The sequence below is a fragment of the Electrona antarctica genome (genome assembly GCF_951216825.1).
Source record: "Electrona antarctica genome assembly, chromosome: 12".
Lineage (NCBI taxonomy): Eukaryota > Metazoa > Chordata > Actinopteri > Myctophiformes > Myctophidae > Electrona > Electrona antarctica.
In genome coordinates this window covers 19,925,938-20,042,912 of record NC_136793.1, presented here as the reverse complement: position 1 = coordinate 20,042,912, position 116,975 = coordinate 19,925,938, and the positions used below count along the sequence as shown (strand labels likewise).

The 116,975-nt window shown below is 41.2% G+C and overlaps 5 protein-coding genes across 9 annotated transcripts; 3 read left to right on the top strand and 2 right to left on the bottom strand.

Annotated features, from left to right (window-relative positions):
* Positions 1 to 17,331: 17,331 nt before the first annotated feature.
* On the bottom strand, positions 17,332 to 18,195 carry LOC306934328 (ubiquitin recognition factor in ER-associated degradation protein 1-like; the record flags this gene model as incomplete). Its single annotated transcript, XM_079516899.1, has 1 exon — positions 17,332 to 18,195. One exon carries the CDS (start codon positions 18,193 to 18,195, stop codon positions 17,332 to 17,334), a length of 864 nt encoding a protein of 287 aa, XP_079373025.1.
* A 2,393-nt stretch (positions 18,196 to 20,588) lies between these two features.
* rufy3 (RUN and FYVE domain containing 3) lies at positions 20,589 to 44,358 on the top strand. Of its 4 annotated transcripts, none has more exons than XR_013791306.1 (18): positions 20,589 to 21,056; positions 25,080 to 25,253; positions 25,703 to 25,820; positions 26,814 to 26,915; positions 28,539 to 28,662; positions 29,237 to 29,301; positions 30,106 to 30,171; positions 30,276 to 30,345; positions 30,546 to 30,638; positions 30,933 to 31,019; positions 31,667 to 31,834; positions 34,826 to 34,923; positions 36,378 to 36,514; positions 37,014 to 37,140; positions 40,502 to 40,548; positions 40,676 to 40,697; positions 41,852 to 41,935; positions 42,197 to 42,231. XR_013791306.1 is itself a non-coding variant. In XM_079516818.1 (18 exons), the coding sequence occupies exons 1-18, from the start codon at positions 20,789 to 20,791 to the stop codon at positions 42,338 to 42,340; spliced, it is 1,977 nt and encodes a 658-aa protein (XP_079372944.1). In that variant the 5' UTR covers positions 20,589 to 20,788; the 3' UTR covers positions 42,341 to 44,358. The 4 variants fall into 4 exon arrangements, 3 of the variants coding, with proteins under 3 accessions (XP_079372944.1, XP_079372946.1, XP_079372945.1); XM_079516818.1 differs by having other exon boundaries at positions 36,395 to 36,514; positions 42,197 to 44,358; XM_079516820.1 differs by lacking the exons at positions 36,378 to 36,514; positions 37,014 to 37,140; positions 40,502 to 40,548; ... (1 more) ...; positions 41,852 to 41,935; positions 42,197 to 42,231 and adding an exon at positions 35,451 to 36,215.
* A 2,281-nt stretch (positions 44,359 to 46,639) lies between these two features.
* On the bottom strand, positions 46,640 to 54,961 carry LOC306933905 (G-rich sequence factor 1-like). 2 transcript variants are annotated; one of them, XM_079516274.1, is made up of 13 exons: positions 54,517 to 54,961; positions 53,908 to 54,106; positions 53,383 to 53,538; positions 52,442 to 52,563; positions 51,833 to 52,031; positions 51,298 to 51,456; positions 50,344 to 50,478; positions 50,094 to 50,232; positions 48,980 to 49,323; positions 48,625 to 48,710; positions 47,862 to 47,997; positions 46,990 to 47,041; positions 46,640 to 46,870 (listed from the first exon to the last, which is right to left on the bottom strand). In XM_079516274.1, the coding sequence occupies exons 1-13, from the start codon at positions 54,721 to 54,723 to the stop codon at positions 46,867 to 46,869; spliced, it is 1,938 nt and encodes a 645-aa protein (XP_079372400.1). In that variant the 5' UTR covers positions 54,724 to 54,961; the 3' UTR covers positions 46,640 to 46,866. The 2 variants fall into 2 exon arrangements, with proteins under 2 accessions (XP_079372400.1, XP_079372401.1); XM_079516275.1 differs by having other exon boundaries at positions 53,908 to 54,074; positions 54,518 to 54,961.
* Positions 54,962 to 66,246: 11,285 nt separating this feature from the next.
* mapk1 (mitogen-activated protein kinase 1) lies at positions 66,247 to 91,708 on the top strand. Its single transcript, XM_079516230.1, has 9 exons — positions 66,247 to 66,608; positions 76,796 to 76,978; positions 78,232 to 78,421; positions 78,583 to 78,699; positions 82,516 to 82,630; positions 83,136 to 83,267; positions 83,723 to 83,832; positions 84,052 to 84,187; positions 87,485 to 91,708. The coding sequence occupies exons 1-8, from the start codon at positions 66,463 to 66,465 to the stop codon at positions 84,166 to 84,168; spliced, it is 1,110 nt and encodes a 369-aa protein (XP_079372356.1). The 5' UTR covers positions 66,247 to 66,462; the 3' UTR covers positions 84,169 to 84,187; positions 87,485 to 91,708.
* Positions 91,709 to 93,170: 1,462 nt separating this feature from the next.
* On the top strand, positions 93,171 to 116,492 carry ypel1 (yippee-like 1). The gene is made up of 7 exons (XM_079515370.1): positions 93,171 to 93,859; positions 98,619 to 98,903; positions 109,599 to 109,642; positions 110,309 to 110,417; positions 111,570 to 114,028; positions 114,311 to 114,353; positions 114,619 to 116,492. The coding sequence occupies exons 2-5, from the start codon at positions 98,787 to 98,789 to the stop codon at positions 111,657 to 111,659; spliced, it is 360 nt and encodes a 119-aa protein (XP_079371496.1). The 5' UTR covers positions 93,171 to 93,859; positions 98,619 to 98,786; the 3' UTR covers positions 111,660 to 114,028; positions 114,311 to 114,353; positions 114,619 to 116,492.
* Positions 116,493 to 116,975: the final 483 nt, after the last annotated feature.

The window sequence follows — 116,975 nt, the reverse complement described above, 5'->3', positions numbered from 1 at the left end:
TGGTCCCGCAGTGGGTCAATGTGGCGTAGCCTGTAGGTATGCTGTGACGTAGGTAATCCGGTGCTGGGGCAGTGAGGGGTGAGGCAGGAGTGGGCGGCCTCCGTATTTCCTCTAATTGATTGTGATGGGCGGGAGTGACAGGCAGCCGGTTGTGTACAAATCATCCAACTGACAGGCAGCGTGCAAGTCTGCTTGCAGCTAATGTGAAACAAAATTAGCTTTATTCATAATAGAAAACACCACCTAAACGTAAAGTTGGTCGGTCAGTTATTGTTTTGTTCATTTGAAAGGAACCCCGTATATACTATACACACCATGTGTGTGTGTACACACACACACACACACACACACACACACACACACACACACACACACACACACACACACACACACACACACACACACACACACACACACACACACACACACACACACACACACACACACACACACACATCAAGCTACTCCATCTGGTCAGTAATTCACCTAAGATACAAGTGGGGCATCACATGTCTGTCTGTCTACTCATCCGCCCTTACAGGATTACACCAGCTTTGTGACAACATGCCAGCACAACCGGCCTGTGTGCACATGTCTTCAATCTCCTTCAGCATAAAGCCATCATGTTGCATCACGTTCTTAGCAGTAATGACATTTTCAAATTGAGATGTAGTTACGCTGGCTTATACCGCGTGTGTATTTTCCTGAAATACAGTATCAAGGCAGTATGTTCAGCTGTTTAGGGTTTGTTTTCATTCAACTTTGGACCAGATTTAGCACATTTGTCCTTCAAACACAGGAATGTAAAACAGTGATAAAACTGCTATCCGTACTGAATAGGTTCCATAAAGTTATTACTCGGTTTAGGCAGATTATTTCTGCAGATTACAACAGATATTTCTCTAGACTAAGCTTCCCTTCCTTTTGGAATTCTCATTCAATCAACCAGACAGACTACGTATTTGAAAATGTTAAAGTGTGTATGAATAAATATGGCAAAAAATTCAACTACATGGCAACAGGCCAGCTGCAGGGTTTGTAAAGTACATTTGTAATGGGGCTTCATTACATTACCGTCCGATTACTATTGCTATTATTGTTGCTAGAAATGTTGACAGTGAAGCTGATAAATCATTAATTATTCTTTTAAATCTAATCTCCTTGTTCGTTGGTCAATTTTCAATGACTGAAGCTCATTCAGGAGTTATACCAGTTATTAATTAGCATAACAAGACAAGACAAATCAAGGTCCGCTATTACTACTAATGTTATTAACTAGTTCCAATAGCTCTTCATTACCTCTAGGATCAGATTAGGATGAAGAGAAATCATATTAACCTCATAGAGTATAATCCCACAGTACACCCACACAGGCCAATTGACCATATGCAGACCGCGTCCAATGCCGTCCATCTTGGTAGGTGCAACTTCCATTGACAGCCCATTCATCCAAACAGAAAAGTCCTATCTAATTGTATTAAACAACGTCAAACTCACCAACATTGCACATGTACGAAAAGCTTGAATTACGGTATCCTTTTTCTATCTGCAAAGTGTTTGTTTCATAAAAATCCACTGTATGAGCTACTTCCAGTCAAGAAATTTGCACATAATGCAGGAGGCATCAGGAGGTTGCTTTACTGATAACGAGCACTTCCAAACTCTGATACTTAGAAAAACATTATCTGCAAGGAATTTCTTGACAGGAAGTAGCTCATAACATGTCTGCGGTGGATTTTTATTAAACAAACACTTTGCAGATAGAAAGAGGATAATTCAAGCTTTTCGTACAGGTGCAATGTTGGTGAGTTTGACATTGGTTAATATAATTTGATAGAACTTTTCTGTTTGGATGAATGGGCTGTCAATGGGAAGTTGCACCTAGTTAGCACCTTGCTGGCAAGTGGCAAGATGGATGCGGTCTGCATATGGTCAATTGCATTGTGAGCAGGTACTGTGTAAACAACAGTGTTTGCTTAACTGGTTTCAAACAATTAAAAGCTGCAGTCCTGCAGTCCATAACTTATTTGCATGAATATGTATGGTAGAGAATGTCATAACTAGCCTTATTCATACTGTATTTGTAATAGTGTCGGTCATATAAGACTAAAAAGTTAACCTCATGGCTTAAATCAACATGTTCCTCTTAAAACAAAACAAAAATACTCCAGCTGAGTTAACTGATTACCTAACCATTTGATAAAGTCATCATATCAAGCTATGGTCTGGAGAAATTGACTTGATTACCACTACATATTGTGGCAACAGCCAGAGGCTGGGGTGTTCCTAGAACTCTCCTCACTTCCTCTGTTGCCACCTACTGCATGAAACCACCATGGACATAACAGGACAAATTCCACTAAGCCTTTAGTTAGACAACCATGCACACACACGGCCTGGCACATATTCATACACCACACTTAGACTGGCATGCAGTTTGTCGCATGATTCTCAGATGTACACACAGTAAAAAACTACATATAATTGTATTTTTTAAGTGTATAACTATAAATATAACATTTTTTACACTCTCTGATTTACAAATGGATAAATGAACGCTGAATATTTTACTGTGTACAGAGTTTAATACATTAGATTACAGTGAACTAATTCAACATTTGTTATTTTAAGTTTATGTACATGCTGGTGCAAACAGAAGACTTTTACGATATTAAAACAGTAGGCTATTACTGTACACTGCACATACAAAAGAAAAACGTTCACGTGCATTGCCTACTACTATCTGTCACTTTATAGATAGCTTATCTATGACTCAGTACTAGTGCTCTATGCTGTGATCTCCATACACACTATCAGTGAGGAGAAGAGTTTGTTGTATGTAATCACGTGGATACAGCCATGAAAAACTGCAACATGAAAACATCAAACAGCCAAGTGTAGACCCTATACTGACATGACGTGATGTAGTGATATTATGAGTCTACGGGTACTACAGGCTGCAAATCCTGCCTATAACCTCCAACATACCAATATTGTTCAAAGATTACCGTAATCCATTTATGGACTATACTACAATGACACTTGATATCAAATGTATTTGTACTTCGGAGGATTGACCGCATTATGGGGTAATTCCCATCTATTTAGCCACCTGACTAGTTTCACCTCGGCTAAAGTTATCAGCCTTTATCCCAGGTGAAATTTAAAAAAGCAATGCTGAGTTTTGGTGATTATCAACCATACAGCCTCTAAATGTAACCAACCACTACTTCTGCTCGATGAATGGAAGTCACAGGGATATTGTATATGTAACATGATGACTTCCCACTTAACATCAGAAGGGGAAGGTTTTTTCGGAGAGTTTTATGATGATTAAAGAGGTATTATCCTAGCAACACAATTAGTATATAGAACAGCTTTATTGTTAGACTAAAAGTCGTTCTATATGCTGTATGTACTACAACTTTGACCTCCTTTAATTGACTTATTTTTCTCTGTTCTCCATGCACCTTGAAAGTAAGTAGCCATAGGTGAAGTTGTGCCAAAAAAAAAAACCCTACTCTGGTTTCACCAAAGAAATATCAAATGAGGTTCTGATGACCCCCAGGTTAAAGAACGGTCTATCAAATACAAAATAAATGTTATTAAATGTAGGCAAATATTGAGAGATGACTGTGTTGTTGTTTGTACAACGTTCAAAAAGAGAACACATTGTGGCTAAGAAGCTGACAACTCCCTAGAGTTGTCATTGAAACTAGATAACATTTATCTGAAGGCATGACACTGTACAAGCTTCCAGTCTGCAGTCTTGGCTCAAACTACAGTTGTTGATGTCTTGTTAAAAAGTAATTTTTACAGCTTGTTTCAACCATCATATCATGATTTTTGTACATTTTGAGCCAATGTAGACACATTTTACCACCCATGAATGAACCAATACCTCCTACAGTACCACCACCACCACCACACCCACCTTCGTTAACATTACAGTATACAGTATGAAACTTAAACTTGCCTTTCTGGACATTCTTGTGGTCAGACGGTCAGTGTTAATGTTGTGATACTTGTTCTACTTGTTAATGGCCCTTTCCCCCTGCAATGCATGTTGTCTGTTGTCTCCAAACAAATCAGAATAATCCGTTTCGACATTTGTGCTCTTCTACACCACAATACTAATAATTCTAATCTATTAAAAACAACAATAGTGTTGTCTAATTCCGAATTCGTGCCACTTACTTCTTGGCGGCGCTCATGTCTTCAGGTTGCTGGTTTGATCAATCTCCTTACAGAATGTGAATAGAGCGGATCAGCGCAGAGGAGCGTGCTGATGTTTGACCTGCGGAGTGGAATATGTCACATCAGTTTTGCTCTTATCGTACTCATAGACAGTCAGGGGGAGATCCATCATCCCCCGTTAATTATCAATTTAGAGTCCACTTTGGTCGCATTTGTTTACTATTAAATTAGCAATGACGAATTTAGTCATAGAGAAGTTAAACCGAAATAACAGTTAAGGGGAAAGAATAATGTTGTAAAGCAGCTGTCAAAAACTAAATTATATTGCCCACTGCATGCATATACCGGTAGCACAGTAGCTTACTTAAAAGAGTTAACCTGTCGGCTGCTGCCAGGTGGAATTATAAAACTGTAGCCTATGACTTACCACTAATTCTTTGGCTGTTGTCTCCGTCGTGTCGGTCTCATGTAGGTAGGCTGGGTAGTAAGTTTGTGTCGCTCCTGCAGGGTTCAGCATGCTTTTCCCCTATCTGACTGGAAGACCGTCCTTTTGTTAACGTCACACATCCTCGAGTGGGAGGTCAAAGTATTGAAGGATCACCATCAGACCCGATAGATCGAGAGCCTTCACTCTCTTGCGCAATTCCCCCTAGCTACTTTTTATGTCTACTAGCTGGCTGTTTGAATAGACTTAGACTTATACGTCATTATTTATGATACCTGGGGCCGGGTTCTACTTTACTAAAGCTGGCAGGTGTGGAATCAAGAGATCCCATCGCGTTCTTTTTTCTTTATAGAAATGTTATGGATGTTCGCTTTATGTCCGCTTTATTTACTTCTTTAAAGCCTACCATTGAGATGGGTAATTTGATTCTACAGCGACATCTTATGGATGTTACAGCTAATGTGTGTTCTTTATCAATAGCCTATCTCTGGAATCAGCTCGAGGAAAGTAGGCTAAAAATGAAATCAGTTTCTGGGTAGGCTGTCCTAGTCCTACCCAGAAACTGGGTAGGACTATTAGCCTAGTTTTACATATGGGGGTCCCAGATGTACCCCAGATGTAAAACTATATGCTATAGCCTAGTTTTGGGGTCCAATGTCCTATAGAGACCGGACAACTGAGTTGTGAGGAAGATTAGCCATAATCTTATAATAATAAGACCCGTATAGTCTATTATTATTATTATTATTATTATTATTATTATTATTATTATTATTATTATTATAATAGTCAGAGCCAATAAGGCTCTGGCCATATACCTGTTTGTGATGTTGGTCAGAAATTATTCATGGCAAAAAAACTATATTAAAGGCATAATTCACTTAAAAAGAAAAACAAACTTTCTGGTTATTTCATCCATTTCAGCCATGCAAGGTACCAACCAGTGTCAGTGTCTTGCCCAAGGACACTTCGACATGTAGACAGGAGGAGCAGGGAGTCGAACCGCCGACCCATGGATCATTGGACTACCTGCTCTACCTCTTGAGCCACAGTCGCCCTGATAGATAGATAGGTAGGTCGAAAACACTGGTGACTGATATCATCCTTCTAATGTGGAACCTGGGGTTTCTTTTTCAATTAGGCCTACTTTGTTTAATTTATTTTTAATATTATTTTAGTATATTTTTCTGGATCCTTATTCTTCTCCCCCTGGCTGTGTGTCAAAGTGTTCTTGAGCCAGACAACTACTCCCAATGTGCTGCCTTGCATAGTTTGTTGGGTGAATGTGTATATTGTAAAGCGCTTTGGAGAAAGACGATAGGCTATACCTGTACATGCAGTCCATTTACCATATTCAAGAATGATTGTGTGGTATGCCTATAATATTTCAGTCAGGATTCTGTGTAGGTTATGAAAAAAAGAAGATTCCTGTTGTCCCCTTTAGATGTTGTTGGGTGTTGGCCAAGTACATACATTGACTCTTCAGTCCAGGGATGAACTGCGAATCAAATGTGTTCCACAATACTATATGTTATTACAGTCATTGTACTCTGACGGTAAAGAAGTGGCAGAGTGCAATCTTGAGACTGTGACTGTCCTGTCGAGGTATATCACCATTATGGTTTATGGTAATCTTTTGCTCAACCCTAATTTTGACCAGTCACTGCTAGTCTGTCATTCGGTAGGTGACTCACTATTGGTTATTAAGGCAGGAGATCATGTGGTAAGTGAAGGTCAATCTCTGGCCCTGCCGTTCTCAGGGAAATTGACCATATTGCTTGTGTTTGGGAGATCAACTGAGAAAGTGTTTCTGCCTCTCTGGTGATCAGAGGAGAAACACGTTTGCTTCTGAATTACAATACACAAATTGAAGCCAAAATAAAATATGTATTTATTTTGTGTTTGTTCTAGTTATTTTTCTTATATTATTCCACTCACTGATGTATAGCATGAATGATAACATTCAGTACAATATAACGTGTACATAAACTTGTACAAATTGAACAAGCATAAGTCAGTTTATGCTGATTGTTGGCAATGAAGACTTGCATGACACAAGATTACATTCATGATGGAACATGCTGGGAACATGATGAGAAAATGACACGATGGGAACTATGCACAAAAATGAATTTCACCCATTTTTATTTTTATATTATTTATATTTATACAACCTATTTCTTCACCCAGTGTCAATTCTAATGTAATCCTGGGCGCTACACTTCCTCTGCGAACCTGGGGGGCAGCAGACTGACCTCATGCTTCCTTCTATGCATGAGGAGTCCAAGCTGCTTCTTTTCACCTGACAGGGGAGAGTTTCCCTGTCCGGACGTAGCGTGTGGAAGGAACACGTTATTCCGACCAGTTCCTTTCCCCTCCATCAGGCGCCCCGGCTGGCCAGGGAGAGGTAGTTTAGAGACCAGGATTACGGCATGTTTTTTGTGTGACCCTATAGGGGACACGGGGAGAACATGCAAACTCTACACAGAAAGGCCCTTTCGCCAACCCCCGCCTCGGGTTGGGCACTGATGACACGGAGGAGAGAACACACCCCCATCGCCCACAGCGTCCCCAGCAGGAATCGAGTGAGGGCCGTCGGGAGTTGAGCCCGCGGCACACTGCCAGACTGGATTACCAGCCACGGTGCCTGGACCGCTGAGCCACGGCCCAGGCCTGGTGGAGAGTTGTTAATGCTCATAAAGTTTCTGATCTACTTTTGGATGCCCCCACGCAATATAACTAACATTTTAAACTACATTGCTTGATGTGCTCCCTGATGCGGTGTTGTGTTAAACTCAGCATAACCTCTATCTACTTCACACTATTTTACATGGGATTTAACTTTGGTGTTTGGTTATGTAACAGTAGGCTGACACCTCTAGACACCCAGTGGAATCCAGACCATAAGAGTCACTTTGTAAACTGACATTGGGCCGAACTGCAGAGACGGTGCATAATATTTAACTTTGATAAAAATCTGGCTTTAACATTGCTTGTTTTGACGTCATCCAAGAGATTCACTAACACATGTCGGCCCTTGGCAGGTTAAACTGTCACAAAAAGGAACCTGGAGAATGATGTCCAGTGAACTGCTACTTGTAAAGCAACAAAGTTACTTCAGAAGACGTCATATGCTATTCACTGTACAGCAAATGACGTCTTTTGAGGTAACTTTGTAGGCATATACAATACTATCCAAGAGTAGTAAGTAAGTAAGTAAGTAAGTAAGTAAGTAAGTAAGTAAGTAGTAAGTAAGTAAGAAAGTAAGTAAGAAATGGAACTACAACCATCCATTTCAGTGGCAATTGTTAGACGACCTTGGTCTCCAGCAAGCATGAATTAACCATTAATAACTTTATAATGCAGGTTATTAGAATGAAACAAGCTATTAACATTTGTTTTTTCAGGTTACAATATACATGGAAAGCATTGTTGGCTCAACCAGTTAATCTGCTGACCATATCACCACAACATCCTATTTTGTGTTCCATTCCGAGATCGGCACCTTCAATACAGGTCATCTGCCCTCACGTTATGCCTGATTTACACAACTCCACACACAAGTGTAAAACAGGCGTTACTGTCTCTCCTTTACTTTACTGTCAGTAAAGCAGAACAATGTGGATTTGCTCTTTAAACATCCATTCTTCTTTTACTCAGACTTTTTTATTTATTTATTTTTTATCTCAGCTGAAACTTCCCAGTGAAGTCTTATGAGGTGAATCACTAAATAATTAATTATAATTTAGAGTTGTATTGTTTCATGGTAAACGTTTTGTGAGCTCCAATGCAGAGCAATATTCTCTCTTTCTCTCTCTCTTAGAGTACTATTACAATTTAGGCATTTAGCAGACGCTCTTAATCCAGAGTGATTTACATTAAGCAATAACAAAAAAGCATGGCATACATCACATATATAAAAAGTAGTTATCATGAAACATGCGTAAGCTAAGAACGTAACAGTGGAGTATCTATGTAAACTATACATACTATACTATATTATATATTATACATGTGTACTATAAAGTGGTATGACTACATAAAATGCAATTCTAGTGCTGTCTACGTAACATGCTATAAGTCTGTTTAAAATACTATCTAAGTCGACATAAAGTGCTATCTAAGGGGCTATACATACATACTATATCAAGAGAGTGTTTTTAATTGTATTGCATAGCATTTGTATGGTTTCGTAGTACGGATTCAAATCCAGTGTACAAATGTAACCAAATGGACCCGTTCATTAATACAGTGCACTCTCAGATTTAGGCTACACTGAGGATTAACACTGAGGTCTTGACTGTGTGTGTCAAAAGTTTGAATTTAATTATTTTCCATTATCATTAAACAATAAAACACAAAATGTAAAACATGCGGCTTAAAATAATTCTCAATGTGCATCTGATGTCATACACTTTACATTGTGTTTATATATAGGATTACATTCTTTCTGAGCAATCTTTGTGTATTATTGAGCAAAACTGCTTTACAGATTGTTCCTCTTCCCTCGTGGCCACTAGATAATTAAAATGTACTAATTAGACAGTTTTAATTAAACATATTCTTTGTCATCCCACTTCATCACCATGGGTGGAGGGAAAGGGGTGAGTCATTCTGTAATGGTTGCTCTTACATTGTACATTGTATTTTCCATAACTTCAAATTTGTTCTCAAAACAAAGTTTTATGTTTTTATTCACAACACAAAATATTGTTAGGCTAACACAAGGACCGCGTACATATCTGAGAGAAGTTAGTTTTAAAAAGGATTGTCCCACATACATTCATGTATAATGCAAAACATCTGCTGACAGATTTACCCCCCTAAGCATGTCAGCAATTCAATTCAATTTTCCATCGTATAGCAGAGGGCAACATTCTTACTCAATATTGCTGTGTCTCTTCGCTATTACTGTATACACAGTCTACTGGATGGACGCATGAATGACTGAACATTCCACATAGTTAACTTGTCATCACGCCAGTATCAATCAAGCAGGAACATTTGTGCTGACCATATCCTTTCACCTGTTCAGCTAGTTACCACTGTCTTTCCAGAACATATAGTACTGTATATGATAGATCCTATGTTCTTCTGTGTCCTTATGTATTGTGCTGCTGATCCATGTGAACCTGCCCATTCCAATTTCCAATAATCAGGATCAGATTCAACTTTATTGTCACATCACAGGTTTAGAGGTGAACTGGGTGAAATTTGTTTTTGTGCAAGCTCCATCGTTTTTGTTGTTTTCAAAAAGAGAACACAAAAGGTGTGTGTGTGTGTGTGTGTGTGTGTGTGTGTGTGTGTGTGTGTGTGTGTGTGTGTGTGTGTGTGTGTGTGTGTGTGTGTGGTTGTGTGTGATGGGGGGAGGGGGCAGAGAGAGCAAGGAGAAAAATTAAACAGTAGGCCTAAAGAAAAACATGTCAAGAACAATCAAAACTCTAATATATCCACAAACCAGCGGATATACTAAAGTATAATAAAGTGCTTTAAAGTTAAATTTAAGTTAAAGTTAAGTAAAGTGCTTCAGCTACAGAAACTCTCCCCCATGTCCATGCCATTTGTTCACTGACTAAAATCTTGGGATCTAAAGGTCATTAAAATTGGACAATACAACATAGTCTACACATTTTCTTAACTTTGTAGAACTTTTCTAGAACTTGTAGTTCGTTAATTTGAAAATGGCCAAAGTATAAAATACTGTTAATGGGTAAAGTGATTTTGAACTATTGACTGATTTTGCTCGGGACCCCCTGGAACTCCATCAAGGACGCCTAGGCTGTCCCCGGACCCCACTTTGAGAACCATTGCTGTGGGCAACAGAGCCACTGGAATGCTTCAGCTTTTATTTAGTGGCAGTGAAATTCAATTTTGAAATGCAAAGCCTAGAATGTGACTTGATTTTTTTCCTTTAGAGAGGGCTTTGAATGGCATCTTTTATGGCATGTTGTCTAACAACTTAAGTGATAAGATCAATCAATTGGATTCTGTCCATTGGATTCTGTCCTTGTGCAGGACGGTATATGGCCCTGTTGAAATCATTTGATTTACCGCCCTACATGCTATAAGCCTGCCCTCTTTCCTCAGGCAAGTGGGTGAGTAATGCAAATGCATTGTTGCCATCATTCCTGTGTCAAGTTCTCAAAAGGGAAATTGAAAAATACTTCATGTCCCAATAAGGCATATACTTCTAACATCCTCATCCCGTCATAGGCCTAGCTAGCTTTCAACTTTGCTCATCTTCTTTGTGCCTTTGGGGAGCAAAAAGAATGCATGCCATGTGTGGAGTAGATTTTACCTTTATATTCTTATTCCACAATCAACTGATTGTTTACTTGTCCCTTTTAGCCTACAAGGCAAGCAAAAAAAGAGTGCAAGATGAAGCAAAGCAAAACTTTTTTTAAACAGTTTTGGCAATTGGACTCCATATTAACACATACAGTAGCAATGATGAGCCAATGATGATAGGAGAGAAAAGCGCTCCACAATACTCACTATGCTCTTCCCTTTAGACACTTTGAGAAGTTCTCCATAGACACATAATAGTTGTAAAGTAAGCAAAGTTCTTTGTTTTACCCAGGGTGAATGGACTAGGCTCGAGATGCTTGTTTACAGCCAGACCCTGCTCATAGAACATTTCATGGTAGGGGTTCAATGCCTTGCTCAAGGGCACTTCAGCGGTGGTGATTTTAATGTGCCGGTCCGGGGATTCGAACTGGCAACCTTCCGATAACAAGACCGCTCCGCAAACCGTTCGGCCACCGCTGCTGCACGACTGTGGAGTGGGAAAACATAATGTCACTCATCATTCATTATCATTATTATTAGAAAATTGGTAGATCAAAAGGCTAATTTATAGATAGATCGTTGCAGCAGGTTGCAGATCCGGTCTGTGTGCATAATGTGTGCAAATTACCGAACCAGTAGGCGGGCTCTAGACCTCTGAGCACTGAGCAGCAAATCACGCCCTGACAACCAGCCAACCCATGACTCACAGTCCTGACTATATGCAACCCAGCCTGGCAGAGATATGTGCTCAGACAGAGGAGCACACTTTTCTAGTCTATACTTTCAACTTTGTTGTACCCTAGCATCACCATTTTCACAAATATGTTTGGACATTTTTTTGCCAATAATGCTAACATAATGTGTTACTTGTGTTGTGACTGGAAGTGAACCTATATTTATAGTTTTCACATATATATGTAAAAGTGGCGTGTTGTTGGCACAGTATTTTGACGGTATAGCAGTGAGAAAAGCCCTTGAGGCTTGTAGGCCAGATTGACTCATAGAGCAGTGAGATTTCTGTGTAATCGATCTCACATAACTGTGAGCTAAACAGACAGGCCCCCTCTGGGCCTCAGCTGTGTCTCGAGTGTGTTGCACATGTGCTCACCTTTAAAGGAAGGGTAAGTGCTATTTTTTGGTTAAAACAAAAAGTTTTTTGTTAAAATGTTAAAGCACTATACTACTAGGCTATATTCAGAATATAGCCTAGTGCTTTAACATTTTAACAAAAAACGTTTTGAGCTAACCCCGTGGCACGCGGTCCCGTACCGAGACGCCACAGCAGTGGCATGCACAGACATTTAGAGGGGCAGGTGCTCAAGTGAAAAAAGGGCACCTTGTGCAGCGCGTGGAACCAGCCTTAATAGTGTGAGATTTATAGATTTTGGAGGCCCAATGTCTTAATTACGTCACCATCAACAGCCAATTAAACATACGCGTACCATGCAAACCACTTTCGGTCCAGTCGACCACAATACTTGCACGCTCTGCTTGCGCAAGTAATAATAATAATAATAATCTAACACTGAGAGGGACGATACTAATATCCACACAGTGATATTAGTATCGCTATACGCAAGGCTATAGTTATATGGAGTGTTTGTTCAGTCACAGAGGTCTCCCCGTCTTTCCAGATCTTTAATAAACAGAAAATGCATTTTCAGGTGGGTTGCAAAATGTCTGCCAATCAGGGGAGAGCACCCATTTATCAGCTTCATTGTCTCCACCAGGCCGAAGGCATGGGGAGAGAGTATGTTTTGCACTCCGTCCGTGTGTGTGTCCGTGTGTCTGTGTGTGAGTGTGTGTGTGTGTGTGTGTGTGTGTGTGTGTGTGTGTGTGTGTGTGTGTGTGTGTGTGTGTGTGTGTGTGTGTGTGTGTGTGTGTGTGTGTGTGTTGTGTGTGTCCGTCTGTTTACAGCTAATCTCCGGCACCGTTAACCTGGTCACCGGGAGGCCGACTTTTGAAAAACAATTTACTCCTTACTCCTCCAGATTCTGTCCGAAAATCCTGCGAATCGTTACATAGTATGTCTATAGTCATGTGTTCAAGACGAATCTGTCCGATATTTCATATTCCATCCTAATTGGCTAACATTGGCTTTGAAGGTTTGCAGGATTTGCCCATTTTGAAGCGTGTAATTTACGTGAAATCTTTCTCAGACTTTCCTACTAGGCTGCAGAATATATCCCACCCTTTTCACATTGGCCTGTTATAGCGCAACCAACAGTTGGAGTTTTGCAAAACACATAATGCCTCAAATCATCCAATTGCCATCCAAGGCGTAAGAAGAAATGGCACCCTTTTCACATTGGCCTATTATAGCGTCACCGGGAGGCCACAACCTGACCTGCCCTGTGCCCTGAGGGGCACCTTTTCTAGTTTGTTTGTGTTTCGACCCCAATTTCACTTATTTCATATCTCTATCCTGATTGGATAAGATTGGTATTACCAACCTGAAAATGCTTTTTCTGTTTAATAAAGAGCTGGAGAGACAGGGAGACCCCTATTAGAAGTAATATAATGTTGATGTAATAACTTAAGACATTAGTATTTTCTTCATTTTCCAATCTGTACAAAAATGGGTTGTATGCTCTGTATCCTCAGTTCTTTGTCTCCCCCTACTGTCCATTGTAAACACAACAGAAGTCTCACCAAAAAAGGGGCAGGGCAATTTATAATGACCCTTCAATGTAATTGTTCTGTACCATTGGAATGTGTTGGTCAGATCATTTATGGGTTGTGTTGTTTTATGTTAGCATTGATGTTATGTGTATATGTTTTGGGCTAAACACCACAACTGTGAGTGACAGGGAGCACAACCCAAAATAGGGACCAAATGTTGAAAAGTGGTTAATATAATAGTTTACAAAGGAGGACCTTCTCACGCAAATCTAAAGAGAAAGTAAAATGGTGTAGAGGTTACTGCACAGATTCTTTATCATCTCTTAGTTTTTTGAGCGGTGCTATCCGATCCAACGCTTGAGTATGTGTGTAGCAGCACGAGTCTGCATGTATTCATTAGTCTATTAGCAGCACGAGTGTCCATATATGTACAACACCTGGGAAGGCACCGCTCACTTCACACCGGGTATCATTTTTGAGCTTACTTAATTTTTGAATTTACTGGATACTTTAGTTTTAAGTGTATATGCCTACAGTGTGACAAACTTGAACCGTGTGGATATTAGTCTCGTCTATAGCGATGAGACATTTTGGCCGATATCGATATCCGATATAATTAATTGCCGTTTTGGCCGATAACCGTTATTACCGATGTCGATATATCATATCATTCTGTATTGAAAAATTATAATAATTTTGTCCATTCTGAAAAATACATTTTTCATACAGATTTAACTTAAATACCTTTATATTTAATATTGTGAGCTTGTAGATCTGTTCAAGCTGTTACTTTGGGCTTCTTTGTCTGTAAGACCAATTAATCGGACCGATTAATTAATCAGGCTGATTGATTACCAATGTGATTAATCTAAAAACAACTAAAATCGGCCGATACCGATGTGTTTGCCGATTAATCTCCCATCACTAGTCTCGTCCCTATCAGTGCACAGCCTAGATCACATATACCGCAGGCATCTCAGGAAGATTTTACTATGAGGTTCAGGTTAACGGGATGAGTGACAGGAAAGAGGAAAGGGAAAGGGAAAAGCCCTGAAAGTGGCTATTGATTTGGCTCTTGTTGCTGCTGCGGATGATGATGTTGTCCTCCAAATTTAATGCTAGTACTTCTAATAGCAGCTTCCCCACTCAAGAGTAAGAGTTTAGGAGCTGTTGCGTACTTGGGCTCAAGTAATTGGGCTCATGGGTCAACTCAACAGAGCAAGATCTAAAAGTGAGGAAGGCACTTGCATGGAGGGCCCTGAATGGCATGGCCAGTGTATGGAACTCCAACCTCCCCCGACAAATCAAACTCAGCTTCTTCTACGCGGCGGTAGAATCTGTTCTTATTTGGCAGTGAATGCTGGACCCTGAAGCTAACTCTGCAGAAGGCCCTAGACGGGTGCTACACCGGAATGTTACGTGTAGTGCTCAACATCAGCAAGAGTACACATGTTACCAACGAGAATCTGTATGCCGGAATATTCAGGGTGAGCAACAAAATAGCAGCCAGGAGAATGAGACTCGCAGGACACTGCCAAAGACAGCAAGAGCTCCCAGACAGCAAACTGGTGCTGTGGGAACCAATAACACATGGGCACCGCCGGTCACAAGGACGTCCCATACTAACATATGTGGATGTACTCAAGAAAGATGCAGGAGCGCAAAGCACCAACGAGCTGGCCGGATGTATGGAGAACCGGGATGACTGGAGGCGACGATGGAAGGCTCGTCTGAGGACGACCTAGAGAGAGAGTGCTGAAAAAACGTTCTATATTCCCATAGCAATCATTGCTAGTGTCTCTGCAGCTCTTTAAACAGGAAATATAATTAGTGTGCATGGTTGCAGACTATCGTAATTGCCCAGCTTTATTTATAGCAACCCCAAAATGTATTTGTTTTATCATTCCGCTTGTGACATCATGTGGGTCAAAACATCATCATCATACAGTACATCATTATACTGTACTTAGAACAACCACACTTGCAATATCCCAGAATTGCTAATTTTCTGGGGTAGCAATTTCTGGGGTAGCAATTTCATCCAATCATGATCGAGAACTCATACACAGGATAAATAAGGGACATTAGAAGTGATGGAGGAAAACAAATCACACTCATGTGAAGTGAGGGACGCCTTTGAGGGGAACACAGTATGTCATAGTAAAAAGTCCATAGACTTGGCTGCCATGTGACGTCACAGGGAGTCAAGCCATTTGTTGGAGGGCCTAGCGCCGCTCAAAAACACAGCAGACAAAATAAGAACTGGAACGCCATAAAACTAAAGCTGCTAAATTATGGGATTCTCTCTCCTGATTGGATGAACTTGGTATGTGTCTTCTGTGCTGGCGAGCAGCAGTTAAGGTGCCAGCTGGTCTCAAAGAGCAACTTGCCTTACTTCCGGACCAAATAAATCACTGGTTCTCACTGGGTCTTTAAGGGGGTTCCAGGGGTCCCCAGCTAAATGATTGATTCGAACCAACAGGTCTTTAACTCAGAGAGTTATATGGGGATCCGTGGGCATACCACACTGGGGGTCATTCAAATTAAAAAGTTAAAGAATCACTTTCATATCTTAGTCTAGTTGCCAGCCCATATAGAACCCCATTGTGAACCCATGTTGAGTACATTTAGAAACTGCCAGATGCTAACTTGCATATGTTGAGCAATTTTCATAATTGGCATAATATGTGACCATACCATTAACAACCTATAGAAGGCAAAAAAATAATCTAAATTTCATCATGCTTTAATTATGTAGCATGTGACATGTCAAACTAGGGGGTTTTCATGATGCTGAATCCATTCCAAGCAATTCGTTTTGCAAAAAAAAACACTCCTTGGGCTATAAACGGCTATAGCTACCAAATGTGCTGACATCAACACATCTGTGATTACGGCTATGGCCGTTTTAGCCTAAGGAGTGTTTTTTGTGCAAAACTAATGCTTGGAATGGATTCAGCATCATGAAAACCCCCTAGTTTGACATGTCATGCTACATAAAGCATGATGAAATTTTGTTTTTTTTCCTCTAGGTTGTTATAGATATTATGCCAATTATGACAATTGCTCAACATATGCAAGTTAGCATCCGGCAGTTTCTACAATCTACATGCTGGGGACCCATGCTCAACATTTCTAACATAAAACTTTGGTGTACTCAACATGCCTGGGTTCACATTCTGGCAAGTGGACTATGCTTGCTTTTGCCTCAAACATAAGAGCAGTGTAGATAGAAGGGTTAGGGGTCTTCACAAGCATCTCTTTCCTGAAGTCCTCTTCTACAGCACAGCTTTTCAATGTCGGGGCGGGCACCACCAGGGGGTCCATTTAAATTAACACTGAGGATTTTAGTGTGGATAGGGGTCCCAGAATAAAAAAAATAAAAAAATAAATATGGCGTGGTCTAATGCATATCAAACTGGGGTCGGGTGCGTAATTTAAAAAGGTTGATAATCACTGTTCAACAGAACAACAACCATCTGGAAAAGCCCCCAAAACTATCTTTAACAAGAATTGATCAATTAACTACCAGCTGCTGCCTTATATCCCATGGTTGAGAGGTCGGCTAGAGGCAAAAGGTGTGTGGTTGCCTAGAGACGAGGCAGAATCAGGATAGGTTGTCAGTACAGCCAATGAGAAACATATGTAGGTCTCAACTACTGCAAGTGGGCGTGAAAGCACCACAGAGAGAACAATGACATTGTTACAGTGAATGTGGGACAGATAGCCTATAGTCACTAGTGTACAAGTTTGCATAAGCAAGTCTCTTCTACTAAGATTCAAAGCTTTCTACCCTTTCTGCGTAGTGTCTGGCCTTCACCGGAGAAGGCAGTGAATTTGCTGTCATCTTCGTCTATCATATTCTTAGGCTTAGAGTTTCTGATGAAGGTGATCTTGCCGACTTTATATTCATAGTTGGGAATTCCTCTTTTAATATCACCTGTGTGGATAGGTGCAGGGCTGGGATCAACGTTCTTATTTTTGCCGTTCAACCGATTGCCAGAGCCAGTGAATGCTCTGAATCCAACATTCATGTCTGCATACCTGCTGTCATCTCCTTGCTCTGTGCGCTCCGTTACATGGTCAGGTTCTATGTAACCCAAAGGAGCATCAAAATCCACATTGATGTCGCACTCTATGATGGATACTGCCTTTTCCGGCTTGGTCTCCATTACCCGCAGTTCATAGACACTTTCATTGTAGTTTATTGCGATGATATCACCTGTTGTCAGGCAGGCAAAGCTTCTCAAGGCGTTTTCCAAGACTGCTTTGGGGTTTGTAATGTCCTGGAAGCTTAGGCTCTGTGGCTGGAATTTGGAGTAAGTGGCCACCCTGAGTTTAACACTTTCTACCTGGACCAGGCCACCTTCGTCCAGCAGAAGGTTCTGCATCATCCAGTACGGTAGGTAGCAGTTGCCCTCATCTGCAACAAACTCCAGAACACCAGAATGTGTCACTCTGTCCTCGTCCTCATTGGTTAATTTGAAAAACATTGGATAGGTGATGTTAAGCTGGCTGAGATTCTCAAGCGCAGAGGAAGGCATTATGATTTTTCCTCCTTTATCCACTTCAGAGCGGTCGTATGGGGTTGCCAGCATGGAGATAGAGTAGCAGCGGTACTGGGCAGAGAAACGGTCAACCATGTTGAAAGATGACCCGAAGAATAGAGTATTTGAACGAGCAGTGGTGTATTCGGCTTCGTCTAGAACAGTGTTAGGGGTCAACGTTCTGATTTGGTTAGTACGGGCTCACACTTAAGTTTTTGAACAATTTGCTTTATTTAAAGGAGGAAAGTAGATGACAACGTTGTGATGGCATTGCGTGATGACAGTCTGATCGGGCTGAAACCTTGCCCAAAAGGAGTCATACGTCATAGACTTGACCAAATATGGTCAAGTCTGCGGAGATATGCGTTCCACTGAGTGTAACTTTATAACATTCGTTTTATTTCATGGCACCGAAGGGGTCAGCCGTCTAGAACAGCATTTGTTTGTCTTGTACCGTATGCATGTGATACTTAGCCTGGATCCAGCCCAAAGACCCCGCCCACTCTCTGAGTGGACTCAAGAAAGCTACAGTCTGATAATCAGGCTATGTGATACTTGAATTCCACAGATCTCAGTTCAGTTTGTGTTTTTGAGCTAACAACAAATTGCTGGACCTGCTGCTACTGCTTAATGTGCCTTCTGTCACATACTGCTGAAGTCACTCAGAATGCACTTTTACAGCCTGGCTGGCAGCTCACGTGTTGTGACTACCTCTATCCCTAACCTAACCATAACTGCAAGCACGGGAGCAGCGCATGTTCGAGCGCTAGTCCGACCATTGTTCCCGCATGTCGGACTAATGTCCTAATGTCGGAATTGCGTCCGGATCCCGTTGTGACTGATAGTGATAATAATTCACAGTTGATGTTGGGCTGATGTTGGGCTTTGGACACCGGCCTTCACAAGAGTTTCTTACTAGGCCAACGCCATGAAGATAAGAATAGTAGGCCACTTGAAGGTCACATTTTACAATATGTTTATGAAAGTATTTTTTAGTATAGTTTCTTTCCACAAATAAATGCTATTGAACACCCTTTACGTCTGTGTGTTGGTTATACAAATTTGGAACCAATGAAAAGTATTAAAAAGTGCTTCGGACAAAACCACCTAACTCCATTGTACCCTCAAACTGTCTGAAGCAGAACTCCACAACCTCTCCCCCTCTCATGCAAGTAATTATTAACAATATAGGCTACAGTATAAAGTCACAATACCAACTTTGATGAGGCAGTTTGTTTTAAAAGATAATATAAGGTTTCTCTTCATTCCACCTGGAGTTAGGTGGTTTCTCCCCGACAGCAGAGATATATTACATCATTGCAAATGTGTTTATCTTGCCTGTGTGTTTACCTACCTGTTGTGGAGGTCCAGTATTTGTTGCAGGTCGAAGCCCATCCGCCCCCAGAGGCCCAGACACATGCCAGTCCAAACTAGCCTGTATTTGTCCTTAAACCGTCACCAGGGGGCGTAGACACACTGCGGCTTGCACGCATAGCTAGCACGCCACATACACACAGTAAGAAAGTTTCAAGAAACCATGTGCCTGTCGGCCACCACTCCCAGCCTACTTGGGATTGGGGAACGATGCAAGTTGGGAACCTAGTATGTATGCAATACCCGTTGTAGCAGATCAGTAGCACCCGTTTTAACCGTCTATCGGTGTCCCTTTTGTGCCCATACTGTGGAGATCTGTGTATCTGTCTGCCTGATAGCCACTTGCCCAGCATGTGCTGACCTGACCTCATCAAATTTGTGCTGACGTGACCTCATCACATTTGGCATGATGTCTATGGCCGTTTTTAGCCCAAGGAGTGTTTTTTGTGCAAAACTAATACTTGGAATGGATTCAGAATCATGAAAAACCCCTAGTTTGACATGTCACATGCTACTTAGCACAATTTTGCCTGCCATAGAAAGCCCAATACTATCAGCCGGTCAGCAAGTGGATTCATGAATGTATGTGTATATATGGCTACTACTACTTGCACTGCAATCTTGTTAGTCAAGTATATATTTCACCAATCAATCAATGAATCAATGAATCAATGAATCAATCAATCAATCAATCAATCAATCAATCAATCAATCAATGAGTTGAGTTTAGTCAGTCAAGTGGTAGTCAAATTTCATAATACATGATAATGTAATAATAATACTATATCCATAATAGAGTTGCTTAATGTTTTATAAGTGTTTCCCCAGACTTCAATGCAGTATGTAATATGTGGTATTACTAAATATTTGCTACAAATAGGCTATATGGTGAATTTGTGGAGATAATGTATTTTGTTTTATGCGATATTGCGATTTGCCCTTGATTGTTTCAATCAATCAACCGAGGACCAAATGGTGTCACCATTCCAATACATAAATGTACGATTATTGTGAAAAATATAGCAGTGAAAGAAAGAAAGAAAGAAAGAAAGAAAGAAAGAAAGAAAGAAAGAAAGAAACGTTTTATTTTGAAGTCTGCAACCGGAAGTGGTGTATCAGCTTGGCGGAAACAGGAAAGAAGGCGAGAGAAGGAGTGATATTTTGGACTAGTGTTTTGGGCCGTACTGGTGCGGCTCGGTGGTGTACAAACAAACCACAGCTTTCTGCGGTCAAAACGGGTTCAGCAGTATCATAACATGCGGTCACTCGGCTCGCTGCTTGTTGTCACGTGAAGTAAAGTGAAGTGAGAGAGAGAATGGCGGAGGGGGAGACAACAGCAACAACAGACCTGCAGCAGTCCCCAAAGGTTTCGCAAAGTTTGTCAGCGTCGTTACAGGATGAGAACGGACACGTTGACAGTCCGGAGGACACTCTGTCTCCCACCTCGGTGATATTCTTCAAAGAGGCGCTCAACTCCGCGTCCAATGTCAGGTTTGGGAAGTCGGGGACGTCGCTGTCCCCAACGCCACCGGCTCCACGGCAGTTCCAATTCCACATTGAAAGAACCAACTCGAAATTTAAAAGTAAGTGGCCTTTTAGCTAATAATAATGCTGTCATTTTACACGTCTGGTTCAGTATTCATTTATTCGGAAACGTTTATTATCTTTCTTTCTTTTTTAAAGTATTTTATTCTCTTTTGTATTGTATTTGCTTAAATTCATAATGAACTTGAAACCGCCAACGTTGCATAATAATTAACACTGGCTAACGTTAGCTGGCTAGTAAACAATACAGTACAGTAACCTCGGGGAACTGGTTAAAAAAAATCGAGACTCGTTTTTGTTTCTTAGTCTCAAATTCAGCTATGAAATTGTTGAAATGACAATCATTTTTATGAACAAAATCAGCTGGCATTTTGGTCACAATGTTGGCGTTTCATATGACTCACTTTAGTTAGTACTTAGTAGTTAATAGCTGAGCTCCGGTCCATAGCGTTAGGAGTTCTCTGGATCAGTCCAGACCAGACCGAGCTATGACTCACTGACACTCACTCACATGGCCCTGTGGAGTTGGTCATGATTGTTGTTTTAACCAGCTGCATTCTCAAGACTCGCCGGGCCCTGTCAGTTAGCAGGCCGGCATACACAGTCAAATTCCGGGTGTTAGTTTAACCCTGTGTGTGTGTGTGTGTGTGTGTGTGTGTGTGTGTATAAATTGAACAAAAGGGGCCCACCTCAGTCTCAGGGTTACAAATGGTTAGATTGACACTGAGGATTTCACTGTGTGTTGAACAGTTTCAGAGTCAGGGTCCTTTTACTGTCAACTGATAAATCCTATACTGTTTACCGGTAGTAAGTGTAAAGGCCACTGCATGTCTGACTGTCTAGTACTACTTTATGTTTTATATTTATGTCTGGACTCAGTCCATAGACAGGAATATAGGGTTTTCATCACATGTCTATATATTATTGACTAAGATTTATTTTTATCCCCCCCTCCCAATTTGACATCTGTTATATTCTCATTTGCTAACTTCAGAGAATGTCATATTTTTCACCCAAGTGTGCTTCAAAAACCCCTGATTTATGACATTTATACAGTTTCTCACCACTCACTATGTGGTTTGTTATGCAGAATGAATAAATCACTGTTGCAGTAAAATAACCTAACTGGATTGTTGAATAGTAGCTTCCCTATTCACAGAGGAGTCATCTGCTGCATCATTAGCATTAGATGAGTATCATGAGACCCCCTCCCCCCCTTCCCCCCACCCCCCCTTTTACGCATGCACCATCTGCTCACGTGACGTTTGTTCCACTATCCAGCATATATTTGTCAGCCATCTTGGTCAACACCCACCCAGGCCAGTGCATTCACTGCGGTGCCCAGGCAGTCCAATCAGAGTGAATCAGGGCTAAGCTGACCACAGGGAGGTTGTGATTTTTCAACACAGTGCTCTCGCATTTTAAATCCCCAAGCTCCACAAAAGGGACTACGGGGAGATTGGCGGGGAGGAGTGAAGTGCAGGGAACAGCAGCATTTACTCATTTTTGTCAAGGGATGAGAAGAGGATGCAGGCATAAAGGAGAGGAGAAGCGGCATCCTTTATAGACACCTGCTTGAAAGCCCCATCCCCATCGTATTGGTCCTGATCAAAGACAGGGTTCTTTTCCTCTCCAAGCTTGTTATTTTGGCATTTTCTTGCGATCTGTTTTTGGAACACGCTGCGTGTTCTTCCCCTCGGTGGTTCTAGTTTTGCTTCGCATCAGCTGAGTCATCATGTCTGATCTGACGCCTCAGACCGATGCCCCGACCCCCACCACCGACAAGATCACCCAGGCAGCCCGGGAGACCATTTACCTCTGCAACTTTCGTGTGTCTGTTGACGGCGAATGGCTCTGCCTGCGCGAGCTCAATGATATTTCCCTTACCCCAGACCCAGAGCCAGCTCATGAAGGTAATGTGTCAGGCTAGGCTAGTGTACCAGGGGATTTGTGGCTGTGTTATTTCTAAATGGGGTGTGGTGGTGGTAGCAGGTCCCCAGGAAGCACACAGTTTGTGCTGGTGAATTCTAGTAATGTAGCTTATCTAGGCTATGTCATGTTTGATTTAACAGGGATAATATCCATGAAGCTGCACACACAAGGCCAGAGCTGTTCTAGTGGGAGCATGACTCTGCTTGTAAATAAGGTGTGGCATGGACAGGAAGTACTAGGTGACAAGACGACCTTTTCCCAGACAAAGCTGATTAATTTGTTTATATATATATATATATCTCTTTTTTTTCTGCAAGTCAGTTTTCCTCAGCCTAGGAGGAGATGCAACGCAAGTCGGCTAATCACACACAGTTGAAATAGCCATGAATGTTGGCGCATGCGTACTGCACTACAGTAACCATCGAACCAAAACAGGATATAGCTACATTCAAACACATCATTTGCTACTTTGCATAGGTTAATGCATTGAACATTTTATTCTATCCTACTGTATGTTACTTTAAAATATGCAGTTGTAGTACAGTTAGATTTATTTAAATTGTGTTTTATTCATCATTGTCCTCTCCTTAACTCTCCCAACTTCTGGATAACATAAATTAAGTCCACAGTTTGACAGACAAAGAATGACTACACTACAGCAACAATTTAGCCTGTAGTTTGTAAAATAATATGTTAGCGGGTTGCTAATGCATTTATATAGATGGCAACAAACAGAAACAGAAACATTAGGTTGTGTAAAAATGCAGTACAAACTCATTGTGCATTTATTGTTTCTAATCCATGCTTCTCATCACAGAAGTCAGCTGTGGTATTATGAATCCAATAATTAATATTGATTACATGATCTCACATTTATTATTCTGGTTTCTTTATGTAAATTTGAATAAATGAATACAGAAAAGGGCAAATTATATGCAATTTCATCCTGTTAGAATAATTGACAGAATAATAATGGCAATGTCCATCCATTACAAATGTCCAATTTAGGGGTCACAGTGACGCAGTCGGTCGCCTCACAGATAGAAGGTCCTGGGTTTGATTCCCGCCGGGGACGATGTGGGCACTGGGGAATGTTCTCTCCTCAGCGCCTATACACTGAGTGGGGTTAGCGAAAGGGCCTTTCTGTGTGGATTTTGCATGTTCTCCCTGTGTCCCCTATGGCAGATACTGGGGGGGGGGTACTGGTTGGAATAGCATGTTCCTTCCACATGCTACGTCCTACAGGTGGCAACTCCCCCCTGTCATGTGATAAGAAGTGGTCTGCTCAGTGCTCACTCCTCATGTATTGAAGGAAGCACTTCTCAGTTTGGGGTTTCCCCAGGTTGGCAGAGGGAGAGTAGCTCCCGATTACAGCTTAGACAATTGGCACTGGGTGAAAAATGTGTTACAAAAACACCACCTAACTCCAAAATTTTCATTTTTCAGAAAATGAAAAAACATCCAACTCAACTGGAGTTAAGAGTTTTTTGTCGAAGCCCTTTTTAATTAATACTTTTCATTGGTTCTAAAATCTCTTGATTTGTTACTTTGTGGAAGACGGAACATCCTTCTCAACCTGCGGTGATGAACACCAAACAATCACTACTTTTGTCCTTGTCCTTTTGCTTTTGAGCATCTTGCAAGTGAATGCTCCCTGCAGCAATACAAGTTACCACAGAAGATACCAAGAAGAACAGTTGGACTGAGATTAAATAACACAGAAGTAATTTATCCTGCTGAAATGATGGTATTGACCTGAATGTAGCTTCAAATGATTAGAAGCAGTGAATCACAGCACAGCTCACACTGCCACATGCATACAGCCCCAATCCCACAGCACAGCTCACACGAACCATACAGTTCAGCTGAGGCTTAGCACATAAACCTCACACTAGTACATTAGAACATCATTGGTGATGTTGTTCAAGATGTTGGCCATGAATGAATGGAAGCAAAGTAGTTGTCTCACTATAGTGTGTTTTTAAATTGGCATTTTAAGATAAGTTGTTGGCTTACTAGGCTAGTATACATTATGTACTGCCTGAAAGAAAGCCTTTTCAGTTGCACAGGGAAGCCACACTGTTATTAAACTGTCTTTTTAAAAAAAATGTTTTCCCTCTCCCTCCTAGATCCCAAGGATCCTATTGCCATCGAAAGGCTTAACCTGATGAACATGGCCAAATTGAGCATCAAGGGACTGATTGAGTCAGCACTTAACCTTGGTCGCACGCTTGACTCAGACTATGCACCTCTCCAGCAGTTCTTTGTTGTCATGGAACATTGCCTGAAGCATGGATTGAAAAGTAAGTGTATTGCATTTTGGTCCATCAGTGTACTGTATGTAGTAGATATAGATTGTCAGTGTTGTTGTTCATTGTTGCCTGAGGTTATCCAAATAAGGTTTGTTACTACCAAAGCATATAATTATTGAATGCATGGTCAATAATTAGTTTCACATAACTTCACAAAAATAATATAATTAACGAGAAAACATATATTGACAATTCTGCATGTGCTGGAACTTCAGGCTAATAGCAGTTATCACCCTCTGTTTTATATGAGTCCCTAGTCTCCCTCACATAGGGCAAAAAGGTGTGAACATTGCATCTGTGAAAAGCTGCTGCCTTTGTAGCCTCAGTTGCCGAGTCATGATAATTATATCGAATATAATGATTCCATATCTCAAATTCCTGAAGATGGATTGAAAAAAATAACACATTCTTATAACAAACAATATGCTTATAATCATCAGCCAAGAAAACATTCCTTGGGCAGAACAAGTCATTTTGGGGAGCATTGGAGCTGGTGGAAAAGCTAACTCCTGAGGCAGGGGAAATCACTGCAAGTGTGAAAGACTTACCAGGCCTCAAGTAAGTTACTGTGTTATTCCTATAAGGTCTTTTTTGCATTCAGCGACAGATGGATGTTGTAACAGCATGATTGTATTGATACATAAAATAAAAACATTGGGTTTATTTAATTGACAAAGGCACCTTTCATGTCTCTATCTCTGCTGTCTGGAAGAAACCACCTAACTCCAAAATGTGCATTTTTCAGAAAATGAAAAAAACAACAACATCCAACTCAAGTGGAGTTGGGAGGTTTTTGTCGAAGCACTTTAATAGTTTTCATTGGTTTAATATTTTTTTAACACGTTGACTGCGGATAATTGAAATCGAGAAATAAGCTTCACTGCTGAGTATTTCACTAACCTTTGAATGAATCAGCCGGGCGCTAATGTAGGTCCGTTTCATGAAAATCCGCCTTAAAATGTTGTGATCGTTTTTCGTCGAGCTGAAAAATAATCCAAACTGCCGATCAACAACAAAGAGCGTAGGACAGAGCCACCCGTAGCGAACCGCCATTGCTATTGGAATGCATTGGGACTCAATTTCCCAGAAGCTTTAGCAAGCCAGTGCGACTGATCGTTTTCCGGTGAGGTCATCACTCTGTCCGATGGAAACCCCTCAAGTCTTAAAACGTATTAAAAACGGCGAACAGATGTAAAGGGTGTTCAATAGCATTGATTTATAGAAAAAAGATGACTAAACAGGTGGCGTTAGCTGGTTTGGCAGATAGTTTGAGGATCCAATGGAGTTAGGAGGTTTTCGCCGAAGCACCTTTTAATACTTTCCATTGGTTCAATATTTTTTTAACCAACACATAGATGCTAGGGTGTTCAGAAGCATTGATTTATGGTGAAAAACAAACTACTCAAAAATGGAGTTAGGTGGTTTCTACCGCATGTAGGAAAGTTCTAGGGTGGCTGTAAAAACGTTTGTTTAGATACGAGTAGGCCATCAAGTATTAATGTGCTTAATTTGTCATGATTCGTAAGTGACAAAAATACCTTGTTTTTACAGAACCCCTCTAGGAAGAGGACGTGCCTGGCTACGACTGGCCTTAATGCAAAAGAAACTTTCTGATTACATGAAGACCATTATAAACAGAAAGGACCTGCTCAGGTGTGGTTACAATCTCTTACCATCTAAGGGCAGATTCACACTGAGTCTGTTTGATTCAAACTGTTCCCAAATACAATTACCTGGTCCCCGCTGGCCAAGATTCACATTGGCCTCGATTCTTCAATCAGTTAAGTCTCGGATACGGATCGCTGCAATGTGAAAGACATCCGTACTAAAGGAGGAAGTGAACTATAATCATAATTCTTTTATAATGACACATTATATGACCTGGGTTGTACTTCTGGTAGTTCTACTTGAATGTTGACAAAGAATGAGTGATAATCCGCTAGTGTTTGAGTAGCACAGCACGAGCCGTGGGAAAAAACATAAACAAACTAGAACTGCACTCTGTCGAGTGCCTACTTTCTTGTTGCACACAAGTAGGCCATAAATGGCCTACTAGTGCGCAAGTACTGTCGACCGCTACAAACTGTAAAATCTCAGCTTCTCTGTGAAAGAACGTTTGAAATATTGAATTATTAGTTTTAGCTATTTGCTACGTACCTAGTTTTTAGAGGTAAAAAAGTAGTATTGTTAAGTATGGTAAGAGACTGCTTTCGATGGTGACGTATATGTCAATCAGTGTCTGGTGGATTAAAGGAAATGCCTCTATGTATATGTAATTTGTAAGTTGATTAGCGGTATACTGTGGTTACTTTGCGTATGCCCCGTTTGATGCAAATCTATCGTAGCAGTATATGACGTCAGGGTATAACTGGTATAACTAGCTCTCAATGATGACGTAATAAAGATGTGGATTAAAGGACCCAATGCCAGGGTGTAATTGGTTTTCGATGGTGACGTAATGACTGTTTTAGTGTCGGGAGGATTAAAGGTAATGCCCCTACATACATGTATGTATACATGTATGTAATCTGACACCACTGCCATATCAAGCACAAGTAGTCATTACGTCATACGCTGGCATGACGCATACGCATCAAACGGCGACATGGACAAAAACTATTACTTGTGCGCTCTGCTTGCGCAAGTAATAAAACACATGCCATGCAGCTAGGACAAACATACCAAGGGTTAGTCAGTGACGTCATTGTTAACATACCAAGGATATGTACGTGATGTCACCGTCATACAGACGAGAGACAACGTTGCATTGCGCTGTTTAAGACCCTCAGCGCACACCGCTTTAGTTGTGTATTGTTGTTAGGTTATTATTATAACTCAAGACAACGTCAGGAACACAGCCAAACTTTATTATTTGCTCTAAACTCTGAAAGTTACTCTTCTTCTGTGACATGACATTTTCTGTCTCCCGAAGCCCCATAGTCCATAGCGCCCCTCTGAGGCACATAAGTTGAATGAAGTGTACCCGGGTGCGCTGTTGAATCTCGGCCAATGTGAATCATGGCCAGTGGCGACCAGGCAACCGTATTCGGGAACGGTTCGAAAACAAACGGACTCAGTCCGTCTCAGTGTGAATCCCCTAAGGAATCTGCTCTAAAACTTCAACTGTCTCATGGATGAGTCTTTCATTCTCAAGAAAAGTGTCCATCTTTATCTGGAACCCTGAGGATCCCTGGACCACACTTTGAATACCACTGCAATAAAAGAAACGAGACAGAGTTTGTGTGTTGTAACTCCTTTCTTGTCATTCTTCTGTAGTGAATTCTATGAACCAAATGCCTTGATGATGGAGGAGGAAGGAGCTGTGATTGCTGGGTTGCTGGTTGGACTAAATGTCATTGATGCCAACCTCTGTATGAAGGGAGAAGACTTGGATTCCCAGGTCACTCATTTTCATGTCATATTAGGGCAGCAACTATGGATCATTTTCTTAGTGGTTATTCTGTCAAACACGTTTTCAATTAATATATTAATTGAGATACCCTTTTCATATATTTATATATGATTTTCTTTATAATTGACTTAATCGATTAAGCAATTAAGCCCTATTTACACCCTATTTACACAGCTCATTGAAAATCTATAATTGTATTAATACGTTATTTTTATAATTATTACATCGTTTAGTTCAAATTACTGTTGCGCACCCCTTGTGCACATTTCCTCTGGACGTTATGCAGGGCAACCTTTTTATTAAAACTTCAACCTTATTTGTGTTTTTGTGATTACTGTTTCTATAGTCTTTCACCTGGATATGCTTAATTGCATCAGTCATCATTCTTTATTTCTTTCATAGTTATCCTTACACGGCAAGCTATGTACAGTTCATGTAACTATTAAATCAACTGGGATTTTACTGTTTAGTAATCTTAATTGCCATTCCCAAACTAAAGAAAACGTGCTACTTTATATTGTTAGAAAATTGACCCTTCTTTTTCTCTTTCAATTGCACACAGGTTGGAGTTATAGATTTTTCAATGTACCTCAAAGATGGTGGACAAAGCAGCAAATGTACAGAGGGGTTAGTAAGACCTATTTAATATCACAGAATGATGAATTTGTTCCATTAAGACCAGAATGTTTATTTGCTCCAGTAATGCATAACACTTGGCACTTATTTGTAGCGGGCTATTATTAATGAATGCAGATTTTAACTTTGTAATTCAGCAGACTTGGATTCTGTACCAAATATCAACAGTATGTGTAGCATGCAGCATGTTGAGTTGCATATGAATGTTATTATTATGTTTTCCTGAGGTCATGCTGCTAATGTTTGTTATGGCTATACATTAACAATCGTGGGACAGCAAAGCCAGTCTTAATTGTTTTTAGTTACATTGTATTACAGACTTGTTCAAATAATATTTTATTAATTTAAAATAAGACCTGGATTGCAGCTTTAAGAGAAACGATCCAATAATGTAAATAATGTAAGTCAAGAGATTAACAAAGGAAACTAAACAAAGACTCCTTACACCCTCAATCGGGCAATGAAAAGAAAGGAAGCTTGGGAAGGTTCACAAAAGAGGGAACCCCGTTCCAGGTCAGGCAGGTGTGTGTTTTCTGAGAAGGCAATACTGAAATACAAAACAAACAAAGAACAAAACTGTTAAGTGTCCACACAATGAGAGCATCAGTACATTTATAAAAAATAAGTATCATAGGTTTTAGTTAAAAGCCTAGAAGCTTTCAGTAGTCATAATTGTTGACATTTCTTCAAGTACGGCACCCTGTAGTTAAAATGTAAATCAGACAAATTGTTTTCTTTGTGAATCGTGGTGATAATCTCCAGTTTCATATGCCTGTTCTGTTTCTCTTATGTCAGTGATGGCCAGATCACAGCAATTCTTGATCAGAAGAATTATGTTGAGGAACTGAATAGACATTTAAGGTATGTGGAAGCAGGGCTTCAAATGACTGTACTCACTCTGTTTAGTTGCCTTGTTTGGTCTGGCCAATGCAATTTTACATCATCTTCTTCAACCAACCCCACAGTGCATCAGTTAATAACCTGCAGGCCAAGGTGGATGCTCTTGAAAAGTCCAACACAAAGCTAACCGAGGAGGTGAGAATTGCTGTATTTAATTTCCCCCTGGGGATAATAAATAAATAAATACACACACACACACACGCATGCACGTTTACAAAATTAACTAAACTAAAATGTATCTGCGTGTCTGTGTCCGCAACTCCTCATGCAATTTTTATAATTATAACTAAATCCAGTTGTTTGTTAAAATGACTTGTTGAATATTGTGTTGAAAGCTTGCAGTGGCAAACAACAGGATCATCACTTTGCAAGAGGATGTAGAACGGGTGAAGGAGGAGAGCTCTTACCAGCTGGAGTCCAATAGGAAGGTTAACTCATTAACTACTTAAAGCATATTATACACATTTAGTTGTCCCACCATCTAATCTGTGACGCTATAAGATGTTTATTTTAATAAATTATGGAAACAAAGGTATTTTAGATGTAAAGGTTCAGGAAAACATTTTACAATTGTCCTTTTCTTTATTTTATTAACATGAATTTTCTATAATGCTGTGATTGCACATCATCAGGAGATGAACTGTTAATGCATATATATTTTTAAAACGCACGCACCAAAAATATTGAATAGGTTTGAATAATGGTGTTTCTGCTTTTTTCAGGCATTAAGAAGCGATTCAACCTCAGATGGTGGACAAGCATTGGGTGAAACACGCAAGCAGCTTAAAGAAGAAACTCTTCTTAGATTGGTCAGTTTGTGCCTTTCATGAGTTGTATACCTTTTTATATCGTGTAAGATTTGGGTCGATAATTATAGAGGCCTTCCAATTTTATTGCTCGATCTTATTAATGCTCGATCCTTAACAAAATGAACTGCTCGTGACGTTCCGCCAGTTAGAATACAACTGGCAACCGCTATTGGCGGAACGTTACGTCAGATAAGCTTTATTATTGATAACAAACCGGATCGCTGATTCTTTTTTGGCTTGGCCTTTCCTTCTTCAGTGATCCTAGGCCGGTTTTGCGCATTAGCAGTGCCGTTCACTTCTTGTATACAGCCGGACTAAAAAGCTGAATAACTCAAAATCTACGGAGCTCTCCATGGTTTTGATAAAACGCACGTTGTTCGGAGGTCTTTGCTGATTATCCGGTGATCCCGATTGGAACATTTGTGTGTATCCAGCGTGCAACACACTAAAACAAAGTACATCCGGGTCGGCAGTCTAGCGTTGGCTCTTGCGTCCACCAGGTGGCAGTCAACTTGTTAAGCCTCTGACTTTTAAAAACTTAATTTGCATGCATTGTGTGCACAACATAACCCTGCATATCTGGTCAGATTGGTGTCTGTTGACATGAAATAATTTTGATGTAATTTGGAAATTCTATCTGTCTCCAGGATGTGGAAAAGGAGCTGGAGGTGCAGATAGGTATGAAGCAGGAGATGGAGCTGTCCATGAAAATGCTGGAGAAGGACATTTGTGAGAAGCAGGATGCCTTGGTGGAACTTCGGCAGCAGCTGGACGATCTTCGTGCCATCAATCAACAACTTACCCATAAGTCACAGGTAACGCTCCAAGTGAAGACAATGTATTGTAGTATCACTTGACAATGGAGATCATCCGGCTTCATTATGCTACTGATTTACTCGTACTGCCCCACATTGAAAAGTGATTGTCAGGGTCATCTTTACAATTAGACTTAAAAATGTCAGATAGAAATAACGGTGATGGGTCGCACACACCAAGAACTGCTTTAGTTTTTATTCTAGCATGGTGAATAATAGACAAACGTTTCAGCTACCCAGCCTTCATCAGTGTGAAGGCTGGATAGCCGAAACGTTTGTCTATTATTCACTATGCAAGAATAAAAACTAAAGCAGTTCTTGGTGTGTGCGACCCATCACCGTTATTTCTATTGCATGATTTGAACGGGTAACGCACCATGTGTCAGAGCGCAGTAGTCACAAAGCCCCAACCCACACTAGTAGTGCATAGACTGTTCTTAACAGAATCCATCCCAGCCCTCTAGGGGAAATCATGGATATAGATGGAAATTCCAACTCCAGAGGATTGAGCTTTTGCATTTTTTTAATTACATTAATCAAAGACGAGTTTCCTCGTTCTGGCAAAGGCGGGTTGTGGAGAGAAAAACGAGGTCCTGTGTTCTTGGCAAAGATTGTATTAAAATAATGTATAGTCACAAAATAATGTATAGTCACCTACAATTACATCATAGCTCCCAGATCCAATGAACACGAGCTGTTTCTACACTAAGGAAGTATAACTTGTATCGTCTCTTGTTGACAAAGAACCGTTCAACCTACAGTACAACTGTTGTGCTGTAGGTTTGCTGATAGCATGTCTGTTATCTTCATAATCATAATGCCATCTCTCTTGAACGGAGTCTGGCATAGATGTCAACATCATCATAATTGTCCAGTGGGTGTAATCTCTCGCTAAATGTGTTGGCGAGGATGGGGTCGTTTGTTAACTTTGTTATATTGAATTTATTTGTCTATTAAATCAATGCCATCTGCCATGTTAATAGTTAGTTAGGCTACTCCTACAACAGCTTACATTTTAGTAATGCATAATTCTTAACTTAAAAGCCATTTAACTAGGCTCAGTTTGAACTTAGTGTGAGGTGGTGCAACTGGCCCCGGGACACTTGTAAACGTTAATGTTTACTGGCAGTGGAATTTATGCGGAACCCAACTGTTCCACAGGTGTACTTAAAAGGTGGGGCTAAGGAAAAAAGGACAACCCACCACAAGAACAGTATACTTACTTACTTGGTCCTCTTGCACTTCAGGTCGTGTAGAGCCAACCATAGCCACCAGGTGTCTCCATCTGGGTCTGTTGTGGGCAAGGCTTGTGCCAAAGTCATGTTACATGCTTTAAGGGATATTACATCCAACCAGGACCAGTGGGTGCAGGGGGGGTGCCTCTAGGTCGTCTCCAGTCGGCTTGCTGGGGATTAAAGGCCAGGATGGTGCGTGTTGGATGTTCCTCTGGCAGGCGGATGATGTGGCCATAACAACGCACTCGCCGCATTAAGAGTCTGGTTAGTGACATGCTGGCTCCACGAGATGCCTTCGATCCTCCTGAGGGCTCTGGAATCAAAGCCATCAAAGCCTGGCATTGTAGACTCAGAGGCAGTGTCGCCACAACGGCTTCCACAAAGACTGCATCACAGGCTGCTAGGGCGTGACGTCGGCGTGACCTCTGTTTTGAGGTCACCGGTGTTGGACACTGTCGAGCCAAGATATTTAAAGGTGGGGACAAAGTGGACAGGGGTGCCATCAAACAGGAAGGGTGGTGGGTCTGGTCCATAGCCTACATGCATAAGCTCTGTCTTGGACCAGCTTATCTTCAGGCCAAGCTTTTTGGTCTCCTCGTCGAACATGCAGAGGGCTTCACTGAGCTGATCGGCAGTCTCGCTGAATAGGGTGGTGTCGTATTCGAGGTCCTTTAGGATGTAGCAGTGACAAGAACAGTATACTTTCTTTTATTACATACCGTATTTGTCATATCCATTATCCACTATCCAGTCTTCGTGCTTCTCCAAATAAAGGGGACAGGAACATGCTATTTGTTTGCAGGTTAGATATGGTTGTCATTAGTCAGACTTGCACATTTTCAGCTGAATAATGATGACTCACCCACATCAGGAACGCTACATATACAGCGGTGGTTTAGGCTCTCAATACTTGGGAATCTCAGTGCTGACTGGATTTCATTCATGCCTGTGTGGGACTCAGAGAAAACACTGTGCTGGGTTGTTATCAATTTCCTGCCCTACAACTAGAGGACTTTGACTTCATTGTCCAAACCAGAGCATGGTCATAATCGGATTATACTGATTAGCATTTTGATATTGATCAGCTTTTCAATTTCAGTGATTATTTTATTTTCTTTGTTTCTCTTTCACAAAGGAAGCTGACATGGTGTTGATAGGATTGTTTACACAAACTAACATGACAGATGAGATGATAGTGGTGAAAGCCAACTCTGCTATGCCTCTTTAACAAAGAAAACCTTGTCTAAAAACGCACAACCAACCACCCACCTGAAAATGAAACTTGCTGAACTGTAACTATATGTAACTATACATGTTAGCTTAGTCACTCACTATACCAACTACATTAAATGTATTATCTATGTCTGCTGGCATACAAACAAATCCCATTCCCCCAATGACTTTGCAGGAGGTCTGAGGTTTATACACCCGACCCGGTCATCTTTAAAGTTTAAAGTTGACCAATAGACCAGATCCATAACAATATCCCCCTGCTGTAATAGACCTTTTGCTAAGCTCTAGCCCGGCCCCCCAATAGCGATTGTCCAACGTTGCCATTAGCCATAGACTCGGACAACAGAGAGGTTGGAAGGAGCATTTTTCATTACTTCCCCCTCAAAACTGCACTGACAATATCATGCAGGCTGTGTTGTCACGCGTACACACACACACACAGACACAGGTTAATGGTATTGGTGAGGGACGGAGCTTACCGAAAGGTCTATTACCAGTAACTAACAACCTATCTCTCCTGCAGAGCACAGATTCCAGCTCTAAACAGAAGAGTGAAGCCATTGTTCACTTGGAGGAGAAGATCAATCAGATGGCAGGGACTATAAAACAGTTGGAGAACAGGTGAGGAGGAGCACCAACATCTATCACCATTGGCTACTGTTGTTTCTCAAACTCACCCACAAGTCACATTTTATGAGTCATTCACTGAGTAAAACATAAATCGGCTTATCTGGTTTTGTCAAATTAGTTAGTTTGTAGTGTGATAAATGAAACTTGAGATCAGTGACAGATTCAAAGTAGGTATGAAAAATTACTTGCTTGAGCACACAATTTCCTTTCTTTTTTCCACCATGCCATCTAAACTACAATGATTTGTCTTTTTGTCCTGTTTCCATCTGTTCTCCCACCATTTTCATTATTCCCTTCCCTTCATTGGCTATTTTATTTTTTATTTAAATAGTGAGAAACATATGGCGAAGCAGGCCAGAGACCTGAATTCAGCTGCAGGGAAGCTGCTTGAGACGCAGCCATAGGGGACACACCTGCTCCCTACGTTATAGTTTCATAAGTCAAATTCTGAATAAACCCATAAACCTGCCTAATCTAGAAATAACCAAACTAGGACGTTTTCTTTTTTGGTATGATAGTTCTTTGTTGCTGAAAACCAACCACCTTCCCACAACCCCCTGCAGTGTCTCTCCAACATCAGCTTTTGAGTAGTGTGGACTGAATCGACCCCTTTAGCAGCCCTTATCCTTCGTTCTTCAATTCTACGTTTAATTTTGCCAGGATTTCTTAAAAGTAATTAATTATAAGCATTTAACAATGGTTAAAAATAAGTAGATGGAATAAGTATGTGGAATAATGTCATTCCGCCCCTAGCGGACAATGCTTATGGATGACTTGATTGATGGATCGATTAATGTGCACATATTTACCTCTGCAGAGAAAAAGCATTTTGGATATTTGTTAAACAACTCTTCACTTCAGAATATACTGTTAATGTACAATAAGGGTTCATTTAACAACCGTTTGGCAGCTGGCCATGGCCAGAGTTAGCTGTAATTTATTTTTCCGTCAAACAAAAATTGACCAAATGAGTGATATGTTTCAAGTAATTTGAGAGCATATATCGAAGGTACTTCAAACTGTAATGCTTAATTTATGCTCTGTCGTACAATGCTGTCAATGCCGAAAATAGCAGATCTACAAGCTCACAATGCGTTGCGCATGTGATGCTGTGCAAGCTTGTAGATCATGCTGTTTTCTGCAATAACAATGGCGTACGGAGAAGCAGAGATGGTTAAATGGCTGGGTAAGGGACTTTATTCTAAGACCAAATGGGGCAAAATCATTTTAATAATTTGAATTGTATGTGAACATAACATTGGTGTAAAATGTAGTAATCTAATAAAAATAAGTGAATAAAAACGACATGCTTCATCATTGATTAAATAAGATTTAATCCTCTTAGATTTATTTGCCATTTTGATTTTCTTCCATTTGTTTTTTCCACATGAGCCCTCTTTCCAACCATGTTTCTTTTCCTTTAAGTTTTTATTTTTTACCATAAGCGTTATGTGCAACCCAGATGTAAACAGGCCGAGAGAGAGAGAGACCTGGCTGAAGAGGCTAACCGACTGTTCAAACAAGAGTTTGGTGACAAGATTGAGAGTCTCCAGGAGGAGGTGGAGTGGCTCAGAAAACAGAGGTAAATATCAAGGGAGATTTTCATTTAACCCATTTAGACCTGAGGTCAATTCTACAAATGCCTTCCTGACAGTTTTCTGAAAAAGCTATGTTTCTATGTCGGTGGTGCTCAACCTTTTTCATGTCCAGGACCCCCAGAATGATCTCTATTTGGCCACGGACCCCCATCTGAAAATATGTAATTCCAGCCTTCCAGGGACTCTGGAATATATATTCAAGGATTTCACAGTTTCACAACTTTTCTAAAATAGCAGATCTATCGCGGCACTTGGTGCCGCGCTATGAGCTTGTAAATCTGCTATTTGCCAATAGCTAAAGTATAACATAATGCTAAGAAACACCAAAAGGGGTTCCCGTCCTGAATGGGTTAAGATTTTTTATATAAAATTATAGCATATATTGTGTTCCCTCTTGCAAACGTGGACAATTGCTTCTTTACAACTACCAAGGCGTCAATAAGAAATTAAGCTTCTTAACACTTCGACTTCTGGTGTTGTCAGGTCTATTTTGGAACTGGAGCTTAGGAAGGAGAAAGAGCGAAGGAGTGAACAGCAGCCCGACTGTGTGTCCAGAGAGGAGCGCAGTACTCCCCAGAGAGAGGGCAAACACAAGGGGGACATACACAAGGTAGGAAACTGTCATTGTCATAAATGGGTTAGTAAGGGCTCGTACACACTGCACGATATTTACTCCGATTATGCTGTCAGGAAGATTCCTAGCCTTGTATGACATCATACAGTATGAACTGGGTTGCGACCGCGTCCCGAGAAGGCCTGTATTACAGCCAATGAGAGCACAGGCTCACAGAAAGTCTGTATGTCTGTCTGTTTGTATCGATAGATGATAATATATAACCTTTATTCCGTAGGTAAATCCATAGACATATAAAGGTAGACGCCCCTTTCGGCTCTGGAACGTATATGCTCAAGGGAGGGCAAAATATTCTTGAGATTCCTTGCGAAGCCCCGCGGAAGCATGAGTGCGTCACAGAGCGCATTTTCGGGTCTGATAAGTCCTGGAAAAGATGCGCTGTGATTGGCCAGTAGTCACTTGAGTAGCAGCGTGACGAGGTGTGCCGTCCACTTTTCCGGCGCCAGTGTAAATTCTTCCGCCCTCCCGTCAACACACATGGCTCCAACGAACTGCAGCAGCCAATGAGGCATCTATTATTTTAATATCTATGGGTAAATCCAGCTGTCATAGGTAGCTATATTAGCCTAATGTTGCTGTTAAATAGTCTATTGAATAAAGTTGATGGGAGGGCAAACGTGTGTGTGTGTGTGTGTGTGTGTGTGTGTGTGTGTGTGTGTGTGTGTGTGTGTGTGTGTGTGTGTGTGTGTGTGTGTGTGTGTGTGTGTGTGTGTGTGTGTGTGTGTGTGTGTGTGTGTGTGTGTGTGTGTGTGTGTGTGTGTGTGTGTGTGTGTGTGTGTGTGTGTGTGTGTGTGTGTGTGTCAGTGTCAAGATTTTAGCGTCCTGTCTCGCTCTATTTCGCCCTGTATGTTCCTGTGCGGAGAAAGAGACGCAGGCTATGTCCTGTGCATGTATCACAGGATCCTGCACCCATACGTGAGACGTCAAAATTAATTTAAATAAAAAACAAATGTAGCCGATATGTATCGGGTCTGTATCACATCGTCTTGCAGTGTGTGATCCCTAGTCGATGTGAAAACCACAAAGATATAATGACAGCCGATTTTAAAAAAAAAGCCGATTTGTAGTGTGAAATAAATAGCGATCTGATGACTTGCCGACAACTTTAACTTTAAATAAGTGAAGTTTAACCTGATTGATATTTGATACTTTACGTGTTGTGATCTCCACCATATAACATTAGTATAAACTAACCACTTTCAACCTGCCGTCCCTACTTTGGCCATGTCATTATAGCCTGGCTAATAAGCCAGACTCAAATCACACTTTCATGTGGTATTTGAGTCTGGAGATGCTGTGTATGGATCTTGTTTCCCGGGGGGTGGGTTCAAACATTTTCTCTTTGACGCAATTGGTTAGAGGTACTGTCAGTCAAAGGTCTCAAGCATTGAATGTCACTGTACCAAAGCCCGCCCATATTGCATACCGTGTCCCGATTGGCCACACCAGTTCTCTGGTGTAGGAAATGGGCGTACAATTGAGCCTCTCCAGACCGTAATCCGCCGGCAGGCAATTCTTTTTTGCCAACGGCTGATTCGGTCTGGCTTATTAGCCAGGCTAATGTCATTATACAGTACGTGGAAATTCTCAAAAGGCCTAGGCGCTTAACGGGATAGTTCACGTTTTCATGCGCCCAGTCGATTTATAAACACGGACGCCTTTTCCGGACGGACCGGCCGGAAGTCCATGATGTTGTGTAGCAGCTAACAATAGCCACAGCACTTTAGAATCGATCAACAACAACGGGAGACAAGAATAAATCTATCGAGACTAGCGACTGGACCGCGGAGCGCCGTCTAACACAGGATCTTTTTTCAGAAAAAGACGGGATGATTTAGATCGCGATTTATGAACGTTTTAAGATTTTCGTTTTCATCAGCTAAACAGAGGAGGGAGTTTTTTGATGACGTCTCAGTCTTGCGCGTCACAGAGGAGAGCCCAGCAGGCGCGCCTGGGCTATACAGCCAGGCGATCTGTTCTCGTATCAATAAACTTCGTCTTTAGGACAATACTTCGTCCTGAGCGTCGGGCGTTACTAATAGAAAGGACAAAGAACTTCGTCCTGGGCGATTAATCTGTTAACAAAGAATATGGCTAACTTGGGGCGCAGATGGCCGAGTGCTTAAGGCGCATACCACATATAACGTAGGTAGGCTCTAAAGCAGCCTGACGGCAAGTCCTGGGTTCGATTCCCGAGCCCGACCTTTGCTGCGTGTCACTGCCCGACTCTCATTTCCCTGTCAATCTACACTTTTATCGACATAAAGGCAGAATAACCACGAGAATATTGTAAATAATAATCTTAATATGGCCAACTTGGTCTGGACAGAATTGTTGGGCCTTTGTACAATAGAGTATGGTTTTGACCTGCTCTACATGTAAAGTGTCATGACATAACTAAATGAGAAAAAGAGGTTGCGCATCAGCAATGGTTTTCAGTGGAGTGCCAGACCCAAATCCAGTATACATCAAAAAACAGGAATTAAAAAAAATCCAAAAAAGTAGCACATCCAAAAATTAAACAAGCGGTGGACAAAGTACTCACATTTCCATTTCTTTATTGGCACACACCAAAAAGGAACGCTTACGCGTTTCGGCTATGCAGCCTTCATCAGAGCATTCACATCAAGTGAATTCAAGTCAATTTATACAAAAGGGTCAGAGTTCACCTACAGGTGAAATCTCAAGTCAATCAACAGGGTCCAATCACAAACTGAACAAGCATTTTGAGGCATAGTATATATCTCAGTTACACATCCAGGCATTAAAGCCAATCTTAACCCAGAAAGCATTTTAAGCTATAGTCATCATTCAGTCCATTGGGTGTCATAGTATTGAGTGTGTATATCCACTGCATTTCTCTTTGGGCTAGTCTCTTTAGAATATCACCCCCTCTGCTGGGCATCTCGATTCTCTCAATCCCACAGAATTTGAATGAAGAAGGTGAACCATGGTTTGCTTCAGCATAATGTTTTGCAATGGCATAATCCGTAACTGAGATATATACTATGCCTCAAAATGCTTGTTCAGTTTGTGATTGGACCCTGTTGATTGACTTGAGATTTCAGCTGTAGGTGAACTCTTGACCCTTTTGTATAAATTGACTTGAATTCACTTGATGTGAATGCTCTGATGAAGGCTGCATAGCCGAAACGCGTAAGCGTTCCTTTTTGGTGTGTGCCAATAAAGAAATGGAAATGTGAGTACTTTGTCCACCGCTTGTTTAATTTTTGGATGTGCTACCTTTTTGGAATTTTTTAAATTCCTGTCATGACATAACCTTTGCTGTGATTTGTTATTAATAAAAACTCGACTAACATAGCACCTTTGTCCTTAGAACTCGGTTAAAAAGGAGACTGATGAATTAAGTGTTGGATCCAGCATGTAAGTAGATTAATCATTAAACTCTTAACAAATGATGTCAATTGGTACACTGGAAATGTTTTACGGACATGTTGAACGTGTTTTTTTTTGTTTTTATAACTTTTGCCTTCTGCTCATTTTTTTTAAGGTCTCAACATGAGGACGAACAGGTGAGATCTAGGTTATTAATAGGCAAATGTACATTTTCTTTTAACCATTTGCATGTGCTGTATAGGTGTGCAACCGTTAATCCAAGCAATCTATGTAATCAGTTATAGGAAAGATAATTAATTTAAATAAAACTATCAATAACATTGTGGTTGTACAAGCTCACCGCATCTGCTGACGCTGAGCTTGTAGATCAGACATTTTCGCTAAACTTGTGACACTGTTGTACGACAAAGTATAATCAAACTAATGGATTTAGTCAATCTATTTTTTTGCATAGAATAGATTATTGAGATAAAAAGAACATGCTTCTCCATTATCTATCTAATAATTTAGCAATCGCTCGCTGTCTATTTTGCTCGGTCGCTGTCTGTCAGTCAGACAGTCAGTCCGACTACTTCCGGGTCACCAGTGAAATGCAATTGGGATGGACACAGATTAATACTGGGACACACTTTTCCGCGTAACTTGAGTTGTTTCGCCCGCTGTCTATTTTGCTCGCAATAGACTGGGCGAGCGATCGCTAAATTATTAGATAGATTACCCACACTGAACATCATTTGCTGTTATTATATTAATATTCGTGTCACCATAATGAAACTGAATTTAATTAATAAAACAAGCTTTTCTCCAGGTACAATGTTCTGCAAGACTTTTCAAATCAGTCCACACTGACGTAACGTAACTTTGACAAAAATATAGGCGACAGCAAGTTTGCTATGTTGGTTGTATTACCTATCGCAAGCATGTTTCAAGTCTACAAATTGATTTGCAAGTTGGGAGATATTATCCTCCTGGATCTTTTTCAAATGGCAATTTACTTTAACCTGCTCTGTGTAATATCCTTTACCCCCACATTGTGTGCTTTGGTTTCTTAAACTTCATGTAATAAACTTTATTTATGTATAGTATTTAATCATGCAAATGAGAGTCCTAGTCCCAAATTATGTTTGCTACCATACCATTGCAGTGAATGTTTTCATTATAATCCGTCTATTTTTTGATCAGCGCTATCAACCATCTGTACATAAATGTAATGTAATTTACCACAATTTTCATTGACACCAACCTATATTATACATACAGCATATGAAGAACCAAACATTAAATGATGAAAGTTTCTGGATACAATATAGTTCTTTTTTATCTTGTTCAGGATGAGTGTGAATCATTCCTTGAAATCAGCCTGCCTTCCCTCTGTGCAATGTGTGAACAAGATGACTCCATTGACAAGATCAAGGTACAACAATAGAACATAGTTAAAGACTGTCCTAACAGAATACAAAAGATGACATGCTTAACATGCACTTCCTTAAATTAATTTGGCATTTATTAATCTAATAATAAATGTAGTCTAGTGTAAAACATTGCATGAATTACATAAGGGTAAGAAAATAAGGGTTCAGATGTAACTTGGGTGTGCTATTTAACCGTGGAGCTCTGCTGTTAGTTTCAACATAACAATATTACTTTTTTCGTTTTATTTTTTTCCTTTTTACAGAAACAATGCAAGAACTGCGATGGGGTTTTCTGTGAAAGCTGTATGGCCAATGAGCTGCCCCTGCCATCCTCTATAAACCCTGAGCATGTGTGTGACACCTGCTACTCTCTGTTACTGCAACAATACGCCTCAAGCCCAACCTGAAACATCATCCCTTCATGTTCATGAAGAGAATGAAGACAAAATAGTCTTAAGAATGACACCAAAGGCGTTGATTTCTGAGTTACTGGACATGCTCGCACTCCAAGAATGCACTTTTTGATTCACTAGTGACTAGTTCAAAACCATTTTGATTTAATAGAGCCCTTGTAGTCATGGACTTGAAGGAAATGTTTTTCTTCATACTTCATTAAGCTTTCACTACTGTGGGATGCATTTAAAGCTCATCAGAATGTGTACTCTTTTTACAATGTCCACTAAGTGGATTTATTAAATGACTGATAGCATTTTAATCTGTTTTAACATGTGGAGGAAAGGACGAATTGGATGTTTCCAAGACTTAGTGTAAGTGATACTTTTTGGTTAAAACAACGTTTTTTGTTAAAAGGTTAAATCACTATATTCTGATAGTAATCATTTGTTATAGTGTTTGTTCTGTAACAGAGGTCTCTCTGTCTCAAACAGAAAAAACATTTTCATGTAGGTGACAAAATTTTAGCCAATCAGGAGAGCTATTTATGAGCTTAATTTTTAGTGTTCTAGTCCCAATTTTGTCTGCCGATTTCTTTGTATCATCACTTACAATTCCACTTGTTTAATATGTATCGTGACTGCGTTCTCTATCCTGATTGGATAAAATTGGTATCCCAGTTTCAGTTTCTGAAAATGCATTTTCTGTTTAATAAAAAGCTGGAGAGACATGGAGACTCCTGTTACTGCAACAAACACTACCGGTATATAGCAATGAGTACTATCACAATATAGAGATTTTTAACACTTATTTTAACCAAAGAAAATCACTTACACTACCTTTAAATGTGCTGTAAGTGATATTATATTATTAACATAAGTTGAATAACTCTATTCCCATAGTAGTAATCGCTATAGACTGTTTGTTCAGGGGTTTCCCAGTTTCTCCAGCTCTTTAATAAATGGAAAACAGGCATAACATCAGGAGAGAAAATGTATACAGGTACACGATAAGCAAGTGAAATTTTAAGTGATGAAACAAAAGAGAGCAGGAAAACTGGAACTCTATACATTGAAGCTGGTAAATGGGTTCTCTTGGTTTAAATTAAATTGGTTTCCGTCACCTGAACATTTATTTTCTGTTTATTAAAGAGCTGGAGAGAGAGGAAGAGGATGAATATAGAGCTTTACATTTTTAACAAACTTATTTTAACCAAATAATACCACAGCATCTTTAATATTTCAAGTCACAATCGTACCGTAACACAAATACATATTCTATGAGGATACCATTCATTCACTGAAACTTCTCATTGTTTCATTGAACTTTAAATCACAAATGTTGAGGCTCATTGACTTGATGCATAATGATATTGGTCTATGTCAGTACATGTATTACTTTATATTTGCATTGCTGAGAAGTTGGTCTAATCATGACCAAACTCTGAAAAGTGATCGCTGTTGTGCTCTGTATTGAATACAACTGCCATTAGTAATGACAAAATCATCTCCAAGTGTTTAAACTGTGATGAACAAGCTAGTGTGATTTGCTGCAACTGAATAATATGGCAAAGATAATACAATTTGCATTAGCTCTTAAAATAGTTATTCAGCGTTAAACAATCTTTTGAATTTGGGCTAAACAGCAATTTGCACTACTGTTTTAAAATCTATGTTTTAGAGGTTATAAATGGGCATAACTAATGGGACAAAACCATTGTCTTCCTGCTTTAATGTTTTTAACGGTCGGCTTTAGCCAGGAAATGAAAAAGCTAACCTATACTTTTGATCTTTTGATTCTGGAAGAGTAAAGTACAATATGTCAAGTCTTATTTGATGAATAAATTTTACTGAGTTTTACTGGGGAAAATGGTAACATATCTTTGGTGATCTCATGTCTCTATGAACCAGGTGAATACATCTTAGCTCATTATAAAAATTGTTGTATTATGAAGTTATCCCATACATTTATTTGGCCAACACTTGCATTCTAATACTGTAGATTGTCTTTTAAAGCAAACATTTCTTCAAGAGTAGGCTCAGAGTTATTTCTTGAATACTGTACATGTACACACCATCACCAATCAAAATGTAGCCTGATCATTGAATCGGGAAGTGATTCAAATGCTCACTTCCAGGTGTCAGTTGTATTATAGCAGTGGTAGAGTTCTCATCGGGCCCGAAATTTGAAGCCCGGCCCTAACTGGTTCAGCCCGAAGCTCGGCCCGACCCTAAAGATTTCCATAATGTTAGGCCCGAAGCCCGAGATGAAGCCCGGAAAAAAAAAGAACGCCACTTTAATGCATGGCCAGCGCAGCGGCGTGCGCCGTCAGTGGTTCAGTGTGTGTCTGTGTGAGAGTGAGAAAGGAGTTCAATGGACTTATCGCCGAAATAAAGGATTTATGTAGCTCACGTTAGACTGTTAATGTACCATTTCCATATCATTCTAATGGATTCCATTTCCAGTGGTGGTGAGTAGCTCCCCTTAGTTTCCTCTGAAGTGAAGCAGCTATGTCCAAGACCCCAAGTATCGTCCCCGTTGCGTTCGGTGTCCAAAAGAACAAACATAGCCTACAAAGTTTACAAACCATCCACGCACCCGCTCATGGCGTGTCTCGACAGCTTAGAGATCTGTTATTTTAAATCGGGCACATATAACGAGGAGCGCCGCCGCACTGAGGGACGGCGGTTATAATACTAATCATTTTGTAAATCAAATAGCCTGTAGCCTGCAGTGGACTGTAACATTGCGTGGTCATCATACACTACAGAATTATATGGAACGGTTGGTGACTATATGACGTTGATTAGCTGGCCTAATGATTAGGTTATTCATTTCATCGCAGCCAGCTGGGTTTAACGAGATGGCTCAGTGCAACTGTGCAACTGTTTTCGTCATGTTGCAGTCACACGATAGCTGAATCAGATATCGTGTGATAATCCGATTGATTTATAAAACATTTAGCATATGAACTGAAGCTCATTTGGTGCGCCGCAAACCAGAGGCCAGCCAGCGGTATAAACAACCACCCCACCGTTCACTTCTCTCTGCTCATGCCTGCGCACTGTGCGCAGTCAGTAATCCAAGCCCCCTGCCTCCACTCCTCCGTCTTCCTCCTGTCACAATTAAGTGAAGCCCTCTTTATAATAAATACATACTTGTAGGCAGTATAGCCTACACATTACACAAATAACAGAATTGCTATTTTTATTATAATAACATTCTTGAAAAAAGGAGAAAGAGAAAGAAAAAAGAAAAAATCACGGAAAATCACAGAGCCCGAGGCTCGGCCCGGCCCGACTAATTAGCATAATGTTTTGGGCATCCCTTGTGGTGCGTGACATGAAAAGGCTAATGGTGGTGCTATGTTATTTTAAATATATGCCAATATATTTATCAATATATTTAATATATATCAGGTTCATACTGTATATGTGGATAAATAGGAAATATATGTCTCTATATAGCGTATGCAATTTATATTTCCATGTGGGGGGGGGTGCATCAGCTAGGTCGGGAAGTAACGGGGTGTATGGCCAAAAAGGTTTGGGAACCGCTGTATTATAGGATGAAAGTGATATCAAAGCTATTGGGTATCTTTTCCTGAGAAGATCCACTATTTGCCCAGTGACATACTATATCATTTATCATTAACCATTTAATATACTGTAGCCTACTTGGCTCATAGGGGTCCCTAGGACTCTATACCAACTACTAGGCCCTCTACACACCACAATGCATTGAGCTGGTATAGTTCTGCTATTTGACAGTTTGCTCAAGAATGGGGACATACAATGGCTCTATATTCTGGTAGAACTGATGGCACTAAGAAATGAGCAGACAGAACTGGTCTGGAATACTATAAAATTGAAGCTGATATAGGTACTTTGTTCGCGATTGGCTGGGGAGGCATCCGTTACGGAAACAATGACTATCAGAATATAGTGCTTTAAGTTTAACCTTTTAACAAAAGGTTTCAAATATATTTAAAATGTCTTATTTAAACGTAATCTCCTTTGTCACTTATCAGTCTACACTCTATTACTCATGTAATTAACTTAAAGCTGCACTATGCAATGTTCCTTTTCTACCCTGGATTTTAACCCATTTTCCTGTGCTGACAATTTTACCATTGAGCTAATAGCGTGCTGGCTCAGGGGATACATTGAATTTGTGTCAGATCCTGTCTAGGTGAGACAGACCTTTAATTAACATGATCTAAATGTCTCAATAGAAGAGCAGAGACCAAATACAACCACCCCAATTATAGAAGTTATATATTGTATTAACAAACATACTCTGTCATACAGATATTTTGGACAAAATTACATTTTATTTTCATACAAAAGTTACATAGTAATGCTTTATACTGCTGGACTGCAAATTAACCACACCTGCATTGTTTTCTAATCTGAGAGATATTTATATATACACATTTATATCCGTACATTAAACATTTCCCATTTGTTTTGACACAGGAATGTTTGTTAATATCCACTTGTCAGGCAATAGGAATTGTTCTCGTCGTGCAGTTTCATATTCACCTGCCAAGGACAATAAAACAATGATCAAACTCCCCCTGAGAACATATACTGTATGTTTAGTGTACATACTGTATGGATACATGAACACAAAGTATGTTACTGTATAGGCCGTTTCTCACCCTTCATGAGTCGTCTGACCGGAGTTCAGAAACAACTCAATGTATCGCTCTCCTAAGGAGGGGAAAGGAGGGAAAGTTTTATGTGACACCAGCACAGAAAAAAGATACATATGGGTTGCTCACATACAAATGTATTTATTTTTACCATATGAACACTAGCCTTCCTATTTGGGCATGTCATAATAGGCAAATATTTTGTGGAAATGGGCAATCTACAAGCTCACAGTGATTTTGTAGATCGGCTATTTGACGTACAGCGAATTAGGGTTAAAGGACAACTTTTGTTTTCTTCAACCAAGGTTCATGTTTTAGGTTGTTATTAGAGAAAGTAAAAGATGAGTGTTCATTTTTTTTCATTTGCTGCTTTCTTCCGTTTTAGCTTAGGTGCCATACTGGGTGTATAGGCTCAATATGTCAGTTTGTCACCTCCCCCTTGACATTAAATAGATCCCGTGATATTTTGTGGCCAGATGTAATTTTATGGGGTCTAGTAGTAGGACTATAGTAAATTAAAAATAAATAAAATAAATCACTATAAAATGTTGTAAAAAAACAAAATCGCTAAAACGAAAGAAAGCAGCAAATGAAACAAAATTTACGCTCATCTTTTACTTTCTCCAATAACAACCTAAAACATGAACCTTGGTTGAAAAAAAACTAAAGTTGTCCTTTCAATGGTTAAGTAACTTATTGCATAACAGTGCACTTTGAATTATATTAAGTACAATAATAAATGAGAAGCATTTTTAAAATCATAACACCAAAGCTGCGTTGTGAAAACCAGATATCACTACAGGCTGTAATCCAACAACAGTAGTTCCTTATGATCACCTAAATTGATATATAAATGATATATAAATTGATATACGTACCCATATGCGCCTTGTCCCTGGACATGGCTGAGACTGCATCCTCGTGGCATAAAAAGTACACATCAGCTTCCCCACTTTGTCTTCCATCTGGACCATGTTCAATAAGGATCTTGCTTAGAGCTACTGGATAGAAGAACTGAAAGGCAAAAAGACAAGTCTAGATGTCTTACTTTTCAACAACAGAATCTGAACATCGCGTTTTTTTTTTATGCCGATACTGCATTTGAAGATCTTTTTTTTTTTTTCCTTTTTCAGCTTTTCGATTTTGTTTTAAATGGTACTCCTTTTTCTCCCAATTTAGTCCCACTTCCCCTTGACTGGTCAGTCCAGTAGGGATGTTTTCATGTCCAAGAAAAGACCCTCTAATTAATCATATATTTGGCCAAAGACTCCCCACTCCCTATCTGACAATATAATCATTGATCATGCCTGCCAGCTTCCCTCCATCAGACACAGCCAATTGTGTTTGTTCAAATGTCCATGTGCCACCGGAGCGCACCTCATGATGTTAAATGGTGCATTTATATAGCCTTTATCCAAGGCGCTTTACATAGATTGTGCATTACATTCACCCATTCACACACATACACCGATGGCGGGGGCAAACCATGCAAGGCACCAACCAGCACATCAGGAGCAATTAAGGGTTCAGTGTTTTGCTCAGGGACACTCTGGGGGAGCCCGGGTTCAAACTGGCAACCTTGCGGTTACTATCCAGCCACTCTACCCCTGAGCTACCGCCGCCCCATGTTGCTTTCTTTACCTGAACAATGTTGGATGCCGTAGCTCTGAAGGGGAGGCCTCTCATATGTACATAATGGGTCGTCATTGGAGAGCTATAATTGGATCCTTATGGAAGAAACACCATGAATTTAGATCTATTTATGATTTTCACATGTGTTCAATTCATTACGAATGTGTAAACCTTCCCTTAAATACACAAGAAAAAAAGTGTGACATGAACCAAGGCTATGAATTTTAAGATCAAACTCCATTTACATTCTGCAAAATATAAATAAGACCATTTCTATTTGATCTTCTTTGCGTAGTGCCTTGACTTAAAAGCTCTAGTATGTTAACACCACGCAATGATTATTAAACAACTGACCACTACTCACCGGTCTTGGGTTGTGGCTGCCTATCCAGGTTAATCTTAACTGGGAATGGGTGAGAGCTCTCTTGATAGAGTTGCCTATCAGGCTCACTCTTTCCTGGGAATGGGTGAGAGCTCTCTTGATAGAGTTGCCTATCAGGCTCACTCTTTCCTGGGGATGAGCGAGAGCTGGCTTGATAGAGTTGCCTATCAGGCTCACTCTTTCCTGGGAATGGGTGAGAGCTCTCTTGATAGAGTTGCCTATCAGGCTCACTCTTTCCTGGGGATGAGCGAGAGCTGGCTTGATAGGACAGGGCTGTCAAAGATAAAGTAATCTGCTTCTCACTGCTTGGGAACACCTCAATGTATCTGAAAATATTGATAACAGGTTACATGCAACAACAACAAAAATCATTAGGATAACAATCCTTATTTCAAATGGAAATAACAAAGTTGTTATTCTCGTACATCAAGTCAAGAAAGCCGTTTTGGAACATTCACCACTATTCCTCAGTAAATTAGTAAACGTCTAATTTATACTCCGTAGTAGTGACTAGTAAGTGATAATAAGCCAAACATGTACAGTAGGCGGAGATCTCCGATGAGTCTGGCTCAGTGGTGCCGTCAGTCACTCAAAAGTGCAGGAACATTCTATTTGGGGGGGGGGGGGGGGAGTAAGCACTACGCGCTTACTCAAAGCGCTTACAATGGTCCAAAGCAAGTTGAGAGAACAACTGCAGAATTACATTGCACTGATTGTAGCAAGAGCAGCCAATAAAAACGAAGTTTGCGCAACAACATGGGAACGGCGCCTGTGGGGAGAAATAAATAAATAAATAACTAGACCAGTCATCCCCCAATAGTGCGGGGACATTCAGACCCTTCTGATCCCCCCCCTCCGGCACCCCTGGTCTGGCTATATGCCAGACTACTGAGCAAGCGACATTGGAGCAAAAAGTACATTTAAAGTCCTCACCAGGTAAGAAAGGGACTTTTGTTCTGGGGATAATTATGCTACATGCAGTAGTTATCAGCGTAAGTCTGAAGATATAATGTATATTTCATGATCACATTCTTGGGTTAAATAGCAGATATGTCAGCATATTTGTAGTATAATGTAATGTACTGGGTTGACTTACCTGGTACCTATGAGATCCCTGTTCTTATGGAGGGCATCGTTCGCATGGTCCTGAGAGACAAACTTCACATATGCCTCCCCTGTGCTTCTCCCTCTCCGATCTAGGATCAATGTGATCCCGCCATTCACTATATCCAGTCCTGGGAAACATAGCCAGATCTCTTACGGGCCCATTTGGTTACGCTCTTAGAGTTAAAAACAGTGAGTATTTGAGTGTGCACTGTGTAGTGATGGGAGCAGTGATAACCTACCTGCAAAGAACATCATGATATCTTGCTCTGTGGATTGGAAAGGAAGCCCTCGGAGTCGTACCACCCCATCACTGGCTGGCAAATGGACTTGTTCCTTCAGAATAGCCTCTGCTTGGATGTTTGTAACCTCAAAAACTGAAGAACAAGGCAGGCTAAGGATGCTTCATTTAAAACAATTTCTCATCCAAAATGCCACAGTTAATAGACTGGATAATGAACTTTAAAATGGCTAGTTTCAGTAGATTGGACATAGTGTCAAATAAAATAAATATATTATTAATTTAATATGGGAAAACTATCAAATCTAATCTAGGTTTTTGAGCGGCGCTAGCCCCTCCTATATTCAGCTAAATACTATATTCAGCTAAATAGTGTAGATTTTCGTCTTACACAAACATTAAATTCCCATTGACAATGCATGGAGAATTTACGTCATATGTCTGAGCAAATAATTTTTTTTGAGTGGTGCAAACCACTCCAACAACTGGCTTTGTACCCGTGTTTGTTCATACCAAAAAAATGAGCATGGTTGCTATGGTTAGTATGTGACGTCAGTTGCACCACTCAGTTCACACGGGTGTGATTTTTATAATCCAAGTAGTTACAAGCCAGCGTTTCCCATATAATTCTTTTCAGGCCATGTTTTTCCTGAAATGGGAATCAACCTGAAATGATGCTGAGCCTCTGATTTGCCATCAAGAAGTCATTGAAGCCAGAATCATGATTCAGCTTTTGGTTTAGGCAACAGATTAATCTAATAACCATTTGGTTATGCGAGCAATGCCGTGCACGGTTTAAAAGTCAGAACAACACGTTTTTTTTGTTTTCTTTTTACAAAAAGTGAGCAAATTTTGTAAAAGAAAATATATATTAATCTACGATTGAACTAGAATGAAATGCCTAAAATCGGGACACCAGGGTTGTTAATGTGGTTCAAAGTTCTGAATGACAAACCTTCAACATAACGTGGACCAAGATACTTTCTGTGTTTCTCCAAGGCTTTCCTCATATCCTCCTCAGTCTCCATCTCAAGGAAGGCCTGACCGTTTGGCTTCCCATCATGGCTGTTCACAGTTAGATGGACCCCCTTTGCCCCATCACGAATTGTACATTCTGAAATGAGTAGCAGATCACACAATGTGCTGTTACAGGTACAACTCACTCACTCACTCACTGCCTAGGCCCTACTAGGGGGCCAAAGGAGTGTCATGATGAATGCTTGGGCAGTCAGGGAACTCAGAACACAGGGCTTTAAATTAGCTGCAGTTTGCAACACTAGATTTTTTTTTATAATGGGATGAATCTGGAATTGCAATACCCTCCATGGACAGCCCATTGATCAAATTGAAATTTCCGATCTACTTGTATTAAACGACATTAAACTCACCAACATTGCAGCTGTAGGGAAAGGATGAATTATCCTCTTTCAATCTGCAAAGCTTTTGTTTCATAAAAGGCTAGGCTTTAAATATGAGCTATAAATGCTTACCTGAGAAAAACTGCATGAGATCTTCAGCTGTGCAGGTCCATGGGAGCCCTTTGGCCTGAACAATGAACACATCCGTTTTCTCTGGTTCTGGATGAGGGGTGTAGGCTGGCAATGGTGGGTAGTCATTTTCAATGGGTGTCCCGTCATCTTCAATGGGTGTCCCAGCCGGTGGGTAGTCATCTTTAAAGGGTGTCCCAGCCTGTAAAGTAGAATATGTTACATATTCATATTATATGTACACAGTAAATAATTGTCCATGTGTCAATGTATCTATTTGAAACTGTGATTTGTGATTACATTTACACTCAAGAGTGAAATTACTGTACAGCTGAGCTGCAATTGAAAATGTAGACGCCTGTCTGGTAGGCTAGGTAGGACACCTACTGGTAGACAAGTAGTACTGCCTTAAGTTCATAAGTGCTACAAAGCGGGCATGGCCTTGTATGAACCGTAGAAATGTAGTCTCATCCGGGAGAACCACAAGTTCGAATCCCCGGCATATGGCATTATACAGTAGTACAGGTTGCGGGTTGCAGTTGTAATCGCGTTTATAGAGTTCACTGTGCATAGGATTAGGTTTTTGGCTGTTGGTTTTACGGAACTACAAACCTTGGTACAAAGCTCTGTGGATTGGAAAGGAAGCCCTCGGAGTCGTACCACCCCATCACTGGCTGGCAAATGGACTTGTTCCTTCAGAATAGCCTCTGCTTGGATGTTTGTAACCTCAAAAACTGAAGAACAAGGCAGGCTAAGGATGCTTCGTTTAAAACAATTTCTCATCCAAAATGCCACAGTTAATAGACTGGATAATGAACTTTAAAATGGCTAGTTTCAGTAGATTGGACATAGTGTCAAATAAAATAAATATATTATTAATTTAATATGGGAAAACTATCAAATCTAATCTAGGTTTTTGAGCGGCACTAGCCCCTCCTATATTCAGCTAAATACTATATTCAGCTAAATAGTGTAGATTTTCGTCTTACACAAACATTAAATTCCCATTGACAATGCATGGAGAATTTACGTCATATGTCTGAGCAAATAATTTTTTTTGAGTGGTGCAAACCACTCCAACAACTGGCTTTGTACCCGTGTTTGTTCATACCAAAAAAATGAGCATGGTTGCTATGGTTAGTATGTGACGTCAGTTGCACCACTCAGTTCACACAGGTGTGATTTTTATAATCCAAGTAGTTACAAGCCAGCGTTTCCCATATAATTCTTTTCAGGCCATGTTTTTCCTGAAATGGGAATCAACCTGAAATGATGCTGAGCCTCTGATTTGCCATCAAGAAGTCATTGAAGCCAGAATCATGATTCAGCTTTTGGTTTAGGCAACAGATTAATCTAATAACCATTTGGTTATGCGAGCAATGCCGTGCAAGGTTTAAAAGTCAGAACACCACGTTTTTTTTGTTTTCTTTTTACAAAAAGTGAGCAAATTTTGTAAAAGAAAATATATATTAATCTACGATTGAACTAGAATGAAATGCCTAAAATCGGGACACCAGGGTTGTTAATGTGGTTCAAAGTTCTGAATGACAAACCTTCAACATAACGTCGACCAAGATACTCTCTGTGTTTCTCCAAGGCTTTCCTCATATCCTCCTCAGTCTCCATCTCAAGGAAGGCCTGACCGTTTGGCTTCCCATGGCTGTTCACAGTTAGATGGACCCCCTTTGCCCCATCACGAATTGTACATTCTGAAATGAGTAGCAGATCACACAATGTGCTGTTACAGGTACAACTCACTCACTGCCTAGGCCCTACTAGGGGGCCAAAGGAGTGTCATAATGAATGCTTGGGCAGTCAGGGAACTCAGAACACAGGGCTTTAAATTAGCTGCAATTTGCAACACTAGATTTTTTTTTAATAATGGGATGAATCTGGAATTGCAATACCCTCCATGGACAGCCCATTGATCAAATTGAAATTTCCGATCTACTTGTATTAAACGACATTAAACTCACCAACATTGCAGCTGTAGGGCAAGGATGAATTATCCTCTTTCAATCTGCAAAGCTTTTGTTTCATAAAAGGCTAGGCTTTAAATATGAGCTATAAATGCTTACCTGAGAAAAACTGCATGAGATCTTCAGCTGTGCAGGTCCATGGGAGCCCTTTGGCCTGAACAATGAACACATCCGTTTTCTCTGGTTCTGGATGAGGGGTGTAGGCTGGCAATGGTGGGTAGTCATCTTCAATGGGTGTCCCGTCATCTTCAATGGGTGTCCCAGCCGGTGGGTAGTCATCTTCAAAGGGTGTCCCAGCCTGTAAAGTAGAATATGTTACATATTCATATTATATGTACACAGTAAATAATTGTCCATGTGTCAATGTATCTATTTGAAACTGTGATTTGTGATTACATTTACACTCAAGAGTGAAATTACTGTACAGCTGAGCTGCAATTGAAAATGTAGACGCCTGTCTGGTAGGCTAGGTAGGACACCTACTGGTAGACAAGTAGTACTGCCTTAAGTTCATAAGTGCTACAAAGCGGGCATGGCCTTGTATGAACCGTAGAAATGTAGTCTCATCCGGGAGAACCACAAGTTCGAATCCCCGGCATATGGCATTATACAGTAGTACAGGTTGCGGGTTGCAGTTGTAATCGCGTTTATCGAGTTCACTGTGCATACGATTAGGTTTTTGGCTGTTGGTTTTACGGAACTACAAACCTTGGTACAAAGGCTGCGTTGAGTTATTCTCAATGAAGACAGTGCAGAGAGGCTCTGCATTGATGGAGTCAGTTTGGAGATGATCCATTTACGGTGTTGATGCTGGTGACACGATCGGGCCAACACACTTGCCTTCCACTGCAGCGTCATGGGCCTGGCTGCGACACACCGACTCAATAAAAACAAAGCTTTACCGTTACCAGACATGTTAGCGTAAGAAGGTGATAATTAACGTCTGGCTGAAAGCGATAGACACGTTTTACATACACATAGAAGCTGGCTATTAAACTAAACTTGTAAGCTAACAGAAACAGACTTTTAGTTTTTAGTCCTTCAAGGGCAGTGACAGCATGTGTGCTGCCTAGTATCAGAGCAGTGTTCTTCTTCTTCTTCTTCTTCTTCTTCTTGTGATTTCCGGCAGACTGGATGCCTTCCGGCACATTGCTGCCCTTGGTGTTCTCCTCAGTATCAGAGCAGTGTTCCGTCAGCAGATATAAGATGTAAGACTTCCGGTGGACGACCTCTCCAAAATAAGAGTATTCAACACTACTCAAATGGGGACTGGTGTCCGAGTCTAGAACCCGCCGCAGTGGTCAGACCCCTGACACGACGATATCAGTGGGTTGTAAGGCCAATATGCAGAGATATCTGGGACTGGGTTCTAAGGCCAAATATCCTCCTGACTCATTCATACAGAAGGCGATGGAGTCTCTCACGACAAGGGCGGGCGTAGTAGCTGCTTGCATCTGATCTGAACTCAAGGGCAATATAAACCACTCTATATAGGGCTTCTGGCTGGATGCTTGTCACGATGACGACGCCAGTCGTCTACTCTATATCCATATATGGAGTTCTAATTAGCATGATGTCAGCACTAAATGGATACAAAGTATAAATATTAGTATTTTATATTTGTACTAGAGCGGTGCCAGTTTGGCACTGGCCAACTGGGAACGATGCAAGTTGGAAATACATGCCCCACCCAGTTATTACTTGCGCAAGCAGAGCGCGCAAGTAGGCTACTAGTTTCGTCCAGGGCGATGTTCGATGCGTATGCGCCGTCCCAGCATATGACATAATGACTACTTGTGCCTGATACGGCAGTGGTGCCAGATTACATATACATAGGGGCATTACCTTTAATCCTCCAGACACTAAAACATATCGTCATTACGTCACCATCGAAAACCAATTACACTCTGGCATTGGGTCCTTTAATCCACATCTTTATTATGTCATCATTAAGAGCTAGTTATACCAGTTATACCCTGACGTCATATGCTGGGACGATACATACGCATCAAACGGGGCGCAAAGTAACCACAGTATACCGCTAATCAATTTACAAATTACATATACATATACTGTACATAGAGGCATTTCCTTTAATCCACCCGACACTGATCGACATATACGTCACCATCGAAAGCCGTCACTCATGCGTATGAGTAATGACTACTTGTGCTTGATATGGCAGTGGTGTCATATTACATACATGTATACATGGGGGCATTACCTTTAATCCTCCCGACACTAAAACATATCGTCCTTACGTCACCATCGAAAACCAATTACACCCTGGCATTGGGTCCTTTAATCCACATCTTTATTACGTCATCATTGAGAGCTAATTATACCAGTTATACCCTGACGTCATATGCTGGGACGATACATACGCATCAAAAGGGGCGCAAAGTAACCACAGTATACCGCTAATCAACTTACAAATTACATATACGGTACATATACATAGAGGCATTTCCTTTAATCCACCCGACACTGATCGACATATACGTTTACCATACTTCACAATACTACTTTTTACCTCCAAAAACTAGGTACGTAGCAAATAGCTAAGCCTAATAATTCAATATTTCAAACGTTCTTTCAGAGAGAAGCTGAGATTTGACAGTTTGTAGCGGTCAACAGTACTTGCGCGCTCTGCTTGCGCACTAGTAGGCCATTTATGGCCTACTTGTGTGCAACAAGCAAGTAGGCACTCGACAGAGTGCAGTTCTAGTTATGTCTGTGTCCCTGTAACGGCGGACGCCGTTACTATACCTAATGCATATGCTAACCCAATTCTACATGTATGGTATAATGTAAATAAGGACACAAATTGTAACAAATGCATTTATTGAAGCTAAGGGGGGGTGTGGGCAGCTCAGGGTTATGCAGGGGGGACACTGAGTTGTCTGTGATTCTTGAAGGGGCGGACGTGCCGATCTCATCATACACCTACAAATGAACAGATAGAGGCACATTAGTTTAGGAATAAATAAGACAGCATACTTTCTAATTGACCAGTATAATGAGAAGACTAGTGAAGAAGGAATGTAAATCTCTGATGTCTAAACTTACCTCTGTTTATTCTCATCCTCCTTTCAGGGTGGTGTTCGGGCAAATGGGTTCCCTCTGGGTACAGGCACCCCTTTTATAGTTCCGGGAGGGTGACACCAAGTGGGAGATGGATAGAAGGGGAGACTGGGAAGGACTATAATGAATGTAATCATGTATGGGTTGTGTATATATTTCTATGCTAAATGCTAACTGTGAATAGGTATTGAGGGTGCATATATATGTAGTAGGTTTATGTAAAATGGCATTGTGTGATTCTAGAGTGGGGAATATTGTTATTGTTACCTGGGGAATGGTATGGACCAACCAGGTAATGGGTCCCCACCCTATAAAAGGGAGTCAGTTGTTTCTAACCCAGATGATGACAGGTTGCATTGTATTTGACTGTCAAAGTGATTGAAAAAAATGGAAGAAATAAAGCCTTATTGAAGGTGCCCTGGACTGTTCTCTACTCATTTATCGCCTTGGCCGCTCGGCACTCTTACAGTCCCTTATATGCTCATATATGGAGTTATTTGTCAGGCATGCCCAAATATTCAATTCAATTCAATTCAATTCAATTTTATTAAAGTGTCAAATCACAACAAGTTGTCTCAAGACACTTTACAACCAACAAAGATCCACCCAGAGCAAGCAATATTACGACAATGGTAACGAAAAACTCCCCTTTAGGAAGAAACGTCAGGCAGAACCCGACTCTAGGGTGGGCGGCCATCTGCCTCGACCGTGTCGGGGGGGGGGGGGGGGGGGGGGGGGGGGGTAGAGGGGAATAGGAAGAAAGAATAGAAGAGAGATAGACAGGGTGGGCTCCATGGAGGGGCCTGGTCCACATCTGGTCCAGGTCGTGCACTGTGAGGCCGGGTCCACGGTCACACTTCTGGTGGGCTCCATGAAGTGGCCTGGTCCACGGTCACACTCGGCAGTCAGTTAGGGGTTAATATTAGAGGTCCACGGAACTGCGAAGTGGAGGACAAAAAGAGACTCCGGGGAAGGATTCCCCGGATGTTGGGTTAGTGGCAGGCCTTACTGGAGCCTATACAGTGTATATTACAAGCACTGCTGGGAGACTGCTGGGCTCCGTGAAGTGGCCTGGTCCATGGTCACACTCGGCAGTCAGTTGGGGGTTAATATTAGAGGTCCACGGAACTGCGAAGTGGAGGACAAAAAGAGACTCCGGGGAAGGATTCCCCGGATGTTGGGTTAGTGGCAGGCCTTACTGGAGCCTATACAGTGTATATTACAAGCACTGCTGGGAGACTGCTGGGCTCCGTGAAGTGGCCTGGTCCACGGTCACACTCGGCAGTCAGTTGGGGGTTAAATATTAGAGGTCCACGGAACTGTGAAGTGGAGGACAAAAAGAGACTCCGGGGAAGGAGTTGGATTAGTGGCAGGCCTTACTGGAGCCTATACGGTGTATATTACAAGCACTGCTGGGAGACAAACCCACACAAACAATGTACAATCATGGTATTTAGCAGACACACACAGCACAGGTGCGGGGTTTGGTGGGAGGTTCCCCTTACTCAGTTCTCACCCTTATGACTATCGGGTGAGTGAGTACTGGAGACAAGTCTAGCTATAGGCTTTGTCATAGAGAAAGGTTTTCAACCTAGTCTTGAATGTGCAGAGCGTGTCAGCCCCACGGACCGAAGCCGGGAGAAGGTTCCACAGCTGAGGTGCCTGGGACCTAAATGCCCTGCCTCCTATTGTAACTTTTGATATTTTTGGGACAGTAAGCATATTTGCATACTGTAAACGCACTGTTGTTCTATTTGGTTTGTAGGGATCGATGAGTTCTTTGAGATATTGTGGTGCCTGACCATTGAGAGCTTTGTAGGTGAGGAGAAGAATTTTGAACTCTATTCTGTATTTAACCGGGAGCCAGTGTAGAGAGGCCAGTGAAGGAGTGATATGGTCTCTTCTTCTGGTACCTGTTAGCACACGCGCCGCAGCATTTTGAACTAGCTGTAGGCTTTTCAGAGACTTACTTGGGCAGCCTGACAATAGCGAGTTGCAGTAGTCCAGCCTTGAGGTAACAAATGCGTGGACAAGTTTTTCTGCGTCATTTTTGGACAGGATGTGCCTAACCTTTGCAATATTACGCAGGTGAAAAAAGGCAGTCTTTGAGATTTGTTTGATGTGAGATTTGAAGGACATATCTTGATCAAAGACAACTCCCAGATTCTTTACAGTGGCCTTGGAGGCCAAGGTAATGCCATCTAGGAAAAAGTTCTCGTCGGCTAGTTTGTCTCTTAGGGGCTTAGGGCCAATAATGATAACTTCCGTTTTGTCAGAGTTGAGGAGTAGGTAATTACGGGTCATCCAACTCTTTATGTCTTTAAGACATGCTTGAAGTTTGACTAGTTGGTCCGTTTCGTTCGGTTTCATCGATAGATATAGTTGAGTGTCGTCCGCGTAACAGTGGAAATCTATAGAGTGTTCCCTGATGATGTTACCCAGAGGGAGCATATATAAAGAGAAAAGTATTGGTCCAAGCACAGAGCCTTGTGGAACTCCGTATTTGACCTTTTCACGTGTTGAGGATCCGTCATTGACATTAACAAACTGAAATCGGTCAGACAGATAGGACTCGAACCATTTCAGTGCGACATCCTTGATGCCAACCAGGTGCTCCAGTCTCTGTAGCAGGATGTGGTGGTCAATAGTGTCGAATGCAGCACTAAGGTCCAGTAATACCAGTACAGAGAGGAGGTTATTATCTGCTGCAGTCAGGAGGTCATTTGAAACTCTCAGCAATGCCGTCTCAGTGCTGTGGTTAGCTCTGAAGCCTGACTGAAAGCCTTCGAATATATTGTTGTTATGTAGAAAGTCACATAACTGTTTGGCGACTGCTTTCTCGAGGATTTTGGAGAGAAATGGAAGGTTTGATATGGGTCTATAGTTAGCTAGAATGCCTGAGTCAAGAGTAGGCTTTTTGAGAAGTGGTTTGATTACAGCTACCTTAAAGGATTGTGGCACGTAGCCTGTCACCAGGGACATATTGATCATATTGAGCAGGGATGTACCAACCGGGGGCAGGACCTCTTTGAGTAATCTAGTTGGAACTGGATCCAGGGGACATGTCGTTGATTTTGAGGAGGTTATCATTGAAGTGAACTCAGAGAGCTCGATTGGGGAGAACCTGTCCATATATATATTTGGGTGTGCAGCCATCTCTGGGACCACCATATTTGGGGGCAGTCCAGTGGGGGCTGAGAGTAGTTGTAGATCAATTTGATCTCTGATAGTTCCTATTTTGCCATTGAAGAAACTCATGAAATCGTTACTATTGAGAGTTGTAGGGATACGTGGATCAGTGGAATCATTACTTTTTGTCAGTTTCGCCAGAGTGTCAAAAAGGAACTTAGGGTTACTTTTGTTTTCCTCTATTAGGGATGAATAATAGGTGGCTCTGGCATTGTCGAGGGCCTTTTTGTATATTTTGAGGCTGTTCTGCCAGGCTATACACGATTCTTTCCGTTTGGTTGAGCGCCATATTTTTTCAAGTTTGCGAGACGTTCGCTTGAGATTTCTAGTTTCCGAGTTGTACCATGGGGCTAGCCTTTGTTGCTTTATTACTTTCCTTTTCAGGGGAGCGACAGAGTCAAGTGTCATTTGAAATGAGCTTGTGACACTATCAACAAGGTGATCGATTTGAGAAGGACTATAGGTGTGCGGGTCTTCTATTTTGTTGAAATATACCGAGTTGATGGCTGATGGAATTGTTTCCTTGAACTTATTTACAGCGCTCTCGGATATACTTCTGCCGAGGACATTTTTGTCCAGTGGTGTATAATCCATTAATGTAAAATCGAAAGTTATCAGATAATGGTCAGAGAGGTCACGATTTTGTGGGAAAACTATGAGGTGCTCTATTGTAATACCATAGACCAGAATGAGGTCAAGGGTATGGTTGAGAATGTGGGTAGGTTTATCTACACACTGAGAGAAACCGATTGAGTCAATCAATGAGATGAATGCTCTATTTAGGCTATCAGTTCCTATGTCCGCGTGAATATTTAGATCACCGATTACGATGATTTTATTAGACTCAAGGACTAGACTTGATAAAAGTTCAGAGAACTCAGATAGAAATAGTGTGTAAGCGCCGGGAGGGCGGTACACTGTAATGACTATTAGGGGCTGTATTGATTTCCAGCTTGGGTGTGAAAGGTTGAGAGTCAAGCTTTCAAATGATTTGTAGGTGGCTTTGGCTCTAGGACTAATTGTTAGGCTTGAATTGAAGATGGCAGCAACTCCACCTCCAATTTTACCATTGTCTCTGGGGATATGGGCATTGGTGTGACTTGGTGGGGTGGCTGTATTTAAACTGACATATTCTTGCTCACCCAGCCACGTTTCAGTCAGACAAAATAAGTCAAGACTATTGTCTGATATGATTTCATTTACCAGTGTTCCTTTTTTGCGTAGAGATCTAATATTTAGAAATCCACATTTGATATTTGTATTTTGTGGTACTACTGTATTGGTCTTGATTTGTATCAAGTTTGTGTGTACAGCTCCTATTTCCTTTGGTTTGTTCAGCCTATATGGTTTGTTCAGCCTGTACAGAGACTGTATAGTTTGTATAGACTGTATAGTTTGTATAGTTCTATTTTGTATAGTTTGAATAGTTCTATTTTGTAGGATAGGTGGGGTAGGTGGCTGCACTGGAGGAAGCACAGAGAGCTGTGTAGGACTGCAACTCTGCTTCCTGGTCCCAACTCTGGGTGGTCATAATGAATCTATAAAATAGTCCATATTTCTAGAGATGAGCTTTGCACCGTCCCAAGTTGGATGTATGCCGTCTCTCTCTATCAGACCAGTATTCCCCTCAAAGGTTTCCCAATGATTTATAAAGCTCACGTTATTATCTGGACACCACCTAGACAACCAGCGGTTGAGTTGTCTCATACGGCCAAACATGTCATCATTAATCATGTTTGGCAGGGGACCAGAGAAAATTACGGAGTCCGACATTGTCTTTGCGTATGTGCAGACTGACTCAACATTTATCTTCGTAATCTCAGATTTCCGAAGTCGTGTGTCATTGCCTCCGCAGTGGATTACAATCCTATCATAACGATTACATTTACTTTTAGCAATAAGTTTCAGATTTGATTCGATGTCGCCCGCTCTGGCCCCGGGGATGCATTTGACTATGGTTCCTGGAGTCTTTAATTTCACGTTTCTCATTATGGAGCTACCGATAACCAGAGTTGTGTTCTTAATGACACGACGCCGTTGCGTGCCATCAAGTGGAACTGAAGTCTCACTGTCACACTCAACGGGTGTAGCAGCGAGTGGGGAGAAGCTGTTTGAAACGTGAAGTGGTTGGTGTCCCGTGTGCTTATGTTTACTTCTACGCTTCCGACCAGTAGCAACCACCCAGCCGCCTTGGTCCCGTGGCTGTGTGTGTGTGTGTGTGTGAGCGGGGGCTAGGCTACCGTTTGCACCGCTACTAGCGGAAACAACCCTAGCCAGCGGTCCGCTAGCCAGGATTGTTTCCAACTCGCTGAGCCTCGCCTCCAGCACCGCAAACAGGCTGCACTTGTTACACACGTCCGAAGCAACAAAGGCGTCAGGGGTGTAACTATACATATTGCATACGGCGCAGGAGAGAGGGCTAGAGCGAGAGGCGAACCTGCCGGGAGGGAGGGGGTGGTGGTTGTGGTAGAAAGCCATCGCAATCGCTCGGCCAAGCCGACAGAAAGAGACGGTCGTTCCGCCAAACAACCAACAGCCACAAAGTAGGATAATCAACAGTGATAGCGTATATCTGAATCACAGCAGCGCAGTACAATAATGTTTGCCGTTCGTGCTGCTGACAACACAGCCGCCAGGCAGCATACAGGCAACACAGGAAATGACGTAACAGGCTTACCGTCTGCGAAAAGGGTCCGGAGTATGGAGTCTGGGCACAGGCCTTTTGTGGCGGTTCTGGACAACCGTGGGTCCGACCGACTCAAGGCTGGGCACTGCACTATCTGTGGTGGTGTGGAATGTGTCGAATTGAAGTCGGTGGGGTGAACGGTTCCAGAGTTACGTGGATTACAGACACATTGGCGCATACTAGACCGGTGCCCGGCTGTAGAGCATTGAGTCGGTAACGATGGAAGTTGGAGATCCATGCCCCACCCGGCTACGTTGTACCCGTATCGGAGTACCCGTTCCACCCATCTGTCTGTGTCCCCTTTATGCCAATATATGGCGATTTCTGTATCTGTCTCTCTGTGTCCCTTTATTCCTATATTTGGAGTTATTTGTCAGGCATGCCCAAATATGGAGTCTATGCAGATGTCAGAACAGGCCAGCTCCATATATGGAGATCTAGGGCCCATGTCCAGAGCCTGCATGGGCAGAGGCCTTTTGTGGCGTTTCTGGACAACCATGGGTCCGACCAACTCAAGGCTGGGCACTGCACTCCCTGTGGTGGTGTGGAACGCGTGTGGTGAATTTGAAGTTGTGGGAGGAACGGTTCTCCAGTTACATGGAGTACAGATGTACACACAGAGACTCTGAGCCTTTAAAGATATTAGAGCGGTGCCCGTTGGGCACTGGAACGATGCAAGTTGGAAATGAATGACCCACCCAGTTATTATCTGTTTCCCTATTATGCCCATATATTGAGTTCTTTGTCAGGCATGCCCAAATATGGAGTCTATGCAGATGTCAGAACATAATCGTGATGTCAGAACAGGCCTTTACTGCATGTCTTCCCCCCATCTCTCTCCCCATTTCCTGTCAGCCTACTGTCTGTCCCTCCATAAAAAATATAAAATAAAGGCGAAAGCCACAAAAAAAACCATTAAAAAAATAATAATATTACATACATCAAATGTATTTTTGCTATGCCCAGCTTTGTGTACCCCATAGCGATGGTTTGATTGGCTGAGCACCCCATATCGATGATTTGATTGGCTGATCAATGTATGTATTGAGGATAGAAATCACACCTGTGTGAAGTGAGGGGCCCTCTTATCCTTGTACATCATCATGACGTAAAATAGACACTATGACGTCATTGTCAATGGGAATTTAATGTTTGTGTAGGACAAAGTTTGTGCACATACACTAAAAGCTGGTGCCCCTCAAAAAGTGAGGACAGAAAATTGAGGACGCCACAAGAAGTGATTAGCTGGATTGGACTTGAGGATAAAAAGTGAGTAGCCTACGCAAATTGTGATTGGCCAGACTGTGATGATGTATGATGATAAGAGCGCCCCTCACTTCACATGGGATTTTTTTATAAATAAATGTGTCTTTTAAAACATTAATTACTATGATCTTATTCTGAAGGCAACCGGAAACCTTATATCTGCTAGCTCATAAACAGGGAGTCTTCTGCTGACGGAACGGAGCTGCTGCCAGTCCTCCCAGATCATTGGTCTATGGATATGAGTCCTCCTCCTCCTTGGTCCTCTGGTCACTAAGAAGTGAATATGTTTTGTCTACCGCCATCTAGAGGCGTGGATCGGTGGATGCTACTCGCACCATGAGATGAGAGTATAATATAGTTTAAGCAAACTCGTGAAATATTGACTTTCTTTCAACAAGTTTTTGTTGAAAGAACTAAGAAGAATTTTGCATATTACTAGAAGAGTGCAGCGAATGAATAGGTGAACAACCTGTCACTTTGTTTTTTCATTATTATCATTGAATCCATGTGTCATTATCACAAGGGCAGTCTTTCTATGCTAAAATTGGATTGGCCTCCATAATCCAGTGGGGAAAAGACCAAATAAGGGACTGGAATATCAGAAGCGAAAGTCCCCAGTATCCAGATCCATACACAGGCCTTAGTTCTCCCTGTCCTCTGCTACCATCTGCTGGCTGACAGTAGGCCTATACACTTCCAGACCAGCAACCTGGTTTTTGGACCGAGCCACTTTGATACCTGCAGGCTGCAGCCCCTTTGACTACCTGCAGCCCCAGGGCCGCAAGGCCGATTGCTCAAATATGCCCCAGCCTATGCAGTACAGGTTGTCTGACTATAATGTGTGACCAACATGTGTATATACTGATTGTAAATCGATAGTCTCGAGTCTTGACCCAATGACCCACACATGCCTTGAATAGTGTGGCCCAGGGCCTCCACGAATCTTAATCAACCCTTGCCTTCTTGAGAAAACGTCTTAAAAACCCTGCTGTGACACACCGCTGTCACTCAAGTGAAGTCACTGCACATTCAAGTGTGGCTGTGAGATGCTCTTGTCACTGTGCATCTGCTCCTATATGTTACCAGACAATTTGGAACATTTGCCCTCAGGTGTAACTTTTGCTTAATCTACCACAGTGATCAAAGGGCCATGACTACGGTATGTCACTCAATAATAACAGGACACACATCACAAACTAAACTACAATATTTAAACACAATATATAGGCTACATATTGTCATACAGTATTCCTATTTCTCATTATTATTGAGACATGTCACATTAGAACAGCCCAATGTAGGGAAACGAACAATATAAAGAAACAAGATGGCAAATTTATGCAAATCTAATTTGACAACTCCAACTCCAAACACTCAACAGTGTGTGTGTGTGTGTGTGTGTGTGTGTGTGTGTGTGTGTGTGTGTGTGTGTGTGTGTGTGTGTGTGTATGTGTGTGTGTGTGTGTGTGTGTGTGTGTGTGTGTGTGTGTGTGTGTGTGTGTGTGTGTGTGTGCGTGTTCGTGTGTGCGTGTGCGTATGCGTGTGTTGTTGTTATCACCAACCTTTTGATTGATTGATTGATTGATTGATTGATTGTTTCAATACTTTATTAACAGTTTACAAAGAGTACAGTTCTAAAGTGATTAAACCCAAGAAAGCACTATGGTTTGTTTCCATAATTGAGGTCTTGTGTATTCAATTCATCAAACCATCATCATCATCATCATCATCATCATCATCATCATCATCATCATCATCATTATCATCATCCTCCTCATCATCATCATCATCATCATCATCATGAATTCATGATCTGTTCTGTTCTTTGCCTATATAGAAGTGTCTATTTGTACGTCTCTAAATGTTTTGATGAATTGAACATGGTGGACCCTCTTGTAAACAAGTGTAATGCTTAATTGGGTCGTCCACTCACAGTTAACAGTCTTTGTATTGAGTTTGTGCTTGAAATGTACTGTAATTCTGCAAACTGTTAATAAATATTTCAATCAAAATCAATCAATCAAAATCATCATCATCATCATTATTATTATTATTATTATTATTATTATTATTATTATTATTATTATTATTATTAACAGGTGTGAGATTTTTTAAGCCTAAACAAAAAAAATAAAAAAATCACCAAAAAAAAGTCACATGATCACCTCTTATTTCCTGCAGCAGTAGCTTAGCTTTCTGTTCGCTCTTGCGAGTTGCGACAACACTGTATTTGCATGACGGCTGTGGTCGCTCTGGGTCTGAACGCACATTTGTGGAAAAATCAGGAATATTTACATTCTTTTATATTGTAAACCGGAGGCCTTTGCCTTTTCTGCAAGGGGTGGTACAGACAAAAGGGACGACTATATATACATCAATTATATACAGTCTTATTTTTTGGTTGTTAGCGTGTAAAGCCCATTTTCATAATGGCGACAGCTGCGGTATCTGCCACTGCTGGCTTGAGCCCCAACTCCGGCTCCGGTGCTGAGTTGGTCCGCGGGCAGGCCTTCGACGTCGGGCCTCGCTACAGCAATCTGTCCTACATCGGAGAAGGAGCCTATGGAATGGTGTGGTAAGATCTGTTAATGACACATTCTACATTATATGCCATACTCATGCACTGTCTGCCACTGATGTACCGTTCTGAGGATTTGACTGTATGCTCTCATCATGGCATTTATGAAGAAAGTTAATTCAACAACTTGAGTCATACTACTTTAAACGAGGGTTCTCTACATATGATGAAGCTGTTATAATAATAATAATAATTTATTATTATTATTATTCATTCAGGTGTCATTTTTCCTTTTCACATTCAATATCCAGGCTGCAAATGTATCACTCACAGATAAACACATTATCTATCTAAGCAAGGGTCATAATTTAAAGCGATTTCATTATCAAGTTTTGGACAGTGAAGAAGAATTGTTTTCTATATATACAAGACCACTTAGAATATTTTTCTAAGAATAATTTTAGTTTGTAAAATAGAAACACACAGATTCACACTAGATCAGTGATTCTCAAACTATAATTTGAAGGACCCACTCTTTGCAATCACATCGATTATGCCATGAACCCCCCCCTTACAGGTCCCTTTGGTTCCATTTATACACTTGAATTTTTTTTTCTTTTCTTTTCTTATTTTGTTGCATCTTGAACCCTAGCATCCCTATTCTGCAGGTAACATTGCTGTGTGTGTGTGTGTATGTGTGTGTGTGTGTGTGTGTGTGTGTGTGTGTGTGTGTGTGTGTGTGTGTGTGTGTGTGTGTGTGTGTGTGTGTGTGTGTGTGTGTGTGTGTGTGTGTGTGTGTGTGTGTATTATACTAAATACAATACGTGTGTATATAGTATAGTGTATAGGTACTGACACAAGGATTAAAATGGAGAGAATGAGTAAAATAGTTAGGCTAACTTTTAAATGTGAAGGTGAGGTAACATTCAAATGGCATCCTTGTCACAGTTTAGGCTGGAGCTGAGTAGCATCCGTTCCTGGGAAGGCATTTGATGGTGGCAAATTAGGTGTTTGGGGCAACACATTTACAACTCTAATGACCTTATTTTTGTCATTGCTTTGCCCCTTATACCTACACTCTCCCAAAATGGTTGCCCACCTAGCTCGGCACTGCTCCCAATCCAATTAACCTCAACCTCATGCAAAACATTAAGTGCAGCTTGGCTTTAAAAGAGTGGAAAATGATATTGCGTGTTTGTGATGCAATATCTATACATGAAGAAAGAAACAAAATACTGATAGCAAAGCTGTAACTTTAAGAGCCCACCCTCCCCCACATTCTCTTCAGGAAGTTCAAAGTCCTCACTTTATTGAGAAAGAAGAGAACTAGAAAGCTTGAATAAAATGTCACTAACTGGTTGTTTTGAACCTTAGTTGAAGAACTTAGTAGGTTTAATGTGCTTCCAATTTAATTGATTATTACTTTTTGTATATGTAGATCATTTTATAATAACAATAATTAGAAGTATAATGCTTAAAACTCTTGTCGTACAACAGTGTTACTTGCCATAAGATTGCAGATCTACAAGCTGGTAAAGAGCGAGGGAGGTGCTGATGAACAAACAAAAAACACAAAGCTGAGTAGAGCCCGACCCATATTGGCCAATATGGCCGTTATTTTACTTTTGTTTACGACATCACTATCGGAAATTATACAGCTGATATGTAAAGTTTTAACCACTTTCAACCTGACCTCTGTATTTTGGGCATGTCGTCATAGATGAAAAGTTTCAGACATTTTCCAAAATAGCCAATCTACAAGCTCACAACCCGTTGTGAACTGGTTGGTTGGATATATAAAGTAATTGCACTTTTTTGACAAAACACTGGTCAAAACATGCTCTGTGGAGTGTGGACCCAAAATCGGGATCGTTAGGCCTAACAAAATAATACTTTGGTTTCCGGTTGCCGACCCACTATTAAATATGCGCGATGATTTTATTGGCATTTGGTTAAAAAAAATAAACCAAAAAAATAATCCGAAGAGTCAGACCAAAAAGGTCTTTGATCACTAAAATTCTCTTTGGTGAGACCACCTGGTCGCGCGAAGTGAAAAAGTATTTTTTTGTTAGGCCTTACCGGACCCCAAAATCTGGCATTGGCCGGGCTGTAGTCACAACCTCCAGGAGAAAAGACCAAAATCTTGGGAGAAGCGTTGACTCAGGCCAGGGCAGGCTGTGACAACACTCTTTAGAATGGATGGAGAAACCAACTAAATGGACAGGTAGCACATGCACATTAGTGATCGATTCGATACCATACATCTCAATGAAACCGTCAAACAACACATTATTATCAGGCATGATGACTTTATAAATGTCAGAATTCCTTCAATCAGTGAGAAGTACAGGGACATAATGACAACTTACTTACGACGCTGATTTTCATATCATTGCTGTCGGGAGGAAACCACCTAACTCCGCGATCGTGGCCACTGGTGTTTTGTCTTATAAACAGAGCAGTTGTGAAGGTACCTGTCTGCAGCCTGTGAAAACAAGCCCAAACTGCGTTTTGGTTTATAAACTGTACAGTAGTTGTGATTTGTGGCTGTCGGGACTCGGCCACTGTACACTCGCCACTTCTGACTTCCTTCACGTTATTACTACCACCTACACTCCCCCAGGCGGGGCACGATTGTGCCTATGGTGTGTGGCTGTGTGCTAGCAGCAGTCACCACCAGGCTCCGCCAAACTTTGTTCAACTCAACTGTCATCTCTGGGCCCCAACACGGTTGTGTTGTCTGCGTAGCACTAGTAACCAGTGTTGGGCATCGTTACTTTCTAAAGTAACGTCGTTAGGTTACTGGATTACTGCCCATAAAAATAATCCCTTACCGTTACAGATTACCTTCTGAGAAAAGTAACAAGTTAGATTATTTTCCGTTATTTTCCGTTACCCGACAATTAAAACCCATTTTTAATGCTTGCGCAAGTTGTTTACATTGTAGGATATTAGGCTACTGCCTACCGTCATTGCGCCGCATTATTACGGCCCTAATTAACTCTATGGTTAAAAACGAGAATGATACACACCATGAACTGACCATAGACAATATCCCCTTTACAGCTCTCTCTTTATTAACGAATATAATTCGCCACAATCGCCAGCCTATACACGTAGGACTGGACAGAAAGGCTGTTGCGCTGCGCTCCAACCAGCCAGCAGCGCGCATAATGCCCTCTCCACGGCACACACCGCGGTGCATGAACAACACCACCACCACCACCACCACCGTGGACCCACGGTGGTGGTGGTGGTGTTGTTGCTCATGTTTTCAAACTATTTTCTTAATTTCCTGAAAAATTCACATTTTTGAGTTGGGTGGTTTCTTCCCAGCAGCAGAGATATGTTGTGTACAAGAACAGTGAACACGTGACTATACTCCTCATTCTGTAAACATTTCCACAGCGTTGTTGCAGGTGTAGTATGAAGTGTAACAAATGTGATGATGCTGTTGAAGTGATGGTGCTAGTCTTAACCACTTGAAACACCATCGTCCTTATTCTGGTGCGCAATTCAGCAAAAACCTACAAGCTCACAGTGCATCTCAGTGTGAAACATTTTTAACTTGTTGATCGGCTATTTCCGGTGAAGAGATTTGGTGTAGAGTAGAGGTAAAAAAAGGAGTGTATCTAGTATAGACCCAGGGTGACCCCAGTTAACTAAGTAGGAATTAAGTGGTTAATGAACTCTGAGCTGGACCGATTTATCGATATCTGCCGCTATTTGTCGGTATCGACATTTATGCAGCCGATGTGATCCATCAACCTAGTGATGCTATTTTGAGCATGTCATAGGGGAACATTTTCAAAAGTTAACAGAAGTTTTCAAAAATTCATGATGCAATGCGTGTTGAACCCCTTCAAGGACCCTTACAGCCAGGTCTGTAACTCTTGACAGTGTACAAATGGAACCAAATAGACCCGTAATGCCCACCAAACTGGAGCTCCATGAAAAGTTTAAGAATCTCTGCTCCAGAGCATTTAACCACTTGAGTGCAACTTCCTCTGCAACGTCTCTCGGTTGCTTGACCCATGTGATGCTGAAATGCAGATGATGTAGCGTAGCCTACTGCTTTATTCTGCCATAAGCCATCCTCTTAAAATTCCACCATAGAACCCATCTCCACGGCAACCTCTCTGCCTCTGACATCAGTACCACCATACCACAGCCAATCAGAGCATACAAGGGGGAAGTAGAGCCTTGACACTCTTAAATGCTGTTTTGTTGTGCAATTCAGAGGAATATATAATTTGTGTGATTATGTCTGCTAAGATGCAATTGCGTTTTGTTAAAGGGCACGTGAAACATTCACTGGCTGTCTTATATTAACTAATATTAATGTTTATTAGTGCTCAACACATTGACACACTATTTTATATATTGTAGAATATTATTTACTGTTGAGAGATTATTTCACCGGTGTAGATGCAACACAATTGCACAAAACTGTGATATTACTCCTGCATTGTTTTTAGATGGACTGTTACATTGCGGGTATATTTAAAGGTAGGGTTAGTGATAAATAGCTCTATAGTTTATTCAAATAGTAGTTGTTGCTATATAGTGTTTGTTCATTAACAGGGTCTCCCTGTCTCTCATGCTCTTTAGTGAACAGAAAATGCATGTTCAGGTCGGGATACCAATTTCATCCAATCAGAAGAGGGAACTCATACAATTTCACTTGTCTATCCTGCATCCTCACTATCCTATAAGTAATGACACAAAGAAATGTGAGGGCAAAATTGAAACTGGAACGCTATAAAATTGAAGCTGATTGAGCTCTGCACGGACGGATAGACGGGAGCGAAAAACTGGCCGTTGGCCTAGTGGAGACTAGAGTGAGACGGTTAACATGCATTTACATTTACATACAGAAATAAGCAAAGTTGGTGGTAATATGATATCCATTATGCCAATCATTTAGCTGACATTAGTTCGTAACAATATTTTCACACTGCAGGTGCAGGATTGGTTTTCTAAAGTGCTGTAAAGATAATTCTTGTTCAGAACATTGTGTTGCCAATTGGAGTGAGAGATGCAACAGTTGTGCAGCATTGGCATCTATCAGATAGCGTAGTGTGTTCTGGGTTCCAGCATCTTTTTTATTTAGTTTGTCCTCAGACCGTAAGCAATTGTTCAGTAGAATATATATTTGATATAAATGGGCTTGTATAATATCTTCCTGCCATACGTTTATTCCGTTATATTATTTGGTGAAGTCCTGTGATGTTAAACTTTGGACGTTTCTTCTCATTTGTACTTTATTCACACTCAAAAGTTCAGCTGATCCATGAGCATCGAGTATGAGGGGGCTCGCTTGTCAAATACAATACACCAGAATTATCTACAAGCTGTCAAGGCATTGCGATGGGAACCAAAGTGTTGTAAGCTTGTAGATCTGTTCTTTTTGAGAAGCAACTCTGTACAGACTGTACTGTACTACGCAATGCTTGTTTCCTCTTCTTGTTTCACATGGTCCTTCGATGGAAGCCCTTTATGGTGTTAAACAGGGTATGGATTCCATGGAACAATGCAAAGAAATTGTTCACACATGAATGGCGTGCACATGAACGGGTTGAATTCATGTGATGCACAGCACAGAAGAGCTTTGTGAATGAGGCCTATTGGGCACACTTCTCTAAATCCAAGAAGGATCAGTATTGATGTGCTCTGTATTGCATATTGGCATATGCTTTTGTACATGATCCAGCTATTAAAGTGCCTGTAGCTATTGCTATGGCCACATTGTGGATTTCTAGGATTAAATGCGCCTCTGTTATCCTCCCATTACCTGAAAAATGTAAATACTAGCACTCAAATCCAGGGACGACATAGTGTACATGGGGTGCATTGTTGCATACTTAGTGTAGACTAGTCATTGGTTAGACATAAGGTTGGTGAGGGGTGCGTTAAAACGACCGGATTAAGGTTGGCGAGGGGTGCGTTAAAACGACCAGATTGGCCTGGGCCATGGCTCAGTGGTCCAGGCACCTTGGCTGGTAATCCAGTCTGGCAGTGTGCCGCGGGTTCGACTCCCGATCCCGACGGCCTTTACTGCATGTCTTCCCCCCCCATCTCTCTCCCCATTTCCTGTCAGCCTACTGTCTGTCCCTCCATAAAACATATAAAATAAAGGTGAAAGCCAACAAAAACGACCGGATTAAGGTAGGTGAGGGGTGCGTTAAGGGTTGGGAGAGGTTAGGTTTAGATGTGCTACCCCGTGGGAGGTTAGGGTGAGGGTTTGAGATAGGTTGTATGACTTGTACATTATCAACAGCAGTATCAACTAGTCCATATTTAACCAATACAGATTTATTTTTTATTTTTTTAACCACTTGAGAGGAGAGCTACTGAATTATATGGAACTCACTCAGTAGAATATATATTTTATATATATAAATAGGCTAAAGGCTTATATAATATCCTCCTGCCATGTGTTTTTTCTGTTATATTATTTGGTGAAGCCCTGTTTTAGTGGCGCAGGCAGGAATTAATTATTTGCTGGGCCGGGGACCACCTGGGTGGGCACATTTGTGCGTTAATTAATTCATATTCATTTTTAATTAATTAATACTCGTTTTTGCCTTCAATTTCCTACAAATATTAAGTCAGGTGTCTTAGAGATTGACAGGTGTAATGTCAGGCTGCTACAAGACACTTCATCCCATCCACATTCCCAAATATAAACAAAATATCACACCCGTGTGAAGTGAGGGGTGCTCTTATCATCATACATCATCTCATTCCGGCCAATCACTATTTGTATCCTCACCTTCAACTTCAATGTTTGTGCTTACGCAATGCTTAAACACTCAAACCTGGCCATTCATTGTCAATGGCATTCAATAATTGTGTTAAGTCTTGTTAGAAAATAGAAAGAAAATAAGAACATGTATAAAAAAAAAAGAAAATTGTGTTAAGACAATGTTTGGGTTTACACAAACCCTCAACGCTGGACATAGGAGGGGCTAGCGCCCCCTCAAGTTAAATAGCAAGATAACACCCATAGCATAGCAGCAGACAACAACATGGGCACAATCAATGAAAATCCATTCGGCAAAAATTACAATTATGTAATGTCTTCAATCACGTAGTATCAGTTTCCAGGTTGAAGAAAAACAAAGCAGCCACATTCTAGACATGATGACGGGCATCAGGCAGGCATGACCAATCAATCTACGCAGGTACAGATGGACAAACTAGGCAGTGCCGCTGGCTATCATAGGCTATAGATCCAAATAGGAATTGATGAATAATAATAATAAGACATCCACGGTCATATTTTGCTAAATTGAATGCAGTGATTGCATCCACATTATACTGTCATCATATATTGGGAGAAAAAAAAAAAAAAAAACGTTGTGGCTGGACCCAGTTCAGACATAGGCCCACCTATGTCTGCACCCCTAGGCTGTGATGTTAAACTCTGTGCGTTACAACAGGTTAAGCACAGACTGTGCTTTTTGTCTTGTTAAATATTATATTTAAAAATATTTCTGTACAGTAAGTAAAGTGTGCAGTTTGTGCACCAAATGACAAAATTGACATTTAATTTCTTCAAAATGATTATTCTGTTATTTTTTTTAATGTAATTGAATAGTCCATAATTGATGTATAAGGGATCAAATGATCAACGTGATTGTTTTTTATGATTGACTAAATCTATTAGACTGATTAACCATGTATGCAGCTGCAGCATTTATATTTTACCTTACAATGAAGTCGCACAAAAATACCAGATCTGCCATTTTTGATATTTTAGAAAATTAATGTTTTTTGTTTTGTTTTTTCTGTTTTTGTTTTTCCTACTTGGATGCTCATTTCCGTTGAATGTATCAGGGATATTATTTGTGTGCTTAGCCCAAAGAGTCTACTGTGGATACAACGCTACCCCCCCCCCCCCCCCCTCTCCCCAACCAGCCCAACCCCTTCAACATTCTCATGGTAACAGCCTATTGCATAACAAGTCGCTCTGGCAGCCGTGGAAAGCCTTGTACTCCAGTCTCCTTGGAAACAGCGCCCTCCTCCCCCCTCCTTCCTGCGTACTGAGCATGCTCATAAAACAATAGCGAAGGAAACAGGAAAGGCAGCCCAGAGTCTCTTTTAACCACTTGAACCCCAGCATCCATTCTGGGAAGGGGGGATTAGGGGAGGGGGGGTGGCATTAGCCCAAAATAGCTGATCTATAATATCACCTATTTTTGGCGAAGAGAATTGGTGTAGAGAGCGAAAATCTGTCTAAGTACAGAGCCAACTCGGTTCCAATTTACCAATGTAAGCTTCTGCTTATGAGACACCTCATCGGCACAAATTATTCCTAGCATTAATGGAATCAGTATCACTGTAAAACATACACCTAAAATCCTGTTCATTTATGGTCCATTTGGTTGCATTTGCACACTCTCTGAGATATATTAAGAATGAGGACTTTACTGTGTCTGAGGGTGTGGGATCGGTTACCGGGCGTATGCTATGCCGAACAGAATCAGTAGCTTTGCTTTTTAGTTTGAAAATAATGTAATGTATGATAAGCTACAAGCTAAGGTTTACATGCTAAGACCTTGTCATTGTTTAATTGACAAGGTCTTTATATATCAGGTGGTCTTATCTTTTTGCCTTTTTTATTTAGTGCTTTCTTGTATTGATTTCTGAAACTTCACTTTAGTTTTTTCTCTGATATGACCTTCTCCAGTGCACTGCTTCAGAAATTCCTTCACATTGTGATGACGTTCGATTTGTCCAAGTACTTGTTTTTGTTGGTGTTACGGAGATAAGGCACAACCTTTTACCCTACTGAGATAACGGGTATGAATTAAATCCTAAATCTTCTTCAGAGGCCTCCCATACATTTAGATTTCAAATAATTATAGCGTGTAGGGTTGTTGTATTACAGATTTATCTTGTATAGCTCTAAGGGTCTGAAAGGAGACACATTTGGAGATAACATTTTTGCTTAAAGCTGCAATCAGGAAATTATTAATGACTGAAATGTTACACAAAAATCTAAAACTAAACAAACCGAGACTGAACAATATGAGTATATGTTAACAGTGGTCAGAGCCAGAGGCCTACTCTCTATTGAGAAATTCACCCTGTTGTTTCTAGGCCACCTACTGGTTGACAAGTACAGTTGGAGGCCATCGATATTGTCCTTTTTCTTTTTGCTGAGGTTTGCGTGATCTGCGCAAAAGGACAGTTAACCCATTTTTGGCGGGAACCCCTTTTGGTGTTTTAAACATTATGTTATAATTTAGCTATTGAAAAATAGCAGATCGGTGGCGCGCTACGAGCTTGTAGGTCTGCTATTTTTGAAAAATCGTGAAAAGGATTTAGAAGGATTTTTTTAAATTTTGATGTCAGGCCTAAATGGGTCAAATGATAAGGGACAATATCGGTGGCACCCAACTGTAGCACTAAGCACTACAGAATGTTGCCCCATGCAGAGTGGGGCTTATTGTCTCCACCAGGCCGACGGTATGGGAGAGTATGTTTTGCACTCTGTCCGTCCGTACGTGTGCGTCTGTGGACAGCTAATCTCTGGCACTGTAGGCTTTATCGCAGCCAAACTCTGCAGTCTGCACACACACTTCCTGGATGCCAGAGCTGAACCTCTGCCCCAAATGTTCCACATGGGCCTGTTATAGCGCCACCAGGTAGCCGATTTGTGCGAAACACATTTTTTGACAGTACACCTTGTCCAAACATCCTGCAAATTGGTACACAATCTCTCTGCAGCTATCTTCTCTTTATAGCGCCACCAGGAGGCAAATTTATGTATAAACACATTTTTTGATAGTACTTTATCCAAATTTCACGCAAATTGGTACATATGATCTCTATAGTCATGTGATCAAGACGAGTCTGTTTGATTTCACATATTCTATCCTGATTGGCTAAGATTGACTTCAGTTCACTTGAGTTTTCAGGAGTGGCCCGTTTTGTACAAAATGCCACAAATTATGAACGCAGCGTCCGATTGTGGTGAAGCTGTGTGCACGCATATTCCCAGTTGTCTGAGGAAGAAATGCCACTTGACATTTTTCAAAATACGGTCCAATCCTGGTGGAGACCTGTGCCCCGAGGGGCACTTTTCTAGTTAGATGTGTGGTCTCGTGTAGGAGACGTGGGTTTGAATCCTGGGTAGGAGAGACGTTTTGGATTGCAACTTTAATAGTGTTATTTATTATTGCTTATGTATCCATTAATTTCTTTATTTTGCTTTTTTTTGAATCATGAACCAGCGCTGCCTACGACCGTGACAATAAGATCCGTGTGGCCATTAAGAAGATCAGCCCCTTCGAGCATCAAACATACTGTCAACGCACCCTGAGAGAGATCAAAATCCTGCTGCGCTTCAAACATGAGAACATCATTGGAATCAATGACATCATCCGCACGCCAACTACAGACCAGATGAAGGACGTGTATCCTTAATCATATGACATGATATGTCATGTGTATTGTGTATATCTATATCGGCAACATCAGTCAGTAGGGATGTGAATGACTAAGTATTTAGCGAGTCGATTCCGCTGGCTGTATGCCTGGGGCGAGTTGGTAATTCGGCGACTCGTTTGGTATTCTTCGAGACCACAAAATGGAATGAGCCGGTCCATTTGGTTACACTCCCAAAGTTAAATTACTGTGTTGTATCATAATATATCAATAATATAATATGGTGCGAAGGGAAGCAAATGGGTGCAAATGTGCATGAAATTATTTCAATGTACTAGAAATACGAAATCTTAGAGGGTGAAACAGTATGCAACTCAATCAATTTACAACCGTCCGACAGGAGTTTTCATGTAATGCACGGAAGACTTACGTGGGTGGCTCAGTCGTGTAACTTTCTCGACCTTAAGCTGTGTATGTGTTCAACAACACAGCCATGCAAAATAACACTGACAGCTAGGAGGTGACGAAAGCTTGCCATCCTTACCAACGGTTGCTAAACTATTGGCATTGGACAGTTGCTTTTTGGGGTGGCGTTTAACGAAGGGCTAATTCATCTGAAGTAATCGAAAAACATAATTTTTTGTGTTAACGGTTCTGTCATCTTGTAACTTTAATACAAGCATCTTAAAGTATTTTGTTCAGCTGTTGCACCTTGCCCTCATCTCCTCACCATTCCACAAGGGTTAATAAACATTGTACCAGCTACGGTATCTCCCCATCCATCAGGTTCACAGGAACAATATAATCTCAGTCAGACGTCATTACATAGCATAAGGCACTGATATGCTGAATGAGGAACAAAGGTGTCCACCAAGAATAATCATCAATGGTGATTAATAATCGTGATTACAACATTTAGAATGATAATCCAGATTATAATTTTCGCATGCAGCCCTAGCAAGTAGGTACAATTGCAATATAGACCCTTGTCAAATTGTGAAAATCAATCAGAATAAATTGATTGTAACATAAATTAATCCATTCTGGACGGGAACCCCTTTTGGTGTTTTAACTAAGCATTATGTTATACTTTAGCTATTGAAAAATAGCAGATCTACAAGCTCGAGTGGCGCGCTACGAGCTTGTAGGTCTGCTATTTTTTTTAAATTGTAAAAATGCGGCACAAATCTTTGAATATATATTCTTTCAGCGAACTTTTTTATTTATTTCGACGTCGGGCCAAAATGGGTTAAGATGAACACCTTAGCTTGGCGCGATGCAGATATATTGTCCAGGATCTCATGGAGACAGACCTGTACAAGCTTCTGAAGACCCAGCACCTGAGCAACGACCACATCTGCTACTTCCTCTACCAGATCCTACGAGGACTCAAGTACATCCATTCTGCCAATGTTCTGCACCGCGACCTGAAGCCTTCTAACCTTCTTCTGAATACGACCTGTGATCTTAAGGTACAACATTTTTCAACTGGAATTTGGCCAGTATGAAATGTATTTGATTTGGATCATCTTCACCTTGTATAAACTTGATTCACGTATCATCCTGTTGACTTTAATGTTGTATCTCTAACATTGTAGTCACACATTTTACTGCAATCGTTGTCCTTTCTCAGATCTGTGATTTTGGTTTGGCTCGTGTGGCTGATCCTGACCACGATCACACCGGTTTCCTAACAGAGTATGTAGCCACACGCTGGTACCGGGCACCTGAGATCATGCTCAATTCCAAGGTGAGTGTCAATTTTAAAATGATAGCTACAATTAAAGAGACTTACAGTAAGAGTTTTATTTGATTTGATCAATTTACTGTATGGCCAGGACAATGGATTATTATTTTATTATTTAAGATTCAATCATGACTGAATCTGGTATGAAACTAAAGGAGTTTCCTTTCAAATATACCATGAAGACAATATGACCAGCATTACTTAAATCTATTTTGTTTGTGTTTTGGATTCTAAGTTTTAAAATGATCTACTGTTTTGCTTCCCTTGATACAAATCTGCTATAGCTATGAGAAAGTAAATTTTATCTGTAAGATAAAGATACGATACTCACTGCCAGCACTGCAATTTGCCTTCATGGTAGACAGTAAAATTATTGTGTAGCATGAAGTACAGTCTCTAACAGGGAGGAGATAAAAACTGAAAACTAGTTGCAAATAAATTAACTCGTCAAGGTAACCTCTTCAGAACTGGCTTTCTTTAAGGCATTTGCCATAGATCCCTTGAGAATCAAGCCAGACACTAATATGAATCAAGCCAGACACTAATATGTATTCAAAGGTAAAGGGTTCATTGGGAGCAGATGAGCATATTCAGTATTTTAGCCGTTTTACCGCTTTCCTCGCAACAACAAAGCTGCTGCTCTCCCAAATCTGGCTGTGACAGGCCGTCTGCCCCACACGGAATACTATCGCCATTTTATTTCATTGTGTCAACTAAATCCTCATTAATTGCAAACTAGATTCAACATACTCACGCCTGCACACATTCTAAATATGCCCCCGAAATATTGTACTGAGCAAATGGACTGTTACCACCTTCAATAATAATGATAATAATAGTCTTTATTGTCTCCACATCATATATTTTCTTTGTCATGGACACTTGTACAAAACATTAATAATTCTACTCGAGTTGGAAGTAGGGCATTCACACGATTTATCGATTTATCGATTTCATTAACACAAGTCGATTCAGATTAGGAGGAGTCGAAAGTTGAAAAAAAAAAAAAAAAGTTTATCCTATATCATATTTTTTGCTCTGTGTGCGTGTGTACAGAATTCAAACTGTAGCATTGATTATTGTCACGGAAATAAGTCAATCCTTGGTTTCTGTTGTGTTTGAACAATAATAGCAATTCAAAACAGAACCTCCAGTCGCTGTCATAAGAACGGGAGGTGCGCTCATGAACACGGCAGCAGAGCCTATTTGTGCACGGCTGCACGCGCACCTGCAGCCCATCAAGTATAATTTATGCTTCGTCCCGCGATGGTGTCGCGCACGCAGACCTCTACGCTCACAAGTCACAACAGTCGCATCTGCGATGCGATGTGAGCTTGTATATCAGCTGTTCTCTGTGCGCAACACTGTTGGGAATTGATTACATGAAACAGTCACCCATGCGCCCAGTCCCAATGTTTGTAAACAAATAATTGGTCTATTAGTTTGCATTGCATTCAGAAGTTCAGAACGCGCCCTTAATTAAAAACCAACTGCAGCTGTGTATGTGGCTCTCAGCGCGCGGTGTCCCACTATTGACTGGCTGAATTTGAAGTTTGAACTGCGCTGCGTCAGAGAAGTAACAGATAGAAGCACGCAAACTTTATCCCCAAACGATATCCCCCTCACCTCCATGCTGGAAATAAAACGTCTGGCTTTCCGAGGCTACAGCCGTGCTGACGCAATGACTCCTGTTTCTGGTTTAGCTTTACGCGCGGGGCACATCATATGAACCTCTCCGTCTCCGGTCAGTGCGGTGCGGGTTGTTGTTTATTTGCATGGCTCAGAAAATAAGTAACAAACTAACATGAGAACGTTATCGAGTTGGAGGGGAAGGAGGAGGAGAAGGTTCACGTGGAAGGTAATGCAGATTGTATTCTGATGATGTGCCAAACTGCTGCTGGCTGCTGTGATGATAATATATAGACATATGTCTTCTATATTGTGTTCTGAAGGTCGGGCTGACTGCCACTAGTGTTAATGTTATATTTTGTATTGTGTACTTCTCGGGCCGCTGTGCTGCTCTGTGCTGCTGCGCTGCTGCTGCTGGCGCTGTGTGCCAATGATGCCCCCTCTCCTGTTGTGTTCTCTTTTCTGGTCTGTGTACCAGTGTGCGACGCACACACTGTTTAGTATTTACTATTATAGTTTTATGTTTTGATAATCAGCGCTTTGCCATATAGATGATACATACACTGTGCCATATTGGTGAGGCCACTGTGTGCGCAGTGCTTTGTTTGACAGGCTCCGTATTGCGTGCACCTCCACCCGCCCCTGTTGAGCGCGCGCACCCGTCATACAAAACGATAAATCGACTCAAGTTCGACTTTACTGTCTGACAAGTCGACTTGGAAAAATCTCAAGTCGTTAATGCCCTAGTTGGAAGCATTAAGACCCATTTTAACCCTCAATGGCTTACTTTCTGAAAAATAACGTAATTGTAAAAAGATTCACGGGTTTAGATATTCTATTTACAATGAGCTGCGGACGGGAGCTGGTGCCACTTGGACCCGGACGTAACGTAGCACTACAAAATGACGTCGGATTGAAATACTGAATTATGGACCCAACACACTGTAACGGCTCACCGAGCCTAGGGCGGTTATGGTGGAATAAGGCAAGGTGGTATAAGCCAAAAGTTGTTTATTTTCTTACTTCTCTGTGGCATACAGGGTGAAACAATAAATGTGCTACAAGTTGTGAACAATGTGAGCAGGCTGAGCAGGACCAAAAAGCAAAGAAAGCAACAAAAGTATCCTAACACTGTACCCTATATCTGACTGGTAACCAAAAGAAAACCCTGACTGACTGACTACTCTAATCTTATGCCTGCCGTCAAACAAAAGTACATGTAAGGTGCCTGCCTAACTAGCTATGGGTGATAACAGTGGAAATACTAAATAGTAAATGGCTTAAAGGCTCAGAACTCTCTTTCCCTGCACGGAGGGCGCGCTGTCACTACTCTACTCTTAGAGCGACAATGACAGACTGACAGCGGCCTGGAACACTTTAGTGGGACTTTATGCCGTCAGGTGGGACAGGGTGGAGGAGCTGGTTGGATGCACGGGATCGGGCGCAGCCGGCCAATGGTGGAGCGTCAGGAACGCTCTCCACCAATGGCTGGGCAGGACGGATCTGCAGAGACGGGACAGAACAGGGCGTGCGCACAGACAAACGCAGACATATAGCAGACCCGCGCCCCTACATCCGTAACACACACCAAACCGACGTCATCGCTGAGATGTGTTGGAAAGGGCCTGTGGACAAAAATCTGTTGTCTAAGGCGGTGGTGTCTACACTGCTGAGGCGGATTGTCAGTTTGTTGTGAGGCGTCACTCGCCACAAGGGATTCTGCCTGGCAACTTTGGTCTAATCCAGTGTTGAGTAGAACTCTGCAGAGTCTTAACTGATCCAGCACTTGGTCGACCTGGCACATTGGATAGCCATCAAATTTGGATAGTTCTTCATCTCACAGTAGGCCACATGTAGAGTCACCGGGCTTAAGCACGATGGTGCCACACCGGGCATAGCTGATCTACGATCTCACAATGTGAAGTGTTGTGAGCTTCACAAAACATATATTCAGAAAGATATTGAAAACATTTGTGAAATGTGCCATTCATAATAGTCATTTTAGTAAAAGTATATCTTGTTGCCAATACTTTTGTACTTTTACCCAAGTCAAATTTTGAATGCAGCCTTTTACTTAGTATGTCTGTATTGTGGTATTGGTGAAAAATCTGAGTACTTCTTCCACCACTGGCTGCATGCTTTATTCACAGGCAAATGTGCATTATCTGTGTGTCTCTCTCCCTCTATCAGGGCTATACCAAATCTATTGACATCTGGTCAGTAGGCTGCATTCTGGCTGAGATGTTGTCCAATAGGCCAATCTTCCCAGGAAAACACTACTTGGATCAGCTCAACCACATTTTGGGTAAAAAGAATCTTATTACGATGCTCCTGTTCGTAATGTAATTTTAATTTATGTTCACAGTTCACACCTTGGCCAAACAATATAGTTGTTCAGTTACACAATGTCCTGCAATGTGGTTCTGTGAGTAGGCGTCTTCAGACGGTGATATTTGTTAACGAAACAGACCTCTAGTTTGAGAGGCAGTAGTCAATATCTACCGGCAGCGCTGGATGGATTTGGAAGTTTGGCACTGCGTAGTTGAATGTGTACAGCTGGCGGTAAACGATAGGCAAATTGGAGATCATCGTCCTGTAGTTGACTTTTGCATGGTGCGCTATAGAGCAAACTCCTCTGGTCCAATTAAAAGAAGATGAAATGTGGAAAAATACAGGATAAACTCATTAGGTCAGTTTCTGATTGGTGGATACTTGTTGGAGGGATATCAGGTTGGATTAATGCAGTCGATTAACTCTGAGTCAGACACAAATTCCCTTTCCTTGTTTTTGACCATTCTCTCTCTTTTCAGGCATTCTGGGCTCTCCCTCCCAGGAGGATCTCAACTGTATCATCAACATAAAGGCCAGGAACTACCTTCTGTCATTGCCTCTGCGCTGTAAAGTCCCCTGGAACCGACTGTTCCCCAACGCTGATCCAAAAGGTATGAAGCCTGAGTAAGGGCACGGCCACAAATGCGTGATTGAAACAGCCACGTCCCGTTCACTTCCATTCTATGTGTGGGAATGGGGTGGAGATAATGGTTGTGGTGTGTTGGCGTGCCATGTGCCTTTACGCTTTGTAGTGATAGTTGTGCACCAAAAATAGACTATCTTTAAGCTCACAATGCATCACGTTCAACATGTTGTGTAGGTCGGCTCAAATCAGCTGAATGCCTGAATCTGTCTTGAGAGATTATTTAAATTCAGACCTGGTTTTATTTTTCAACTCCCCTCTTGTTGTCTTTGCTTACATAATTATAGTTAGACCCTGGGCAGGTGAAAAAAGTTGTTTTCTATTGACAACCGGGGTATGTAAATGTGCTAAAAAATAGTACTGGCCATTTTATTTGGGAGAAATCTTTCACATCTCAACTGTGTAATGTTTCCTTTGCTCTAGCACTGGACCTGTTGGACAAGATGCTGACCTTCAACCCCCACAAGAGGATTGAAGTAGAGGAGGCCCTAGCACATCCCTACTTGGAGCAATATTATGATCCTACAGATGAGGTAAGATGATCAGTAAACATTGCTAGGTGTCAAATTAACAGTTTGTTTGTACATTGTCTCATTGTTCATGCTGACATATTTTCAATGAGGATGCCTTACCGTTTGTGAGTGTAACTGCACCCTGTGTCTATGGATATCTATGAATGTACATTCATTGTCTTCAAATCACAAAACGGTGAAAATGGAAGATCTAATGGCCTGTTTTGTCCAACTCTGTAGCCTGTTGCTGAAGCTCCATTCAAGTTTGACATGGAGCTGGACGACCTACCCAAAGAGACACTGAAGGAGCTCATCTTTGAAGAGACTGCACGCTTTCAGCCAGGCTTCAGGTCCTAACTCGGGCCCTCTCTCACAGGTAAATGTACAAATCCGCCGTTGTCTCTATCTACTGCAGAGTCCAACCGACATGTACCACCGCTACACGAGAAGCCATCCAGGAAGGTTTATGGATTGTACAAATGTGTCCGTCCCAATCGTCCCATGTCCAAGGATTCGTCAGTGATGTCACTTATCACTGACTAAATTAAATTTTATTAAAGTGTCAAATCACAAGTTGTCTCAAGACACTTTACATATAGAGCAGAAAACTGACAAAGATCCACCCAGAGCAAGCAATATTGCGACAGTGGCAACGAACAACTCCCCCTAAGGAAGAAACGTCAAGCAGAACCCGACTCTAGGGTGGGCGGCCATCTACCTCGACCGTGTCGGGGGAGAGGGGGGGGAATAGAAAGAAAGAAATAGACAGTGAAGGAGATGCAGGCAAATACAAGTAGTAACAATAATAAGGAATGTAATAGTGTAAGAATATAGTATGGTATAGAAATGTTGTCCGATAATATATAATGTACAAGAATATTACGATATAGTGTAGTGGTGTAATATGATAGCGGCCCATGGTCGTGCTCTGTGAGGAGGCCAGGTTCACAGTCACACTTTCGATGGGCTCCGTGAAGAGGCCTGGTCCACAGTCAAACTCGGCAGTCAGTTGGGGGTTGGGGGTCCATATTAGAGGTCCACGGAACTGCAGAGTGGAAGGCAAAAGAGACTGGGGAGTGGCTCCCCGGATGTTGAGTTAGTGGCAAGCCTTACTGGAGCCTATACAGTGTTAATTACAAACACAAACAACACAACAAAGGTGAGGGGTTGGGTGGAGGGGTCCCACAACAAAGGTGAGGGGTTGGGTGGAGGGGTCCCCTTACTCAGTTCTCACCCTTTTTACTTTGTCAGGTGACCGAGGACTGAAGACCAGTCTAGCCATAGATATTATAAAAAATAGATGCCTCACTAGCCGCTGCAGTTCATTGGAGCGACGTGTATCCCAATGAAGGCAGGAAGTCAAGCGGAAGTGCAGTGCTGAAGGCTTTTTCTTTTTTTTTAACAAATCTTTTTAACAGTCATGACAATACATTACATTACAATACAAAACAAGACAAACAAACAAACAACAAAGTTATCAATACAACATCAGAGCCAGGGGGGATTACTAACAGAAAACATTAAAGAGTGAACAAAAAGCAACAGTTCTCCGCAGCTTTCTTATTTAGAAGTGCTGAAGGCATTTGCTGAAGGCACGCTGCGTCGCTGCCCAAGTGACGTCACTCATGCGACTCCTCCATGTCTCTCGCTGTCACTCAAGTGACTACTGGCCAATCACAGTGCGTCTTTTTCGGGACTTATGTTACGCACGTGGAAGCTTGACATTGAAGGCAAATGCTTTGGAAGGAATCTCGGGAGAATTGTGCCTTCAATTGTGACATGCGCCTCAGAGCCGGAAAGGGCGTCTACGTTTATGTCTATGAGTCTAGCTATAGGCTTTGTCGTAGAGAGGTTTTGAATCTAGTCTTGAATGTGAAAAGCGTGTCAGCCCCACGGACCGAAGCCGGGAGAAGGTTTTTCTACTGAAGCTGAGGTGCTTGGGACTTAAACGCCCTGCCTCCTATTGTAACTTTTGATATTTCTGGGAACTGTGAATGCACTGGTGTGGCATTAGGATTGTAGGGATCGATGAGTTCTTTGAGATAGTGGTGCCTGACCATTGAGAGCTTTATAGGTGGTGAGGAGGATTTTGAACTCTATTCTGTATTTAACCGGGAGCCAGTGTAGAGAGGCCAGTGAAGGAATGATATGATCTCTTCTTCTGGTTCCTGTCAGCACCTGTTTAGAGACTTACTTGGGCAGCCTGATAATAACAGTAGTCCAGCCTTGAGGTAACAAATGGATAAGTGGATAAGTGACGAATCCTTGGTATCTTGTTTATAACCACCTTCGACGAGCATAATGGTGTCCTTTCTACGTCCGTGCTACTTCCGTGTTGCACGCTGTACGCTGTGTTGCACGCTGTCGAATCCTTGGGATCCTTATCGTAGCATTTCCACGTGTGGTGTGTTTTATTACTACGAGCTGTATTTCGTCACGCTCGTGCTAATGAAACACTATACAGGATTATTGTTTCATGTCAGCATTCAAGTACAACTATCAGAAGATGTAACCCAGGTAAAGTATTGTCACTTTGCAAGTTTTAACACGTTTTTAGTTAAACCATGCCGGTCCACGAACATTTTATGAACTGTCAGCCGGTCTGTGATAATGGAACAGTTGGGAACCCCTGCAAATGGAAAAAATAAAAATCTGGTTAATTAGATCTAATGGAAATATGAGATTTAGTCACAACTTAAGCTCTGATACTTTAATTGGTTAACCGTTCTCAACCTGGGGTTTTAATTTTGGCATGTCATTGGCAATATTTTACAAAAATGTTCACACACATCGATTGTACAAGATCACAATGTGTCACACTCATTGTGAGCTTTGTAGTGGTAGAAGTTGTTTGGAAATATTTTGAACATATTATAAGATGGGGCTTAACTGGTTAAATATTTGTGAAATCCATAGATGTAAATAGATCTATATATAAAAAGGTAAATATGGACACAGGCGGTTAACTTTCCACCTGACACTAGTGTCAGGTGGATGTACACGATATCCACCTGTGAGGCTGTGACCCATAACCCTTTACCGAAGTGGTTCTCTAACTTTTTCATGTCAAGGACCCCAAACGAATATATATATTTGGCTGTGTACGAATCTTCATGTCTATTCTCACCATGATGTATTCTTACAAAGCTCAGCATGGTAAAATATATAAGGGGTTGTGGTTTTTACATTTCCACTTACATTTCTACTTTCCGCTTCAAGGCAGTGGAAAAAAACTTGACCTTGAAGATGCCTGAAACGAACTTGATTTTGACTTGTACAAATCCAGACATAATGTTATCTCAAATGAGTTGGGATGACGACCATTACTGCATCTAATAAACAGTGTTTCTGAAAGTGGGGACATGGGTCCTTAAGGGGATTCTAGTGAGGTCCCCAGCTAAATGATTTATAGTTGGAATGGAACCTTGCATATCTGTAACGCAGAGAGTGTACAAATGGAACCAAATGAACCTGTATCGATTTGTAATCCTTTAAATAAAATATATAAAAAACACTAATGATCAAGTACCCTGACAGGAATCAAATTGTGGACTTTTAGATCAATACCTCTCCACATCGTTTTGATGTGTTTTTGCTGACAGACATTTGGTGACACTATATATATTCTATAAAAAAATGTGCCATTTAAATTCGACACTGTCCTTTCTTTCAGGTGGTGATCTGGATTGGCTTCTCTGCTGCCACTGTACCCCTCTGCCTCCATGCTGTGATCTCTGTTTCTGGTATGGTTTGTATTTCCTGCCTGTTGTCCACATCAACTGGATTCCTTGGGTCTCACTCGTCAAGTCCACTTTGCTCAGGAATGGCGTCAGGAATCGATCCGTTTCTCTCCTCTTGCTGTCTTTCTGTCCTGCTCCTTCTTCCTTTATTTCTCTGTCAGGAGGTGAGGGCAGGGGGAGATCAAGGCTTGCAGTGTGGACGTAAAAAAAAAACATGTTTTAAGCCAAGATAAACAAACAATACGTGTGTGTCTCAAAGGCTTTGGCTCTGGCTATCATATTCAAGATCGTTGTCTTGTCAAATGACAGTGATTACAAACTAGCTGTTGTGTTGGTGCAATTGTTGCTGTTCTAATTAATGCCTACCTTGCACAAGCCATGGTAGATGATTTCCGAGTGAAGGGGTTATCTGAATCCTTCATCTAAAAGGTCTTTTGAAATTTCAAACTTGTCACACTGACAAGGGACATTCTGAGTTGTCTCTCATAAAAGACAAAAAAAATAACCTTCATGAAATTAACTGATTTATGCAATGAAATCACGCAATCAGTCAGACTTTGTTGGCCAAAAAAATCTCTTCTACAGTGTTTGAGTGTTAGCCATCTAAAAGCTCTATTGTTTGTCAAAGATTTTCTTTTAATACCCTTGTCTCATATATGGCCCAAATGCAATATAGACTAAAAAGTCTTAAAGAAAATGATGGAACAGTGATGAAGTATGAAACGCATTAATTGATAATGTTTACCTTCTTGACAATTGAGATGTTTAAGATATTATAATGATAATTTTGCATACACCCTTAGAGAACTGTAATTATTGGTTGGTCATATATGACAATAATAACATGTGCATTACACGGTTATCCTTATCAATTTTGCCTTAGTGATGTGGAAACTCACAGAAGCACTAGCCTATATGTATAGTATGATATTTTTTAAATGGGAAAATTTACTTTAACAGTCAACATATGAATAACAGTTATTACGGAGAACTTTTTTTTGTCTGGAAGAAATATTGTGATGCCATTTCTTTCCTTTTTTTATTTTGTCTGTAATGGTTCTGTTGCCCTTCTTCCTCTTATGTCTCCCATCTCCGTTAACCATTTAAACCGTATATAGTTAGTTGACCTGGGTCGCCCAGGGTCTGTACTTATTGGCACCCTCCTTTCTCCCCTCTGCACCAAATCTCTTCGGTAAAAATAGCCAGTCTACAAGCTCATAACGCATGGCAATGTCAAACTTTGTGAGCTTGCATATCTGCTATGGACTGCCGAATGTTCACCCCAGAATAGGCCTGTCACAATTATTACATAATCGCAATTATTTGAGATGATCACAATAATTGTGTCATAATCGTCGTAATCGTTTACATGTTGAAACATTTTCACACATTAAAAAAAGCTGAAATGGTACATCTACAAGCGTACAACCCATCACTTGGTGACGTGTTGTAAGCTTGTAGATCAGTTATTTTTTTTTTGTATAAAAATGAATGTCAGTAATTTCTTTGTATATTTCATATTTGTCATATCTTCCCTTTGCATGTTTTGATTACCAGGCAAACAGAAATTGATTCTTTATTCATATGTTTCAATGTTCAATGCCACAAACAAATCGTTAATCACAATTATTTGTGTGACAATTAATCATCAACTTCAATTTGAACCATGACCGCCCTACTCCAGAATAGGGACGCTAGGGTTCATATGGTTAAATCTCTCTTTTACCTTGTTAATAATACTGTGCCCTTTGCATGACTGTTAAAAGCTCTGTATACAAAGACAATGTTCAAGTGCCACAAGGCTGAGTCCTTTCTTTCGGAAGACCCAGGCTGTCTTGTTCGAACTTTTTGTGGTATCATTCTTTTCACGCACATGGTGCTTATGTTCTGTTTCTTTCTGTGCTTAGGCTGTGCTTAGGCTGTGCTTAGGCTGTGTGTGTGTGTGTGTGTGTGTGTGTGTGTGTGTGTGTGTGTGTGTGTGTGTGTGTGTGTGTGTGTGTGTGTGTGTGTGTGTGTGTGTGTGTGTGTGTGTGTGTGTGTGTGTGTGTGTGTGTGTGTGTGTGTGTGTGTGTGTGTGTGTGTGTGTGTGTGTGTGTGTGTGTGTGTGTGTGTGTGTGTGTGTGCGCGCGCACACACATACCAGTTTTGCTTGATGTATTTCTTTTGGCCAAATTACCTGTAGGTGGTTGCAAATGGAGAAAGGTAGCCATCTGCATGGTGGTTTCAAAGGGAGAATGGTAGATGTATGTGTCTGCCACATTAAACACAAACCGCTTTGCTGCCTGTTCTATGAAAGGGATCTAGTCGTGCACAAGTTGAGGTAGTTACAATAGCAGGACACATTGTATTTTCTATATAAGATCTTGCTTTAAAAAACATTTTATACTGATGTGTTTTGCCAAATCAAAACCAACAGAACTAAAACTACAGCAGAACTCAAAACTAATGTTATCCATTGTCAATCAAATACTGTTCTATTTTATGGTTTTATTTCAGACGAATGAAAGACAACACTTGGAAACATCAATTAGACCTCATTGACAGATTTATAATGATGTAATTGTATAGCTCTACCAAATGTAATGGCTGCCAATTTATTTACAAGTGACCACGTTTCTTGGTAGACTTCATGTCAACAGAGGACACCCACTAAAACAACACAAATAAAATAAACAAAATGTCAAACTAAAGTTATAACACTAAAGCATTTCAGAATACAGTTGAGAAAATCTAGCATTCTCATAGAATATGGCTCTATTGGCACTTACTGTAAACTAAATCATTGGAAGCTGAATCAAGTACAGGGCCAATTACATGAATGTTCAGCTGCTTTGGCTGACAAATCATTGCATGCATGAAAACAACTTTTCACAAGTTGATTACAAGAGTATTGGGGTGAGTAAGTTCATGAGATATAAATGTCATGAACTCTGGGGGCGAAAAAAAAGACTTGAACTTCTAAGGAGAAATTCAGACCTGCATTTTTCCCCAACGTTAATCTAATGCTTAATTTATGCTTCGTCACACGCCAGACACTTACAGTGTCACACGCCAGAAAAGCAGATCTACAAACAAACTGACGCATTGTGAGCTTGTAGAATGGCTATTTTCAAATGATGACACAGTCGAACAATGAAGTATAGATTGTGCTTAAACTTTTTTCTTTATTTTTTTTCCCCTCGTCACAAATCTTTGGTCTGAGCTGGGCTTCAGCCCCGGTGCTCATGGCACACTCAACTGTATACGCATCTCTTTGACAAAATGCACTTGCTTCTTCACTTCTTGGGATGGGACATGTCATCCAAGACCAGGTGCCTGCAGGGACTTGACATGCCTGTAGATCAGTGGTTCTCAAACATTTTTAATTTCAGGACCCCATAACTCGTTGAGAGTTACAGACCTGTAAATGTTCCATTTGGAACACCCTCAACAAGGAAGCCTGAGGGTCCCTGGACCCCACTTTGAGAACCACTGTTGTAGATAAATGGTGGTGATGAGAACATTAAGGGCACTTGAAATCTTACTGGGATTCTGTTGTATGATAAGCTTCTGCCGAGTTCTTTGTGCGATCTGTCTGTTTTTGTGCCTTTTTTGATAGTCTTGATATCCAAGATTTGATGTGCAGCTTTTGTTTAGTCGGTTATCCATTGTAACTGCAGTATGCTCTTAAAAATGAACCACAATCAAATCGGGAGGGGTGGGTTTAGAGGTGGGATCTCAGCTCCTTATCTTTCAGTTGTGTAATTTGAATGAGAATTTGTTGCCACAGCTGTGTGATTTGTGACTGTACTGAAAAGATGAAAACGGAACATTTATATTTTTATGTTACCCTTTCTGAGACTTTTTTTAAATGTTTTGTGCAAATATTTTTATTGTAAAATGAATGTTATGTTTCTAGCAAATGCTAATATTGTTTGAGTTGTTTCCAATTTAACTACTTCTTGCTGTATGTTTTTGATCAGTATAACCTTAAATTGTGTAGTTGACTTTTCAGAAGGAATCAGTATATTGGTTGTATTAGAAGGGGTTCTGTTTCACCTGCCATAGAAATGGTTTAAATTGATTGGTCAGTTTAATTTTGCTGTTGTGTGAAGGATTTGACTTGAACGAAGCATTTCTTTGCTATGATTAAAGACTGACTGCCACTTTGAAACATCTTCTGCCTTTTGGTGTTTTTTATTTATTTAACTTTTGAAATGCATTTACTAGAAAATGTAATTGTTATGCAAACAATAGCAATCATAATAATTTACTTCACTACATTTAATTAAATGCTCCTTGGTGAAAACATTGATTTGAAGAGCAGGCTTATCCCAAATAATTACCTTATCAGAAAATATAGCTATTCCCAATAATTGCCCTTCCACCAGTTGGCATTTGTGCCTTTTTGAGGGAGGAATAAACATATTTTCCAATGAGCACTGGAAATGAACTAACAACATAGCCACGAGAGACTAACATCTTTTAATGTCCTCCATAATCCAAAATCATCTAAGATGTAGCACACACCACCCTTCCAGGCAGACATTTAAGTACATATTGGTGTATAACTGTATAACAATTTGTAATTCTAAAACTGCACGTATTTCGACTAGTAGCCTATGTAAGCCTATTCCTCATCCTCATATCACCCAAAGGTGACACCTGACATTACAAGATCTGCCAGCCCATTACGAAATCCAAAATCCATGCAACTGAGTCCAGGCAAAAATAAATGTTGGAAAAAAATGAACAATTTATATTTAAATCGACAGCATCGATTAAGCTTCATGGTTTAAAATGGCTCTATTAGACTGGGTTCCAGCCTGAGTCACACAAAATCACCCAGGCTAATAATAAACATCTTCCTTCCAGCTAAAACCTTCACAGCAGGTAAACCTAGCCTCGCGTTGCGATACTAACACAGACCTATCACTGCGTTTCTGTTGCCGGGGGCAATATGCATTAATTTGCATTGCAAAGTGACTGCAAGGCAGATGGAGGCTGGCTGCGCCAGGCTAAGGTAAACCAGCATCACACATGTTGAATAGTTTCTGCTGCGTCCCGCAGAGGGCGCTCAAGTGTTGCAATCCTTGTGCGGATTAGTCTATATTCCAGCTCGGTCGACACCATTTTAAACGTTTTATTTGCGGTATATGTGGCGTCTGGTTAACTCTTCATCTTCATAAAACACACACACACACACACACACACTCGTTAAAGTGTCTGAAAAGCCCAGACGTTGGCGGAGCTAACGCCCCTCAAAAACGAATCTATTTAAAACTTGTGATTGACTATTTGACAGTGAGACCAATCACCAAATACTCCTTATCAAATAGCATTATGAATCCGTGTTGTGCTTTGCAGAATGCATGTTCGATCACAACATGACTACAGTATTCAAGCGTCGGTGGGCTATGTTTCATGTTATTGATTTTCACTTATATTTCCCATTAAGCCTTTTTTTGTTCACTGTTTTTGTTTACAACAGCTCTGCTTGACCACGTGCTCACAATGCGCTCATACATGCGCAGTGGGTTATTTGGCAAGAGGTGGCACGTGTCTGCCTCGGTGGCGCGCATGGCCAAAAACAAGCCACGGCGACGTGAGCGCGCTATCTCTCCAGTCTGTCTCTGAAGAGCGATTGGCTGCTTTGCTCGACATCAAGGGATTGTTCGGACGCGACCGAGGACGGCGATGTAACCAAGGCGACTCTCCATTCATGACAACAATAAGTTTGAAGAAGTTCGGATGTATCTGCGGTTCGACAGCAGTCGGCAGCGCATCACAGGGACGTCTTGGATCCACACAAACTGTGGCGTAAACAAGTGCAGCTGTATGTGTGACAGGTTTGATGTCGCACTGAGCGACAGCCAGCCGTCCGCGCGCGCATCGCAGCGCATTAAAGATTCCTTTCAAACTGGGCCACGGGCAGGAACCGCGTCATAGGCCGACGGGGGAGCATCATACACATCAAACTGCTTTGCCTTTTAAACCTGCCCCGCATCGGTTTGTTGTTGTTGTTTTTATTCCCCCACGATTGTAAGATCGTTTCTGGCATGCACACACTCATACTTTCTTTTAGCCGATGGAACAACTGGCACAGACAGAGACGATCCAGATCTGTTGGATGGAAACAGGCCTAGTCCCGCTGTCGGAGGTCCTAGTCCCTCTGGAGGAGCTCATGTTATGTTGGGAGACCTAACGGCGTCCATGGAGTCAACACAGTTCAAGTAGGGACGGTGACAGTCGTGTCCCCGCAGGGCCCTTGGACTGGACCGTCACTGGAGAAAGCCTTTTCTCCACCTTCCCTCCACCTGCTATTCTGAGTAAGCTTGTGCCCCCCCCCTTATTTTCTTTCTAAAAATAATAAAGAAAAGGAAAGAAAATATATATATAAACGGACAATGTATTGTGTTTATATTTTGTCTTCACTGAGAACAACACGGTGTTGTTGTCCCTCCATATGTCGCTCTAGATCTCTCCTGTCTCGTAACTGCCACGTGAACTGATTGTAAACATGGCACACGCTGTTGTCCTCCTCACACCTCACAGATCAATGTGGATGGGAAGTATTTTGGTTCGATGTTTGATTTTGTCCTGAATGGTCCTTTTGTTATGCAACATCATACATACGACGATTGTCGAGTTTGTTTTCCTGGAGGAAATTTGACTGTGATGTTAATCCTCGACACATTAGGGAAGCAAGCAAATAAAATCACTGGCTTTGTGTCGAGTCCATGATGCAGTAGTCTGGTCAAAACACAGAGAGAATGTGGCCTGGGGGGGTAATGAATACCTGCCCTTTTCAGGTGTTAACCGTGGGAACAATATCAATACTAGCCTACTGTCGCGATTGTTATGGTGTGTGAAGCACTTCATAGGAGGTTATTCACATTTTGTTTGAACGAATTCTGGAAATTGGTTGTCATTGTCACTTGTAAATAAAAGAAAGCAGCACGCGTACATCGTTCGGAAAAAATAATGGCATCGAAACGGATCATTCTGCCGTCATTGATGTAGTAGCATATATTATGTACTAACAAAGAAAGCTAGTTTCTAGTGATGGGAAGCAAGTCCACATCACACAAATAACTATCGATGCGTCGTATAACGGTGTCGCAGTCCAATACATGGAATAAAGTATACCCCTTGTATTTATTTACACATCCGGGCCCCAGAGCGTCCCCTCCCCCCTACGTGTCTTCCCTGGAACCCTGCAGAGCCATTGGAGGTGAGAGTGTCAGTCAAGCTGCGGTTCGGCCCACCACGGTGACGTTTCTGTATATCAAAGTAACCAGGCCAGTCTATCACGAACACAAAAGAAACAACAAAGAAAGACAGTGGAAATGAGAATCATCATCAACACCACGACCACAAGGACAGAAGTTGTCGTCCGGTGACGACACGCGTGGACCCGAAGAAGTCAACAAACACGAGGACAACAATATAGTTCCTTGCTATGAAAAGCATTGATTTGAACCTCACCTGTTTATTTTTTGATCCACTCGGATTCAGGTGGTGAGTAGAGCTATATTTATTCAGAACCAGAGATGTGTTGCTCAATATAAGCCACAGAGACTGTGTTTATCAACAATAACAAGATCCTCAAACAGTCCCAGAAAAACAACACGCCGCTCTCCTGAAGTTGGCGTCGTGTTCTTTGTTTAAATAATGTTCTGATCAGAAGTGCCGCGTTCCATTCACGCCATTTAATTTAAATGCTTATGCTATTACTGTATTATGTACTATTACGGCATTGTGTCAAGGTTGTCGCTTGACGAGGGGGGATCGCACGTCAGCAAACTATATGTTCTTTTCAGCGAGCGACACCGCCGTACGACGGGGTAGCTATAAATAAATGAGGGTTTAGGGACTCCGCACGGACTTGTCACCGTCGAACAGGTAATTAGAAGGTAATTAGATGAAAGTACACGAGATTGTCAACATTGTGTCTTTGTTGTTGTCGCTGTGAGGACATGTGAGAGAGTGTCTTTGTCTGGAGGTCTCTCTCTCTTCTCTTCCTGTAGTGCTGGTCAGTCACCAGCGAGACGCACGCGGTGCTGCCTTCCCTTTGTTTTGACTGTGAGCTCATAGCAGTGACAATAACACAGCGTTTTTTTCTCTTAAAACCTGGGGCCGATTCTAGGAATGCCTTCTAAATCAGCACTTCTCACACTTTCATGATTTTTAAAAAAATGTTGAAAAATATTGTACTGTAGCTTGTGTATCTGCTATTTTGGAAGGGCCAATACTCTAAAATGACATACCTTTCCCGATTTTAATGGGTTAAAACAACAACACATACACCCTCTATACTGGATATGAGTTGCCATATATAGGCTATATGTAGATCTATCCCCCTTACATCAACATTTGCCCAAAAATAGCTGATCTACAAACGCACTGCATCCATGCACATGTGAGCTTGTAGATTGGCTATTTTTGGTGAATGTTGCCCAATTGGGATGCCATGGGTTCAATCCAGTGCTTACTGTGCAGAGGAATAAAGATCATTTTCACTTGCAAACGTGTAAGCAGACAAATAAAAAAGGCTTAATCAATAAGGCTGTTGTAAGATAGTGCCATCTATCTCCCAAGTCAAGTAACATGATCTTATTATCCCTTATTTAATGACTCCTTTGTACAACGCTGCCTGTCGCTTGCTGACATTAAGACTTGTTCTACAGCTGAATAGAGCAGAGATTTGCATCACTCATCCTGTCACTTTGTGTGTGTGTGTGTGTGTGTGTGTGTGTGTGTGTGTGTGTGTGTGTGTGTGTGTGTGTGTGTGTGTGTGTGTGTGCGCGCGCACGCACAGAAGGGGGGTATCATTGTGTTTAGTTGTTGTTTTCTCATTTTTCCACGTGCATAACACTGACAATTTAATTTCCACAAATTAGACTATTTATTTAAACAGATACATTTTAAGTTCGGTGTCACTTGCCCCAAAATACAAACTAATACAAGCATGTAGTCAGCTTGTAGATCAGTTCTTTTGGGAAATGGGCATGCTTCCTGTTGAGTTGCGGAAGCTTCTTTGTTTGCTCGACTAGACTGTCTGACTCCCCCCCCCCCCCCCCCTTCTGACTTCTCTCACTCTGTCTCTCCCTCTCTCTCCAGCTGGCTTCCCCCCTCTTTGACTGGCTTTTCTCTCTCTCTCTCCCTGCTCTTCCTGTTCCAACACGTTGCTCTCATTTGAAACTTTATTCTCAGCATTGCAGTGCCTGTTCATATTTACTAGATAGTATATAATACAAAGTCCTTGTTGAGTGTAGCTAAATAATCTATTCTTAATCCATGTCCCACATCCACACATGTTATGAGATGTCCACTCTACATCAACAACATTGCTATCAAGTTGTTGATTTGACGTACAAACTCAAGAGTGAGATGGTTAGTCACTCACAACAACCTGACCACTTCCTCTCCTTCAACACATTTTGGTTGTCGGTCTCCTAAAAACAACTTTGAATTGCTGGGCTGGTCTAGCGGTCCGGGCACCTAGGCTGGTAGCCTGACAGTGTGTTGCAGGTTCGAGTCCCAATCCCGACGACCTTTGCTGCGTGTCTTCCCCGCTCCCCCATCTCCCTCCCCATTTCCTGTCAACCTACTGTGATCTATCAATAAAAGGCAAAAAGACTCCAAAAAAATATTTTAAAAGAACACCAACTTTGAATTGAGTAAGTCATTTCATTGCCTCTAAATGGACAGAAAAACATCCCCCAAAAATTGTCGGAATTAGCTACAACTTGAGAAGGAAGCACAATCTGTAGAGCGCATATCCCCCCAGGCTGGGTTGCTTAGCCAGACTGTGTAAGTCATGGGTTGCAGCCTTCAGGTTTCGAGGAGGAAGGGGAGGAGATAGCATTTCTACGACTTCCAACTTTCTGCATTTGTGGCACCACCTGTTGGCAGAAGTGAAAGTGCTTGTGCATTCAGCAGTTTTTATAAGAAATGGGCCCCTCCCACTAAGTTTGAAGCAGGTTACAGGTAAACATCATGGCATATCATGACAGTCATTGTCACATATGTCATGAAATCGTTAATTTGGTGGTGGTGTTGTGTGTGTGGGGGAGTCGTCATGTGGCAACAAACGGTGACATTTGGAACATTTGTAGTGCCCGCTATGGAACACACACACACACACACACACACACACACACACACACACACACTAACCTCACGTCACCAGGCTTTCCACCTCGGAGGAAAGCCTGGTCTGTGTTACAAACTTGCCGTGTGAACCCGTCAGGAGCAGATGATATTGTTACGTCATGTTGTAGTCATTGTTTTGTAGCCATCAGGCAGGAACCATCATCTGGAACTTCCTTTCCCTCAAACCGGTAGAATAACAATAAAAGCTTTCGTAGCCTGCAGCTTTTATTGAGAAAATCGGTATGAGGGAAAAGGAAGTTCCAGATTGATGGTTCCTGGCTGATGACTACAAAACAATGACTACAACATGACGTAGCGATATCATCCGCTCTCAACCGGATCATAAACCCGAAAAGGAATGCTGCCCAGGCTACACACACACACACAACGTATATCTAGTGTGCGGCTGAGCATAGACATGGTAACGCCCTGCCTGCCTCTGATTGGCTGATTTCACTAGAACACATTTTATTGATAGGTCTGTTCAATGTTTTCACCTGATTTGGTTTGTTTGAGATAACTTGGAGGCATTTTATTTTACATAAGCAATTAAAGTCAGTGGTAAATGTTAAATCAATACTTCACCATGTATTGATCTTATTAGTTAATTGTACTGAATTTCCCTTAGATCAATGAAGGGGGTGAACACGCATATCCGACACACCAAAGATCCGACATGCGGAAATCACCCGTCGCTCCCGAACATGCGTTGGTCTGACATGCGTTGCTCCATGCTTAGCTTGCGGTTAGGGTTAGGTTGGGGTTTCAGGTAGGTTGTCGGTCTAATGACAGTCGGACCTAAAGCATCCCTGTACCCCAACGAAGGTCTATCTATCATCCATCCATCCTTCTATCCATCCAAAAGGAATATAATGAAAGCAGATTGGGCATGCTTCTCACCATGTCCTCCTCCCCCTTTCCTCCCCACAGGTTTGATTTTCTCCCGTGGTGTATGTGTGGAGTGCGCCACACACCCACTTCACAACAACGACGGCTCTTGCTTGCATCTTCCAGTGCTTCTTCTGTCAGCAAGTCCAGCAGAGCTGCAACTCTTCCAGTGCCAGCCCTGACACCAGCGAGGAGCCCTGCCCCACTGACATGGTGAAGATGACCAAATCAAAGACCTTCCAGGCTTACCTGCCGACCTGCCACCGCACCTACAGCTGCATCCACTGTCGGGCACATCTGGCCAATCACGATGAGCTCATCTCAAAGGTATGGCCATGTTACACTCCAGCGGTTCTCAAATTTCTTTTCAAAGAACCTGCATAACTCTCAGTTAGTTCTGTAAGGCAGTGGTTCTCAAACGTTTTTGTGCCAAGGACCCCCAAATTGATTTACATTTGGCCGCAAACTCTCATCTGAAAAGGTTTTGTGCCAGGGACCCCCAGAAGAGAAGATTTGTGTGTTAAAAATATACACCTTTCAAGATTTTGTACAAGCTCGCAGCGTGGCATGAAGTGGCGTGTTGTGAGCTTGTACTGTATATCGTCTATTTTTAAATAGCCATGGTAAAAAAAAATGTGTGGGGAGTCGGGACCCCCTGGAACCCCTCTAAGGCCTCACTGGCCAGGACCCCACTGTTATATACCGTAAAATCCTGAGTGTCCGTTTAACTCTGAGATGTGTACTCTTGAGGTACACCTAGATAAACTAGATAAAGTGCCCCTCGGGGCACAGGTCTCCACCAGGGCATGTCAGGTTATGTCCTCCTGGTGGTGCTATAATAGGCCAATGTGAAAAGGGTGCCATTTCTTCTTACGCCTTGGATGGCAATTGGATGATTTGAGGCATTTTGTTCCAAAAATGTGTTTAGCAAAAATCCACCTGTTGCTATACAGGTGCTATAACAGGCCAATGTGAAAAGCAAACTTTGAAAGCCAATGTTAGCCAATTAGGATGGAATATGAAATATCGGACAGATCCGTCTTGAACACATGACTATAGAGATAGTGTGTAACGATTTGCGGGATTTTTTAACAGAATATGAAGGAGTAATGGTGGCGCTATAACAGGCCGTTCTGAAAAATTTGGGGCAGAGGTTCATCGTTGGCATCCAGGGAGTGTGTGCAAAATTTGGTTAGCTGGTAACGGACGGACACTCACACACACAGACAAAGTGCAAAACATACTCTCTCCCCATGCCTTCGTCCAGGGGGAGACAATACCGCTGGAAAGGTTACTGTGCAATGTTTGATCAAATGCAGAAAATCCACTGCTGTTCATCCCATAATGCAACACACTTTTTGCAACCAAAAGAGTGTCTCAAGGCTTTTAACAAAAGAACAATGATTCAGCATTATGAATGTAATAACACATAACAAAAATATGATTGTTCGGATATGATCAGAGGTAAAAATATTGGTCTCCACCAGCGTTAACTATAGCTAGTATATTTGTAGTATTATTGAGCTGTATAAATAGATTCAAACACTCCTGTTTATTTTGACAACGTTGTGTCTTTTGGACACTGCGGTTTTCATTTCAGGTCCCTTTACTGTTGTTTTAGGATATCAACTCCAAAGGAGGTATTGAGTTTATCCACACATAGAGGGAGCAGACTCCAGCGTGATATCAAAATAAACATGCTTATTCTCCCACTACACTGTAGCCTATTTGTCATTTTGTACTTTTTTGAACCACCCAAACCACAAAAAGCATTTGATCCTTTTCAAACGTTTTTTTGTGACATACAGAGAATGTCCAATTAAGCTAAATTAAGTCTTGTTGGGTGTATTTATATTGCCTGTTTAACCACTCATACCCTAGAATCCCGCTACTCTGGGGGTCCAGTGAAAATAGCAGATCTACACGTTGTGAGCTTGTAGATATTTTCAGCAAAGATATTTAGTGTGTAGAGTGTGTAAAGAGCCCTTTGGTCATTAGTTTAAGTATAGGGTTTGAAGACTTTAATTCCTACAACCAATACTTTTCCATAATTACCGTGGCGTTTTATGTATTTGTGAAGATGCTGTATATAGCAACTGAATGTTTTGTTACATCTGTAAAGCCTGGTTTTAGTGATTTTTACTTCAGAAAGAGCCGATCTACAAGCTCACAACGCAGTGATGCATTTGGAGCTTGGAGACTGCCTATTTTATGCAAATGCAGGCGACAATGGAGTATGATAAATTAAGCATAATACAAAGCAGAAGAGCGAAACCATCAAAGCAGCACAAAGACAGTGCAGCATCTCACCCCATATAAGCATGCAAATCACACTGCATGGCTCTTTGTCAAGAGAAAGTCATAGAAAACATCTTTCCCTCAAGAAATGTACTCACACAAACTATTCATGTGGAAATGACACACACACACACACACACACACACACGTAACTTTACTATTGCTGAAAACATGATGAACCTTATGGCAGAAGAACATAACTAGAAAGGTGCACCACTTGATTTTGGTGGGGTCCCGAGAGGACTGTGAAGTGACAATTTAAGGACTTTTAAGACCCTTTAATACCTTAAAGAAAAACGACCATTACTGCATCAAAAGTAATCCACAAACTTTATTATAATAACTGGTCAAGCATTGGGCAAACTTTCAAATAATATAAGAAAGAGGCCAAAATTGTGAAAATAGCCGATCTACAAGGTCTGCTATTTTCACAATTTGTATCTGTGGCACTGAGTCAAACTAAATGTTATGCCTCGACTCTTACAATTCCATGGGCTTGTCAATGTGGGGGGGCCTGAATTCAAAATATGATTATTTTGGGGGGTCCATGCCATGGCCTGAAAGGTTGAGAACCACGTCTGTGTGTGTTTCTATACTCGGCGCTGTCTGCACTCTGCAGACAGACAGTGCAAACGACCTGCAGAGATGGACTTAATGTCTGCTCTCTCTCTCTGCTTCCACTTTTTCTTTTTGAGCAGTAGGCTAATTGTGACTTGGGAAAAGTCTACTCGTGGGAGTCAGTGTCTCATTTAGTCAAAGTGAGTGAGTTATCTTGTGACTACACAAAAGCAGTTGTACTGTGATGTCAACACGTACAAAAACGTTGGTTTATTATCATTTAGAATGATCAACATTTTTTGATCTTTGGTTCAGGGACTACCAGCGATCCAAGCAGTGACTGTGTGTGGGGTGGAATCTATTGGCACAACAACTAAATTGGGGAGAAAAATGGGAGAAAAAATTATTGTCTATTGGTTCTAGTATACTTAAGTCCAGTGATTCAACCGTTGGAATTACAAGGAGCCACGGTTTGATATGAATTAGGCCACAGGCGCCCATCAGATATTCTGGGACCCAAGTCTGTAAAATTGACGCCTGGTGGTCCCTGGACTACACAACTTCAGACTCAAGCTGTCAGCATTGGATTTGATAAAATAGTGATGTTAGCTTGAATGTATGCAGTGGTAGAAAATAACTAAGCAAATTTACTCAAGTACTGCACAAAATTAAGTACAATTTAGAACTTTTTATTGTAATACTTACTCAACTACAATCATTTGACTACTTACTTTGCAGAATTAGATTATTAATGCAAACCATGCAATAACCAATCTGAAGACCTATTTTATATATAAGCTCACACATAGAAGCATTCTTTTTAATATTTTCTTTTTTAGCGATGTTTTGACGTGTTTACAAATATTCTAATAGTTTTAATTTGGTATTGTAAGTCTCTTTTGATGACAAACCTTTTGTACTTTTTCCCCATTTATTACTCATGTCAAATGTTGAATACAGATGTTTTATTTTTAACAGAGTATTTCTATATTGTGGTAAGAAGTACGTCTTCTACCACTGTTTTTGTTAGCCACATAAGTGGATAAATGATGTTATGCCGGGAGGTTCCCCAAACGTGGGTATCCAGGTTAGATTTCTCAAACTCTCCCCGAACCCGACCAGGCCCTTTTTTTAAATAATAATACAAATAATAGTTCTGTTCTGTCTGTTTGTGTATACTATTTATCTATTATGAAGATGGTGCTGACTGGCGTTTCACTTTTACTCTGTGTAGAGTCGGGCCTAAAATCTATCCTAATTAGTCGGGCCGGGCCTCGGGCCTGATCAGTTAGGGCCCAGTTAGGGACGGGCCTTCATTTTCAGACCCGTTGAGAACTCTAATCCAGGCACCAACGTTCGCCAAAGTAATATCCTCAACACATTGGTATCACTGAGCATTTCAATATGTATTTATTTATATTATGTTTTTAACCTTTTATTTTACTATTACTGTCAATAGGACTATTGGACTAACCTATTATTATTGTCATCATTACCTCTCCAATGCAACCTCTAAACCCCTCAAGATATCAATAGTGAATAAACATGCAATATTAATTTAAAGTTTAACAAATGCCTTCTAAATCAGTAGTTTTCGTTTTCATGCCAAGGACCCCTCAAAATGATATATATTACTTGGCCATGGACCCCCATCTGAAAATGTTTTGTTCCAGGGACCCCAAGAAGAGAAGATTTGTGTTAAACAAATGTTTCATTTTCATGTAAAGCTCGCAGCGTGGCACAAAGTGAACACAGCCTGAGCATGGTATGACATTGTATACTGTAAAAGACACAGATGCTTTCCCGGTTATAATGGGTTAACCACATGTTGTGGGACGAAAATTAGGTGAAAAAGTCTGTCTGTCGATTTTATAAATATATAATGAATTAAAAAAGAGCTTGTGACAATTTCAGACAAATAATAACTTTGATGGAAGGAGGTAGGGCCCGCACACCATTCTTTTGGTAAATAATTACTTTATTGAGTTAAACAACAACGTTTGGATCTTGATAGATCGAAACGTTGCTCTGAAATAATAAGTTTGATCCATTGGAACACAGATTATTTATTTTGTCCATTTCCCAAAATGTAATCGTTTTGGACATACAAGGTTTCCAGCTTTGTATGTCAGTCAACTATTTTACATTGACTGACTCTTGATATTTGTCAGATAAGATGGTGGATATCATAGCAACAGTTGCTAGACTTAGAATTGGACAGTCACCAATTGTGGGCAGGGTTTAGTAATGGGTCTTAGTTGTAGGTTTGGAAGACCTTATTCCATATGTTTGAGAAGACTAGGAAGGAGCAATCTTAACTCGGTAACATTCATTTACACATGCATACAGTACTTCAGTGCAGGTCACAATGGGAGAAGTTAAAGGAGCTGTTGACATTATAAGACAATGTTCACCATGGTTCCTCTGCGCTGCCACTGGAATGCTGGGGAACCAGTGACACCAGTGAGCTTCACACAGAGAAATTAATTTGTACACAGTAGCTACGAAATACAGACCGTATGCATTTGCCTTTTTCATGCATTGATGCAGCTCCTTTTCTACGTATGTATGCAGCCACGCTTGTATTCAAGAAGTATCAATGCTTACAATATTCCTGCTTTTTGATGTGATTTGCCAGTGGATATGGAATGCTGTAAACAATAAGGGAAAATTAGCTAAATGTGTGGCAAATCTGCAAAAAGATGCTTACTACTAGCTTTCTTCACAGATGTGTTCATAAAGGTGTATACAATCACATATACATTTGTTCCAAACCCAACTCCCTTGGGAAACTTTGTGACAGCTGCTGAAAGAATATAAGGCAAAGACATTCCAAATTTAATTATTCTTTAAGTAGCATGTGACGTGTCAAACTAGGGGTTTTTCATGATTCTGAATCCATTGCAAGCATTAGTTTTGCACAAAAACCACTCCTTTGCCTAAAAATGCCCATAGCCGTCATCACAAATGTGATGAGGTCAGCCCATTTGGGAACATTTGGGCAAGTGGCTATGGCCGAATTTAGTCCAAGGAGTATTTGCGTGCAAAACGAATGGATTCAGCATCATGAAAACCCCCTAGTTTGACATGTCACATGCTACTTAAAGCATAATGAAATTTTGGGAATTTTGCCTTATATTGGTTGTTAATGGTACCCCAACTTTCAGCAGCTGTCACAAAGTTTTCCAGAGGAGTTTGGTTGGAACAAATGTATATGTTATAGTAGACACCTTTATGAACACATTTGTGGAGAAAGCTAGTGGTAAGCATTTCTTTTGCAGATTTGCCACACATTTCTCTAATTTTCTCTAACTATAACCTGTCTTCAAGTTTTCAAATCCTGTCGGACCTACCAGAATCTCATAAATTATTGTGGTGGTATTATGGTAACTAGAAAATGATTTTCTTTCCAATATAGAGTTTATTGTGACACCTGTTTCTTTGTGTCAGATGTTGGCCACCATGCTGTTAAAGTCTTTATACTTAGGGGTCCCCCTGGGGTTTATACTCTGCCCCCCCCCCACACAGAATCTCTTCGCCCCAGAATATGGATGCTAGGTTTCATGTGGTTAAAAGCATCATTATCTATTATCAGCATTATCACAAAGGATTGCGGATCTATTTATAAGCTCTGTATTGTCTGCCACACCTCCTTGGCATGTGTGAATCCGGTGTACAAGGCAGCATCGCCAAGGCCTCAGCATCAACTCTTCTAAGCCGATTATGTTACTTAGGAGAAGATGATACTTTCGTCTGGGGTTTTCCACTACATGCGGCCAAGCATAGGTCGCCCCATCCACATTTGATGGATTTGGATGATTTCGCATATTATGACATTTGTGAGGTTGTGCCTCCTTTTATTTACATAGGTTTTTCATTTATTGTATATGGTGCCGTTATCGCGTTGTGCATGTATAAATAAATTTATGGGGAGTATATATATATATATATATATATATATTGTATAAATATTTTTAAAAAAATAACTCACTTGAGCACATCACAAAATGTCCATTCCAACCTCATTTCTCATATAATTGGTCCTCACTACTGCGCATTAAAAGATGCCACAATTTCCGTCCACTCACGGTGGGGTGAGGACATTTTGAAAACATGCCTATCAATGACGTCATTGATGGGGATTCCAACCTAAAGTAGAAACTATAACCTTTCTCTTCCTGGAAGGTTGGCATGCTGAAATAGAAGCCATTTTCCTTGCATGAATAAAAATATAAAAATCTTGTTTGAAGATGTCATCAGGCAGGTTTGGTAGGCTGCCTAGGTTTCTGAACTACCCACACAGCCCTCCTCTGAGACACAGTGAGTTTCAAAAACCTTTGCAGACCCCCCCCCCCCCCGGCAGCCATTGTGCTAGAATGCAAGTATCAGATATATGATGATCTAGTCACAACATTGCTTTTAAACTAACACTGTACGTGAATAAACAACTTAGTTAGGACACATAGAACATGGTTTCCTCAAGCTGATTCCATCTAGCTTCTAGATTACTATTATCAGTGAATGTGGGAGAAATCCCTAATTAAGAAAACATGGCTTTAGGTGCACGGGGGCATAGTCAGTAGTGCTGTCACCTCACAGCTAGAAGGTCCTGGGCTCGATTCCTGCTGGGGACGCTGTGGGCGCTGGGGGTGTGTTCTCTCCTCCGCGTCATCAGTGCCCATACTCAAGGCGGGGTTGGCGAAAGGGCCTTTCTGTGTGGAGTTTGCATGTTCTCCCCGTGTATAGGGTAGGTGCAGTAATCCTGGTCTCTAAACTACCTCCCCCTGGCCAGCCGGGGCGCCTGATGGAGGGGAAAGGAACTGGTCGGAATAACGTGTTTCTTCCACCCGCTACGTCCAGCCGGGGAAACTCCCCCCTGTAAGGTGAAAAGAAGCAGCTTGGACTCTCATGCATAGAAGGAAGCATGAAGTGTAGCGGCCATGATTACATTAGATAATTGACACCGGGTAAAAAAAAAAAAGGGTTGCAAAATCGTGGGATAAAATTTAGGGAAAAAAAGAAAGAAAAGCAATTCTTAAACTAAAGTGGAACTGTGTATCATTCTCTGTGGTGAAGGGATTTCAAAGATTTTGCAGCTTAGAATGGATTTGTAGTTTAGGTTTTTGGCCAAAGATGTTTCTTGCTTATATTGAATCGTTCCATACTGTGTGGTCAAGAAGAAAGGATTAGGGGATTTTTAGATAATTCCTTTAAAACGAGCGTTAAAACAAGTTTAGCAAAATAAAAGAAAAATTTCATTATGGGTGTGACTCACAAAGTCACAGTTCAAAATGTTTAATGGATTTTAAGCTAAACGCCCTGAGGGGTGTCTATAATCCAGAATGTTTGTCTCTGAAACCACTTTCGTCATACACCAATACGTTTCCAATCTTTCCTACAGGATTGTATTAAGGGCCTGTACAGTCTTTATGTTGTGAGTGTATAGTTGTCTACACTGAGCCTTAACTGCTCTGGAGAGAACAACACTGGCAAATTAAAAATAGACTGTGGGAAACAGATAAGGGCAGAGCAAGAGGGGGAAGTCCTTTAGCCAGTGGTTAAATTGATAGCTCAGCTTAACCCAAGTGGAGACCACAGATATGACTCCCGCCCCTCGTGACACAGAGACCCCCCCCCCCCCCCACCCCAGCCACCGCCATCATACAATTGTGTGGGTGAACTTGATATCAACTCCACAGTGACTGACCTAGTTCCCTTGCTCCCAAATGAAGGTCATTTTCTCTTGTTTCGTCTGCGCAGTGCAGTGCATGCTCTGTATTTAAAGCCAGACTATTTTACTTTTTATTTTATCGAGTATCTATAATTATGCAGCCAGTGTGTCCCTTTTTAAACTTGAATTGTTTTTCACAAATAGCTCACAATGTGTTGTGGGCTTGTGTATATATATTTTTTTTTTAAAAGAAGAAGATAAGTGGTTAACTCTTTGTCTGCTACCTAGTGGCGAAAGAAGGTACTGCACATGATTTTCTGTGTTTGGGGGCAGATTCATTTCCGCAGTGCCGGCATGGAGAACTTCATTGTAAGATCAGCCGGAGAATCAAAGCAGCAGGAGCGGTATTGCAGTCGCTGTACCACACTGTTGTGACGAAAAAAGAACTAAGCCAGAAGGCAAAACTCTCTGTCTACCAAGAAATCTTCCATCCTACTCTCACCTATGGTCATGAATTGTGGGTCATGAAAGAAAGAATAAGATTGCGGATACAAGCAGTTTTCTCAGGCGGGTGGCCGGCCTCTCCCTTAGAGATAGATTGAGAAGTTCAGTCATCCGTGAGAGACTCTGGGTAGAACCCCTGCTCCTTGACATGGAAAGGCATCAGCTTAGGTGGTTCGGGGCATCTAGTATGTATGCCTCCCGAGCATCTTCCTAGTGAGGTCCTCGATGCACGTCCCACTGGGAAGAGACCCCATGGCAGACCAAGGACCAGATGGGGGAGGGGGGAGATTATATCTCCACACTGGCCTGGGAACGCCTTAGGATCCCCCAGGAGGAAGTTGCTAATGTTGCTCTGGAGAGGGAAGATCTCTGTTGGAACTGTTACCCCCGCAACCCGATTCCGGATAAGTGGTTGATGGTTAGATGGATGGTTTGCTTAAAGTTAAATGTTCTCAAATAGAAACTTTAATCAAATCTTCTTTTAGTCTCTAACACACACAAGTCTCTAACACACACACACACGCAGCCTAACACACACACACATTAACTGTATATATGATGATTTCGGGTGGTACAGTACAGGGACAGTACAGTAGAGGGACCCCCTGTGGACACCCACGGTAACTCTGTAATTTCTCAACTGTTTCGGACACAGGGCGGCTCGCCGGAACCGGGCCGGCACCCTGGGCGCATTCCTGTGGGTCTGGAAGTTCCGGGGGCCCCCACACAGTTTCTCCACTCACTTAACATGGGTGTGATTTTAATATCGCTCAATAATAATCTATGGTCTAGGACTCTCAAAAATCAGGATCTACTCTGTATCAAAGACAATAATTATATAAAATGTTATTGTTAGAGAGAGAGAGGGAAAAGGGGATGATGGTACATTCAGTTGTTGTACACAGGAAGCTGCTTTGACTTTGCGCTGTGGGGAGGTGGTGGTTGTGGACTGTGGTCAGTCAGGGCAGCTGGTGGTCCAGTTAGGCAGCGCCCTCAACCACGGCCTTATCTATGGCACTCAATTTGCAATGGAAAAAAGCAAAGCCCAGTGGAGCCTGTCTGTCTCACTGTGCTAGCCAAGAATGACAGCCCCACAGAGACGGGTTGACAGGCTTATGTCCTTAACCCCTATGGGAGCATTGCACTGCTACATATACAGTACACACATTGACACATAGACCTACTGGCAGGCCTGAAGCAGCATTTAGAATGTCAGTGCAAGGTCGGTAGCCATTCCAACTACCGTGACCAAACATTTCATTGAATCAAGTGCAAAACCCAGCTGTAGTTTGATAATTCTATTTACACAGCAATGTTTGTGTTTGCAAAGTTTACACTAAAACAATAAATTAAATTGGAATAAAATGTCACTAATTAAAGAAATAACTGGTACATTGGGTCTACCAAAATCCCCTTGCCTGCATTGTAACATGCATCTAATAGCCTCATTATGTATATTAGCCATATTGCTGATGTACAACACAATCAATTTGACATGGGACTGTTGGCATTGGATTATAGCACAGCAGACTGTAATGTAGTGTTCAACACTACAGTGTGGGTTCACTGGATTTGGTGTCTAATGGTTCCACAGTGGTTTGCTCACAGCTAACTCATATGTTTATTCTTCATTTAAGCTATAGCACACTCCTGACAATATTAAAAAAGTTAACATTTCAGAATATATTATATCATATACAGTATATTTCGGAATGTTTGAGAGAGTACAGTGGTACCACGTGCGTGTGCTGTTGTTTCCTACTGTGATCTGACAAGAAATGTTTCTCATGCCTTATTCCTTCTCCCCAGTCAAACTGCTCAGTAGGAACTCCTGGCAGTACGGGAACAAGTATGTGCACTTCAGCTACTGGGAGAAAAGCACCCGAGGGCTTTTGACAGCTGACATGCCTCCATTCTGTGTGGACTCGCCACTTTGACTTTAAGTTCTCGTCACCTGACGTGCTTTTTATTTTTTCCTTTCTCTTTTTCAGTCGTTTCAAGGCAGCCAAGGACGGGCCTATCTCTTTAACTCTGTGTAAGTATGATGAGCCCCTGAATTAAAAATAATTCAGTAAAGCCGTAGCTTGTTTAGCAAATATTGTAGTAAAATCCAGAGGGTTACTTTAGTTAAATTAACACTGACCCAATAACTCAAAATAGCATCAGTGACGAGTCCGACTGACAAGGTGTGCGTGCGTGCGTGCGTGCGTGCGTGCGTGCGTGCGTGCGTGCGTGCGTGCGTGCGTGCGTGCGTGCGTGCGTGCGTGCGTGCGTGCGTGCGTGCGCGCGCGCGCGCACGCACGCACGCACGTACTGTACGTGCGAGGTCTAAATGTCCCCACAAGTAACAATTTGAGGAAGAGACGTTGTGAGGACCATTTTCTTGGTCCTCACGAGAATTGTTTTTAAAGATCTTTAAAGTTAGGATTATAATTATGATTTGCATTAGGCTTTTAGATTATAGGTTTATGGGTGGGCGTTATAGTTTTCCCTATTTTATTATATATAGTTGTGCAGCGATGTCACAAACTGGGAAAATAGCCGATCTACAAGCTCACAGCGCGTCGCAGCGTGTAGATCTGCACTATTTTGGCTATGTCAGCTATTTTCAATGCCGGCCTAAAATGTTGATGTACTAAAATGTTGATGTACTCACTACTATAGTAACACTGACGTCTGTGTCTGTCTGTCTGTCTTGCAGTGTCAACGTGGGCTGTGGGCCGGCGGAGGAGCGGGTTCTCCTCACAGGCTTACATGCTGTGGCTGACATCTACTGTGAAAACTGTAAAACCACCCTTGGCTGGAAATACGTAAGCTGCTTGAACTCCAACCACTTAAGCTGCACATTGTCGCTGTTGCGCAGAAAAACCTTTTTTTCCATTTCCTGCAAAGTAACCGTTTTGGACAAGGTTTTCACCTGACAAAGACTATATACTACTGTTTGTAAAATAGCCTATGTACAAGCTTGTCGATCTTGAAAAACAAAGGTCCTGGAACACAGTGGCAAGAGTAAATTTAAATAATTTTTATGAAGCCTCATCACTGATGAAGGCTGGATAGCCGAATCATCTGTCTCTCAGTTATTATGTAGAAAATAAAAATAATTGAAGTGGATCAATCCCACCATGTGCAACCTTTGTCTTTCATGATGTTGTTTTGATTGGATATCGCACCAGAAGTCAGAGCGCGGTGATCACAAGAAAAGTCAAGCTTTTAGATCTGCCATTCTTGCTAGGTTTTGATATTTTTTGCCTATGACATGCCCAAAATGGGGATTGCCAGATTGAAAGTGGTTAAGACTTGTTTCTCCTTTACTTTGAACGTCCATAAAGTTCCAATGACAGTTTGCACTTTTGATATTCGTATTAGACGTTTTAGCTGTTGGTGCATAAGGTAATTACAGTTCACAGAGATTGGCTCCAGACTGCTAGGCTAGTACCTCTGAGAGGTTGCAGTGATTAAATGTCAGGATGTTTTGAAGGGGCTTGTCCTGGTAATTGTCTGAAAAGACTATGGGAAAGTGACTCACTAAAAGAAAAGAGAGTAACTCACTGAAAGCCCCTCCAAGTGACCAAAAAAAAAAATACATTCTGTGTCTGAAGTAGGAGAAACTATGAACCAAAATAATGTAATTGTTCAATTTGATCCCTGTGAATCACACACTAGCTAGCACCTTATGTTGTCTAGAATGGTGAATGTGATTTGTGTTCCCTTTTTGAGATGGGCTATTTCAATCTTGGAGAGTGAAATTGTTATGTAAGACTCACAATTCATATGGAATATGCAAATCTATGCCATATACTCTTATAATATGAAAACATCTTCAGGGAGCCACCAGTAGTATGCAGTTATATGGTATCAGTATGTACTGTATGCTCATTTGCTGTGAAAAGTGTAATGAGTTGAGCGGTTGATTGTCTCATAAATAATTTAAATTAAGTTTCTTGTTTGTTTTTTTGCAGGAGCATGCTTTTGAGAGCAGTCAGAAATACAAAGAAGGCAAGTTCATAATTGAACTGGCACACATGATCAAGGACAACGGATGGGAGTGACTTAATAGTTGCTCTCACTTTTTGAGACTTTTCAATACTCTACAATCTACATTGAACTCCGTAGAGCAACCAACATCCACAACCGCACCCACCGAACACCCACGACCCTAATTTTGCCTCTTTCACATGCACACACACCCACTCTGCTAATTGTGAAACGGAATGGAACGGTGACATAACAGACTATTGTAAGAAGCAGCGACTCGGACGATCGTGTCACCGCAACCCTCATGTTAACCTTGAAGATCCTGTACTCTCCTCAAGCAGCTGAGGAGCTTTCGGTTCGACTTCACTCTTTCCTCAATAACACGCTTACAAGTGTTTGGGGATATGGCAGCCACTGTGTAAAAGGAAATAGACTTAAGTCAGAAGACCCCCTGCATCACATGTGATGTGAGATGGGGCAGATGATTTAAAATGTATTTTATATTTCTTTTTTTGTTTTTATTAAGTTCGGCAAAGTTTTCTTTTGATGGATGTTACTGGTTAGCATTTATTTCCCCTGTCAGTCCTGTCATGGTATTTGGTCCGTTAGTGGAGCATGCTTTTTTATGATTTATATGTTTTCTGTCAAAATAGGTTTGTTGGGGAAGGAGGAGTTGGGGTGGGGGGTTCAATCATGTAGCAGCGTCGTGCTTTTTAAACGGTGGTGAGGGCGGTATTTGCAGTGGCGTGGGATTTTTGTACCTGTTGTGTTTTCCATTTGATCCTGTAATCTTTTTTTTTCTTTCTTTACTCTTTTGTTCTACTGCACCCATTCAGTACCTACACATCATTGAATCCAGCACCAAGTATTTGTTTGATTGTTTATATATATATATATATATATATATATTCAAGTGTAGTGTTTGGCTAAATGCAAGTGTGGCTGGTTCCATTTTGCAGCCGTACTATAACTGAAAATAGGAACATGAAAGACAAGTGCAGACAGACACTAGAGAGGAGAACCCGACATCAATGTATACACGTCATACAACACATTATGACAGATTACACTGTTGCATTGTCGAGTAGTGGAACAATGAAAAAAGAAACGGCTATATATGAAATCATACTATGATAAATATCCATACATACTATGAAAGGTATTCATAGTGTATAGATATTGCAACATGTAATTTATATAGATATTTACTCTCATGCACACGTATGTATGTATGTATGTATGTATATATAAATATACTGCATGGTGTGTATGTGTTTACGCATTACACAATGACATACTTGAAACAAGTTACTTTGTTTTGCACTTTGCAGAGGCCTTTGGTTCATAGGTTTAGAGGCAAAATGTTGTTTGCTCAAGTCAAGTCTTCTCATGGCCTTTAATTGATAGCTGACCGATTGTTGAAGATGTGTGGAATGAAAATTGGGGTTACGACTCTAAATCTTCTCATCTCCACAAAGTTGTCTAGAGCAACAACAAAAAACGTTTGAGAGAGAAGCGCAATTTCTGTTACTTTGCTGCTATGCTAGAAAGTTAATCCCTTCTTCCACTCTTGTAGGTCCTTGCACTTTATGCCTATCTGGCTTATTTCAGCTTCTGAATTGTCACTTTCTTTGTAGACGGTCTCTTTGTGATTTGCCTCTAAGCAGCATGAATCTTGTGCCTCTTCAAAAAAAAGGAAAAAAAACTGCAGAAAAAACTGCCTCCCCTTTTCTGTTGTTGTGCAGTGCATAACTGTGAAATCTAGGGCTGGGCGATATGACTTCAAATCATTATCACAATTATCTTTTGCCTCGATAACAATAATGAACCATTATTTAAGTCGCTCATGATGCGTCTTATTTGTGAGCTTATAGTCTATTTCGGCTATTCATGTACACCGCCATTGTACAACAAAGTATAATAAAGGGCTTGAGTGGTTAATCCCACAAATCGAATAAGTTGATTAGTTTCCTCTGTCGATTCGTAGATATTGGAGTAATGTAAAAGATTGATCAAAAAACGAAATCTGCTTCGCGATTAATCATAATACATGTGCACGATTAAATCTGTTATTAATTCTAAATATCGGACTGGATATATTTTCAGTTAATTGCCCAGGCCTAGTGAAATGTATGTGCGAACCGATGTGTCTTCCCCTTCTGGTTCAAAGTGGCCCTCAAAACAACCCTTTACTGAATCCTCACACAGAGCTCTGACCCCCCCCCCCCCCCCCCCCCTTTTCTTTCTTTCCTTTTCTATTTCCTTTCCTTTATTGTTTTTGTTTTTTGTTTTTTTAACAAGAAAGGTGATTTAAATCTAAATAATGAATATATTTATCTGTAAGAGTTTAGGAGGTGGAACTGTTAGGCATCTTCACTGTGTTATTTCTCAGTAGAGCATAGAGGAGAATAGCTTGTGGGGTTCCTAAGCCCGGTGGGGGGGGGTTCACTGCAAAACCTTTTACTACAGTAGGTTGAGGTTGGGCAGGGGGGGGTCACTGCGAAACCTTTTACTACAGTAGGTTGAGGTTGGGCAGGGCGGGGAGGGAGCGATTCAAACCTTTTACTACAGTAGGTTGAGGTTGGGCAGGGCGGGGAGGGGGGGGGGGGGTCACTGCGAAACCTTTTACTACAGTAGATTGAGGTTGGGCAGGGCGGGGAGGGGGGGGGGGGGGTCACTGCGAAACCTTTTACTACAGTAGGTTGAGGTTGGGCAGGGCGGGGAGGGGGGGGGGGTCACTGCGAAACCTTTTACTACAGTAGGTTGAGGTTGGGCAGGGCGGGGAGGGAGCGATTCAAACCTTTTACTACAGTAGGTTGAGGTTGGGCAGGGCGGGGAGGGAGCGATTCAAACCTTTTACTACAGTAGGTTGAGGTTGGGCAGGGCGGGGAGGGAGCGATTCAAACCTTTTACTACAGTAGGTTGAGGTTGGGCAGGGCGGGGAGGGAGCGATTCAAACCTTTTACTACAGTAGGTTGAGGTTGGGCAGGGCGGGGAGGGAGCGATTCAAACCTTTTACTACAGTAGGTTGAGGTTGGGCAGGGCGGGGAGGGAGCGATTCAAAATCATCAGTGATTGATTACTTTGCCGGCCAAGGTCAGTCAGATCACGTGACCTTTTATTGTAACGATGACAATGCAAACCCTAAAGAGTTACAGTGATACCTACTTGAAAATATAAAGACAAAAACAGCAGAGATATTGGCCCTGTTACCGTTTTTTTGTACATATAGTAACATATTTAAGGTTTTATACATATTTCTACTGGGTTAGTTCTTTTACTTCCCCAACTTGAAGCACTTTTGTTAAACTGTACCTCTGGCTTCATTGTGTGAGTGTGTGTACGGATGAATGTGTTTTTGCTTGCGTGCTAATCTGCGTATCCGCACGCACGCAAATATTTTTGGTTAATTTTACTGTGTGTGTGTGTGTGTGTGTGTGAAAACAATGTGGGCTTTCTTTTATAATGGAGGGGGTTTTATTGCCCTCCACTTTCTTTTACACCTATTTGATTTATTATTTTCGTTTACCTTCTCTCCCCAATTATCGATTGAGAGCTCAAGGTCTATTGGTTTGAAAGTGATTTGACAAATGTATTTTTTCCCCCGTGTTAACTTTTCTGTCCGCCTGTGTTTTGTTTGGCGTGGTGGTGATAGCCCTGCCAGTGGTTTGGTCTCTCGGTGCCGTGTGTGAACATCTAGGCTGAGCTGGAATCGCCCTCCATGTCACACCGCCACCGCCAGAGTCCACTTCTCCTGTATACTCCTCGTCAAAGAGATTTCAATGTCACTGTCAAAAAGCAGTTGCCAGTGTCACTGTCGGTGTGTACCAAATAAGAACCGTGTTCTGTGTGGACTGCAAATTGGTGTCGTCGGTCCGTTGACAGCAGTGGTGGAAGAAGTACTCACTCAGATTGTTTTGCTTTTCCATGATGTAGAAATACACTGTTACAAGTAACAGTCCTGTATTCAAAATTATTCTTGAGAGTAACAAGTACAAAGGTATTGGCATCATAATATACTTAAAAGTACCACAAATATAAGTAGGCCTACTTGTCATTTTGCACAATATCAAGTTTTATTTCTTTTTCAAAAGTTTTCAAAATCTTTCTACAAGCTCCTAACCAGCCATAATTGGACGCATTGTGAAAAGTAACTTGTAACTAAAGTTGTCAAATATTTGTAGCGGAGTAAACGAAGTAGGCCTACAATGGTTGCTTCTGAGATGTAGTGGAGTAGAAGTATTGAAAAATGGACATTCTCTCCAACTAGAAAAAGTACCTCAAAATTGTAAACTTGTGTAAATGTACTTTGTTCCATTTCACCACTGGTTGACAGACACGACGCCACGGGATGATGTCTGATATGAGCGTCTCCTTGATATTCAACTGCTCTACCAAACCAAGACAAAACAAAAAAACGAATCATGTCACTCAATGACATGATCTTTCTGTAGAATGTTTTAATTCTATGAACGTTTAACTACCTAAGGTAGCCTTGAAAAAGACATGTGAGCCGCTGCTGAAAATGTTTACTTTTTTAGTTTTCTGTGACACTGGCTACATACTTTTTGAGCTCTGTTAATCAAAAGAAAAATGTCACTGAAAGGACATTGATCAAAGGCAAGATGGGTATACAAAGGAAAAACTGTACTGTACCGCAAGTTATTTTTCTTGGGACTGTTGAAATACAGTACACAGTCTAAAGCATGTTGTATTTATATTGGCTGTATATTGTGCCTGTTTTCTTTTTGTTTGTTTTTTTTCCTTAATTCAAAGCAAAAATATATGCTTTTTAATTTGACAACATTGCTTTGCATTCTGTCTTAGTAAAAATGAAATCATGTCACATTATGTCTGTTTTCACTTTAATGTAAACTATCGGATATCACAATAAATTTTCAATGGCATTTCGTTGTGGATTGTATTTCACCTTTGCCATCGTCTCTGTCGGGTGGAAACGTCGACATACAGTATGTCTAAAACTGTTAATTTTAGAAAAAGTAGCAGCAGCATGTTTCGAGATTGCATGTCTGCTACTTTTTGATAGCTTTGTGTAATTGTAATTTACAGAAAGAACACAAAAAGTCAGAATATGGAGATGTTTCTGCCTGACAGTAATGATATACAGTACAGAAGTGCTTCACAGACTTTTTAGCTCTATACCCAAAATAGTGGTGTCTCCCTGGGACCCAAATTAATACATGCACTATACATGAATCACTTAAGCCCTATTTCAATCATACTGCAAATGGCAGCTCTTAAAGTTCACAAGATTTATTTGTACTATTGAAAAATTCAGATTTCTTAAAATCCTTTAAATGACCATTTTAGAAACATAAAAAGTGACTCGTGACCCATTAAAATGGCGGTGTGACCCAAATATGGGACCC

What these genes read in the sequence shown, in the direction of transcription:
- rufy3 (XM_079516818.1), top strand. Translation starts at nt 20,789, where the DNA reads ATGGCGGAGGGGGAGACAACAGCAACAACAGACCTGCAGCAGTCCCCA. An exon ending in GAACTGAATAGACATTTAAG is followed by an intron (nt 30,172 to 30,275) that starts GTATGTGGAAGC and finishes CCAACCCCACAG; the next exon opens with TGCATCAGTTAATAACCTGC. An exon ending in AGCTGGAGTCCAATAGGAAG is followed by an intron (nt 30,639 to 30,932) that starts GTTAACTCATTA and finishes TGCTTTTTTCAG; the next exon opens with GCATTAAGAAGCGATTCAAC.
- LOC306933905 (XM_079516274.1), bottom strand. Translation starts at nt 54,723, where the DNA reads ATGTCTGGTAACGGTAAAGCTTTGTTTTTATTGAGTCGGTGTGTCGCA. An exon ending in TGGTCCACGTTATGTTGAAG is followed by an intron (nt 50,479 to 51,297) that starts GTTTGTCATTCA and finishes CTTGTTCTTCAG; the next exon opens with TTTTTGAGGTTACAAACATC. An exon ending in TATCATGATGTTCTTTGCAG is followed by an intron (nt 50,233 to 50,343) that starts GTAGGTTATCAC and finishes TATGTTTCCCAG; the next exon opens with GACTGGATATAGTGAATGGC.
- mapk1 (XM_079516230.1), top strand. Translation starts at nt 66,463, where the DNA reads ATGGCGACAGCTGCGGTATCTGCCACTGCTGGCTTGAGCCCCAACTCC. An exon ending in AGATCATGCTCAATTCCAAG is followed by an intron (nt 78,700 to 82,515) that starts GTGAGTGTCAAT and finishes TCCCTCTATCAG; the next exon opens with GGCTATACCAAATCTATTGA. An exon ending in CCCCAACGCTGATCCAAAAG is followed by an intron (nt 83,268 to 83,722) that starts GTATGAAGCCTG and finishes CCTTTGCTCTAG; the next exon opens with CACTGGACCTGTTGGACAAG.
- ypel1 (XM_079515370.1), top strand. Translation starts at nt 98,787, where the DNA reads ATGGTGAAGATGACCAAATCAAAGACCTTCCAGGCTTACCTGCCGACC. An exon ending in ACGATGAGCTCATCTCAAAG is followed by an intron (nt 98,904 to 109,598) that starts GTATGGCCATGT and finishes TCTCTTTTTCAG; the next exon opens with TCGTTTCAAGGCAGCCAAGG. An exon ending in GCCTATCTCTTTAACTCTGT is followed by an intron (nt 109,643 to 110,308) that starts GTAAGTATGATG and finishes TCTGTCTTGCAG; the next exon opens with TGTCAACGTGGGCTGTGGGC.